The sequence below is a fragment of the Coenobita brevimanus genome, chromosome 52 (assembly GCF_032717465.1).
Source record: "Coenobita brevimanus isolate Jiangsu-jjx chromosome 52, ASM3271746v2, whole genome shotgun sequence".
NCBI lineage: Eukaryota > Metazoa > Arthropoda > Malacostraca > Decapoda > Coenobitidae > Coenobita > Coenobita brevimanus.
Window position 1 is genome coordinate 2,053,095 of NC_137005.1, and position 118,323 is coordinate 2,171,417.

A 118,323-nucleotide genomic window follows, 5' to 3' on the forward strand; every position below is an offset into this window, starting at 1 on the left:
GCACAAGAGGCCAGAGGGTACCTTGCGCTAAATTATTAATGTCGATCAAATGATAAACGGTGAGCGGAAACTGGTATATCATCATCATCATCATTATGATGATGATGATTATCGTCCCGAACATTAATATATCTTCATTACCATCATCATCATCATCGTCATAATCACGATCATCATCATCATCATCATAATAATAATCATAATCATGATTTCGACCTCGTTTCCCAATTACGGATGAGACAAGGATGAAATGTTTATATAATATACAGGTATATATATATATATATATATATATATATATATATATATATATATATATATATATATATATATATATATATATATATAACAAAGACTTTAAATTTCTGTCCTATCTTAAAAAACGTGGTTTATTTATAACTAATGGTGACATGAAAGCAAACATTTTACTTATGGTGAGCTGCGCTTTGTCTAAATACTATACTCTCCTTATTCTAACTTGGCCCAGATTTTCGTCATTTTGCAGCTTATTTCACATAGTTCAGTTGCAGAAAAAGACAATATTATTGCTCTACTTCCTTTCCACAGCACTTCTTCGTGATTAATATCATATTCTAGAGTTAAACTATTGTTGCAGCTCACATTTAAGGTGGAGATGGCAGTTTTAGGCCAAGTCAGAGTAAAGAGTATGGTATTGTATACTTACCAAAATCAGTTTCGGACATGGTTATGAGATTTTAAGATTCCATTATCAAAACTGAATGCGCGAAGGTGTAAACGGATCGCTCCTTATTAACCCTTCCACTCCGATGATGTATTTCCGGTATATTCTTGTGCCTGAGAGACGATTTTATTAAACTCTGAAGAGACTTTGGAGCAGGATGGGTAAGATACAGCCTTCAATAACTCTGAAGCTTCAAGATGCCTTCCCTGGGCATTACAAAATTGAATAACAGACAATAAAAATTAAATACAAAAAATACATGAAGACCATTACAGTACCCGGCGCCATTCATTGCGAAATTTATGGCGAGGGAATTTAGCGAAACCCTTTCAGTACGAGGTCTTTTTTATCCGGAATTAAGCGGCTTAGCATAGCAAGAAATAAGTGAAGATGTTTGTGTAATGAATGAGTTATAGACAGATTTTGCTCTCTCTCTCTCTCTCTCTCTTTAATGGTGGGATTCACACACTTGGCATGTCCCATCTGATAATTCAACAGTGCCTCCCACACCTCTCCTCTCTGTCCCCGTCCCCCTCTCTCTCTCTTCTCCCCCAGCAGTCACCTTTTTTTCGTCCTTCTCTTTCCTTCCCGTCAATAATCCCCTCCTCCTCTTTATCCCATCTCCCTCTCTTTCCTCTCCTCCATCCTCCTCCTCCTTTCCTGCCTCTTTTTCCTTCATGCAGCCATTCTCCCTCTCCTGCGTTTACCTCGTCCCTCCTCTCCTCATTTACTTTCTCGTCCTGTCCCCTAATTTCTCTCTTTCTCCTGTCACCATCCCTGCTCCTCCACGTATGTTTATCCTCCTGTTCTTCTCGTCTCCTCTTCTCCACCTTCACCCCCTCCAGACGTCTTCTGTCCTCCCAACTCTTCATTTCTCTCTCTCTCTCTCCTATACATTTAGCCACCTCTGTGTAGGAGTTTTCAATTTCGTACGATCAAGTCTGTGAATCTCTGCTCTCTCCTCTTTTGTCTTTTCCGCTCTCTTTTCTCCTTGTTTTTCTTCTCTCTTTTCTCTGCTCATCTTCCTTTCTCTTCTCTCGTTCCTCTGCCCATTTTCGTTTAGTGTCTCGTTGTTCCTCTTCTTTCTTTTCTCTGTACATTTTCTTTTCTCTGTTTCTCTTCCCTCTTTTTCTCTTCTTTCTTCCCACTGTCTTCTCTTCTCCTCACCTCTCTTTTATTCTCTTCTCTTCTTCTCTCTTCCCTTCTCTTCCTACAACCCGGAAATGCATGTCACAGCCTCTCTCTCTTTCTCTCTCTCTTGCCACATCCCCACTCACCACAGCCACTTCTATCAGAGCCACCTTCCTTGTTGGGTCGACGGAGGTTAGACAGATAGGGTGACAGGCTGGTGGGACGGGGGAGGGGGGGATGGATAGTGTTCTGTTCAAGAGCTCTGTAATTTTAATCGAGTGTGCGAAAATATGGACAAGTCTCTCAATATTGACAATGAATTCTGAAGCCTGTGACGACAGAACAACCCTGGCCTTTCTTATCGTTGCTGACTGCATTACACTCGGTAACGTGAGGTACAAGTTAATGACATCTACGAGGTATTACAGGGCTATAAATGATCTTTCAGCCCTTAAGTACAATGTCGCCTTTGTAAATATTCACTGGTAAACTCCAAACTACATAGCCTTTCACAATCGGTGTAACTCTGGTATTCTGTCATGTAATGTGAGACGGGTACAGTATGTTCTGGTGAGTGAGTCGTAGGAGTCTGAGTGGTAGAGCTGTCACCATTCATTAGGCCATGATAAGGACAACTTAATTATTCTATTCAAATTACCGGCAGATCATAATATTTTGCTGAGAGTGAGTCCTACGTGCCTGAGTGTTAATTCCATTCGAGAAGGCCCCTCGGACTGACGTAATAAACAACAACAACAACATCAAGGACACCCTTCAGCTTAACGAAAATTACGATTTCCTTTTTTTCCTTCGTTTATCCTTGGTAGTTTTTCTTTTGATAAAGAGAAATTTCTTGTACTGAAAGAGTTTATTCTTAGTCCTTTACACACCCACACACCCACACACCCAAACACACACACACACATATACTGTATATATATATATATATATATATATATATATATATATATATACAGAGAGAAAGAGAGAGAATGTGATAACAATAAAACCAACTGGGCGCCTGACAGTCTATTAAGTAAAGAAGCAGCAGCTGTATTACGACCATAAGAGCTTACATCCGAAAGGCTGGGGCTTATGGCTTAAATAATGATAGACCTAGAAAAGCGATCGGTCACCCTCGCGTAATGCCACCCCCACACCCCCTATGGGCAATAAGGGGATTTATAATATGACGTACAGATAGTTGTATTTACACACGGCACTTTTTTTCTTGTCAACTTCCTCCTCTCGCCTTCTACCAACCATCTTTTAAGTCCTTTTCGTGTGTATCTTCGTGTTATCTCTATGGACCAACTGACTGTGTCTCATCTTCGTTTTCTGTCGTATAGTTCCTACTTTACGCTGCCTGCCACGATCTTCCTAATCCTGAGTGGTTTCCGTGTGCAATTTCATGTTATTTCCTCTCGCGAACTGGGTTTCCTCACTCACTTTTTCATTTTTTTTTTCTCTTTGCCTCATACTACGTGCTACTCACTGATCTAACTTATAATACCAGCTACATCTTGCATTACCTTATACCACCAACTATTCTCTGTTTACTCTAACCTGGCTAAAAACTGCCATCCCACCATCTTGAATGCTGAGTTGTAACAAAATATTAACTGTAAATTATGAAGCAAATCACGAAAGAAGTGCTATGGAAGAGGATGCTGGGCCACAGCATTATCATTATTATTATTATTTCTTCTGTGCTATGTGAAATAAGCTGCAAAGGATGAAAAATGGGGTCAAGACACTACTACTACACCACCACCACCACCACCATGAACTACTACACCTACTACTACCACCACTACTACTACTACTATTACTACTACTATCCTACAGTAAGTGACTTCAACGTGGATCTTCGGGTTATCGTACTGGGTACTTTGGTCATTATCTCTCTGACACTAACAGACACCAGACTTGCTCCCATACCCCATCATTCTTTCCTCTCTATCTCCCCTTCTCCTCCCTCCCTCTCTCTCTCTCTCTCTCTCTCTCTCTCTCCTACGTTCGCCTACTGTTAAAGACAACATAGGTCCTTTTATCGACCTGTCTTAATGTATTGGGGATTAGCAACCTTCTTCCCTTAATTTAAAAACACCTATCTTCATATCTTGACATTTACTCTTTCATCACATACCATATAATTTCGGGTTAATATCTTTTTTTTGTCCAAACTAGGGGTGACTTTCGAAGAGGAAGTATTTGATATAGCCTCCCCTAACCCTTTCGCTCCCAGATATCATTCCAAACTTGAGTAAAATCGTCTGGAAACAGCAAGAAAAACCTAGAATAACGCGTCATCGAAGTGAAGGAGTTACTAATCTGCTTGCGACAGAAATCTAAATTAGTGTGTGTGTGTGTGTGTGTGTGTGTGTGTGTGTGTGTGTGTGTGTGTGCAGCCTATAAATCAGAACACGAAACACAACCCGGAATGCAACTGCGTATGTGAGAGGCGGCTGTGTTGATCAAGTGTGCATATGACGACCCACCATCACCCCTGACGTCACCTCCCACCCCTGCACAGCCTCCACCACGCCACCATCACACCACCCCGACCTGACACCTCGCTCATCTATTATATTATCTTCCCCTAGAGGCCCAGTATTGCTCTCTTACAGTGCCCTCTTGTTTGCGCTGTGTTATGTTCTGATTCTTGGTGGGTTGGTGGTTGTGAAGGGTCTCTCCTACGCTTTCACTTGTCTTCTTTTCTTTACATAGGACTCAAGTTTTAATTTACCCTTTTAGGACGTAAGAAATAATTATTTAATTTCTGCTGCCGTCAAGCAGTTTTATTAAACTTTAGAGAGGCCTCCGGCCCTGCAGGCAGGGGCTTACCCAAATGAGGCGGGTGGAGGCAACAGGGGGAATCGTCCCCTTCAGTTATTACATATAATACAATACCACAAAACTTTCTCAGTTCAAAGTATGAATTACCTGTAAAAACATTTGAATGGGTCCCTGCCTTTTCAGAACTCAACAATGTAGGCCCGTATAGGCTACATAATTTGCAAAGGTATGGAGGGAGTTTTATGTGGAAGGCAGTTACTTATTGGGCTTTCATAGTTATTATTATGATGCAACATCATTTGCAGTTTTCACTGATTACCATTAAATCTAGCATTTTGAATACACTAGCACATTTCTGACATAATTCTTCCAACGTAGCCATATCTTAAAATAGTCATAATCGGGAGGAAGCAAAATACTGGTGTCATCACTTCCCATCACTCACCACCAGCTCAACCGATGAAACCTTCGATAATATGTTCCCATCTAATGGTCGACATGAATCTTCATTCAATCTTTATACTAGAGAGCAACGTTAACAAACTTTTCTTGCAGCACCCGTGCTCTTATATTCCCCCTTTGCACGGCTTTTCGTCTCCTGAAGCTAAAAATGAATGTTAACTCTTTCCAGAGATGAGGAGAATTATGATAATTAATATTATTTTTTGGAGATGAGGAAGAATCTCCACGAGCGGCCCGGTTAGTCAGTCAAACCCTAGGGATTTTCATAAGTAAGGTGCTATACATCTGCAAAGCCTGACATGGTGCTTCACTTTAGTTCCCTGAGGATTTCATACTTAAGGTGCTTCACTCCAGCAATGTTCCATATGGCTCCTTATCTAGGTACGACTTCTGCACTTACTCTAGTCACCATCAGCCAGCTTCACTTATGCTTAAAATGATTTCCCGTTCTTCATGATTTAAGATATCTATTTATTATTATTATTATTATTATTATTATCAACTAGACACGCAAACACATTAATAGCTCTTTTGGTTTCCAGTTATCAAATGTTTAGAAGTGGGAATAGTAGAAATTGGTAATTTAGCAGAATAAAATGCAAATGTCTAAAAAATTCATTGCACACAGATTCAAAATAGTGTTTCCGAACACACACACACACACACACACACACACACACACACACACACACACACACACGGCCTTCTTAGCACCAGACATACAACCCTCTCAAGCACACACACATCCCACACATACCTGCACTCACTCACGTCCTTCTCATGGCCATTCACACACACACACACACACACACACACACACACACACACACACACACAGAATAACCACTACCACCTTCACCTTCATAATATCAACCTTACAGCTGCTGAGTGATTTTTTTCTTATTTCAGCTTAGAAAGATTTTCCAACTATAGGAGATAATCTATAGGTCTGCATTAACCCATTCACCAGTAACAGCTCTTCTGATTTCTTAAACTAAACTAAAGACGTCTGACTGAAGCCAAAACCAAGTAAGGGGAAAAAAATCAGTGAAAGGATTTGATAGTCTGAGTACCTGCATTAATTTCTCTTCGACGCACTGTGGAAGGAAATCATCTCGGGCGTATAATGAATTCCCGTGTGGATAGTCGTGTTAAGGAAGGTGTGTAGGAAAGTCTCTTATTTGTGTCTAATGCTGCTCGCTCCCCCACCTCCTCTCAGAAAAAGAAAAAAAAAGTGCTTCAGTGATCGAAATGAGAATGTTACACTGATACCTTAAGTTTTTTCTGTATGTAAAATTTTATGGATTTTGTGACGTATAGAATATCTCAGCGGGAAACACGCATAATTCATGTTAATGAGGAATTACAGGGAAAATTTTTTACACGACTTCCTCTCTTTCTTTCTGTCTGTCTGTCTGTCTGTCTGTTTGTCTCTCTCTCTCTCTCTCTCTCTCTCTCTCTCTCCCTCGCCATACCCACACGTACGCGTAAATAAAGACACTTAAGTACTTAATGTACCTCCTCTTCACACACTTACACACACACACACACACACACACACACACACACACACACACACACACAGACACAGACACACACACACACACACACACACACACACACACAAGAACGACTGCACGTATTTATGCACTTAAACACACGCAATCACACATAGATAAACTCACTCTCTCTCTCTCTTTCACACACACACACACACACACACACACACACACACACACACACACACACACACACACACTACCTCATATGGCCCTGCGCACAATGTTTGGGTGGGTGTGGGGGTGGGTGGGGGTAGAGAAACTGCAACAGAAGGGGCACTCAGACCTGGCCTTGTGTCTGTCACCCCCCCCCCCACACACACACCTCTTTTCACTGCCCCCTCCTATTCATCCTTTCACCCCTACTGACCTCCCTCTCCTCCCTCCCCCCTCTCCCCTCAAGGTCAGTTATATTTTAGCATCATGTTTACACGTAGTGGTTCGATGAAATAGTACTGGAAAAGTCGGAGAAGTCTTTGGCTGTTGAAGACTAATTATAATCAAACAGAAACATCGATGAAATAACTAGAGGGCTTATGTTGGAATGTATTAGTGCGATAATAAGAGCTAAATCAATGCTAGATAAACCTTTGAAGTCGTTACGTCCAGTCAGAAAAAAAAAAAAAAATTCGCAAAGTTTGACTAATGCATAGCGGAAAAGACGAACCATTTGTGAAAAAGGATTAGTAGAGACAGGACTTTCACTGAGCTTCGGCAGTTGTAAAAATTTCCTGTGACTGAAATGGGATGATAATTGTTTCGTTGACAGTACAATATGCCACGTTTCCATTATACCTTCATCACAGCTATCTGGTCATTTTAGCTAATAAATAGTAACCCCGTTGATTCATCTCACTGCTCTCCCCCCACCCCCCCAAAAAAAAAAGTAAAAGTGGCACTCAAGGTTCGGCGTACCAACTACCTCGTCTCCGATGCACACTGATTCTATCCTAGGTTCAAATGTAGCATACTGTACAGCCCTAAGCAAATGTACATAGACGTTTCTCTTCTGGCTGTGACACTGGAAGGTGTTACATGAACTGTTTTGATGTAATACCAATTCGAAACACACAACTAAACGAGTACAAAAAGGTGCAAGGAAGGATATTCTCTGCCGTCTGGGAAGGAATTAGAAATATGGAAGGTACGGCACAATGCTGCCTGAGGACTGTCGGCGAACTTTGCTCATTCGTGGTGAGGATAGTTTGAAAGTCTAAAGAATGATTTTAGTTATGCAAAATTCCGGTGGCTACGGCAAAGGACAAGTTAAAAAATTAAAAAAGGGTCTAGGAAAAGATACCGTCGACACGAGATGAGGAAGACGTAAGAAGTATGAGCCAGGGAAAGAAGGGAGTAGTCTATCATCCAAGGACGCATTTTTATTTACTCTTCCTACCATTAGACGATTTCCTTCGACTCAGGAGAGATTTCTAGCATTTTAGAGCATACTGAAAACTATATCTAAATCCTCCGATTCCAAAAAACCTCTCCACAGCCAAGGGAGAATCTAAAATAAGTGTTCGGAATAAGTTGGTTAAGAGAATGTTTGTTAGTCAATATAAACCACCTTAATTCGGACGTGTTTTTTTTTTGTATGCTCTTGCTGCTACCGGACGATTTTATTCAGGAAAACCTATCACCGAGGGGTTTATTAAGACTAAATCTAATCCCTGATTATGAAAAATGTCTATCTTTTGGTGAATGAAATCGTCATGGGAACGAAAACAAGACATCACAAGCCTCAATGGGTTTAGGAAGTGGCTGCCATTCTTCAGCTTTTCGTGGTCACCGCCCAATGTCAGGAGCACACACACACACACACACACACACACACACACACACACACACACACACAACCATCGTCCCGCCGCCACCTTCTGCCACTACAGAGGAACAGTAGATTCACCAGACGGCCCTGCACAGAAACAAAGATGGTAGTGTTTAAGGCAAGTGATTCACGGTGTTGACAGAGGGGGAAGGTAAAGGCTATTTGCATGTAACAAGGCATAATTGAGCAAGAGCTAATGACTGGGAGTACTGTTCTTAAACCAATGCATTACTGAGTATTCACTACCATACAGCAGTAGTATATTTACTGTTTGGTGTCTTTCCACGTACGGCAAAAAGTTACCGAATAGCTGGGTGCGACAGACCCCTGACTAATGCTGAGGATTTTGTCCTCCCGGCATGTGTTGGCCAGTATATCAGAGTGACAGGAACTCTTTTAAATCATCCCGCAACAGTTTATGGGACTCGTCTTTATAGACCTCTTGGGTTAAAACACCCCCAGCCCACCCAAACACACACACACACACACACACACACACACACACAATATATATATGTGTGTGTGTGTGTGTGTGTGTGTGTGTAAACATTTCTCATGTTTCGTTCGTCTAGCCACACGGGAAAAATTTATTTTCGGATTATAAAAAAATGATTGCGCGAAGCTAGAAGTAAACCTCTGATTTTTTATAACCGTTTATGGAACACCTGGAGTTGCTATATATAAATATGACCTGTCTGCATCCCATATTAAAGAGTACAGTGATTAACGATACAGAAACTTCAGAAATGTTCTGTCATCACATGCTTCAGAAATTATTCTCTGTCTGTCTGTCTGTCTGTCTGTCTCTCCTAAAGCATTCTGAGCCTATCACCAGCAGCATCTCGCGACAACACGATATTTAGCTAGTGAAGTCTGGAATGTGACCTCAAGGAAAAATACACACCAGAGCCGTAAACACAAACACTCTCAGCTTAGGCCAATATTCTCAGTGACATGCTCCTTAGTGATTTATTTTACATGTTTTATCTTTTTCTATTGCACTATACTGATGGAAATTATGCAATTTCTAAAAGCATATAAATAACATAAAAGGATTGTCAGGGAGTAATATACATGATAAATCGCTAATGAATGGGTGCTACGGAGCTCCCGATGCTGATCAGAAAACTATCCTATTCTCTGTGTAAGATTAGATTGTTTATACCCATCCTTTCACTCACAGAGCTACCAAATACTTCACAATCAAACTGGAATGAACACACACACACACACACACACACACACACACACACACACGTACACACACACAAGGCAAAATTATTTCTTGTTGTAATTCAAGTCAGTGGCTCTGTTACTCAAAATTAAATTCTACAGTTTACGCAGCCATGACACAGTTAATGGACACAATTTTTACGTTGAGGCTCTTATAACTAATCTTAAACTGAATAAAATCGTGTTGCGTTAGTCACAACACTAAAAATGGCGTGTATATATGAGGGTTACGATTCTTTATAAGTATTTCCCCAGAAGGTCACCAGGAGGGGCATGACGTCTTTTCGGCTTTAAGGTCATATTCTAAGTGGCTCCTGAGATTTCGTAACATCCATTCCTTAGCGATTTATTCTGCACAGTACACTTTCATATTCTCTTAGTATGTCACTGGAGCAAACTTTATCGATACTAAGGCGACATAAAAACATAGGCAAGAGAATGATGGTGTGCTACGTAAATTAACTGCTAAGGAAGAGGTGCAACTAAGCCTTCTATGCCACCTAGTTATGGTCCTGCATCAGTCCCTTCATAGGTAACCCATTATAAATAAACCATTGTCGTAATTGTTTATCCCATTAGCACGGTTTCCCCTATGATTAAAAAAAAATTGGATTAAAAAAAAAGAACTAAGGCTAAACCATATTTTTGACGTGCATTATACAACATTAGCCAGAAATAAATACAACCTGAAGTGGTGAGTTTGACCTTTTTAATTGCCACCAAGAAACTACTTGCTTACCTATACAAGTTTGGGAATATTACTCTCATTCCGCCGTTCGGAAATTATATCGGTGTCTAGAGGACGATTTTTAAAGCTGATTGTTTTAGTTAATTTGGATTAATTCATATTCCGGAGAAGACACCAGGTGCAGAGAAAAGACGGTTTATTCAACGTTTTATCGAGGCAAACTTCTTCAGGATTATTTCTGAAAAAGCTAATCTTTGAGAAACGTTGACTAAACCAGGTCCCTTCTCTGCATTTGGTGTCTTCCTCTCCAAAGTATGGCGGCCCATGCTGGACTCACCAAATTAATATTCTGTTTGGTCGCTGATTTTATTATTATCATTACTATTTTTAAAGTAGGGATTTGACGAACAGACACTTAAATAACGCTGATGAAGCTCACGATCTACATGTTCTCATCTCAGTCGTTCCCATCTAACTTCATACTTGTTTTGGCCTGCGTCGGCAAGGGTAGCAATGCCTACATCATTTGTCAGCCGTTCTGACCTCCATTGTGTTAAGCCTAAAGGGAAGTTTTGTGATAACCGCTGGGGAACTGTTTCATTCATTTTTTTCCCCCTAGGTGAGTGATTTTGGGCTTTGGACATCAGGACTATCAGCTAATTAAATATGTAGCGAGTTTTATGGAACTATAAGTTATTTTTTTCTAATTACGATGAGGTCTTATTTCAGTTTATTCTATGTGCCTACAGACGACATAAGTTAGCTTTGGAGAGATGCTTCAAAATCGAGGTCATAACAGCCTTCATTAATCTTTTCTCTACAAGAAGTCTTCCTTAGGTTGAATGCACATTTTTGATGGCAAGAAGAATAGGAAACACATCGCCGTAAGTAATGGATTAATGCCTACAGTAGTGGTGCCTCTAGATTTATATTAACAGCAGGTGCAAGGCTTCATCCCCAGCGGAGGTGTGGTGTCTGGTGATAATGGCACCCTTAAGTTACGGCACCAGGGCAAGGCTGGCACTTAGGCCGGTATTCAGGTTGGCTTGGGGGATTCTACAGCACGTCTTCTTTATTACTTTATTTCTGTGTCTTGCAGATTAATATATTCTTGTATTATACAATCTATGTCCAAACAAGAAAAGAAATAGCGTACAGGAGAATAGTAAAGTGTAGTAGACAAAATAAATCAATAAGGAAGAGGTGTAAGAAATTTTCCTAAACAACCAGAATAGCCTACAGGAACCATATTCATAAACTTTCCTGAGTTTAATTCGTACAGCTACTAGATAAGCTATTTCACAACGAAACTTAAGTGAAATTAAGATGAAGGAAACTACGACCAAACAAAAAGATTCTTACTGCAGTTCACTTTCCTTGGAGATCTGTGTACAATAATAATTGGGTGAGATCCTTTATGAGTAGCATCACAGGAATATTAAAACGGGGAAAAAATACGACCAAACAAAGCGATCCTAACAGCAGTTCACTTTCTATGGGGACTATATTGAAAATCGACTGAGATCCTTAATGAATACCACCCAAGCCCCTGATGTTTACACCCTGACCACTCACACCAACACACACACACACACACACACACACACACAGTCACACACACGACTCTCATTCTCCCACCCGCCCTCGTATGGGGAACACGGGCTCGCACCACTCTTGTCTTGCTCATAAGGTCACAACACTAAACATTAAGGCACCAAGTAGCCGTGTATTAGTGCGATAACAATAGCTAGGTTAACATGAGGTCCAGACAAGTAATCTAACATAAACAAGTCTTTCAGGAGACAATTGTATTTAGTTGAGAGGATCCACAAGAGCCTGAGACAGCTAACACCCTAACCTTACACCTGACGGTTTTATTTGACTAAGAGGAACTATTGCATCCAGAATGAGTTAATACAGCCACTGTTAGTCTTCTCACGGTCAGGACAACTTGAGTCTTCTGTTCACCTTAACGCCAGACGACTCTATTCAGTTGAAAGTGTGTCACGGGAGTCTGAAAGTGCTAATGCTGGATTGCGTACGCTCGCGGTAAATACAGTTCTGAGAGAGTCGATGAGGAGCATTTCAAGCGTGACAAATTCTGGTGGCCAAAACAGGACAAAGCAGCAAAGGAGAGATCAGTACGTGAAAAATCATCAAAGGACAAATCAATGAAGGCCGAATAAATAAAGGACAGATAAATAAACGAAGAGTAAAAAAGGAGCGAATCATTTAGAAGGAATCAGTAAAGGCCAGATCATTTAAGGAGAGACCAACAGAGGACAGAACGCTGGTGAGCAACAATCAGTAGTGTGTGTGTGTGTGTGTGTTCTTCACATCATCCCCAGTGAGTGAACTGTAGGTGTTCTGGCTGTGAGTGTCCCCTGCACGTCACCCACCTACTTGACCTACTCCAGCAATTCGTCTTCCTACACGTCACTTCCAGGTACAGTACGTCGTAACTTGCTGTTCACTTTTACCCTTTCAGTACGATGAGGTCTTTTTGTTCTTGATATCGTCTGATGATTTTAAGTTAGGAAAGCACTCAGACTGAGGGGGTTAATAAGTCTCAATTGTAGAGACATTTGCTATGGTGAATAAAATCGTTTAAGAGCATACACTACCCCCTTGAGCACAGAAGCGTCTCCTGTTATGTTATTACTACAACAGAACGATATGATTTAGCTTAGGAAGAGTCCGGTGGTAACATTTTCATCACTAAATAATTGTTTTGGAGAACAAAGTTAATGCCCTGTCGCCACTCTCTCCATTCTCCCTGGAAATGAGTGTGGTAAGACTTGCCCCATTTGAACACAGATTAGTGTCATCACTGTTAGTTGCTGCAGATTACTCCATGGATTTTGTGAGTCCATAGAAAGAGAAGCAGGAAATGCGGTAGAAATTTTCATGCAGATCGGAGCCTATTTTTATTTATTATTATTATTTTTAATCAAGACACAAACTGAAGTGGCTGTGTGATACAAAGGGTCACATTTTCGTCACATAGTGAGGCTTTCTACCACCTCTGCTTATCTTGCATTAGTACTGTCTTGTGTGACACTGATGCAGCTGTGTAGGTATACAGTACTCGTAGATAACACCCAAGAAAACAGTTCGGTGTAAAATAAACTAATGTTAGAGTAACTATCCTAGAAGGCTTCCTAAACTTAAGAGAATATGCCCCTTTGACTGTGAACTTTACATGCAGGTGCAGCCATGCGTCGGTGCTGCTGGTGCTGCATCAGTCTGCAGAAGGGCGTCGTGGCCATCGGCGTCATCAGCATGGTCAGTCCAGCAGTGCTTCTTGGTTTCTCTGTTTTCTTAATCTCTATACTCTGCTTAGTATTTTTAATTCGATATACTAATTGTGTATTTTTTCGCGATTAATTCACCGCATGAATATTTTATTTCGGGTATGTGAAAAAATATCTGTCTCCGCCTTTCACGATGTGGCTCATCTAGTGCTGTTGACCTGTTATTGTCAAATCTCGGGGAAATTTTTTTGCTTTCTTTCTACGTCGCCGAACAGGTGTTCATCGCAGTACATACTTTCGAAGAAACGCCGAGGCATTTTTCACCAGAATCAATATCATTACAGCAGAATGAATTATCAACTCCATTACCAAACTCAGTTTGCACTCTTTCCGTGGCACAGCTCTTGCATATATATATCAAGAGGAATTTACGAGCAATAGGCAACTTCCCTAAAACAAGTAAACTAAGAGGGTGAAACGGTGCACATAAGTGAGGTGAGTGAGGCACCAGACACTAAAGAAAAGCAAGGTCGTCATGTCTCGGGTGAGGATCATCCTATTCACTACTTCCTCATATAACGACCTCGGGAGATTAGTGCTGGAGTAGCTGTCCCACCTATTGCCAATAGACGGGAAAATAAGGTATGGTGTGTCATTTCTAATGCATTTGCATTAGAAACTGAATCATGCATTTAAACACAGACAGACAGACAGACAGACAGACACACACACACACACACACACACACACACACACACACACACACACACACACACACACACACAAAATTTGTGACAATATGGCTAACACCCATAAATTGATACGTTCATACACTTAAAATACCTTCCACATGACTTCATTCACTCAGACCACGACAATAACCGTGTGTGATACTTGAAGGGAGAAAGAACAAAGCGATGTTTGTGGCCACGGAGTTCCGCCACCGCCACCTCTTGAGACAGGCGGGCCTTTAATTGCCAGCCAGGCAGTGGATCAGGTGGCACTCTTGACACACCCAGCCCGATGCGCTCTGACAGGCCACGCAGACACTTCCATACATTCACCACCTCACTCACTGCTCTCCATCAGCGTACTCGCATACTTCTTAACGTATGAAACTGTACTTTCATTCCCAGATACCATTAAAGATTATCTGTACATGAAAGGCGGCTCTATCATAATGTTGTCTGTAATAATTAAAAATCAAAGTAGAATGCAATCCTAAGTAGTATATTCTTAAACACACTAGGTTCAAAGCGCCTTTATTGGTCAAACATATCGTCAGTTACCAATTAAAACTTTCGTAGCTCAAGGGAAGATCCTGCCTCAGCATTATGCAAACCTTACTTCTGTGTTCTAAACTGAAGTAGTGGAAGATGAAACGCGCTGAGTAATTTCTGAAGAATATATAACTACTAATGCCTTCATAACGTGGGTTGCTGATAATGTCACTGCCGCGTACAAATGAAAGTGGACTGAACAAAATAAAGTGGAGAATCATATCACGTCGTATTTTAAGGGGTATACCATGGTACCTTGTGGAAACAGTGATAATTCCTCCATGGATTGTAGACACAGCTCCCTCAAGTCACGCAGACAAATCATAAGCTTGTGAGGCGCTCATGATGGTTTAAATGAATAATACCAACACTGCAGCAAAGAACAAGAAAGGCAGACCAGGAGAACGCAAACCTCCACCAACGCCTATGCCAGAGAACTCAAATCACCATCATAATTTAATCAACTCTTCCTTGGCTCATGACCCACATATCCACAAAACTTCACTGAAATCCACCAGTAACTTTTTGAGATATCTAGTGGACAAACAAACAAACGGACAAACAACAACAATCAACCAGCCAAACAAAACGATAGGTAATTATGGAGCCAGACGGATCAGGACCCGGCCAAGAATAATTCTATCCTAGTGATAATATAGCAGTAACTTTGCGTGTCTGTATGCTAGAGTATTGCCGTACTGTAATTTATCTGAGTTAGGTAGACCTGCTGCCGATATATGGATCTAACCCAGTGGTAATCAAGTTTTTTCGGGTCGCACTTCCTTTAGCGGTTAGTTCACACCCTCACACCCTGAAACCCTTCCTGCCATTGTTTGATCCATAAAAATTCTTCCTGCATTGTTGTTGTTATTGTCGTCCAAGGCTTATCTTGAAATTGTCCTTCTCCGACAGAACCACCATCTTCCTTTCGGGGGACAGAAAGTATATCGAACTGAGGGGCAGGCACTGGAGCCGTCTAGTTTGGTGCCACAACGGAAAAGTATCGCTCTCTTACCCCTTCCTCTTTTAGAAATGAAAATAAAGAATCCTGTATTGATTTTAATGAATTTCGTAACTAAAACAAGTTCACGTAAGCAACTCGGTAGCGCACAGCACATCAAGTATGAATTACGACACTGATTCATTGCTGCTGATTTTGAATGCTAGGTTGCGTGCAAGAAAAGACACTGCAGATCCTCATAGCATTCGCCTTGTTTCTGCATAACGTTTCGAGAGCGACCAGTGTGGATAAACCTTCCTCACTGATTGTTGCATCTGAACATCATTGGATCATTATCTATTCTATCATATTCTATTGCCAGACACCTTAATCCCGTAAGGAGTGACCACAAACAAATCGCCTCCATGTCGCCCTGTTCAATGTCACTTCATTGCCTTGCTCCCAGCTCACACTACCCTCTTTCATATACCTCTCCACTCCATCCCTCCATCTCATCTCATCCTCTGCCTCCCCTTTCCTTTCCCTTCCTCCACCTCACTCCCATACACTCTCCTCGTTAGTCTCTCGCTCTTCATCCTCTCCACATGGACAAACCACCTCAATGTATTTCTTCTAACGCTTTCTATCACATCCACATCCACACCACAGCACTAATTCATTTCCTCATTTGTCAGTGTGTCCCTCCATGTAACTTCACAGGCTCCTCTCAAATAACTCATTTCCACTGCTCTCACTCTTGACTTGTGTCATTCCAACAAGGTCCAGGCTTCACTCCCATACGTATGAGTAGGTATCACAATACTGTCATGCAGTGACTTTTGTACTTCCATGCTCACTTCCGTTCCTTATCCCTTTCAAAGAACCAGCAACCTTCCTTCCCTGTTGTTCGCTTTCAAGCATTTCACCCTCTAAACTTCCATCCGTACTCATCACACTACCCAAGTACTTAAATGCACTCACATTATCCATTTCCTCCTCAGCCATTATTACAAAAAGTAATGATAGTAAGATAAACACTAACACAAGAGTATTAATAAACACCACCACATGGTCATAAACACTACAACATGGACATGAACATCATCACATAGTCTTAAACACCACCACATAGTCTTACACATCACCACATGGTTGTACAAGTAAAGTACAGTACACCACATGGTCATTGTCATAAACATGACAACATTGTCATGAACACCATCAATCATAAACGCCATAACATGATCATAACCACCCTCACATGGTCATAAAACACCACCACATGGTCAAAAAGCACCACCACTTAATCATGATTGCAAATATAACACAATCATGGTCATAAACACCATCGCATGGCCATGAAACACCTCCAAATGGTCATAAACATATCCAAATGGTCATAAAAGAGAATATCATAAACATAAGTCAATACACACACGTTCAAAATCTCTTTTTGATTTGTCAGATATTCTTTTTGTGACGAAACACAAACCAAACAGAACTCGTTTAGTTTACAGATGTACTGGTAGTTATTCTGTTTTTATTCATATAATTAAATGTAACTCAATTAAGGAAACAAATATGTGAATGCCAGCGACTGGAAGCTGTAACCTACGGACATGGAATGCGTCGGGCAATTGCAGTCTCTGATATTATAAATGCACATGGGACAAGAGGTTCATGTACTGACTTGGAACGAAAGCCAACTTTTGCTGTTAAAACTTTGGTAACTGGAATGCGATCTATCCTTCGATATAAGATTTCCTGGTATCTTTATTTTTCTCTCGAGACGACCAGATTTAACAGAAAGAAGGCAGCCTGGTGACTAGGTGACAGAGTGAGAGGGAAAGAAACGAACTCAATACACGGGTACACAGAAAAAGGTACTTTGGAGGTCGGAGCAGAGGCAAAAGACTTGTATAAAACCTCAGTATAAATCAATGGTTTCTCGTGACACAGACACAGACACAGACACAGACACAGACACACACACACACACACACACACACCCACACACATCCACACACACCCACTTGTTCAGCCCATTCTCTATTCTTCCTGTGGGTTTTCGCCCCCTGCTCACTTCCCCCTAGAGGAGCGCGTCCCCGAGGTTGAGAGCCACTGGTTTAACCGCTTGAAATGTTAGAAGGACAATTACGGATAAAACTGATGTACGTTAAAATGAAGAACTGATTTTACCTGAATTAATGTTACGCACAAAGTAAAGTCAAGGTCACGAGATATTCCCTTGTGGCGACATGAAACACTCCCAGCCAGAGGACGGGAGTCGTGTGAGACATGAGCCACAACACATTTATCCCAACCCCCCCCTCACACACACACTTTCCACGCACTTGCTCTAGCGCACGCACACACCACTCAACATGGTGCAGGCCCCTCATAAAGATGGCTCAGTGAAAGCATTGTGGAATAAATTAAGATAAGAAGAACGGTGGGTTGTTTTTTGTGGCAATATGCTGGTAATTCAGATGTATACCAAAACAAGACTTTTCTAACAGTTCTTACCTAAACTCCTTTACTGTGACAGATTTATAAGAGGTCTCCCTCAAGTATGTAAAGTCGACTGAATGTAATATGAATAAACTAAAAACGCGGCGCCACGGTGATTGGGATGAGGAATAATATGTAGAATATATAGACAGCATTAACCTTTTGATATACGAGTGTATCTATCTATCTATATCTATCTATCTATCCATATATACAGTATATATAGTCTCGCCCACCCGAACCGTATCCATTAGCTTAATACATCCCAAAAAGTGTCCTTTATCGCCGGACACAGCCCTCAGACACACCTCACATGCACACCACACACATCTCAGGTACACTATAGACACACCACCAATACCCCTCATCCTTTAGTACATGCCTTATAAGGCCTGAACTGGGAGTGCGGCAAAATCGATGGAGTGAGAGACGCAGGAACACACACACTGGGTCTGACTGCTACTGTGAATGACGCAAAAATCTACAGTAATTGCTACAGTCCATATTGTCCCTTGGGATTATCATCACGTCTGTAGTTGATACTTAACGCAGTTCCTACTCTCGAAGCATAACACAAAAACACAGCTAATCAGCTAAATCTTTACTACCAACTAGCAACATTACCCCTCCCCCCCTCGGTGCCGGGGAGGGACACCCTCACACGGTGGCACGGATATACGAGAAACTGGGCGCCTCCATTGGCCAGTTACACAAACAACCCTCAGTTCGTTCCCTATCTCAAGAAAAAAAAATTGTAGACTACATAAGAAGGGCAACAACAGTTTGCATTCCACTGGGCTCACGTCCAGATGAGCCTGGGGTCACAACAACATTGCCCCTCCCCTCCCCCGAGACAGGTTGCAACTCAACCAATCTTGCAGTTAAATTCTATACTACAGCTACGTTAAATTATAGTTTACTTCAGGGGAAAACACATGCACCAAATAAAATCTACTGACTAAACATGTCCAGTAACCATCCATTTGTCTCCAGTACAGTATGGTACTGTATGTGCTTGCCAGAGGTCACGTTGCAGCAGTACTAATCGTACATTTAATACCTCTACAACATGTCCTTATACCATTTTCTGATTTGAGAGCAAAACATATGATTGTTGAAATAGTATGACTGACTAGTTATGTTATCCTCATAAGAGTACTCGTATATGCTTGCCAGAACACAAATATCGGCTTCACCAATCTTTAGCTACTTCCTACAGAAGTTACTTGCAGCCATTTCCAGTTTAAGGAGGAAAATATATCCGGCATCAGACAATCGAACGTACTAACTAAAACTGAACTGACCTCTGGAAAGTAGGTCTTCTTTATGTGTTTGCCAGGAGACAGAATGCATATCCTCCCATTTTGCAGTTTAATATTTATACTATACTGTTTTCACTCTAATTTAGACAAAAAGTTTCATTCTTCCATCTCGAATGCTGACTTGTAGCTCTAGATGACCACTAGAATATGATGGCAGTCACGAGAAAGTGGTGTCGGAAGGATATAGAGCAGAGGCATTGTCTTTTCCCGCCTCTGAGATGCGCGAAAGCTGTTAAAGGACGAAAGTTTGGGCCAAGTTTGAGTATAAAGAGTATAGTTTCCTCCATTCACATCCTAACTTCAAAGGAAAAATATATAAAATTGCGTATTGATGAAATCGTGCCACTAGCCAGCCAACAACCACCCTATAGAGTACGTGTTTGCCTTGAGACGCGTTGCTGCAGTTCCATTCTTGCAATGAATACAAGTACGGCAGTTAAGAATATTTGCAAAGGTTTCCACCTTCAGAAAGAATGTAAACACCAACAAATCAAACGTACCAACTAAAGCTGAACTCTAACCAGCTATACTACCCCATGGAGAGCATGTATTGACCAGGAAACGCGTTGCAGCTCCACCAGTCTTGGATTTACTACTAAAAATCGTTACCTTCAGTCATTCATAACACTGGAGGAAAAACGTATATAAACTAGATAAAATACTTGTTGAAATTGTGCCACTTACCAACCACATTGCCCCCAGGGGATTATGTGCTTGCTAGAAGACGAATCCCAGTTCCACCAGCCTCTTGTGGGGTAAGGGAGTGGTGGTGTTAATCCCCTCTCACGCCCCACCAATCATCTGCCCCGTCACAGGACCCCTTTAGCTGTATCAAGGGAGGTGTTGTGGGTGTGAGTGGGAGGCCAAATGAATACTATTTTTATCAGATGGGGTGGACTTGGAAGCTCTTGAGGGTCACTGAGGAGGAAACAGGAACGAAGAAGGTAGGAAAGGAACGAGAAGAGGAAACGAGAAAACGAATGGAGAGGAAAAGGAACTAAGTGAGACAGAGGAAGGAGGAGAGATGAAAGGAGAAAGGGACGAAGAGAGAAAAAGAAAGGAAGAGAGGAGAGGAAAAGAGAAAGAATGAAAAGAGGAAGAGGGGAGAGACGAAAAGAATAGAAAATGAAAAGATATGCGAAAGAAAAGAATGAAGAGAGAAAAAGAGAATGAACGGAAAGAGGAAGAAAGGGAGAAGAATGACGACAGGAAGAGCGACCCAACGATAAAAGAAAGAGGAAAAGAATGAGGAAAGAAAGATGTAAACTTAGAAATGGAGGGAGAGAATATACGAGGAGAAAACAAGAAACGGCTGAGGAAGGGTGGTAGGGATGTGGTAGGTGTAAAAGAAGACAAAAGCATTAAGTGGTAAACAGTGAAAAATTGAGAAGGGTCGATAAATGGGATAATAATGATGATGATGATAATAATAATAATAATAATAATAATAATAATAATAACAATAATAATAATAATAATAATAATAATAATAATAATGAGAGAGAGAGAGAGAGAGAGAGAGAGAGAGAGAGAGAGTAAAAAAAAGAGAATAAAAGATCACACACACGCTCACTTTGAAATATAAGCCCGAGATATTGTGTTTTTGTATGACCCGGATGTGTGCCAGGACGAGATCGCACTCACTCGAAACACTGGATCAAGAGGAAACGAACCAAAGGGTTAGTGATGCTTCATTGGCGCACTCAGTCAGAGGACGTCATATTTATTTTCGCCATTTCCTGAAGATCGTATTACTACATAAATTCGTCTGTCAGTAGCACGAAGAAGACAAAAATTACGTTCTCAGGCTGAAAGAATTAACTACATACGCCATCAAACTGAGCATCGACATTTTCAAACCTCTTCCTACCAGACTAACCATTGGACCTTTGTAAAGAACCAAGTGTGCCTACGAACCTTTAGTGGTAAAACTGACCTTTCAACCAGGGGACATACATTTTCGTTTTAATCTGCTACTGCCAGACGATTTTAGTAAGCTGTAAAGAGTTCCTTGGTAGATTAGGGATTGATCTGTATATAGCTAACTCCTTAATTATGATCATTAAATTTGTCCCAAGTTAATTCGTCAGAGGACTGCAAGAATAGAGTAAAAATCATGTCCTCTGGCAACAGGGGTTAATATGGAGTTGCTATTAATCTGGTGGAAAAAAAAAAGGGGGGGGGAGGCTGAGCTATCGGATGAAGGAGAAGGAATCCCTGCAATCAGCGAACATCTTTTTCTATTTATTCTTGCTACAACCTGACCTTTCTTAAGCTCATGAGGGCATTATTGAGCTGCAGGAAGTAAATATAACCTTCACCAGCCCCCTCACAGCCAGAAGTTCTCATATATTAAAGATGTGTGCTAATAGCAAGAATAAAATATAAAACACGTAACCGTCTTCAGCGGGATAAGCCAAGAGAAGGGAGTCAGAGGAGAGGCTGGGGCGGTCAGGATTATTATTATTATTATTATTTTTTTAAGAGGCCTGATTTTTGCTTATTATATGACACAGCGGTTTGGGAAGTACTATACGAGTAATAGCATCTAGTGGTGCGATTCAAACATTATTACGATCATCGGTAGAGTGGTGGCCTGCAGTCCTACCGGACCCAGGTTCAAATCCCAGCTGGGGCAGGGAACAGTTTAAGGATTTGAATTTCATAAAAGCAGACTTTCCTGATCTACCTGAAGAACCTCCGACATGTCGTAAAAATACCCACGCTAATACTAATACACCAGTCCTGTATGAGACAGCCCTAGCATGTATTCAATATGGACGGTGAGTGTTAGCGCTGAAGTGGTGACATGTAAAGGTGCTTGGTATGTAGGAGGACTACTGGGCCTTGAATGCAGGCTGTGAAGCCTATGCCCAGAGTCGGACACAAAAAAAAAAAAAAGTTGCCTCCCGTAGTTTAGATTTTTATTTATTTATTTATTTATTTTCTTTTAAGAACTAGACAAGGGAAGATTTTGCATTCCTGTCCCTCACAGCCCCGCAGAATAGTTATAACCAGCAGTAATTTCGTCTCGCAGCTTAGAATTATCCATGAAATTAGAACAGGAGGTAGAGGAAGATTCGACAGCCTCCTCGTCCTTCGTGCAGTTCAAAACCTGAGTTACGAGGGGAAACTGATCTCTGTGTCCGTGTATCTCGGTCTGGAAATGTATCCAGTAGAAAATAATAAATGAAGTAACACAGGAAAAAACCAGTGATGCCAAACTGAATGAATAAAAAATATCAATAAATGACTAAAAAGAAAGAAAGAAAAAAAAAAAAACTGGTGAAACGGAAGCACGTGTGGGTGCGTGGCACTACTTAAAAACAACACAATCTTGAGACTAGCGGAGGCTGAAGTAGTTGCTCTAGAGGCTACAAATGTTGTTCAGACTCTGGCTGACTCCAAAATCAACTGTAAAAAAGACTCCACCGATGACTCCAAAACTGGCTGTAGAGAAAACCCCAGCCAAGACTCCAAAATCAGCTGTAAAGAAAACTCCAAGGAAGACTCACAAGTTGGCTTTAAAGAAAATTAAGAATGAAGATACCTGTAGTACCCCCAAGTCTGCATTAAAGAAGAAGGTTGATAAGAACCCAGATAGTTTGGGAAAAGTGGAACCAGCACCTTCCCCCCCAAAAAAGAGGCAGGAACTCCCAAAACTAGCAAGGCAGAAACTCCCAAAACTGACATTGCAAGAACTCCCAAAACTAAGAAACCAACAACTCCTAAGACTAATGAACCAACAACTCTTCAGACTAATGAACCACCAGCTCCACAAACTAATGAGGTGCCTAAAACTCCACAGAATAAAATGGCTCCCAAAGGATCCAAGAGGAAGTTGGAGGATGACAGTTTATTGCCAGCAACCAAGGCGCAGGCAATGACCTCTCCGACTGGAACACCCATCAAAACCACTGTAGTTCAAGCAAAAGTCACTCCATCAAATAAAAAGAAGTTTAACAAGAAGTAAAAAAAAAAAAAAAAACTACCTCAAGCAAATAGCACCCCAGCAAAGAAAAAGAAACTTAATAAGGAGGGAAAAAAAACACACTCCTTCAGGCAAATGGCACTCCACCAAAGAAGAAAAAGCTTATTGAGAAGGAAAACAAGCACCCAGAAAACAAGGGGAATATGCTAGAAGATATTACTACCAGTACTTTCTCTGTGGCCTCCAGAAATACCGATAATAATGTGTGGTTGAGTGATCCCAGCTTTAAGAAACTACTGGAGGTTCGTTCTACAGCTAAGACTGTCCAGATTCGTAGATTAGTACCTTTGACGTGTGGCAATGAGGTTGCAGCTTCGAAGTTAAAGGCGGAGGTGGAGCGTCTCCCACTATCTGTGCGCCCTAGTATCCGTCCTATGTTTAAGTCAAGATTTAGTTCCAGCGTATGAGCCAATGAGGAACCTGTTGGTGTGAAGGCTGTCCAGTTGAGTTGGCACTTCCAGTCTCCCCTGATCTGCATCAGCCCGAGTCCAGATTGTCTCCAGGCTCAGAACACTATCCTGCCGACAAAGAAAAGGATGGTGCATAAGAAAGAGAATTGTATGATACAGAGGAAATTATGTGTACGTACATAAGAAAAAGAAAGTACAGTATTTGGAAATGGAACTGTATCCAGTAAGCAAAGAAGGTGGATAAGAAAGAGAAAATTGTGATAAAAAGAAAATAAGTGCATAATAAATTATGATGGTAAATATACCTGAATGATCATCGAAGTATAATGTCACACCTTAAATGGTTGGACTGAGTAGGTTAGCCTGGGCTCCTGTGATCCTGATAGGACAATAAATGTTTTTATGTTGGATCAGTCTATGAATGTTACTCATTCAGCTTATCCTCTTGAAGAGGGGGGGGGGAAGGACTCTTCGCCTCGTCTTAACTGCGTTCATGGGCAGAGGTGTAATGAGTGAGGGATAGAGAGTTGTTGGTCCACTCTCTTGCCGGTTCAGGAGGTTCCCAGCACTTCCTTACCAGTTTACGACAACCGCGAATGAAAACGAGAGGGGCTTAGGTGTTTACTTCGGTTTGTTTGTTTGGCGTCATTCTGTCTGTCTGATGACAAGATTATGGAAAAACTACAGGATGGAACTGCACCAAATTGTTATAATGCATGAGGAGCGTCAGAGGAGCAGAGGTGATTGATTTTGCATCGAAAAGGATCATAGTTATTTTGTAGGTCAAGAGTAACAATATCGAAGTTCTTAGTTACTTTTGAGTAAGATTGGTAGAAGTCTTGAAAAAGAGGAAAGGATGAAGTAATTCCACTATGAGAACAATTGGTCAGAGGTAAACTTCACAGGGCAAGGTCAAAGGTTCAGGTCTTAAATTTTAAGTTTTGGCGATCTGGATTATACCTGGTGTAAGGGTTTAAGGTTAGCCAAAGATAAAATTATCAGAACAGACATCAAAGGTCAAGGTCACAGGGTAAGGTCAACCTAAACACTTTATTCAATTTAGGCCAAATCTGATGAGTGAGCTGAGGGCCTGGTAGGGATGATATAAATAAATTTTGAGCGCCATAAGTCGAAAGTCAAAGGCACGGAGCAGGGTCAAAGACCGATGTCATATGCACGGAGTGACTTTATGCTGGAAGTTACCGTTCCCTTCTCTATTAAGCCTAAATTAACCTAACCTAACCTAACCAAACCTAACCTAACCTAACCTTATCCTAGATCAACCTAACCTAAATAAACCTAAATTAAACTAATTTTAATTCATGAAATAACTAATTTCACAATTGCCTGTAACATAATATCTTTATATATATCCATATATCGACCTATAGTTACCTACAGGTCGATAAGACATCCAACTATCTTCCTGGCACATGTATTTCGTACAATGTTGTTGATAAATGGCACAAAATTTGAGATAACATGCAGATACTTTCAAAATAGAAGCTAAACGGCCACCCAGCGCATGCGCACTGAGCGGAACGGTAACTTTCAGCATGCCACTCCGTGCATACGACACCGGTCTTAAACCAGCTGTAGGGCTCGGGTGTTAAAGTTATGTGTATTTGTTTTTCTGTAAACGAATAATCATATAGAATGAGTGTCCAGAGAGAGGTAAAAAAAAAAAAAAAGTATATCTGAGCGAGTTTGAAGAGGGGAGGAGGCGCTGTCCACCAAGAATGTGGTGGATGGATATGGCAAATGAGTGTGTGCAAAGGCGAGGTATGAGAAGTGATGAGGCTAGCGAAATGACAGCGGATCGAGCTACATGGAACAATTTTTACGGAAGAATGTATGAAGTTTGGCACACCTGTTCTTTCCCGACCAAGTGACAGTTGCCGGATTAACTCTAGCTGACAGGTGGTATGAAGCTCGTCGATGTGTATGACTATGAGGTATATAGAGTCAGGATTCCGGGGGCTTGAATAGTGAGTGAATGAGAGTATGGCCCATTCACTTGTGCAGACTGGTTTTTCTCCATCATTTATTTTATTTTATTATTTTTTTTTTCTTCCGAGCTCTGCACCCTCCTTACTCCATCGAAGCGGGGGGAAAGATCATGATGAGGACGAGGATGAATAAGCTCTTACATTTTACTTATGTAATTTAGGTTGGTAAAATGAAGATTTAAATAAGGGACGGTAATCAAAACGAGTCGACAAGGAAGAGGTGATAAGAAGCCTTGAAAGCCCACCAGAATGAGATTCGGTAGTAGTAATGGTGGAGAGAAAGAGGTAGGGAAAGGGTAATTCAGACCCGAAATGAGATTCACGCTTAAGATCCCTTACCTTTTATTCTTGCTATCTGCTGACGATCTTATTCCCTGCAGGTACTTCAGATAGGAGTTACATACAGCCTTCATTAGCCCCTTTACTACGGGAGCTTTCTCAGGTCGAATGTTACCGTCTGACGATAGCGAGATTTCTTCGCCTCGCTCACAGCTTCTTGGTGGGATTAGAACTCAAATGAGCCTATATTAATTTTGTAATTGGTGAGAAAATATTCTGCTATCCATAGAGAGAAACTTTAACTAAAATTGTTATGTTAGTAATTTACTTCTCGTGCTTTTTATTCACCTTTATTTTTTTTTCTTGTAACATGAAATAAATATTCGGACACTTGGGTGACCAGCCGCAGAGGTAAAGTTTTGTTTCCAATGCTGAATCCTGATATAGCCTATATATTGAGTGTAACTTTTGACTAAAAATTTTTTTTAGACGAGAAAAATAATCACTGAAGTTTAATCTCTATTCAATAACACTGGCGACTTTTTTTTTTTTTTTTTTTTTTACTAAATACGAATCCATCGATAGCCTACTCTTTATCCCCCCCCCCCACCTCTCTGTCAAGTCTGTTAGGTGTGTTGGGATGTTATCAGCGGGTGTAGTGGTCCTTCACCTCCTTTACACTGTTGTTGTTTCATGGGGCACTGGTGTATATCACGGTACAGCTACTTCTCTATCATTCACTGCTACCACTACTACCATTCATTACTACCACTACTACCATTCACCGCTTCCATAGTAACCATTTACTACTGCCATTACTACCGCTCACTGCTACCGTTACAACCATTCACTACTACTGCAACTACCGTTCACTACCACCATTTACTACTATTACTAATACAATTCACTGCTACCACAGCTACCATTTACTACTGCCACCACTACCGTTCATTGCTGCCACTACTACCATTCACCATTACTACTACTACCATTTACTACATTCCATGTCACTGCTGCTATCGCCATCACTCGCCACACTCAATGATTTATTTCACTTCTCGCTACCATCATGGAGTTGCTGCTGTCCCCGTTACGGCCAGTTCTACGCATTTCACATCGCCTTCATCGTCGCTACAACGACTACCACTTACTGCTTCTACCACAAACCATTCACTGCTACTGTCATTACCATTCACTGACACCATCACTACCGTTCACTTCTGTCACCCGCACCATTCACTGCTGCTACCACTTCAATTCTCTGCGCCACTACTACCAGTCACTGCTACCACCACTTCCATTTTCTGCTGCTATCATTCACTGCTACTGCCACTACCATTCACTACTGTCACCACTTCCATTTTCTGCTGCCACTACTACCGTTCACTGCTGTCACCACTACTATTCATTGCCATCGTCAATACCATTCACTGCTACCACTACTACTATTCACTTCACACCACTTGCTTCCCTCCATCTCACACTGCTATTACCACTACTTTTAATACCAGGCAGCTTACATTTCCACAGTAACGGCAATCACAACTACTCCACATCAGCATCATCACTGCTACCATAGGAGTACTACCATTCACTACCACTACCACTACTACTAGGTGGTAGGTGAGGGAGCTAATCATCCTCTCACTTGATATAGTATTGTATATTTTTTCCTTCATGTATATAATTCTTTTCTTGTACCTATCCTTCTCTCTTCCTGTTTCTCCCATCCATCCTGTATTTACTTATTGCTCTTCTTTCAACTTTGGGTGGCTCTACACTGAGTGATAAAACCAAATGGATTCCTGTTACTCAGGAAACCATTTACAATGCTTGGTGGTAACCATAAAACCAAATAATGGGGTGATGCGGAGCCTACTATGGTGCCTGTTAACTGGGTTGAGAGATGCAAATGCAGTGTTCACCCAGGAACCAAACCTCCACACTAATCCCTGTGCGTCACTGTGGCAAGCCATTGTAAGCCTCATGGAAATATTGGTTCAGTGCCTGGGACAGCCCTACAGGGGTGATTGCTTCCCTGTGTTGATGGGTCTACTCGATCAGACAGACTGGTGCAGTACATCAACAGAAACAACTACTACCGGTACTGTACTACTAGTTACTACTCCTATTACTCCTGCCACCACTACTACTACTGCTACTACTAATACTACTATTATTATTACTACTACTACCACCACCACTAACACCTTTCACTGCTACCAGTGCTATCAGTAACCTGATGCCACCTCTTTCACTTGACACCATTTCACTTACCACTACTAGACATTTCACATCACTTCTGTTACTGCTGCCACCATCACCACTCACTCGTCACCACCACCATTACTAGTAAACATTTCACACCCTCATTCTCTACTGCCACAATCTTGGTCATTGGTACTATACCCCACTTACTCTAACTTGGCTTAAAATTACCATCTCCCCATCTTGATTTCTGAGTTGTAGCAATAGATTAACAGAGAATATGGTGCTAGTCATGAAAAAGTATTATGGGCTGTAATGTTGTCTTTTTCTGTCACTGAGCTATGTAAAATACCCTGGAAAAGAACAAAAATTTCACCCAAGTTAAAATGAATGAACTATACTATAAGTATCACTATAATCACTGTTAGGAACTACAACCACTAGCCACTGCTACAGACAATAACCACCAAAACTACCTCAGTCAATATCACCACTACTACCATGATTATTGTTGTCACAACAGGCAGCACCATTATCACCTCTGTTATCATTTTATTTATCTCCTAGGTGTTGGATACAGATACCTTTACATGGCGACATTGATATGACTAAGTAGTGGGGCAACCTCGTACACAAATATCCCCTAGGTCCTTCCTTATCCCCTGAAAGGAGGATGATGGACTGTGGAAGGATAACTTCTGCCTGCAGTCCACTGGGTTCAGGTTCAGATGAGCCCAGGTCTGCACCTAACTATACCCTCTGGCAGGTACGGTAACTTGTCTCATAAGACACACCCCTCTCCCTGCTTCACCCACTGCCTGGAGCGTGGAAGGCCATGTACTGTACTTGAAGCCATGACTTCAGGAAGGCAAGACTTTAGAGACATGTTACCTCATGGTGGGTATAACTACAGTACTGTATATCTTCTTATCCCATGATTATCATGTTATCAACCAACCAGCACAATCTCCCTCCACCTTCCTGCGTTGCTGTTGTCTTGTCCTCAAGCTCATCTAACATGAACTTGGTGAACTGCAGGCTGAAGCTGCCCTTCTGCAGTCCACCATCCCCCTTCCAGGGAATAGGGGGGAAGCTGGAAGTCATTAAGGTTGGTTTATTCAGTGTCACCACAGGAAGGGGTCCCTCTCCAGCACACTATTATCACCATTGTATCATTTATCTCACATCTGCGTTTCATTGTCATTTAGGTGTCTGAAATCAAATGGGGTAAGTGCAGCCATATTGAACACTGGTCTGCATGTCATGACTAGAAACTCTAAGCACTGTGGTTCAAACAACATGTACATAAAGTATCATTCACTGAGATTCTGATAATAAGTGACTGCATTAAATGATAATGATCTGAAGTTTTGTGATTAAAAAATTGTATATAAAGTTGTTCCCTTCCTCAGATATGTGCAACAGTGTTGAGTGTCGGGTATGGAGCAGTGGCAGTGACCCTTGAGGAACACCGTGCAGCCTGCATAGAAGGAGAGGCTAATGATGTGCTGGGAATCCTGCCAGCCTGTGATGTTCTTGCTGACACCTCCACACTTCTGGCAGGTAAGCTGGCTAACACTATGAAGTACTGCTGTGTTATTCTACCAAGATAGAAAATATACTGTACAAGATAATAGAATCAGCCCAACAGTCCATCTATTTGGCATCATACATATAAGGACTGGCCTTCACTAAAGGACCTTCAGGTACTTGTCTTTACTTAGTGGTGACCCCTACTTTCATGACACACTAACCTATCTCATGAAATGTACATGGTACTGTACTCTCAGCTTCTCTCTCCAACTCGTCCTTGGTCAGTGTCTCCTCCACTTACAACTAATCTAGTCTCTTACACTCTTTTACCCCATCTTTTACTCTTTATTTGCTCCAAATAGTCAAACCACCAAACAGTATTCGTATTTATGCTTTCCACCATGTCACCCTTCACTCCATGTTACTCATGACAGCATTCATTTTTTCAATAGTTCCTCTGAATCATTCTACAGGCACTTATTAAGTAACCACCTTAACTTGGGAAGAAATTTTTGTCCTTTACAGTTTATTTTCCAGAGTCTGATGACACACTAAGAGAATACTAAAATCTACATAATTTCCATAGACCTCTTTGTGGCTAGCATAATATTCTAGTATTAACACTTTTCCAGGCCAATGATGCACTGATGTGTCATTTGTTGGCCAACCACTTCCAGGCCAATGACACACCATTGTGTCATTTGTTGGAGCAATTTTGTGTGGCTCAAATACATGGCACAACAATTTGGTGAGCACAGGCAACTAATCATTTTGTTGGAGACACCCACAGCCCGGGAATGGGGTAGAAAAGTTAGACAAGGCTGGCCCGGAATAGTGTTAATCTCTTTTCATGGAGCGGCAGAGGGGCACCTTCACACAATGGCACCAATATAGCTCTACAAACGTCCTTCATCTTCAACCCTATCCCCACAAGGAACGTGTTGAACTGCAGGAGGACAATTTCATCTTGCAGTCGACTGAGTTCACATTCAGATGAGCCTGGGACAAAAGCAGCAACAACAACAACAATCTCTTGTTACAGCCTAGTGTTCAAGATGGAAAGATGGAAAATTTAAGCCAGGCTAAAATGGACAAGGTATAATATTTGGGCTGTGACCCTCAAGCCATTACTCACACTTCATTTCCATATATCAATATTGGCATCTGGCTATAGATACAGTGATAGAATATTGGAACAAGTATGCTGTCATGCAACATTTTTGTTACCTCTATGTGCACAATCCCATTCCTGTTGCTGTCTCATAATGTAGATTTTTTTCTTCCTTTCTGCACTCTTCCAACTTTGTTCACAACAGATTGTAAATACCAGAACACAGTACAGGACTCTCATTCTTTACTTCCATACCATGCAGTACAATCTCATATCACAAGTATCTCTGCTTAGACATCATTACTTTGACCTTACCTTACTCACTATTAAGTTCTGTGTACACAAACCTTCTCAAACTCCTTGACCAGACTATGCAACTCTGTTTATCTAGCTGAAAGCAGCACTGCATTATTCTCAAACAGAGGCACAGATATTTTTCTTTAGTTGTATCCTGGCTTTAAAACAAAATCTTCTGAGTGTTCTATCTTTCAGTTCTCAGTATCATATCAGTGAATACATAAAACGATGGCCAGACACATCTGATTTCATATTTTCAGTTGCATTTTTCACTACATACACCATCAACTGTCATAGCTGCTTTTGCTCTGCCAAATACTATGGATAACTTTCAACAATCAGACTTATGCTCCATACACTCTCATTAAAAAAAAAAAAAAGCTTGCCCATCTGCTATATCAAATGCCTTCTCCAAATCTACTGATACTTTAATCAGCTTCCTATATACTGTATTCCCAAAATCTCTCTACCAGACATCTTCAGGCTAAGATCTATGCATCCTCTGCCCTCCCAGAAGCTCCCTTGCTTTTCACCTGTCAAATCCTCAGTATTTGTCTTTACTCCCAATGGGAGACCTCTTAGCATTGGCACCACCTTCCAGGGGATCTCTTGGGAGCCAAATCATTCCAGCTATCCTGTCTTGGTGGAATGTGTTGCCCCAGCACTCTCTGTTGTGGGCTACCTTACTAGGAGTGCAGCGGCCAGGGTGCTGATTCCCTCCAATCTCCTCACCGGAGATACAGTGGGGGTGATCAGTTTCCCCTGTTGCTCTAGTATTCCGCCTCAGTGACACCACGGACAACTCAACAACAACAACAACACCTCCCTTAATCAACATGTACCCTAAACCTTTCCTACTACACTCAACAGGCATATACTACTATGTTTCCCATGCTTTTTAATCACAATCCTTACACAAGGGTACCATGACATCTACCTTCATGTTATTAGGAACTCTCCCTTGTGTCCCTGCTATCTATATAATATATAAAATCAATATGCATCCTGCTACCTCCTCTCCTCCCCTTAATGACACCTCTCCACTGGTTCCTTTCCTTAAAGTAATGGTAATTTTATATTCACACAGGAAAGTAGTTATCTTACATTTCAATGAAACACTGATACCAGAAAACAGACTATATGACTCTCACTGTATTTAACTCCTAATGCGCGGCCATGGACAGCCGACCCCCCCCCCCCGGGTGGCGCCGTTCGATCGCGGTCTGAGTACCTGTAGGAAAATATTAGCCAAAAATCAGAGATTAACCCTAGAACATTATACTTGGTTTGGCAGATAGTACTTACATTCAGCTTTCTCCAGAGACAGGTGTTGAGCCTTCGTGGACTACCCAAGGACTTGTGGAGACTTGCAAAGTTGGGTAACAAAATCTTCACTTTCACACCTCCAGCAAACCGGTTTCCCCTCTACCACAGCCTCATTCTGTCACAGTAAACTTTATACTACAACGTACAGGTAGTTTGGAATCCGTATTTGTACAATAAGCACTGAAAATAAGGCTAAAATCAACGAAGCGTACGGCCGACATGCAGCGCGGTGGCGGTCTTCCCGTCACTCAACAAACATTTCCATTTTCACGGCTAAAAACACGTACAGTATACTACATTATTTTCAATCATATTACTTCCCAAAAGATCACCGCAGCATGCTTTTTATTCTGCCTTACACCCGTCACTTTATTCTCGTTCCTGTCGGCCGCTCGCACTGACTCGGAAGAGCTAGAACTCGCCATAATGTCACTTTGAAAGCCTGCGGTAAACTGACGCTAAACAGGGGCAAATCGTGCGAAAAAAAGCTAGTGTTACAACTGGGGAAACAAGCGTTTCCTATTAGCATAAACTGCTTGAGAGGAGAGTGCAGATTTACAGTTCTGAGCAGTCAGAGCGCTGCCATGTATCACAGCCAGGCTGGCCGGGCCGTGGTGGTGGTGGTGGTGGTGGGGGGGGGGGAATGCGATACTTGGCAACAATGGAGGTCAGTAGTACAAAGGTAAAGTATGCTAATTGTAGCTAAAGGGTGGTGGTACTCATAGACAATACCAGCTGCAACATCCTTGCCCACGTTTATTCAATATTAACTCGAATCGCAAACGCGACGCTCCACCGTTATGTCCTTTTCGGCGAGCGTCGCAAATGCGATGCCCTGCGTTTTAGGGGTTAATAAGGGTGTCTGCAAAACCCAGATACAGTACAGTATTACAGACACATTATAACATGTACATCATTTTAAACAGCAGCATACACTTGTGTCAAGAATATACAAATGTTGTCTATTCCGTAACAGTTGTCTAATTTAAATACATCATCTCATAAAAATCCTTTCCTACACAGTACTGTATACTAAGCTCTATAATACTACACAGTACTGTATACTAAGCTGTATAATACAAGTTCAATTATCATAAAATAATTTACATGAACATACAAAATTTATACTGTATATCTTTTAATATACCAGCAGCAACATCAAATATTCAAACATTTACTTGTCTCTGATGGAATATGTAATTGTTTCTTCTAACCACAGTACTGTATAAATTACAGCACAGCACTGTTCCAAGCTTCTCAAAACATGAACTGGGTAACTACTTGCTCAGTCATATGATTACTAAACCTGTACCTAAACCTATATCTAAACCAAGGCCAATGCACGCAAGCATGTTGAAGCCTTGATAAACAATATGATATGATGAAACCTCACCGCATTATTCCCAGTACTGTGCATGAACTGGCATAGTGCACATGCACACAAAGCAATATACAATGAATATGAACCAATTTGTACTACATAATTATACTTTTTAGTTTATCAAGCAATTATAATGAAACTACCACTTCATACACCTATTGCTACTACAGTAACCCATGATCTCCCGCAGCTCGGATCTTTGTATATGTTCAAGTTGGAGTGTGGGTGCTCTTCCTCATCTTCTCCATATTATTGATCATTGGAGCTGTCAAGGTATGATATTCTATGTACTTATCTTTTGTGTATATGTTACTATTGTAATTTTTTAACCCCAGTCTAGCTGAATACGGGCTGTTCAGAAAGTATCTGAGTTCATTTTTTCTCACCAACCAGTTGGAGGATAAGGGTGGGGTTTTATGTAGTGCGGTGTTGGACCTTTGTGCGCATGAATGATTAATGCCAGCCACCACGAATGACTCAGTGGCTGTCAGTCAACCCGTGTTCAAGGTCGTGCACCTTACGGTCATCACATTCCCATGCTCTTCCTGATGACTGAAAAAGTCGAACAATGTTCTATCTATCTATTGCCAGATGCCTCAATTCCATTTGGGGTGGCCACAAACAAATTGCCTCCACGTCGCCCTGTCCCCCACCATTTCACTGCCCTGCTCCCAACTCACACCTCCCTCTCTCATATACCTCTCCACCCCATCCTTCCATCTCGTCCTCGGCCTCCCCCTCCCTCTTCCCCCCTCCACCTCACTCACATACACTCTCTTCGTCAGTCTTTCACCCTCCATCCTCTCCGCATGGCCACACCACCTCAGTGTGTTCCTCATAACGCTTCCTATCACATCCACATCCACACCACAACGCTCCTTTATATCCTCATTCGTCAGCCTGTCTCTCCATGTGACTCCACAGGCTCCTCTTAAATAACTCATTTCCACTGCTCTCACTCTTGACTTGTGTCCTTCCAACAATGTCCAAGCTTCACTTCCATAAGTTAGAGTTGGTATCACAATACTGTCATGTAGTAACTTTTTCAATTCCATGCTCACTTCCCTGTTTCTTATCACTGCTTTCAAAGAACCAGCAACCTTTCTTCCCTGCTGTACCCTTTCAAGCACTTCACCCTCCAAACCTCCATCCTTACTCATCACACTACCCAAGTACTTAAACGTACTCACATTTTCCAATTCCTCACCATCCAACCTCGCTGTACATTCACTGACTTCACCTCTCTCGAAGACCATCACTTTACTCTTCCCTACATTCACCTTTAGATTCCGTTTCTTACACACTCTCCCAAACTCATCCACCAAGCCTTGCAGCTCCCCTTCGTCTTCACTCAACAACACAGTATCATCTGCAAACAACAGTACAGGGAGTTTCCAAACACTATCCTCTCTCACCAGGGCCACTCCAACATCCAGTACCCTACCTTGTACCTCTTTTATTACCCCATCCATGAACAGATTGAACAACCATGGAGACATGACACATCCCTGTTTCAACCCAACCTCCAAAGAGAAAAATTCACTTAGTTCACCATCCACACGCACTGCAGCCTTAGCACCATCATACATACTCTTCACAGCATTCAACAACTTTCCATCTACTCAATATATTCTTAATACTTTCCACAATCCTTGTCTATCCACCCTGTCATATGCTTTCTCCAAATCCATGAAAGCCGCATACAACTTCTTTCCCTTCTCTAGAAACTTTTCCACTAAAGATCTGAGAATGAATATCTGATCTACACAACCTCTTCCCTTCCTAAAGCCTCCCTGTTCTTCTCCAACTAATTCCTCTGTTCTTTCTCTAACTCTGTCAATAAGCATCCTACCATACACTTTTCCTATTATACTAAGAAGACAAATGCCCCTATGATTACCACACACTTCTTTTTCCCCTTTTCCTTTGTACAAGGGAATAATTATACCTGACTTCCAATCCTCCGGGACTCTACCTTCCTCCCAGGCCAATCTGCACATCTTCCACATCCATTCTACTACTATCTCTCCCCCATGCTTCAGCATTTCACCACATACTCCATCAATTCCTGGGGCTTTCCCCAATTTAACTTTCTTCATTGCTTCTACAACTTCTATCCTACTGATTTCTTCCTGTCTTCTCACATCTCTTCTTCTCCCAGCCATTCCCCAGCCACTTATACTCGCATTACTTCCATCCTCTACGTTCAACAATTCCTTAAAGTGTTCTCTCCATCTGCTCACTTTTTCTCCCTTCTCCATTAGAAATCTACCATTTTTATCTTTCACTCCCCTGGTAACCTCATTTCCACCCTGTCTTACTCTCTTCACCTCTTTCCAGAACATTTTCTTACAGTCCCTCCACTTTACACTCAAATTCCTTCCAAATCCCTTATCCACTCTCTTCTTACTTTCTCTTACTAATCTTTTCACCTCTTTCTTTCTTTGTACATATAACTCTCTCTTCCGCCTCTCAACTTCTTCCACGCCCCTATTTCTCATCCGTTCGTTGTATGCTTTCTTCTTTTGTGCCACAGCCTGTCTCACCTCTTCAGTCCACCACGCTGTTCCTTGCACCCCCCCTCCGTCTTCTCTTCCTCCCACGCACCACATCACATGCTGCACATATTTCTTCTGTAAATATCTTGCATACACCTTCCACGTCCCTTTCCTCTCGTCTTTCCCTTCTTCTATTCCTCCATCTTACTTGTATCCTAATTCTGGCCACCACCAAGTAGTGGTCAGAAAGTCCACTCCCCCAACTTCTATAAGCTCTTGCATCCATTACACATCTTCGCATCCTTTCATCCACACACACATAATCAATCATTGCCTTCCTTTCATTCAGTTCACCACCCACCCTTCTCATCACTCGCCTAGATGATACCCAAGCTGAAACTATCAGGAGGATCCAGCAAGTTATTGGGAATGAAGCCACGGGGGTAACACATATAAAGGAGTGGTACAATTGTTTCAAAAATGGCTGGATGTCACTCGAGAGTGATCCATGTCCTGGGAAGGCCATCAACAAGCAGGAATGCTTAATTTGTGAAGAAAGTCTGCGATTTGGTCATGGAAAATCGTTGGTTGACTGCCAGAGAAGTTGCTAATGAAACTGGAATCAGTTATGAATCAGCACACAAAATTATATTGGATAATTTGGGCATGCGAAGAGTTGCCACCAAGTTTGATCCAAAGCTCCCTTCACATGAACAACAAGCTCTGCAGATGAATGTTGCTCAAGACACGTTGAAGTGTGCAAATCATGATCCAAACTTGCTGAAGACCGTTATCACTGGAGATGAGACTTGGGTTTATCAGTACAACCCAGAAACCGAAACAGTCATCCCAGTGGATGCATGCAGGGTCACCTCAGCCAAAAAAAAAAGCACAAGAGATCTACAGCAAGGTGAAATGCATGTTGACAGTTTTCTTCGACTAACATGGTGTTGTGCATCACGAATACGCACCAGAAGGTCAGACTGTCAACAAACATTACTACCTCGACATTATCCGTCATCTCTGTGACGCAGTTTGGCGGAAGAGACCAGATCTTTGGAAAGTGGCAAGCTGGAAGCTGCACCATGACAACACCTTTGCCCATTCTTCTTGCCTGATTCAGGAAATTTTGGCCATGCACAACATCCTGCAGGTCTGGCACACTCCCTACTCACCAGACATGGCTCCATGCAACTTTTGGTTATTCCCCAAGCTCAACACTCCACCATAGGGTTCCCAACTTGAGACGAAAGAAGAGATGACGACAAATGCAACAGAGCACCTGCAGAAGATATCTAAAACTGACTTTGAAAAATGTTTCAGGCAGTGGAAAGAATGCTGGGCTACATGTGTCAAATCAGAAGGGGCTTTGAGGGGAATTGGTGTCCAAACTCAACAGGTTAGCTATTTATTGCTTTAGAGCCTAAGGTTGGATACTTTCTGAACAGACTTCACAGACCTGTCAACCACAGGTAAGCAACTATTTCTGTGGAGCTGTCTTACAGGTACAGTAAAGTGCACAGACATTGTAGGTAATTGGTACCGACATGTGGTAGACAGTGCCTCACCAGGATTGGACCAGGGTTCTTCCCGTGGCAAGGTGTAGGGAAATACGAGTAAGCTTGGCTCTCAGGTGGATACTGCAGCTGTTTCACCCAGGGTGCACAGCACCACCGGGTGTAGACTCCTTGTAAGCACCTGTGTACATGTAATGGCACATAGGTGTAGACTCCCTGTAAGCACCTGTGTACATGTAAAGGCACACTGTGCATAACTAAGCACACTTTGGCTGCAAGAAAATACAGTATTCTAATGAAATACAGTACTCTTTATCTTCTACTATTCTAATGAAATACAGTACTCTTTATCTTCTACTGTACTATTCTAATGAAATACAGTACTCTTTATCTTCTACTATTCTAATGAAATACAGTACTCTTTATCTTCTACTATTCTAATGAAATACAGTACTCTTTATCTTCTACAGTTACAGATGCTCTTCCTGGGATCTCCAGAACAATTCTTGGTGTGTGTGTTTACCGTTTTCAATTGCAGTCAGAATTTTCAGCAACAATGAATGATTTGACATTCTAAATCTATATCTGCATCACACATTTCTCAACACTGTTAACACATAATAGCATTTATGGACAATATTCCCAGATATACCAAACAAAAACTGAACCAAGGTCCATCAGGTCACAGATTAGGCTATTCCTAGCACTTTACATAAACTTAAGAAAGGCTACTACTACTACTGCATCTACTACTATTCCTACTACTAAGGTAGCCTGGCTATTCTCTGTTTGGGCATTCCCAAGAGGGAGCAAGGCATCGGAAACGAATAAATAATACTGTAATATTAAAGTAGGGAAACTCACTATCCACTCACTCGATGTAGTGCTGCTCTTGGGTGACTGCCTTTCCTCTCTTCCCTCCTTCCTCTTCTGTCTTTCTTTTCATCTTTCTTTCCTCTTCCTTCTTTCTATGGGTGACTCTACACTGAGCGACAAGCCAAATGGTTTCTTGTACACCAGAAAATCATTTACTATGCCTAGGTGGTGACCATATAACCAAACTATGGGACACCTGGTGGTTTAGTGAGTTATTAGGGAGCTCCGACCATACTGAGCCTCTGCAGGTTTACATCCAAAGGGTGGTCAGGGTTCATTGCTCACATAATACCATTCAGGGATGAGTGAAGCTGATCAATCTCATCTTCAGTGTCAGGACCAACTTGCCTAGCCAAGGGCTCCTATGCTTCTCATGGGGCAACACAGGATTAGATGAATAATAATAATAATAATAATAATAATAATAATAATAATAATGGTGACTTTACACATTCTCTTCTGTCTTTCTTTCCTCTTCCTTCTGCCTGTGGGTGACTACACTGAGTGACAAGCCAAATGGTTTCCTGTACACCAGGAAACCATTTACTATGCTGGGTGGTAACCATATAATCAAATTTTGGCACCTAGTGGTTTAGTGGGTAATGACAAACCAAATGGTTTCCTGTACACCAGGAAACCATTTACTATGCCAGGTGGTAATCATATAATCAAATTTTGGCACCAGGTGGCTTAGTGGGTAGTTACGGTGCTTCAATCGGATTGAGATGGTGAAGGTTTATATCCAAGGAATGGTTGGAGTTTATTGTTCACGTAATGCCACTCAGGGATGAGTAAGGCTGGTCACTCTCATTTTAAATGTCAGGACTGACTTGCCTAACTCCGGGCTCCTACGCTCCTCATGGGGCAGCATAAGATTGGATGATGAATCAATGAATGAATGAATAATAATAATAATAATAATAATAATAATAAAAATAATAATAATAATAATAATAATAATAACAATAATAATAATAATAGTTCAGTAACAATAACAGTACTGTCCTATTAATGATAATAATTTGGTCTTTTACTTTTCAAAAGCCCCAACTAATTCTATGAAATTCAGCAATGCTTAAAACACTCACACCTTCACAGTTACTGGAATTAGACAACACTGACATGCACTTGCAAGTTCTACAGAAGTTGCAGTATAATCCTGTAATCTATCACAACACCTGTCTCGAGATTGTAACTTCTCGAAAAGAGAAAAGATTTCAGCTCTGCTTACAGGAATCTGGCAGTAAAGTTACTAGGGTTACCAGAATTCCCAATGTTCATACATTTTTTTTTTTTTTTTTTTTTTTTTTTTTTAAGAACCCTTCTCACCATGGTGGAAACACCAGTCTGTCATATAATGGATGTGAATTCACTTCCTGGAAGATATACTGTAACTAGGGATATCAAGCACCTCAAACAAAAATATAAATATAAACAGACACTAAACACTATCCATAAATGAGCCTGGATATAATGTATGGATGGTGGCATTACAGCATTATCATTTCAACAGGAACGTGGTGGTCTGCTGGTGCCATGGGTGGTTCTGGCAGGACTGGTGGTGGGCGCCGTGGTATGGGCTGGTGTGCATGCAGCCCTCCAATCTCGTACCCTGGACCTCCTGGCAAGTGTACTGGCTGTAGTGGTAGTGGTCTACTGCTGTCTTGTAGTGCGTTCATATGCACGCCATCTGAAGAGGCAGGCACTGGTATCTGTCCTTGTTCCATCAACATATGCACCTTCCCAAGCCTGCTGTCGAGACCGCCACACTCATACCAGGGAGGCTCTTAGAGATCTTCCACCTGCTTATACACTTCACCCTCCATCCCCTAAAAAGACATCACCAAAAAAGAAGAGTCCTCTCCCAACTGGCCTGGGTGTGAAAACTTAAATAACTGGCTGATGTGCTGAAGGACTTATTCTAGTGCCTTTTATCACTGGCTGTGTAAGCAGTATAAAATTAAAATTTGCATTACTGTACAGGCAATACCCAGATATAGTTAGTGTAGCACAGTATTTTTTATGAGGTAATACTAATACGGTACCTCGAAGAATAATCAAGTGTTCTGGATACTCACTAATCTTTCTTTACATTATCATACAGTGAGAGAAAACACTCAGTATCTTGATCAAGATGTAAATATTACAGCAAACCTGTAGCTAAGGGGATTACACTGCTCTTAAACTTTAGACAAAAACAAATGATGAAGGCATTGCATAATGTAGTAATGCAGAAATGATTAGAACATTATGAGTTGTGATGCTGTCTGAATCTACATTACAGTACTGGACTCTTAACTTCTAATGATCAGGACTGTGCCTCAAGTATAATAGTTCAGCAAAAGAAGAAAAGGAAATAACTACTTTTTACTGCACTGCGCAACAGATTTAAGAAGCACCTTGTTGAAGTGTGGCTTTGCAGTGTACCTGGCTTAAGCAGTGAGGAGGCGGACACCACTAAGAAGACAGGTATGGCTGGTGATGGAGGAGGCCAAGGGCAGGTGCACCCAGAAAAGGGGTGGAGCCACATCATCATTGCTGGTGTGGATTGGAGTACGGTGGGCTGAGAGCCACAGATATGGAATGAATGCTATGATAAGTGGAAAGAACATGAGTAGTTATAATATACAAGTATACTTCGATATACAATACCCCTAGATGCGATATCCCGGCATAATGATGGAGGTAGAAATACTACCATACCCCGCCTAACGATGGCCAAACCCCGGTTTAACAATGAGTTTTGATTTTTTTTTACAGATTTTGATATTTTAGACTAAAACTCTGTGTTCAGGTTGATTTATAAACTGTTTTTAGACTATAATGTGTTTTAGCCATAGGTGGGGTGAACACTGTCATTTTGGGGTACAGTTTACTAAGCTTGATTTTTTCCAGACTTATATCTAATGACTTTCAGATTTTATTCGTTGGTTTTATTGAGTTATTTACAGGTGTCTGGCTTAGGTTAGCTTCTTTTACAGCTGTCAGGCCATTTAGATTGGCTTTAAACTTGATTTTGGGCTCATGTGGGTGGATTTTGGACTTGGCTGGGGGAGGAAACCCAAGGCTGAAAAATGCATCCTATTACTTTACATGATACCATGATATATGATACCCCGCCTAATGATGGGTTTTTTACCTAACCAACTGCATCGTTAAACTGGGGTATACCTGTATAAGTAAAGATACTGATAACTATTGGGCTGAGAAATTCCTTCCATGGATTTATACTAGTAACTGGTGATAAAATTTAAAATAAACATTACAGAGTCATAATTTTTCATTTTCCCCCCAATTCATTAGAAATCTGTTGTTGTTGTTGATGTTCAACCCCACTCATGACTGGCTCAGCAGACACGTCAACCAAAGGTAAGCAACAGCTTCTGTTGGGTTGTCCTGCAGTACAGTACAGTGCATAAACTGTGCAGGGATTTGGCACCCCCTTGTGGCAGACAGTACCTCACCAGAGTCAGACCAGGGCTCTTCCCATGGCAAAGTGCAAAGAAATATGAAGAAGTCTGGCTCCCAAGGCATGCAGCACCACCATGTGTAAGCTCCTCATCAGTACCTAAAAAATCTGTACATTACTGATCTGTATATGAAAAAATAAAGTACAGGACCAGTACTCAGTCACTACCTCAAGACAAAAAGCTTATAAAATGTTAAGAATTTCATTTCAGTATATCCTTGGCTTACACGATGGTGTAAGTATGTAAGTGCATTACAATGATAAAAAGGTAAAACAGGTGATCATGTCCGTTTAATTGGGAAGTGTGAATAATGTCAGTCAATAATTTCACAGTAGTCAAATCTTTAATTTACTTAACATTCCTAAATTTAACAAACATGATATCATAACTGAATATTAAGAGTTTACAAGAAATTATCATTACCAGTCTCATTATAAAGAGGAGTCTGGCATACTGGTGCTCATTAAATTATGGATCTAATGAAAAGAACAGTTCCTAAACTAATCTGAAATAAGTCATATGGATACCTACTTCTGCTGAGTTTCTTCAGTATTTTCTTGACTCGAGGTGTAAGCTGTGTAACTGTGAGATCAAGTGTGGCAGAGGATGGCAGTCCAGCTCCAAGTACTTCTGTCATAACCATCTCTGCTTCAGCATCCCAGCTGGCACCTCGCAAAACCAGCTTTTCGAGGACTAAGGAAGGATTGTCTTCGTCCTCCCCAACTCCCTTACCCTCATCATCTGCTCCCTTGGTGGCCAATGTGGTGGTGAGAGCCCTAGTCATCACTGCCACTTCTAATGCTGCTGGTCGAGACTCTCCCCAAAACTTACGTGTTACAGCTGCCCAGGTAGCTGCTGGTTCCTGCATAAGTCCAAGCCTTATGCTCAAGGGAAGCTCTTGTCTATTTACCATTTCCCATAGGAAATCTGCTCGTGCTTTTAACTTGCTTAACTTTGCCTCAGTTTTCTGCAACTCATCATCATCTTTTGCAGCATCTATATTAAATGAACTGTCTTTCATAACTTGGTTGATTGATTCTAAGTCATTTGTAACAACAAGTTTTGATGTAACTTCTTCAATAACATTCATACAGTCCTCATATTCCTGTTTCATAATGAACTGTAAAGACCCTTGGATTTTACAATTCTTTAGTTTTCTTTTCTTTAATTTAATAAACTGACTTAACCAATTTGTATCTCCAATTGATTTAGTCAACACCAGATCTTCATTTAGAGTCCTTAGAGCTATGTTTATGTCTCTGGCTTCATCTCTCTGATTCTGTAGGATGACCATGGTTGCAACACCAGTAAGGGAAACATTTTGAGCGAGGTATATATATTCCGTCTGGGTCATGTGATCTTCCATGGATGTGGATTTAGGTACTGTATAATGAGTTAAAGCTGAGACTCTACCAGGCACATTTTGTATGGCTTCCTGAGAGAGGTAGACAGTCATTAGTTGTGAGAGCACACTCTGACTCTCTTCTGTCAATGTGCCAATTAGGTAAATATTTGACAGCTGGGTGGTAAGCTCAGGAACAAGACTGGCATCTGCTGAGGTACTTCCAGTAACCAGCCTCCTTAGTATTTCTTCTGACTCCTCCCACTGAGCATCTCCAAGGGTTTGGGCTATAGGAGTGCTGTTACTTTCAAGTGTCTGTCGAGTTACAAAAGCAATGTGAAAAAGGGCAAGACTCAGTAGGCACCATTTGCTCCATTCATTTTGGTAAGCTGCAAGGCGACTTTCTCCAATCAATTCATACAGATGCTGAATAGACTCCTTGACTGTTGAAGGCAGACTAAGGTATATTTTATGGCAAACTGTCATTAAGCTAACTGGTAATTCATCATCACTGTCAAAATACATCCATATCTGAAACCTTTTGTGTGCTTCATTAACAGAGCCATCATTTAATAATCTCTTTAGGCAGTTGATGCATGAGGCAGCTTCTGTGCTCTTTTTCAGGAGAAGCCAGTACCCTTTCTGAACACACAGATTTAGTTTGATTCTAAGGCTCTCCTCCCTACCTTGACCTAGAGCTAGTACATCTACAGAATCTGGATCTGATGACAACAATGGGTGACAGAGGATCTGCATTTGCTGTAAAACATATTCTACATCTAATGGTGTAGAACTGTAGATTATGACTGGTTCTGCAGCCCTGCCTTTCCCTGCCATTGACAGGAGAGCTTTGGCTGTAGCTTCACTAACCTCCTGCTTCAATACTCGCTGCACATAAATCATGGATGCTTCATCAAGGCGATCTGGTCTCAAACAATTTATTAAGATAAGTTTGGCAATTCCTCTGATTTTTCTTTCCATTTTCTTAGGTAGCACTCCAGTCTCAGGTTGCTCAGTAATATACCACACATGCCATAGAGATTCATGAGTAATCAGATGATTTACTAACTCTTGGAATGGATCTATGGTTGATAATGCAAGGATTTGAAGCCACTGACGTTCAGTAAGCCATCGAGGTCTTGCCTCTGTAAGTGGTACTTGGTTCATCACCTCTGCCTTCTTATATGTGCATGTCTCACCTAGCAAATAAGTCTGCAGATCTCGAGGGACCATCTGCGAACCATCTTTGTATATCAGAGGGGTGTAGAGGAGGGAGCAGAACTCAGGTGTAGTGATTTCAATGTGACATTCATACCACATGGCAAGTATAAGGCCGACTGTCACTAAGGATATTGTGCTGACTTGCTCCTGGAGGTGGCTGTTAGGGACATACGGAAATGTATTAATGACTTAAATGAACTCCATGAGTGAGAATGCCAATTACAGTACTGATTTATGAAAAAACATATATATACAGTTTTTAGTGGTCTAGATATCAGAATGCCCCAGTCAGAGATGGCTTTGCACAGGTTTGATCCCTAGAATGATTGATCACGTATGTAATGCCACCAAGGGAATTTAGCTAGTCCGTCACTCTTAAATATTTGTATACTGGAACAAGGTAGCTTAGTTTCAGGCACGTACACCCTGGATGAATAATATGGGACTGGTAGATTTTTACAATGAAATGTTAAGCAAAATAATGCATACACACATACATATATCATCTAATCTTGTGTTGCCCCATGAGGAGCGTGCAAGCCCGGGACTAGGCAAGTCTGTCCTGAAATTTGAGATGAGAGTGACCAGCCTCACTCATCCCTGAGTGGCATTACATGAGCAATAAACCCCAACTGCCGCTTGGATATAAACCTACAGTATACAGGCTTAATCTGACTGGAGCACTCTAATTCCTCACTACATCACCAGGCGCCATAAGTTGGTTATATGGTTACCATCCGGCATAGTAAATGGTTTCCTGGTGTACTGGAAACCATTTGGCTTGTCACTGTGTAGAGTCACGCATAGACAGAAGGAAGAGGAAAGAATAAAGGAAAGAAAGGCAGAAGAGGAAGGAAGGAAGGAAGGAAAAAGGGAACGAAGAGAGGAAAGGGCAGTCACCTGAGAGCAACACTACATCAAGTGAGTGGATGGTGAGCACCCCACCTATCAAATACTCAACATAATTACATTGGCTGATATTAAAGTTAAAACTGCCTATTGTCAATAATTATACAATAAGTACTGAATACTACAGTGTTACTGAAGATATTAACATCACTGCCATCTTTGCTTGGCAAATGGGAGGTAGCTAATGATGATTTTGCAATGCTGCCATAATAAAAAAAAAATTATTAGGCTACATGTACAGTTAGCAGACAGCACAGAAAAAGACAGGCTTAGCTCACAAACAGTAGAACAGAATGAAGGAATAAAACCCAGATAGGATAAGTTGACTGAGAAGAGGGAGGAGTGATAACCTAGCTTGGCACTGTCAAGAAAGTACATCAGACTCTCGTTATACAATGAACTGGTATGCAATGAATCGCTTATTAAACATAAGGACCCTTTTATGATATACTACAGAATTTTCATCCATACAATGTTCGTGATTCCGTAGGAAGCCTCGCTGGCCGATATATAATCATAATTTTCATTTATACAATCGCCCTCATGCAAGTTTACAGTCATATATTTGTTCCATGATGGCATTTGTGCTTGTCACTAGTGGGTGTGTTAGTGTCAGTGATGGAACAACAGTGTGGTATTGGAGTTTAAGCAGCCAGTTAATTGCAGTGAAGAGAAACAACTATGGTACCAGTTTAGGTGAGTTGGAAACTTGCTATTAGACATTGTTGGGTGGGTGATCCTTGACTAAAAGTGTATCCCCACTGAACCCATGGTAAACTGACTCAATATACAAATAGTTTTGCGATGGATTTTTTTCAAATGCATCCTCACTATAAAACAACTGCATGCTGTATTAAACTAATATATTGTACCAGGCAGAAGAAATCATTAATACAGAACTGTATACATGAGGTGTAGAAGGCTGATATGCTGGCAGGCTCACGGGAAAAAATTAGCTACAATGACAGGCAGAAAAAAAGAAATTTACAAAAGAGAAGCTCAGCAGACATACTCACGGTGACTGATTTAGGCAGATGAGGGTACAAGAATCTGACCAAAGGGAAGGAAAATTGGCAAGAGAGGACGGAAGAATGTTAAAATGACAGGCAGAAGGAAAGGATATTAAAATGAGAACCTTCATATTCTCTGAAGAGCTATCCCACTATTCATCACCAGCTCTCTGGTGGACTTACTTACTCCTGCGAGGCTACTTCATCCTCATATACCTCTCTCACTTCCTCAGTCACTTCTTTATCCTTGTATGAATAACACTGCAAAGATATGCAGTGTTATACTATGAATCCATGATTCCCATACCAAAATAGTAGAATTATACTCTCTACAAACTTCAGGGTACAAAAGTAACCCATGATATGATTCTACATGGTGGGGGTAAGGGACCTGTGCCTTATTCCCCACCCCCCAACCATCACCACCACCACCAGCGACAACAACAACCTTATGTATGTCACTGCCTCATCATGCAACAACACAGGTGTATGGCTCAACCATATAAAGGTACTGTATTCAGATGCCAACAGAAGCTTTCTTGAAATGAATATTCAAAGTGACAAAAAAATCTGCTAAATAACAGATTTGAAATATCATCCTAATGTATTTAATATAAAACATAAAAGCTGTAGTGTGAAAATATGTGAAATGCATTCATAAAATACTTTCTTTAACACAGAGTAGCATTTCTAGATGTGAAAATTTTCACTTTATTTTTCATTAGATGGGATGCAAAAGATCTGCATGTGAAAATAAAATTATGTTTGCAAAAAATGTATGAGTGTGTAAGCACAACAAACTCTAGTAACTCACCAATATAGAGACTGCAGCATCTTAATGACAAAATTCTGTTCCAGCATTGTGCCCCAGGAGGTGACCATACTCTGTGGTGCCATTTCACCAATGATCAGGTTGCTGAAGTGGCCAATGCCCATGGTGAGTGATGGCTGCAGGCGAGGGAACCTCTCCACTATCAGGTACAAACTTGTCAGGAGTTCTGCCACCTTCCTGTATGTGTCATTACCCTCCCTGGCTGAATCCAGCACCCTCTTTAGATCATGACACTTTTTGCTGGCCTCTGCAGCCTTGGCACATGCAGCCTGAAGCATCTCCATCAGAGTGCTCTCTTCCAGTACATCATCATCAAAGCGTGACATCAGTGTTCTGATTGTTTCCTCTTGTTCAGCCAGCTGCCTCTGTCGGTCCAACAGATCACACTCACTCTTCCTAAGGGAATCAACTAAGTCAGGCTGTGAGTGGCAGGCAACTTGAGAAGTCATAACAACTGCAAGGCCTTCTTCCTGACTCTCCAGGTTTACAATATTCATTAATGTTCTAATGTTATTACTGATCTCAAAGTTTTGACTTTTCAGCAACACAATTATGTTGAAATCATCATGGACTTCCATTTCAGTGTCACCAGCCTGCAAGAAACTTTTGCCTTCATATTCATCTGACACAACTCGGTCCATTTCAAGAATCTGTAGAATGTGGACTGGAAGTGACAACTCTTCTTGTTCTATCACACAGGTCAAACCACTAGCCATTATTTTTTTCAGGTCGGTCATATGATCATGACTGTCCAAGTCAATTATAGCAGAATTTTTCTTACTTAGAATCCACTTTTCTAAGAAACAATGTGGGTCAATAATCAACTGAGGAATACTGGAATTACATATGATGGCAGCATTTTCTAGGGAATACACATCAAGAGGTAAACCTTCACTATGCCATTCAACTCGTGCCTCCAGTGGAGCTAAAACATCCAGGATATTCTGCTCCTCTGTGTAAAATATACATAATTCATCCATTTTTTCTTTCCATTTCTTAATAATATCAAATCGGTGTGAGTAAGTAAAGCTTCCAATGTAAGTGACATAGGCTGCAGATAATACTGCATCACCAAATATGTTCCTGAGCTTGACACTGCACTGGGACAAAGCCTCCTCCCAGTGTATTTTGTCCTGCCCTAATTGGCTCATCACCTTCTGAGCCAGTTGTATTCGGCCCTCAAGAACCTTCATTTCCTCCTCAGCTGCCTCTAAATGTTGTTCTTTTTCCTTTAGTTGTGCCATGAGAATCTGGTGCTCCATGCTGAACTTGGTCAAGTCCTCCTCATACTTCCTAATGGCTTCTTCAGTGGCTTCAATGTCCCTTGCAATGATATCTGCCTGTACTTTCAGTGGGTGGTAGTCCTTATAGACACGTACATATTTTTCAAAGGTATACAACCATCTCAGAAAAGTTGCTGTGGTTTCTGAATCTCCAGTGACTTTATCTATATTCATATCATCCATTTTTAATAAGGACTGTATTCTAGAAAGAACCTTTTCATTTGTATTTTCTACTGGAAGCTTTCTGATTGCAGATATAAAATTTAGACCATTTGCCATTTGCTTTTTGGCCTCATTCCATGAAGGGTCAACTTCAAGTGCAGTAAGAACTGCATTAAATACCAGTTCTACACTCTGTGGAGGCCTACTAAGACCTTTTAGCTTTTCAAATTCTGCTTTTGTAATTCTGTCCAGCTTGCGATGTATAGCTTTCATTTCCAACTTGGGTGCAGTTAAGTCCCTACTAATAAGCTCCTGTATCCTTGCAGATTCATCTTTCTGACGCTGAAGCAGAGCAGCATTCTTGGTAAGGTCCTGTTCCAGTCGACCCTGTTCTGACTTAATATTCCTCATCTTCAAGACAACACCACCACATGACTGCTGGATATAGGTAACTTGTGCACGTTGCTCTTCCAACTGGTTAGACAGTTCCATTACTCGTTTTTGAGTATTTTCAAATTTGATAATACTTGTACTCAGTCTTTCTTGCTCTTGGATGATGCTGTCATGTAACTTGTTAAATAATCTTAGGTACATTGTTAAAAATGTTAAAAACCTTGATGAAGGATGTGAGTCAATACTGGTGTGAACATAGGACATTATTTCAGCTACTGACTGCACTTTAACATCGGAAAAATATTGACCTATTTTCTCTGAAAGTATTTGGCAAGCAATTTCTTGCAAATCTCTTGAATGCCAATTCTGAAAGCTGTCAACATTGTAAAAGCATGATATAGATGGAATGTACTTCAGAGCTTCATGGGCTTCTTCAAGTGATGGGACAGAAAGCAATGTCTTCATACTAGTTAGAGTATCATTTGCATGTTCTGAATACTGTTGTTCAATCAACAAATTGTTAAGATTTTTCAAATATCTCACATCTTCCAATACATTCCAGTCAATAATACAGAGAACTTTAATGCCCTTCTTCAGATCTTTGATGATTCTGTCACACTTGCTTGTTTCATCCCCTGTGCCCATGAAGAAGTATGTAGTGTAGCCAGCAAGGAAGGATGCTAAATGAGCACAAGTTTTTTTCCCACATCCTTCAGGCCCAACCAACAAAATATGGCCTCCAATGCTCCAAAGGGCTCTAGAAGTTGTCTTATCTGTATCTATACCCTGTTTGACTGGACTTCCAAGTAGCCTCAGTAATCGAGCTGTATGGTGAATGAAACTATCATAAACAGCTAATGTACAGTTCTTACCAAACAGGGTTTGGCCTGCATTTTTCAGGATCTGACCGAGCGTGTTTATATTTGTATCTGCATATAAGCTTTCTTCACTTCCCAGGCGAGTAAGCAAAAACTGGCTCGGGTATGTGCATATACTGTCCAGAGTAAGGCACAAATATTCAGACAGCACTTCATTCATGAGCTCATCAAAGGCTGGCTGAGAGATAACGCCCAAATCATAAAACACTCTGTAACATTCATGGGTTAAATGTCTCAAAAAATTGTCTCTATCTTGGGTTTCCTCATCCCCTAATTGAAGGCCTTTCAGAAGGGATAAAATTTGTCTTGGATGATGGATGAGGGCAAGGTGATCTCCACAACTGACATGACTCCTCAGCCCCATGCACTTGAAAAGATATATCATTCCCTCAGCTAATACTGTTTTCAAACATTTAACTTCTTGATCAAAATGGCCCAGTGCTTTGTCAAACAGGTTACTGAAAATACCCTCTAATTCTTTAGCTTCAAAATCAGGCAAAGTCAGTGTATGGAAAGACTCCATCCAATGAGAATCAATGTGTTTATTTATCTCCTGTGTTTTTTCTTGGCCAAAATAGCATTCTTTCCTCTGAAAAGTAAACATATAGCACAATTTAGGAAGCTTAAGAAAGGCCCTTGATTTGTGACTATATAAGCTCTCTTGATTTGTTGTATATTTCACTGTGGCCAGGACCTCATGAAGGTGTCTTTTTCCTTCACTGCAATGAAGATCATCAATAAGTAAATGCAAGTTTGACCTTCTACATGCAAGAAGAGTCTTTCCTTGTTTCATGAGGCTGTTTTCAATCATGCTCTGAATATCAGTGGGTCCAGTACATGCAGTATAGCTCAACACTATCACTTCTCTCGTTTCATCATGAAACTGCCTCAAAATGTTGAGCAAGGTTGTTTTTCCTGAACCAGGAGCTCCTGTTAATAAGACTGGAATACCCTGACTCATCAGCATTCGTGCCATTTTTGAAAACTTCACTATTCGATTTGTTGGAACAATATCAGAATTTATTACAGGTGAGCGAATCTGAAGTTTCTCTAAATCATTTGCAAGCCTGCTCCAGGGAGCAAACTGTCCAGTGCATGGGTCAATGTAGTGGTCATAGATACCACCTTCAGGCATGTCCTCAATCATCCGGGTTACCACCTGTTCAAATTCAGCTCTCTCCTTTGTGGTCAGGTTGGCTCCAAATGACCAAGCAACACTGAATATGAATGCTGGAGTCAGTTTTGCAACACATTCTTCTACTTCAGTCTTTGCTAACCCAGCCTCAAGTAAAGATTTCATGATAGCTACAAAAGCTTTTGCTTTCATGATCATGCAAGGTTTTGCAACAACCTCAGGGTCCATGATGCTGATGAAACTTGGCAGATTTTTCTTTATCAAGGTCTGAATGGCACGGGAAATACGTTGGTTTTTTATGGTAGTCCTCCAACTTTGAATAATATCTTCCCAAAGTTGGGGTTGAGCTGGGAAATATACTGGGTAACAGTAGGTTAAATGTGCTGGGGAGAGATGACCAACATCTCCAGACACTTCCAAAAATATTTTCATATTACTAGGAAGGTGCAGAGCCTGTCGCCAACCATAGAGAAAGTTGTTTTTGCTAAAATGGATGTGAGAAAAGAAGCTCTCAAGCCAATTATGTTCATGAGGACCTTCCAGCACAATCCAGTTTTCAGAAGCTGGAGATCTATGGAGCTTGCATATCATATATGGCAGATAGCCTTCAGTTCCTTTACTCATTAAATCTTCTTTAGGACCATAAAGGGACTCTTCCTCCATGATAAGAGGATTTAATATTTCGTGTCTAATGGACTTGAAGTTTGCATTTCCATTTTCATAAAGCTTATTGTATGAACTGTACAGCAGCTGAAGAGCAGTTGATTTACCAGATCCAGATTTACCGAATAAAATTATAATTCTATTTCTAGGGATAGCCTCATGTAGCTGAAGAATTTTTTCCATTTTGTCTTCTTTCATAATGAAATTATTTTCATTTATTTCAGCAGTCAGTGCTTCATTCAGCAGCTCATTGGAGGGAGGAACAGCCTCAAAGTCTGGGAAAAGACTAGCAAATACCTCCTTGAACACATGCAGTTCATTTTCTCCTAGCTGAGGAAGGAAGTACTCGCGGATAGCAAGTGGCACTGCATCAACCTCATCAGTGTCAGGCTGCCTCTTCAGAATGTCCCTTGTCAGTGAAGTGAGGGTAGAGGCAGCACGAAGGCCAAGGTGACAAAGATGGCGGTTGGGTAAAGCTGATGCCAGGCTGACTATGGCATCACTTAGCTTCTGAGACACACTCCGGCTCTCCTTCAATCCCTCACTCAATAGCATGCATTCCACTATTATCTGAAAAAATTATACACAGTATATATATATATAGATAGATAGATAGATAGATATAGATAGATAGATAGATAGGTAGACAGACATATGTATACATACATATATATGGTATGTCTATCTATTTATCTGTCTCTGTCTCTCTCTCTGTCTCTCTCTCTCTCTATATATATATATATGAAATTAAATGAAGCTTCACTGCAATGATAAAAATCTAACTTTTGATGCTTAATCAAAGAATATAATGCAAAATATCATATACATGAATATCAAGAAGAACAGTACTGTGCTTTAATGTAATAAAATTCGCATAAATAATCTATTTTCATTAAAATTTTTATACGGAAATTCCAATTTTTCACTCCCATAATCATTCATCACCTACTGTAATTAAGAACAAAAATATGCTTCTTGACTGTCATACATAGTAAAATATGGTGGTAGTTAGAACACCACCTGTATCTATCTATAGCCAATAGCCTCAATCCCAGAAGGAGTGGCCAAAAATTCATGATTTCCATGTCCTGTCATGCATCATCAGGATGCTCTCTCTCCAAGTCATGGCTCACTCACTCATATGCCTCTCCATCCCATCCCTCCATCTCATTCTCAGTCTCACACTTCCCCTCCCTGTCCCCTCCAACTCACATAACCTTAGGTGACTCAACACTGAGTGACAAACAAAACAGTGTTCTGAAAACCAGGAAAACATTTACTATATTCAAACGTAACCATATAACCAAACCCACCTGCTTCCTGTGTGTCTTGACAGAGATAAAGTGTGGTTAGCTGAGTGTTCATGACCTGCCCTGACCTGTATAATATCAAATTATAAAAAGAAAACCTAACCTTTCTGAAAATCATGAAGAAATACTGTGACTCCACGACACTTGTTAAAAGTACTGCAAATTAAAGTGCTCCTGGCAGCATGCAAAACTAAAAAGGCAAGCCTCAGTGGTCATATGGCAGAAGACTTAGGTCAGAGAAGGCCATGTTTTAATGTGCTAACATTCAAATTCAAGAAGTGTTTCAAGGATTTACTACCATGTATTTGCAGGGACACAGTGTGGTTTCATACAGCCTGGGATTGTTTGCCTGAAAGGAAGCTGGCAAGCCAATTCTTGTCACTGTCTTACATCACTATGTTAAGGATTCTATTGATCAGGATATTATTCAGTACTGTGTCAAAACCTTCGTTTGTACCTACTATTGGTAGTGTGGTTCTTTATGGGGACTGGTTTCTACTGAAGCCAACTATTAGAAATTGAGTAAGATTAGCAAAGTGTGTCGTGGTCAAGTGTTTAGGTGAAAATCTGTACCAAGATTTGGAAAAATGGATGGGAAGAAGGGAATGGGGTCTAAAATTTTATGGATATGTTTCAACAACATATCAATAGCTGTACTAGCTGTTACAAGTACTGTCTGGATATATGAATCAATTTCTCACTTAAATTTCTCAATAACAAAGGCTTATGGCCAGTGCTTACAGTACTCTTTAAACAGTATAATTTCCATAAAGAATAACAAATTATGACTGAAATATAAGAACATATGAAAGTGAATTAGTATTTATTCTTAAGAATATTGAAAAGGATATCAGTACACTGTACTAATCTGTCCATCTATCTACTGCCAGATACCTTAATCCCATATGGGGTGGTCACTAGCAAATCGCCTCCACATTGCTCTGTCCCCCATCATTTCACTGTCCTCCTCCCAGCTCACACCCCCCTCCCTCATATACCTCTCCACTCCATCCCTCCATCTCATCCTTGGCCTCCTCCTCCCTCTCTCCCCATCCACCTCACTCACATACACTCACCTCGTCAGTCTCTCACTCTCCATCCTCTCCACATGGCCAAACCACCTCAATGTGTTTCTCCTAACGCTTCCTATCACGTCCACATCCACACCACAACACTCCTTCACCTCCTCATTTGTCAGTCTGTGTCTCCATGTGACTCCGCATGCTCCTCTCAAATAACTCATTTCCACTGCTCTCACTCTTGACTTGTGTCCCTTCAACAAGGTCCAAGCTTCACTTCCATACGTCAGAGTTGGTATCACAATACTATCATGTAGTAACTTTTTCACTTCCATGCTCACTTCCCTGTTTCTTACCACTGCTTTCAAGGAACTAGCAACCTTTCTTCCATGTTGTACTAATCATGCATATAAATCAGAATAATTACTATTCTTGATGGTAGGTGGGGTCACTCACCATCCACTCACTTGATGTAGTGCTGCTCTCGGGTGACTGCCCTTTCCTCTCTTCCTTCCTTCTTTCTTTCTTTCTTTCCTTCCTCTTCTGTCTTTCTTTCCTTCATTCTTTTCTCTTCCTTCTGTCTATGGGTGACTCTACATTGAGTGACAAGCCAAATGGTGTCCTGTACACCAGGAAACCATTTACTATGCTGAGTGGTAACCATATAACCAAGTTATGGCACCTGGTGGTTTAGTGGGTAATTAAGGCACTCCAACTGGATTGAGCCCGTGTAGGTTTATATCCAAGGGGTCGTTGGGGTATACTGCTCACGTAATGCCACTCAGGGATGAGTGAGGCTGGTCACTCTCATCTTAAATGTCATAACCGACATGCCTAGCCCCAGGCTCCTACGCTCCTCGTTGGGGAACACAGGATTAGATGACGTTTGTTTGTATGTATGTATGTATTCCATCCATCCATTTCCAATCGTACGTCACCCCATGAGCAGCGTAGGAGCCCGGGGCTAAGCAAGTTGCTCCTGACATTTAAGATGAAAATGACCAGCCTCACTCATCCCTGAGTGGCATTACGTGAGCAGTAAACTCCAACCATCCCTTGGATTTAAACCTACACAGGCTCAATCCGATTGGAGCGCCTTAAGTACCTACTAAACCACCAGGCGCCATAATCTGGTTACATGGTTACCATCCAGAGTAGTAAATGGTTTCCTGGTGTACAGGACACCATTTGGCTTGTCACTCAATGTAGAGTCACCAACAGGCAGAAGGAGGAGGAAAGAATGAAGGAAAGAAAGACATAAGAGGGAGTATAAAGTCACCCGTAGGCAGAAGGATGAGCAAAGAATGAAGGAAAGAAAGACAGAAGAGGACGGAAGGAAAGAAGGATGGAGGAAAGGAAAGGGCAGACACCTGAATGCAGTACTACATCAAGTGAGTGGATGGTGAGTACCCCCACCTACCACTATGTATTTATTATTATTCTACCTTAGCCTAGCAGATCTCTACATGACATGAAAGTAGACATTTACTTCAAGAAACTGAACGAGAATCCAGTCATTAGTTTCATGACTTCAATTTCAGTATGAATATCCTAATTATCTCTTCAGAAGATAGGCACCCCTTAGTAAGGAATCCCCATTGCACATAACAGTAAAATGTAACAGTGAAATATATGGGCAACACTAACTTGGAGTTCTGGGTAAAACAACACAACAGGTTTGCACTGCTGCTTAAGGATATCCATGGCAGGGCGTGAGGCGGGATGACTTGGATCCATCTCAAGGAATACTGCTGCTAGAGGTGATAATGTCACCCTCACTCCCTCCAGCATGGTAGTAGGAGGAATCTGCAGCTTACTGCTCCTACCTCCACCAACTTTGGTTGCTGTTGCTGTCAATGTGCACTGGCCAGCCTGAAGAACCCTCAAGATATCTCCTAGGACAGGCACCACATCCAGGTCTAGAGAGTGTGCAGCCTCCAGCAGCAGCCAGCTGTGGGACTGACTACTACCCAGAATAGTGTGACTTAGGTAGGTGGAAGTTACGAAAGCACTGCAGGGAACAATCACCAAGTGACGGCCTAAGAGATGAGCCATAGTTTTAACAGTTTCAGTCTTCCCCCATCCAGAGTTTCCAAGTAAGCCAACAGCCACACCTTGACTAATAACTCTTGCTATATTATGAAATGAGTGAAAGGTCCTGGGAGTAACTACAGCAGGAGTCCACAGTCCCTGATACTCCCAAGAATACATTAAATCATACTCATCAATCTGTAGTAACATATTGTCTGTGTCTTTCTCCCAAGCATAACGCAAGGGTATTTCAGTCTCACTTGTCAAGCCTTTCTTACTTTCTGAGGCAGAATACAAGAAATCTCTCATCTGCAATACTGTGAGATAAAACAGTCTCATCTTCTCACGGATGATCTTTGGCAAGCTTCCTTGAAGGCAACCATCAAGTCTCATAAAGGAGTCTTTCACTTTTCTCTTGTAGGCTTGCAGCTGATCCCCATTTATTTGACCTTTGCACTTGGTTAGAGCACGACTAATTTCCATCGTCCAGTGCATATAAAAGGCTATAACACTAATTTGAAGTGGCCACAGTTTTATGATATCATCTACTTTCATCACAACAGATTTCATGCTGTTTCGACACTGCTTCACATAATCTTTCAGTGTTGCTTCTATACTTGCAGTGAGACATTTAAGCCATGAGTCAAATGATCCTACAATAGGAATATATGAATTCAGTTCTAAAAACTCTCCCTCCTCTGAAAAGACACCAATAATTTCCATTCCACCAATCTGACTGTTCTTTTCTTGTTTTATTTTTGATATATTTGTGAAAAGCTTTGGGAGGAATGGTTTAGCATACTCTCCATCACACACAGTAGATATGGCAGCAACAAGATCATCATCAGACAAAAACCAGAATCGGGAATACTGCTCTTTCCGGTCTTGCAAGTATGATGTTATGTGCCGGCCAATTTTTGTAAACTCCTCAGACATTGTTGTCACTTCCTGCTGTAGATCTTCTTGGATTGCCACAGCTTGGAGGAAGGGCTTGGCTGTCATTTCCACAGACAGTTGGTGCCACCTTTCATTCAATGAGTCAAATATTGTGGTAGCCTCAATCAGATGGAATCTAACATCAGCCACATGGAAGAATGGTTCCCACATACCCCAGGTCCTCTGCAATTCCTCTACATTCTCTAAAAATTTTAGCATGGAGGTGAGGGTAGACACGATACCCTGAATGTCTGCTGTGTATGGCTGAGCATGGTGTGAGGCTGACAGAATCTGCAGCCTCATGTTCAGCTCCATAATGGCTGAGTTGGTGTCAAATGTAGATTCAATAATTGACACATCCATTGAAGGAATTGACTTGAGATTAAGTGGAATCTGGGCAGCAAGTTTTTCTATGTCCTTAATTTCACTGACAATTTTAGCTTCCTCTGCTGAGTCTACTAATATGGTGGACATTTCCTTCTTGTAGGATGTTAAATTTAACTTCTGCAGGAAACCAAGAGTAAATTCCTTTGAATCTTTATCAAATTCAGTTTTGACAAGAGATTTTATCTGATGCCAATGATGATCTTTAAGATTGGCATTTTGTAAATTTAGTGTCAGAGGTACTAAGAGTTTACACAGTTCTATCATAGTTATTATTTCTTCCTTCAGCTCCCAATCAGCTTCTCCAACAGCCGGTATATCATCTATGTTATCACCATCAGTGGCTGCAAAAGGCAGTATCATTCGGATTTTTTGGCCATATGAAGAAAGTGATTCCTGCAAGGCCACAACACTGACCTCCCATACAAGTGAGGCAGCCCAGGATTCCCAAGTTGTTTGCCATTCTGATAACAGTGACCACATCTGCTCTGCCGATAGGAGGTCATGCTGAAAGGATGGCAGCTCTGGGAAGTCAATTGCTGGGAGTGATAAAAGGCTCAGAGTATCATTGATATTCAACTTTGCCTTAATATCTGTCATCATATCTTTTAAGCATTGAATGTTTTCATTTGCCTCTGCAAACGTTTTGTCATATCTTGTTGGCAACAACTGCCTAAACTGCAGTTTAAACGTCTCTACTTCTTCCATCACAATTTCAGAGCGGTCTCCATAGGTTTTCCTAAAGTTATCAAGAGCAGAGTTCAGTTCAAGCAATTTATTTGTTATTAGTGTTTCAACACCATCCCATTCAGCTTCAAGCTGAGTTAGAAGTGTATCTGATGTTGAAGGAATTTTGTACCCATACTTTTTCAGTACTTCAAACTGCTCTCGTACAGGTTTAAATTCATCCCTGTATACTATCAGTTGTTCCCTGGCTGAATTGCATTCTTCAACAGATGAGAGAAGGGAGGAAATGTCTTTTGGATCACTCTTTAGTAAAGACCTTGACTCTCTGCTGTAAGTGTACAATGATTCTAGTTTGCTGGAAGCTATTTTGAAAAGATTTTTTTCAAATTCAGATATCCAAGATCTACAGAGAGAAATAAGTTGCCCTTTTAATATTTCACAGTCAATAAAGAATGTTCCCACCTTCATATGGTCATCAGTATTCTCAATTTCCTTCAGTTTTTTCTCAAACGTCATGATGTCCGTTTCAAACACATAAACAGATTTTGCCCTTTTAAGATAATGGTCAAAGAATTCCACTTTGTTCACCTCCCAAAGGTCACGGTATACCTGCCATTCTTCCAGTTTCACTTTCAGATCATTTACTTGCATCTGAAACTCCCTTGTCAACTTTGTTTGTAGCTTTGTGCAGATGTCATCTTCTAGGAGTGGTAGGTGTTCATGTGCTTTTGCCTTTTCAACTGAAAACTTTCTTAACAAACATGGTATCTTCCCCAAGCTTTCTGAGAACTGTGCTTGTAATGAAGTAACAATTTTCAACACACGATTTACAGATGGTTTGCACAAAATCCTCTCTTTCATAAGACTTACTGAGATGTCAAATACAGGAGCAAGTTGCTCAGTGGGGCAACTTCGTGAACCCATCAACATTCCTTCAAATGAGAGAAGGGACTTCCTCAATATTTCTCTTTGGCAATCAAGGAACAGATTATCAATTCTCTGAACATATGCCAGCCATGCTTGCACTGATTTGATATTTGTCTTATTGATAAGTGATCTGAAAAGGGCATCAAGAATTTCTTCCATATGAAGGAACTGTTTCCTCACAGTTTCAGTAGTTTCTTTGAGTTGCTTTTTGAGGTCTTCCTGAAATGTATCATCTTCATAAACATTCTCATCATCTGCTACATAAAGCATCATTTCCTTTGCTGACAAGAGAACAGAATTAAGGTTCTGATTGACAGTGAGATAGTGAGTAACTTGTTCCTGCACAGCCTTCACAACGGCACTGCATCGAGCCAGCAGCACCCCCACCTGCTGTCGCTGCATCCAGGTTATCGAGGTGATACCGGGGTAAAAGGTTTTTACTGTTGTCTGAATCTGGGTTTCAAACAACTGAGCTTCATCACGAGACATCCTTGTCATGAATGTGTTGAAACCATCAGCACATTCACATACCTGGGGGAGCATAAAAAGAAAAATGTTTGATTAAAGAAACAACAAGTGTTTTTATGAAGACTAAGATATAGTAAAATCAATTTTTGACCTTTATCAGTTAAGAAAACAAGTTCTATTACTTGTGTAAAGATTATGCGAGAACTGAGAGAAAATTCTTTTTCCATCCAGTGTAAAATTATTTGGGTTGCTACCTACTACTGAGGCTATTAGGAGGATCCACAGACTATTATGCACCAGAACATGAGTTAAACCCTACAGGAAGGCTGTGATAATAAATTTTCTTGCTTTTCCACATATTCCTGTAGCCACCCAAGGAAACAAGCAATTTCTCTTGCAGTGTGTACTTCCAAGTTGACAAAGGACTAGGGGAAGCACATCTCAAACTTTTAATCCAAACAGTAATGTCTTTTCTAATTTACTCCTGCTACATCCAGATGGCATTATTCAGCTTAGGAGAGCCTTTCTGAAATGGAAGGGGTAGATATAGTCTTCATTAACTACTTCATTACATGGGAACTCTTCTACACTAAATGAAAGTATCTGGTATCAGTAGAATTCCACTACAAAAATACGTCATAAGATTAAAGGGGTTTAATATTAAGGTGACAGATGAAACACAATTCTACGGTGTCAGATAAGCTAGAAAACAGGTTCTCAATGGTTGTGAACAATCAGACACAGTTACCACAAGTATAAGGACCCATCCACTTGCCCCAGGTAGTATTTTTTCAAACCCATTCTTTTATGTGAGTTCCTGTCAAGAGGACATTCTTTCTGCTTTTTCTGGGTCTGCTCACTATAATGACTCCAGGTTTCCCTTACAATATCTGTAAGATTCATCCAGTCCTAATGATAATTGCTTTTTTTCTAGTACAATAGTCCTTCTACATTCATGGTGGTTGTGTAACTGACACCTCCATGAATAATGAAAAATGTGAATAACTGGCATTCTCAAATAACAACCCCTGCAGATGCAATCAAACTCCGTGATTGCCTGAAAACTCTTTGTTAGGCCACACAGCATCATATGTTAATCAAGTGTATTCTGAAATGGCTTACCAATAAAACTGTTGAAGACACAAATACTGAAGTTGTCAGAAAAAAGGGCCGACTGTTCATCTCCCACTGGGATTATTACATTATTATTCACACTGTTTATTCATATTGTTTATAAAGACTTCAGAATGCTTGCATGCTTTGGACTTGGTAACTTAATGGTGGCTCTCCATGCTGCTCAATCTTTGGCAGCCTCCCTATTCAGTCCCATATCCCTGAGGTCACACTCTATGTCCTCATTCCAGGTTGTTTTTGGTCTGTCTCTCAAAAGTCTACCCTCAACATGCACACCACTAACCTTCCACAATCAACTGCCATCCTCCATCCTCTCATTCTGTTTAAACCATCTCAATCTACCCCTCCTCATCACAAGACATTCAAGTTCCATACTTCCTCTCAACTCTTCAATCACAATCCTAGCCCCCACCCCCCCAGGTCTTGCATTCAAGGACACACTACACATCCATCTAATTACTGTCATTTATGTATGTTTGAGCCTAAAGATACCATCTTCCTTTACTGCCCAGGTCTCACTACCATACGGCAATACACTCCTGACACATGCTGCATACAAGGATTCTTTAGCACAGAGGGAGCTCTCTCATGTTAGGAGAAGCAACATCTTGAACTTTCTCCAACCACTGCTTAGCCACAAAGCTAGCTCCAGCCCCATCTCTGACACACGGTGTGTCCCCCAAATAATAAAACTCCTCCACACACTGAAGAAACTCCAGCAAAATCAATCCTTTCACACCTGTCAATCTTTACATGGTCTCCCTAACATGCTGAACACACAAAATCAACATTATTTCACTGCCTACCTATAATACCACTACATGTTTTATGCATCCATTCACCACAAACACTACAGATGATGGAAATACTTCCCAAACCCTTGTAGTAAACTGCACATGGCCACATTCCTTCTGCTTAGACAGTACTGCCACCAGTCCTAGATATCATCTCTTTGATTTATCCACATTTACTCTCAATCCCTAGTGTCCCAGTCCATCTCTCCACTTCCTAAACCTTTCCTATAACTCCCTTTCATTCTTTGCAATCAACACCATGTCATCAGCATACATCTCCCATGTGAATCCAATTCTGGGAGAGCTTCAAGCAGCATGACAAACAATAAGAGGCTCAAGACTGGCCATTGATGCACACCACCATTCACTGAAAACTCGACATTCAAATCTCCATTCACTCCCACCTGGGTGGACATCCACATACACTGCCATAACCACTCTAACCAGTTACTCCTCAATCCCAAGCTTTCTCATTGCCCATTTCACCACCTCCCTAGGGACTCTGTCAAAGTACTTCTTCACATCAACAAACACAAAATACAGCTCCTGTTCCTTTTCTACATATTTTTCCTGAAGCTGTTGGACAATGAATATGACATCAGTGGTCCCTTTGCCTGGCATGAACCCAAACTGCATCTAATCAATATTCACTCTTTATTTTCTATAATTTACTCTTTCCAGGACATCACGCTTCCCGTTACACACCTTTACAATCACACTCTTCGGTCAGTCATCTGGGACAATACTATCTATCTATTTATTGCCAGACACTTCAATCCCGTACGGGGTGGCCACAAGCAAATCGCCTCCACGTCACCCTGTTCACCGCCATTTCACTGCCCTGCTCCCAACTCACACCCCACTCTCTCATATACCTCTCCACCCCATCTCTCCATCTCATCCTTGGTCTCCCCCTCCCTCTCCCCCCCTCCACTTCACTCACATACACTCTCCTCATCAGTCTCTCACTCTCCATCCTCTCCACATGGCCAAACCACCTCAGTGTGTTCCTCATAACACTTCCTATCACATCCACATCCACACCACAACACTTCTTTATATCCTCATTTGTCAGCCTGTCTCTCCATGTGACTCCACAGGCTCCTCTTAAATAACTCACTTCCACTGCTCTCACTCTTGACTTGTGTCCTTCCAACAATGTCCAAGCTTCACTTCCATACGTTAGAGTTGGTATCACAATACTGTCATGTAGTAACTTTTTCACTTCCATGCTCATTTCCCTGTTTCTTATCACTGCTTTCAAGGAACCAGCAACCTTTCTTCCTTGTTGCACCCTCTCAAGCACATCACCTTCCAAACTTCCATCCTTACTCATCACACTACCCAAGTACTTAAACGTACTCACATTTTCCATTTCCTCACCATCCAACCTCACTGTACATTCACTGACTTCACCTCTCTCAAAGACCATCACTTTACTCTTCCCTACATTCACCTGTAGATTCCATTTCTTACACACTCTCCCAAACTCATCCACTAAGCCTTGCAGCTCCCCTTCACCTTCACTCAACAACACAGTATCATCTGCAAACAACAGTACAGGGAGTTTCCAAACACTACCCTCTCTCACCAGGACCACTCTAACTTCCACTGCCCTACCTTGTACCTCTTTTATTACCCCATCCATGTACAGATTGAACAACCATGGAGACATGACACATCCCTGTTTCAACCCAACCTCCAAAGAGAAAAATTCACTTAGTTCACCATCCACATGCACTGCAGCCTTAGCACCATCATACATACTCTTCACAGCATTCAACAACTTCCCATCTACTCCATATATTCTTAATACTTTCCACAATCCTTGTCTATCCACCCTGTCATATGTTTTCTCCAAATCCATGAAAGCCGCATACAACTTCTTTCCCTTCTCTAGAAACTTTTCCACTAAAGATCTAAGAATGAATATCTAATCTACACAACCTCTTCCCTTCCTAAAGCCTCCCTGTTCTTCTCCAACTAATATCTCTGTTCTTTCTCTAACTCTGTCAATAAGTATCCTACCATACACTTTTCCTATTATACTATGAAGACAGATGCCCCTATGATTACCACACACTTTTTTTTCACCTTTTCCTTTGTACAAGGGAATAATCATACCTGACTTCCAATCCTCCGGGACTCTACCTTCATCCCAGGCCAATCTGCACATTTTCCACATCCATTCTACTACTATCTCTCCCCCATGCTTCAGCATTTCACCACACACTCCATCAATTCCTGGGGCTTTCCCCAATTTAACTTTCTTCATTGCTTCCACAACTTCTATCCTACTGATTTCTTCCTGTCTTCTCACCTCCCTCCTTCTCCGAGCCATTCCCCAGCCACTTATACTTGCATTACTTCCATCCTCTCTGTTCAACAATTCCTTGAAGTGTTCTCTCCATCTGCTCACTTTTTCTCCCTTCTCCACTAGTAATCTATCATTTTTATCTTTCACTCCCCCGCTAACTTCATTTCCACCCTGTCTTACTCTCTTCACCTATTTCCAGAACATTTTCTTCTAGTCTCTCCACGTTACATTCAAGTTCCTTCCAAATTCATTTCTAATTCTTTTATATTCTTCCTTTGTTATGTTATTACCTCTCTTTCTCCACTTGTTCCATGCCATGCCCCTCTCTTTTTTTGCTATCATACACCTTTTATTAAACCACTTCTTTTTCCTGTTTTCTTTTCCACTTACTCTTGGCACATATTTTTCTACTCCTGAATTACAGAGGTCTAGAAAGATATCCCACTTCCTCTGTATCTCTCTTGTTTCTCTGAATTTTCTCCAATCCTCATTTTCAAAAAATTTTCTCAATCCTGTAAAGTTTGCTTTCCCAAAGTTGTATCTTCCCTGCCTATAAAGCTCGTCTCTTGGCACCACGTTCCCTATTATCACCTAGAACTCAAAGACCATATGATCATTTTTTCCTATAGGACACAGATATTTCAAAGATTCAATTACGTCAGGTTCTTTGGTTACCAGTAAATCTAATCTTGCTGGTGTCTCATCACCTCGGAATTGTGTCTCTTTATTGACCCACTGTATCATTACATTATTCATTGCTATATTTAACTATTTAATTCATTGCTATATTTAACAATATTGAGAGGGCTCTCCCTTCGTGCTAAGGGGTCTTTGTATGCAGCATGTGTTAGGAGTGTAATGCTGTATGGCAGTGAGACCTGGGCAGTGAAGGAGGAAGACATTCGCCGGCTCAGACGTACAGAAATGACAATGATTAGGTGGATGTGCAGTGCGTCCCTGCGTCCAAGGCCTGGAGGGGCTGGGTTTACAATGGAAGAGTTGAGAGGTAGGATGGGACTGGAGTGTATTGGTGTTGTGATGAGGAGAGGTAGATTGAGGTGGTTTCGACATGTGGAGAGGATGGGGGATGATAATTGGGTGACGAAGGTGAGAAGTGTTAATATTGGGGGTGAGGTTATGAGGGGTAGACCGAGAAAGACATGGGACAAGGTCATTAAGTGTGACCTTAGGGTTAAGGGACTGAACAGGGAGGCTGCAATGGATCGTGCAGCGTGGAGAGCCACCATTAGGTGACCAAGGCCGACACATGCAAGCATGTTGGAGCCTTTAAAAACAAAAACAAAAACGATAGTGCCCCACGAATCTTCACTGACTCCTGAGTCCCATTCCTCCCAGTTCACCTCTTCACATTTAAAATCACCCATTACAATTATATGTCTCCCTACGTGTCGAGTGGGGTTGGTGGAGGATTAGTGCCCCTCCCTGTAAAACAATTAACTCTGAGCCCTTGGCCACCCTGCAATGAATGAATGAATGAAATTATATTGTTGCTTTTCTCAATCACTTTCTGTAGATAACTGACCATGTCTGAAAACATCTCCTGATATTCATCGTCATTCCATGCTCTTGTCTTAGAGGGAACATATACTACTGCCATATCTCTCTTGCCATTCTCTCCAGTTTCTAATTTCATATTTATCACTTCAGCCCCACCCTCTCCCATTTCCACTACTACTACTGCTACTACTACTACTACTGGTGCTGCTACAACTACTATTGCCACAACAACTACTACTACTACTACTACTAGTACTACTACTATTACTGGTGCTGTTGCTACTACTCCTACTGCTACCATACTACTACTATTACTACAACTATGACGCACTGAATGAATCCTGGGATACCACTTCTTCACACATGCCACCACTGAGATAATGTTTTTACATTACGATACCAGTTGCTTTATGATACAATAATATTATTTTGTAATTCTTTCAAATTGGTATGCATATCACAGGACTGGGTATACAGTTTCCATGCTTTCTCTGAATGCACATGAAAAAAATGCACATATACTTATTATTTTATTTAGAAGGTGGGACAGGCTGACGAATGAGGATATAAAGGAGCGTTGTGGTGTGGATGTGGATGTGATAGGAAGCGTTATGAGGAACACACTGAGGTGGTTTGGCCATGTGGAGAGGATGGAGGGTGAAAGACTGACGAAGAGAGTGTATGTGAGTGAGGTGGAGGGGGGAGGCCGAGGATGAGATGGAGGGATGGGGTGGAGAGGTATATGAGAGAGGGGGGTGTGAGTTGGGAGCAGGGCAGTGAAATGGCGGGGGACAGGGCGACTTGGAGGCGATTTGTTTGTGGCCACCCCAAACGGGATTAAGGCATCTGGCAATAGATAGATAGATAGAGAAGGTGGGGCTGATGCCATAGCTAAGATGTTTCTCAAAACTTAGTGCTAATACTTCAACTTCAGGACATTGGAATAAAGCTCATTATACTGTTGGATGCCTTGCATATGTACTGAGCAAAAATTTATGTTTTTATTTTTATCATGTGAACTAACCTGGTTTCTAAGTTCCTGGTAGGTGTCATTTTCAGCAAAAATGGGCATGAGACTTTCAGGAATTTCAAAGCCCATGGCCTTCCATGCTGCTGCCTCCTCCAGGTTCTTGTGCAGCTGCCTGCAAACAAACCCAACACAAAGGAAATTGATGTTGTTACTGAATCTCTGTTTGTCTGGCTCAGCAGATCTGTTGACCACAGGTACAGAAGTGCTTCTCTGAGGCCATCCAACAAGGAAATTACGTACAGTACTATACATACACTATGTAGGGAACTAGTGTCCTCTTGTGCTAGGCAGCACCCCATCAGGGTTGGATCAAGGTCCTTCCCATGGTGGAGTGAAGGAAAATACTGTATGAGGAGGTTTGGCTCCCAGCTGGACACCATTAGGCTGCTCCACCCAAGTTGAACAGCACCACCACGTGTAGTCTCCTTGTCAGTGCTGCAAGGGGTTTTTATACTTTACTTACATTTAATACTTTCAGCCCAAGGATACACATTATTTTTTATTCTGATAACGCCAGATGGTTTTATTCTGCTTAGAAGAGGACCCATGAGCTGCAGGAGTTGGGAGAGGTCTGAAAAATGCAGCATACTGAATTTCCCATAACTTAATCAGCTGTTTTTTTTTTTTTTTTTTTTTTTTTTTTTTTTTGGTATCATATTCATAAAATCTGATAACAGCCTGGGGGTTAACTAGACAGCTCAATGAAAGCATGTTTCAGGCATTTATGACTGAGTTTATAAAAAAAAACAAAAATCAGTACCTGTGGGAGCCTACACTCTATCACAACACTAACCATTGTGACAGCCGATCTGATTTTAAAGCAGTTTGACTTTTCATTTTCAGCTAGCTTTGAGGCCAAGGTTCCTTTTCTTTCACTTACTGCAGCAGAATGGTGACTCAGCAGAAAGAAGACTGTGCCTTCCATCATCAAAAACCTTTTGTGACTGAAGATTCCCTTTTCTTCTAAGAGTGATGTTGCCTTCCTTGCTTCATTTATAAAGGGTCTAACATACTTGCATGCATCAGCCTTGGTTACCTAAAGGTAGCTCTCCATGCTATTCGATCTCTAGCAGCCTCTCTACTCAGTCCCTTAACCATGAGTAGCACTCTGCAGGGTATGGCCTTGTTCCAAGTCTTTTTTCAGTCTAACTCTAGCAGCTTTACCCTAAGCATCCATGTCTCTCACTCTCTGCACCCAACCATCCTCCTCCATCCTCTCCATATGTCAAAACCATCTCACTCTCTCCCTTCTCATCACAACACTAATACATTCAAGTCTCATCCATTCTCTCGACTCTTCATTTGCAATTCTAATCCCCCTGGGACTGTCATTTATGGCTGCACTACACATCGACCTATTCATTCATATCTCTGTATGTCTGAGCTGTACATTCCTAACACATGCGGCATTCAAGGACCATTTGGTGCTAAGGGAGAGCTCTCAATGTCAGCAGGGTCAACTTTCTAAACTTCTTCTAACCACTCCTTATCCTAGCTATTGATATAGCTTCAGCCCCATCTCCACAAAAATTCCATGTCTCCCAAATAACAAATCTCCTCTACACACTCAGAGGGAATTTCCAGCAAAATTAATCCTTTTCTGCCTCTCAGCTTCTGTATACTCTCCCTTTTACCACACACTCAAAATCAAAATTATTTTGTAGCTTACCTCAAATACCACTTCATCTCTTATGTACCTGCTTATCATAAACACTGTACAAAATGAAGCAATTCCTACACACTTGAGGCAAACTGCATATGGTCACACGCCTGCTTTGACAGTACCACCACCTGCCCTAGATTTCATCACTTTGTTTTATCTACATTTATTCTCAAACCCTTGTGTCCCATTCCATCTCACCATTTCCAAAATCTCTCCTCTGCTACCTTCTCATTCTCTGCGATCAATACCAAGTCATCAGCACATAACACTTTCCATGGAAGTCTAGTTCTGAAGTCATGCAAAAGAGCTTCAAGCACCATGATAAACAGTGAGGGACTTAAAACTAACTCCTGATGTACATCAATTTTCACAGAAAATCCATCACTCAAACCTCCATTCACTTGTACCTGGGTGTGAACACACTCATACAGTGCCATAACAACTCTAACCAACCGTTGCTCTATCCCAAAGTTTCTCATTGCCCACTTCACTATGTCCCTAGGCACTCTGTCATAAGCCTTCTCCAAATCAACAAAAATAAAATATAAATCTTTCTTCCATGCTATATATTTTTCCTGAAGCTGTCAAGCAAAAGAATACTGCATCAGTGGCTCCTTTGCCTGGCATAAACCCAAACTGCATGTCATCAGTATTTAACTCTTTCCCTTATCATACCTTCCAGGACTCTTTCCATTACCTTAATTATCTGGTCCAAAAGCTTTTTCCCTATATACTTATGTCTCCTCCAAACTCTAAATGTCTGAAGGTTATCAATACTTTTGCAAACAAGTTACAACACATTACTGATTGGTGAATTTGCTATTCTGCTTGTTTTCAACTAAAACAAGGTCTATCCAAAAAGAAGCCAAACATTTTAAATACAGTAACTCACCAACGAGCCAGCATAGCGTGATTGTGATAGGAGCACTATGATGTGGCTATTGACCTTATTGTGGTAAACATAGCAGAAGTGGTCAGGCAGTCCGGACTGCTTCTGGCTTTATCGGACTTTTCCTGATATACAGGTATAGGAATGTAATCCAGTTGCTCCTTGAGTCCGATAAAAGCGAATTCCGGTCTAATGAAGTCTGTTATATCAAGGTTTTACTGTATATCGGGAAAAGGTCCGATAAAGCCAGAAGCAGTTCGGACTGCCTGACCACTCCAGCCATGTTTACCACAATAACGGAAATAAAAAACATGTTTATCAATGTACAGTACTGTATTAGTATATATATTATACCTATTCAGGTGGTTCTGCACTGACTGACAAGTCTAATAGTTTCCTGTAAGCCAGCAAACTATTTACAATGCCCAATGGTAACCATATAACCAAATGATACATGTTCCCTACATGTCAATAAATGGGACGGTGGAGGGTTGGTGCCCCTCCCTGTAAAACAACTAACTTGAGGACAAACGGCCAGCCCTTACAAGTTTATGGCTTCTGGTCATAGTTAGATAAACAGACAGACAGACAGAATTATGCTCCTGGTCAGTTGCTGTCTACTTTCTACAGATGCCAAACAATTGCTTACTAATCTGAAATTATATTTTAAGTGGTGCCAAAGAAAGAATGTTGGAATGCATGAATTTTGAAAGCATTTATAATATACTGTAGTACAAAATACATGAATGTTCTATATTTTAAAGTACTGTTACACTAGCTGCAAGTAACTCCTACTTCCATCCATCCATCATCCAATCCTACACTGCCCCATGAGGAGCGTAGGAGCCCCGGGCTAGGCAGTTGGTCCCGACATTTAAGATGAGAGTGAACTAACTCCTACTTACATGTCAAAATTGTCACGAAGACTCTGCACCGGGCCTGGCTGCCATCTAAAAACAGCTTCATGGAGACGCCTGGTAGGATTTGACTCAAGGGCAGCAATCCAGGCAGCGTGCATGTTGGCAACAACACCCCGCAGCAGCCCCATCGTCCGACCCCATCGTTCATATACACTGTCCAGCCTCGGGTAGTAGGGCAGCCATGAGTGGTTGCGCAACAGCTGTGTGCATACATGGTCAGCAAGAATATCTGCCATTCTATAAACCTTTTTATGTGCATTAAATCTACACTTAAAGTTTATCAACATAAAATTCATGATGAATTCTCATCACCTATGATTTCTTGCAATCTTAACTTGTAACATACTGCAGCCTTAGAAACTTATTTATTACGTTCATTAATCTGCATTATCTATGTCAACCGCTAGAAATAACAGGGTTTATAATACACCAAGAAACCAACATGTCTCAATAATAACATGGAAATATTATACCAAACTACATTTCTAGATACTGTACAGCTAAAATCTTGGTACAGTAATTAAGTAAATTTAAGAAAGTAACTCTAACATTCATGAATGTTAGTATAAAACCTAAATGAATCTCTTAATTTTAAATTAAGAAAACAGTGTACAATATACAGTACAATACTAAGCGAAACATATATGTAAAAATATTAGTAAAGATAAATAAGAAGAACATAAATGAAAAACTCAGTAGAAAAACTAATATAAGGCTCTCAAAATAGGGAACCATGTTGAAAAGAGGTGCATCAATGTAGGAATGAACATAAAGGATAAAGAAAATGGTAAGAAGCAGAGGTACAAAAAAGGATAAAGATGGAAAAAAACATAAGGGTTTATGAAAAGGCTATTGACATTTGAGGATTCAGTAGCATGGAAGAAGGTCTTTCACAGCCATTCCCTGTTTGGGGGTTACCAGGAGGGAGAAAAGTGCTATAGACGATGCTGATGATTACTGTAAACGAAGACAATAAAGCTATGGTAAACATGACTGAGTCTGGCGCTGTATAAAGAAGCAATGTGGTGTCAAAGTATGTGTCAGTGGCAGATGTGAATAAAGCTGTAAATATCTGACCCTCAATTTATTTTGTTAATGTGTTAACTAAGTCCCAGATGTTCACAGAAACCACATAAGCAGGCCCCTCCAATCCATTATTATAAGGTTAATGCATTACTCACATCTGTAACCTGTCTGCTCTTTTCCCACTAAAAACTGTATCTAACCCCAATTTGCCTACTAATATGCTTTCTAATGACACAGCCTACTATGCAGAAGTAAAATAGACATAAGACAGTGACATTAAAGAGGAGCTGAGGCTATGGGTGGCTACAAACTCCTCTGTAACAGTGCTAGAAGGCAGCCTGGAACCCCTCAAAGTCATCTGAGTCATCATCTAAGGAGGACTTCAACCACCTTACTCAGTGACAGTACTGCATACAGAGTGAACAGGTAATGTTTTTGCTGACTGAACAAGAAAAAGTGTATGCAAAAAATGCAAAAGCTGATGGTTAACTGTATGTGATAGGTATGTAATGTACTCTAGTAACAGACCTGCACACTTCTGACATATGTGGAAAGCTCTACTATACGTGTTCAAGCTATGTTTTATGAGTCGTGAAGGGGAACTTATCTGTATGTAGGGACAAGGAATTTCACTTTCTGTCACTGGAGAAAGGTGACCCATCCCCACCCAGTGTTTCACATGCAAATGTAAGTGTGGAGTGGTGGGTGTGGAGTGCATGTGGAAAGTCATGCTGGAGTGGCTATGTTTGTGAATGATAAGAGTCTGTAAATGTCATGGAGGGAGTTTCAACAGAGTCTGAAAATGTAAGAACATAAGAAAGGGCATACTACTTCTTGCAGTTCAAACACATACCAGTACCAGACAAAAGTCTCATACTCATATGATAAGGTGAGCATAAACACAACTCAGTGCAGTCCTTGTAATTTCTGTATTCACTCGTGTTTATATTAAAGCCTTTATAGTACCACCCACTTTTCTTCCAAGAGTCACTCTGCTCCCCACTTATATATTTACATCTCTTTCTAATACTGTTCTGAGGCACTTAAAATCTCCACCAAGTCAAGTTTCCCTCCATTCACCAGCATATCACACTATGAATCATGCTCTCTCTCAAAAACAACCATTTTCACCCACTCTAAACAGTACTAAATTTCAGATCTCACCCCTCACACATATCAAGACTTTACATTGCGTCATAATAATACTGTATATACCTCTCCACAGGGTTCCTAATGTTTTTACAATTGTATGAAAAAAGAACACTGAAAATAAAAATAAAGAATAAATTTAAAAATCAATTTTAAATATATCAACAAAGCTGATCAACCTGCATGATAAGTACAGTATATCAGCAAAAAAATATACTACACATAATTTTTCTACTAATGCTTTGTGTAGTGACTCACATTAACTTCGTGCTCCAGCTTCTTGCGTGTATCAGTGGCCCACCTAGCCATTTTTGAGTAGTAGAACCCTTCTCCTCCCACCTTCATAGACCGGAACACATATTCCTTCTCTACCTCCTCAAAATCCCGTTCAAAGAGGTTGAGAATCTGTTAGACAGTGAGAAAATTAACTAAAATCATTCTTGCCACCTCTTATGGGATTATGGTGTCTGGCTACAGATAGGTAGATAGACAGATGGATAGACATATAGATTCTTGCACTGATATTGTATATCAGACTACTGTATGCTTTTCGGTACCTAAAGAAAAACACTAACTCATCATATAGCTCTCTTTATACTGAATAGAATTGTGTACAGAGTAAGTGCTGTAACAAACAACAACATAAAAATGTAAAAGATTATGATAATTACTGTATAGAAATATGAATTTACTCAATTCAAGGATCAGTCAGGGAAAATGGAAAAGGTTAAGCTAGTTGTCTGGGGTCATAAATAATTTTTCCTGTCTAATCCTAAGGCAGCATTATGCTCATAATTTCACTATTTAACTGGCCTATAATCTCTATTAACCCCTGCTGTGCTGATTCCTTGTACAGGCAATATAATTTACCTCCCCTGAGTCATTGTTTTATAACCAATGTAAACTGTACCAGTACCTCATATGAGGTTTGCAGCTTGGCCTGTACAGACCATCACTGTGCCTCATGTGAGGTAAGCAGCTCAGCAAGGGTTAAAGATACACCTGGACAGTATCCAATACATATTCCAAAATGTAAACATATAAAGTTATGATTCTTTGAACTTAGTGAGCTCACTGTTTGCCAGTGACAAAAAGATGGAGATAATTAGTGACTTAAAATGAACGTAAAGAAATGACAGCAAGGACATTGTTCTATGGTCATCCCTTGATGATGAATTCCTGGAGGACCGTGAGGCATATAGGATGATGATGACGACAGCAGTCCACTTTTTACAGATCCTAGTTTGCAGCCACTCAGTACTGACATGGTCAATCATGACATAGAAGACAGAGAAGAGTGACTTCCTGGCAGCAAGTGGCTTGAAGGTATCTAGAACTTTCAGGCCATGAGCCACAGCTTCCACCGTCTGCATTGCTGCCACCATCACACACTGATACCGACGCTCCACTTCTTCCATACTCTCACGAAACCTGGGGATGAATTTATGAAATGTCTTAACCTACTTTTATATTAAACAAGTCTACAAGACATTAAATTATCAAAGTTAATATTGTTGGATTGTATTTTTTAACTTAGTACTCATTCTATTTTGTTGTTAAGGTGCCTTGCAGCTTTATGAATGAAGCTATCTATCTATCTATCTATAGCCCGACGCCCTAATCCCGCAAAGGGTGGCCGCAGACAAAACGCCTCCAAGTCACTCTGTCACCCACCATTTGACTCCCCTCCCCCCAACTCACCCCCCCCTCCCTCATATACCTCTCAACTCCATCCCTCCACCTCATCCTCGGTCTACCCCTCCCTCTCCCTCCCTCCACCTCACCTACATACACCCTCTTAGTCAGTCTTTCAGTCTCCATTCTCTCCACATGTCCAAACCACCTCAGTGTATTTCTCCTAATCTTTTCAACCACATCCACATCCACCCCACAACGTTCCTTCACTTCTTCATTCGTCAACCTGTCCCTCCATGTCACTTCACACGCTCCTCTCAAGTAACTCATTTCCACTGCTCTCACTCTTGACTTGTTCCCCTCTTGCAATGTCCATGCCTCGCTTCCATGAATGAAGCTAGAAGTGTTAAATTCAATATTATATACAACTACACATGAAATTTTCTGGATACTGCCACTGATATACAGCACATCATGAAAGAGAAATGTTGATAAAGGCATATATATAGATAGTATCACCTCACCGATGTTTACATATATACTGTACTGATAAAAGAAAAATAAAGCCTGATAACATTCCCAAAGGACTGCAGGATAATCTTACAATTTAAAAAAAAAAAATAATTAAAAATAACACTCAAAAGACCTCTGTGCAAAAGATGATAAACTTTGAAAATATGTACCGTCACAAGTCATATACAGCATTTACTGTATATGGGCATGCCTATTGGAAAAAAAAAAATATATATATATATATATATATATATATGTATATGTTTTACTCATTCAATGAACAAGTGTGCCAACTGATCAAAAAGCAAAATGGCACCCATTTGACAAGTGCTTGGAAGAAAGAAGAAACTGAGGAAATGCTATATGGTCTCCACAACATAGTACTATTTATGATCAAAACATAATCTGATTATTGTTTAATTAACAATTCTGAGCACTAGCAGTGGACTATACACATGTCAGAACAAATGTAGTGACACTGGTAATCAGAAAAATTATCAATGTACATAATGTCCAGTACCATAATAATAATATAATAGATGATGATGTATACAGGCAAAGTGAACATCTTTGGGTGTAAGACTGTAATGGTGCCAGTAATCTGTAGAGGTCATTTATAAGTTCTGAGTAAGACTTTTCCCTTCACTCACTTGTCACCTAAAACAGGCATAACAATACTTATACTTACTTTAATATTATGGTTCCACAAATGTAATGGGCATGACAGGGGATTCAAACTGCCCACCATCCTTAACTCAAATACCCGTGAACCTGACAGCACTGTTCCTCCCATGTGATGTAACGTTCCACTTTCCCTTCAATTCCTTAAAATCCAGTAAAACTGAATTATTAAAAACTGAGGAGTGCAATATAACAATCGTATTCGATAACCCTTCCTCTCATATTAAATTCTATCTATCTATCTATCTATTGTCAGATGCCTTAACCCGTAAAGGGTGGCCACAAACAAATTGCCTCCATGTCGCCCTGTCCCCCATCATTTCACTGTCCTGCTCCCAGCTCACATCCCCCTCTCTCATATACTGTACCTCTCCACTCCGTCCCTCCATCTCATCCTTGGTCTCCCCCTCCCTCTCCCCACCTCCACCTCACTCACATACACTCACCTCGTCAGTCTCCCGCTCTCTATCCTCTCCACATGGCCAAACCACCTAAATGTGTTTCTCCTAACGCTTCCTACCACATTTACATCCACACCACAATGCTCCTTCACTTCCTCATTTGTCAGTCTGTCCCTCCATGTGACTCCACATGCTCCTCTCAAATAACTCATTTCCACTGCTCTCACTCTTGAGTTCTGTCGCTCCAACAAGGTCCAAGCTTCACTTCCATACATTAGAGTTGGCATCACAATACTGTCATGTAGTAACTTTTTCACTTCCATGCTCACTTCCCTGTTTCTTATCATTGCTTTCAAGGAAACAGCAATCTTTATTCCTTGTTGTACCCTTCCATGCACTTCACCCTCTAAACTTCCATCCTTACTCATCACACTACCCAAGTACTTAAACACACTCACATTTTCCATTTCCTCCTCATCCAACCTCACTGTACATTCACTGACTTCACTTCCCTTGAAGATCATAACTTTACTCTTCCCTACATTCACCTTTAAATTTCGTTTCTTACACACTCTCCCAAACTCACCCGCCAAGTCTTGCAGCTCCCCTTTGTCTTCATTAAACAACACAGTATCATCTGCAAACAACAGTACAGGGAGTTTCCAAACATTGCCCTCTCTCACTAGGGCCACTCCAACATCCACTGCCCTACCTTGTATCTCTTTTATAACCCCATGCATATACAGACTGAACAACCATGAAGATATGACATATCCCTGTTTCAAGCCAATCTTCAAATAGAAGAATTCAATCAGTTCACTATTCACAAGCACTGCAGCCTTAGCACCAACATACATACTCTTCACAGCATTCAACAACTTCCCATCTACTCCATACATTCTTAATACTTTCCACATTCCTTGTCTGTCCACTCTGTCATATGCTTTCTCCAAATCCATGAAGGCTGTATACAATGTCTTTCCCTTCTCGAGAAACTTTTCCACTAAAGATCTAAGAATGATTATCTGATCTACACAACCTCTTCCCTTCCTAAAACCTCCCTGTTCTTCTCCAACTAATTCCTCTGTTATTCCCTAACTCTGTCAGTAAGTATCCTACCATATACTTTTCCTATTACACTAAGATGACAAATGCCCCTATGATTACCACATACTTCTTTTTCCCTTTTTCCTTTGTACAGGAAAATAATTATACCTGACTTCCAATCCTCCGGGACTCTACCTTTCTCCCAGGCTAATCTGTACATCTTCGATTCTACTACTATCTCACCCCCATGCTTGAGCATTTCACCACACACTCCATCAATTCCTGGGGCTTTCCCCATTTTGACTTTCTTCAGTGCCTCCACAACTTCCACCCTAATGATTTCTTCCCCTCTTCTCACATCCTTTCATCTCCCAGCCATTCCCCAGCCACTTAAGCTTGCATTACTTTCATTCTCTATGTTCAGAAATTCTTTAAAGTGTTCTCTCCATCTGCTCACTTTTTCTCCCTTCTCTACTAGTAATCTACCATTTTCATTTTTCACTCCCCAGCTAACTTCTTTGGCACACTGTCTAACTCTACCTCTTTCCAGAACATTTTCTTACATTCCCTCCTCTTTACACTCAAATTCCTTCAAAACTCCTCATCCACTCTCTTCTTACTCTCTTACTAATCTTTTCACCTCTTCCTCTCTACATAACTCTCTCTTCTGTCTCTCAACTTCTTCCACACCCGTTTCTCATCCACTCACTATATGCTTTCTTCTTTTGTGCCACAGCCTCTCTCACCTCTTCATTCCACCATGCTGTCCCTTGCACCCCCTTTCATCTTCTCTTCAACCCACACACCATCTTACATGCTGCACAGATTTCTTCTATGAATATCTTGCGCACACCTTCCACGTCCTCCATCTGCTCCAATCCATTTTTACCCAATCACTCCTCCACTTCCCTCTTATATTCTGTCTTTTTTCCATTCTCTTGCAACCCTTCCACTCTCCTTGCTTGAACTACTTCCTCCTGTCCTTCCCTTTTTCTATTTCTCCGTTTCCTTTGGACCTTGATTCTGACCACCATTAAGTGGTGGTCAGAAAGTCCACTCTCCCAACCTCTATATATTCTTGCATCCATTACATACCTTCTCATCCTTTCATCCACACACACACACATAATCAATCATAGTCTTTCGTTCATTCAGTTCACCACTCAACCTTTTCACCACCTTCCACGTATACCTATGGATCATTTTGTGCCTGAAGAGGGTATTGGATATCACCAACTCCCTCCTGGCATAAATGTCCACCAATGAACTGCCATTCTCATCCAAATCTGCAGGCACACCCCACTCACTAACTACTCCATCCATTAAATTCATACTGCCAAATTAGCTAAGGAAAAAGCTGGTAAATGAAATTTTCCCTCAACTCATCCCTGTAGCGGGTTCCCCTTGCCTTTGTTCATAACATGACACGGAGCAGAGCAGGGCAGGATCCCCTCTCACACTCACAGTTCCCAAGGATCTGTAGGTTTTTCCCTCTTAAAAAGGTTAGTACTCACATGTCTATTCCTCATATACACATAAGAGGTTGCCTGAAGTAGCCTTAGCATAAACTGACAAGTGATCAACCAGAGAAATTAAATGAACAGTAACTATGTGGGGAAAAAGCCTTTGTTCAATACAGAATCATTCCTGTATACTAGTTTATAATGAGTGATTACATTCCAAGTGGTAAATGAAGAGAAGTTAGAATCTTTACTTTTTCAAGGTCAAGTGGGAAGAAGCTGAAAGTTTAAGGGTAAACTTACCTAATCTAAGTATAACTCTATCTTTTAAAAATTTCATTTTCTTCTACTACTTAAAAAAAAAAATACCATAATATGTACTCCGCAAATTTTGTAATTTGTACTTATTACTGTGAACTTTGGATCACATATAGTATTACTTTTCTAGTGTGAATCAAATAAATTCCAGGGCGCACGGAAAAAACGCGCGGTATTCAAAATATTCACAAACATTCGAGAATGACACCAGCGGTTAGGTCCAGTTTTTGCAATGTCATTCTGGGATGACACCCGTGGTTAAAGAGTTAAGGATGAAAAAGATGAAGGCTTGTTCACCAGGTGGATCAATGATAGGAAAGGAGAGCCAAAGGTGGTGGTGAACACTGAAATCTTCTGGAATGGAGATTTCAGAGAAAGGAGAAATGAATAGAATGTGTTCCATCATAGAAGTAAGATAGTCGAAGAATTTTTGATGGTCAGTAGAATTAGGAGATAAGTAAACAGCGCAGATATATTTAGTCAGAGAATGACAGGAGGGTTGAAGCCAGAGTGTAGCGAGTTCAGAAGAATCAAGTTCAGGAACACGAGAGCAAGACAGGTCGTCGCATATATATACGCAGCATCCACCTTTGGCTTTGAAATGAGTATAGAGAAAGTAAGAGGATACAGAAAAGGGTTTGCTGTCAGTTGCCTCAGACAGCTGAGTCTCAGTCAGAAAGAGAAGGTGAGGTTTAGCAGAGGAGAGGTGGTTTTCAACAGAAAGAAAGTTAGAGGAAAGGCTGTGAATGTTGCAGAAATGAAGAAGTGAGTCAGAGTGTCGTTACCGGGAGAGGGGCGGATGGTAGGGGCATTTATGGTACCCTCCCCCTGGGGACTCCAAGGGATTGTTGTTTTGTGCCATTTTCCTTTTATTTAATTTTGAAAAGGAAGTGTAGTGTGTACTGTGAAAGTAGTTTAGTATGATAGAGAAACTTGTATTGGAGAGCATGATGGCCTACTCTCTGTGTTACTGAAACACTGAAGAAGTTCAGCAAAGGGGGATGGTCAAGAACTAGTCCTGAGGGCTGATGAAATGGGAGCTCCAGCTCTCCCTGTCATCAGCTTTCCATCCACCTTGGGAGTACTGCCCTGCTCGACTGGTGCTACAGTCTACTCCTAAAATGAGGTTCTACTGTATTTTATGTTTTTTTTGTGTAGTGTTAAAATCCTGGTTAATATAGCAAAACACAACAATCCTTCCTGACCTATCAAAGTGCTTCAGCCACTCTTTGGATGTCAGGTTGAACACAAGGTGACTCTTCCTTGCAACAGCTTTTAGTGCAGCCGTCAACACTCGGTCCACCTGAGCCAGTTCCTCCTCAAGCAGCTCTCCCTCTGCCCCTCCATCTCCAGCACCACATCCTTTCACTGACAACATTCCATTCTCACTCTGCCTGTAGAAATAAAACAGCAGTAGGAACTGTAAAATTGACATTTTTCTTGATATGAAATCATACTGAAACCACACACACAAACATAAATACAGTACTGAACATGTTTATACAGGACTGTCACAGAGCTTGTCCAGTTTAATCTGTGCAAAGTAAAGGGAAATCTGCTTAACAAATGCTTCTGCTTTCACTGCTTTCAAAACTCTTCTAGCACAGTACCAATCTTCTTGCAAAAAGAATTTTTCATTTCTCATGCCCCCTAGTCAATATCTGTCATCAGTGCAAAATCATTTGCATACAGCAACTATAAGGGCAACATGGATTGACGGACCCCAAAAAGGTACTTCTAGAACATGATCACCAGATCAATAAGGAAGACAGACACCTGATACAAACAGCCTTTAACTAAACTCTACACTCTCTACACTAACCACTGTTGCACACTGCCATGATATATTATTATGATACAGTACATTATCAATTCCACATGTACCAGCTGCTCCTCTGCCTTCAGTTTTCTATCAGCTTACCATTTGATCTTTGTAAGCAGCTTATCAAACTTGATTTCTGTCAGCCCACAAATACTAGATATATATGTCTCTCTTCTTCCCCAGGAACCTCTCATGCACCTGCCTGACCATTAATTCTTTATGGCAAATTATGAGGAGGTGAATAATATTGTCCATCACGAGCTGGAATAAAATACCATGTTCTCTGTTGCCAACTAAGATGTTAATTGTAACCATTTATTTTTTTTTACATTTTTTGGTGATATAAGTTTCTCTTGGGCATACTAAATTGCCTAACATTAACCCAAAAAAAATGACAAGAAGGTACTTCATAGTCAGTGGGTTGATGCTGTTACTACTGGGTCTCCAGGCTCATTTGGACATGAATTGGGTGGAACACAGGCTAATTTTGACCTTCTCCAGCAGTCCACCAACCTCATTTCAGGGGATAAGTAGGGAATTGAGGGAAGTTTCTAAAACCAAGTAATGGAGCCACCCAGTTAAGTTAGTGCCACTACTTGAAGGCATCTTCTTCCAGCACAGGACAAAAGGTTACTGTTCTTCATTACCTTGTGAGCTGAGCCTTGCTGAGTCCAATGTACTTGAGATCCTCACAGCGACTAACAAAGAGTTCTACAGGGAGGAAAATAGCAGGGGTATCAGGCAGCCACACCTCTGGCATGTCCTCCTCTCTGAAGTGTGATGCCAGCTGGCCAAGAAAGAATCAAGTGAATCATGTGTGAATATGATCACTGTTTAGCATCACCGCCACCGCCACCACCACCACCACCACCACTATCATCATCATCAGGATTATCATCATCTTAATCTGATTCCCTGCCAGAACTGATGGGTAATCTGGAGTTAGCAGAATAGAATTAAATATGAAATCATTTCTTTCTTTCCTTCTTTCTTTCCCCATCCTACTGTCTATGGATAACTCTACACTGAGTGACAAGCCAAATGGTTTCCTGTACATCAGGAAACCATTCACTAAGCTAGGTGATAATCATATAACCAAATTATGGTGCCTGGTGGTTTAGTGAGCAATTAAGGTGTTCCGGTTGGATTGAGCTTGTGCAGGTTCATATCCAAGGGGTCATTGGGATTGATTGCTTATGTAATGCCACTCAAGGATGAATGAGGCTGGTCACTCACATCTTAAATGTCAGGGCCAGCTTGCCTAGCCCTGGGCCCCTACACTCCTCATGGGGCAACACAGGACTGGATGATGATGATGATGATGATGACTATGACGATGATGATGATGACGATGTCAGTGAAAGGGTTGCACAGAGAAAAGGTCACAGCCTTTATGTTTCTCTCTCTGTCTTTGTCTGTCTTTCTCTCTCTCTCTCATAAACATTAAAACATAAAATCTGTGACATTTTCTTTATGCAACCATCTCATTAGCATGATTTCAAATTTCATTTCATTCTGATCAACTCTAGATGGCCAGCTTTATTCAGTTCATGTACGATTTCATAAAGTAAAGAAGTTATAAACCATTGTCATCAACTCCATCACTGTCAAAAGTCTCTTCTAAGTTGAAAATAATACAGAGAAAAAAAATCACAGTACAGTAGTGAGGTGGTAAAAAATGGGCAAGTGATTCATAGAGAAAATATCAGGTAAGTCAATGAAAACTGTATCTACCAGCATCTCTTCTGAGTTGAATATAATACAGTAAACTCTCAATTATCCGCTGGCACATTATCCAGTACAGTACCCTCGCGTCCAACACGCGTCTGTCCAGCAAGGAGAGCAAAAAATTAGTATGATTTAATACGATTTAATTACTGTAACACAGGTGCGTTAGCATAACACGGACAGAGTTCCAAGAAGTGGGCGAAATCCACAGAGTTCGCCTCTAGCACGATCACCCCTGGTCCAACACGGTCATACTGGACTTTCCAGTGATGCTGACAGCAAATCAAAACTTCTGATCAAGTAGCCTCCCCTGCCCGCTATCATGACGTGATCGTGATGTCGCCCAATTAAAAATGCTTCTGCTGTCACGTGATGTTTTGTTTAAATTTCTCCCGCCACAGCGCCACTCAGCCGCATAATTTGCATTGGACGGTGCTTTTTTCTCACTGCATTTTCTGCCCTTGCTACTGCATTTTACCCTGCCCATGATGCCTAGGAAGCCTTCTGAGAATCCCAAGATGCGGTGGCACCTCCGTCAGGCCACCAAGCTAGAAATCATCGAGAGGAAGAAGAAAGGGGAGTGGAATATGGACATTGCCAAGGCCTACGACGTGAATGAAGCCAGCGTGAGGACCATAATAAAAAACCAAGACGAGATCCTGGAGGCAGTGAAGGCTTATGGAGGCGGGCCTAAAAGGTTAGTTATCGTTCATGGTACAGTACCATTTATTATAATTACTGTACAGCAGTACCAATATATGTATGGGTATATGGTTGGTATTTAGGGTGACTTTTCCTAGGGTTGCTGACATAATTCATTTTTTCCCCATAAGCTCTGTTGTTTGTCCAACATGTTTTTGGTCCAACACGGGACCCGTGCATGACAATATTACCGTGTTGGACGTGAGGGTACTGTATATGTCAGTACTTATTACAGCAAATGGCTGAATTTAATAAAACTCCTTAGGAAGCCCAAAAATCGAAATCTGTGCAATTTGTCTCATCACCCAAACACAACTTCCTGGCAGCTTTACTCTTAACTTGGAAGTCTGCCTCACAACTGATAGCTTATTTTTTTTTTTTAATTCTTACATTTATGGCTCTTTCCTTTACTTCATTGTTTCATGGAAGAAATTGACAGACAGAAGAGAGAGTTATATGTAGAGAGGAAAAGAGAGGTGAAAAGATTAATATGAGAGAGTCAGAAGAAAGTGGATGAGGAATTTGGAAGGAATTAGAGCATAAAGTGGAGGGAATGTAAGAAAATGTTTAGGCATGAGGTAAAGAAACCTAAACAGGGTGATAAAGATGGTAGTCGGGGAGTGAAAGATAAAAATGGTAGACTGCTTGTGGAAAAGGGAGAAAAAGTGAGCAGATGGTGAGAACACTTTAAGGAATTGTTGAACATAGGGAATGAAAGTTCTGCGAGTATAAGTGGCTGGGGAATAGCTTGGAGATGGAGGGATGTGAGACGAGAGAAAGAAATTAGTAGGATGAAAGTTGTGGAAGCAATGAAGAAAGTCAAAATGGGGAAAGCCCCAGGAATTGACAAAGCGTGTGGTGAAATGCTGAAGCATGGGGGAGAGACAGTATTAGAATGGGTGTGGAAGATGTACAGTTTGACCTGGAAGGAAAGCAGAGTTCTGGAGAATTGGAGGACAGGTATAATTATTCCCCTGTGCAAAGGAAATGGGGAAAAACAAAAAAAGTGTGTGGTAATCATGAGGGCATGTGTCTTCTTAGTGCAATAAAAAAAGTATACATCAAGCTACTTATTGAATGAGTTAGGGAAATAACAGAGGAATCAGTTGGAGAAGAACAGGGAGGTTTTAGGAAGGGAAGAGGTTGTGTAGATCTGATATTCATTCTTAGGTCTTAAGTGGAAAAGTTTCTAGTGAAGGGGTAGAAGTTGTATGCAGCCTTTATGGATTTGGAGAATGCATATGACAGGGTGGCAAGACAAGGAATGTGGAAAGTATTATGAATATATGGAGTAAATGGGAGGTTGTTGAAGATCGTGAAGAGTATGTATGAGGGTGCTAAGGCTGCGGTGCATGTGGACAGTGAACTGAGTGAATTTTTCTGTCTGAAGGTCGAACTGAACCAGGGATGCGTCATATCTCCATGGTTATTAAATCTGTTTATGGATGGGGTTATAAAAGAGATACAAGGTAGGGCAGTGGATGTTCACGTGGCCCTAATCAGAGAGGGCAATGTTTGGAAACTCCCTGTGCTGTAGTTTGCAGATGTTACTGTGTTGTTAAGTGAAGACAAAGTGCAGCTGCAAGGCTTGGTGAATGAATTTGGGAGAAAGTGTACGAAACAGAATCTACAGGTGAATGTAGGGAAGAGTCAAGTTATGGTCTTCGAGAATAATGAAGTCACTGAATGTACAGTGAGGTTGGACGAGGTGGAAATGGAAAATGTGAGTGTGTTTAAGGACCTGAGTAATGTGATGTATAAGGATGGAAGTTTAGAGGGTGAGGCACTTGAAAGGGTACAACGAGGAAGAAAGGTTGCTGGTTCTTTGAAAGCAGTGATAAGGAATAGGAAAATGAGCATGGAAGTTAAAAAGATGCTGTATGACAGTACAGAATTGTGATACCAACTCTAATACTGTATATGGAAGTGAAGCTATGACCTTGTTGGAGGGACACAAGTTAAGAGTGAGAGCAGTGGAAATGAGTTATTTGAGAGGAGCATGTGGAGTTACATTGAGAGACAGACTAACAAATGAGGAAGTGAAGAAGCGTTGTGGTGTGGATGTGGATGTGGTAGAATGTGTTAGGAGAAATATGCTGAGGCGGTTTGGCTATGTGGAGAGGATGGAGAGCGGGTGACTGACGAGGAGAGTGTATGTGAATGAGGTGGAAGGGTGGAGAGGGAGAGGGAAACCAAGGATGAGATGGAGGGTTGGCGTGGAGAGGTATATGAGAGAGGGGGGTGTGAGCTGGAAGCTGGACAGTGAAATGGTGGGGGACAGGGCAGCATGAAGGCAATTTGTTTGTGGTCACCCCTTATGGGATTAAGGCGTCTGGCAATAGACAGATAGTTTCATGTACAATACTTAATAAACAGTACAGTCCTGTATGCTGGAAGACTGAAATCAGCACTGTAAGTCTCACCACCAGAACACTGCTTCTGATGCTGCCAAATTTGGTGATCTCTCTAATCCTGGAGCTCATCTCACTGCAGATGGCCTTACTGTACAATATTTATTTTAATTTTGTTACCTGTATGTCTCTACCTTTTGTTTTTTCTCAAGTTCAATATAAAATATTATATGCATATCCCCCCTATTCAATACATTTTATACCATTTTTCCTCTTGTGTATCTTGCCTCAAAATGCTTGACAACATATCGGTCCCCTCCCCTCCTCCAAGGCTGCCACTCTCTTGCCAGCACACCACATGGCAACCATACTGTCAAGATGTAGCTCTGTTTTTGATGGAGTTGCTCACCTTTGTCGTAATCCCTGTGCTCATGCATGTCCTGCCACTAACCGCACAGGATTTATCAAGAAATTCTCCTACTACTCTCTGGTGAGTTAATTCCTCCTAATGTCTTCCGTCACTCATGCTTCACCTGTCTCTATTTCTCCTCATGCTTGGTTAGGTCTACCTATCCCCTTTCTGCATGGCTTGATAACCTACTTCATCCTGCCTAACTCTGCCTCTTGGGGTTGGATGTACATTGTGTGTACAGTATATTCCAATGAGATTTTATCATGTTTATACAGTATTTAATGATATTTGCTGTAGGCAGATGAATAGATAGATAGAGAATCTATGTTTGAACAATAATACAATACAGGTATAGGGTTTTATAGAGGGGTTAAACCCCTTTTAGAGAGATATCTGTCAGTTTGTCAATTTCCGTCACCTCCTTGGTCATTATATGCTGGATAATTAAAAGTTAACTGCAAAGTGTTGAAAAAAAAAAGAAAAAGACATATTAGTAAGGTGATTATGAAAAAGCAAGTGATTCACACACAATATGACATACAAGACAACGAAACCTATATCGACCAATGTCAATGAATATTTTAATCAAAAGTCCATGAGAAAGTAGGAAAACAAAATTTACATTGTAGAGTTCAGACAACTTACTTCCATATAGCAAGCTCTCCACTCCTTGCAGCACTTTATGGCACTTTCCACAAGGGCAAGGGAATCCTTCCTTTCCCCAGATTTGAGGTCAGACTGTGTAGTGGCAGGAGAGAAGAGTGCATCAAGTGGGAGATGAACCTGGCATGCCCGTGTCACCTCCCACGAGACTCGTACACACAGCTCACCCATCACCTCCCTACATAATAATCATCATCATCATCACCACCACCATCATTATCGTCATCATCACCATCATCATCATCAATTTATCATTTCCTTCAATAAGCAGCAAATTAATATCTAAACAGGTTGAATTGTGCTTCATAAATCTTAACTAATTAAAGCCAGGTGACAGTCTTTTTCATTAATTTACACTGCTACCAGATCATTCATCATCATTCATTGCCAGACGCCATGTATCCCAAACGGGGTGGCCAAGGGCTTAGAGTTAATTGTTTTACAGGGAGGGGCACTAATCCTCCACCAACCCCACTTGACACGCAGGATGATTTAATTAAACTTAGGAAAGTACTCTTGCACTGAGAAGGTTTACCAAGGCTGTTTCTCACTCTCTCAGTTCGATCTTCAGCTGAATAAAATCATCAAGAGATGGAAAAATAAACAAAAAAAAGACATCGCTAGGACTGATGAGGTTAAATCTTGTAACCTGATGATCTATTTTGCATTTTATTCTTGCTACAACCACGCAGTTTTGTTCAGCTCTGGGGTCACTCTTTAAATTTGGGAAAATACATTCAGTCTTCATTAGCCTCTTCACTGCCACACAGCAATCCAAAGTTGAGGAAAATAATCCAGTCATACCAAGAAAAAAGTAGAGTAATACTGTACATTATTCACAAGATTGAAATGGTCAATACTCTCCTGGTGGTAGGTGGGGGCGCTCACCATCCACTCGCTTGATGCAGTGCTGCTCTCGGGTTACTACCCTTGCCTCTCTTCCTTCCTTCCTCTTCCGGCTTTCTTCCCTTCATTCTTTCCTCTTCCTACTGTCTACGGGTGACTCTGCACTGAGTGCCACGCCAAATGGTTTCCTGTACACCAAGAAACCATTTACTCTGCTGGGTGGTAGCCATATAACTAACTAATTGTGCCTGGTGGTTTAATGGGTAATTAGGGCACTCCAATCAGACTGAGCCTATGTAGGTTTATATCCAAGGGATGGTTGGGGTTTATTGCTCACGTAATGCCACTCAGGGATGAATGAGGCTGGTCACTCTCATCTTAAATAACAGGACCAACTTGCCTAGCACCGGGTACCTACTCTCCTCATGGGGCAACGCAGGATTGGATGATGCATGTATGTATGTAATACTATTTTGATCATCCAATGTTATAATGTGTTGGGTAAATAAAGGCATACAGGTCCCCCATATCTACTGAACTGCTTCAAGTTAACAAAATCATCATCATCATAAAATGTAAATCATCATCTTGTGTCTATAAATTTGGATAGCTGTGGCCTCTGCAAGGTATGGCAGATATTATTATGTCTGATAATGATGAACAGGGTAGACTCCACTGTTGCAAGAGATGTGCAGATCAAATATCTGCAGTAAAACAGATATTGCTGATGACAGACTTTCCTGACCTGTGATTTAAATGTGGTTAAAATATGGGAGCTGAGAGAGAAAGATGGTTGTACAAAAACAAGATGAGCAGAATTCGAGGAAGAGAAAGCTAAGCTGGGGATGACTCCAGTCATTATCATCATGACCTCTTCCTCCCACCTCAGGATGAGGTGAAGCAGGGTACAGAACACAAGAGAAAACACAAAAGGAGAACAATCAACAGCATGCTCAGTGAGAAGGATCAGACATACATTCACACATCATTCTTACCCCCAGAATCCTATCTCTGTCAGCATAAACATTATGGTATTTTGCTTTACCTATGTGATTCACATTACTGTGAGGTAGGGTCAATTTGTTAAATATAGTTAAGAAGGGGTACCAAACCCTTTTTAGAGTCAATTTGTTGAATATATTTAAGAAAGGGTACCAAACCCTTGCCATGTGCTTCTCCAACCAACTTGATGGCTTGTCAGTTCCCGAGACTCACTGACTTCATACCTTGCTTCCTTATACACTCATGAACCATATTCATCCATTCTCTTCTTGGTCTGCCATGCCTCTTCCCACCTTCAAACTCACTCACACACACCTTTTTCAACACCCTATTTGTTGCTGGCGGAGGACACTTCACGTGGTGGCAACAATGCAACTGTGTAAGTCTTCTGCCCGGTTATACAAACATCCTTCAACTTCCTCCCTGTCCCCCAAAAGGAGTATGGTTGAATGCAAGAAAATTGCAGCCTCAACCTGCAGAACACTGGATTCACATAAATATGAGTCAGGGATGGTAACTACTACCAATACTCTGTTTAGACATACAGGTATTTCTCCATATGACCATTCAATTTACTGTAGAGTAAGTACACTCTCCTCAGCTCTATTACCAAAAGTGTTCATTATGCACATCTTTCATCAATCCCATTATTTCTTATTGTATCCACTCTATGCCCACCACACACACTTCTCAATAATCTTAATTTCACTGCTCTTACTCATGACTTTTTGTTCTCATGCCAAAGTCTCACATCCATACCTCATTATGGGCAGTAACAAATTTTCATGCAATCCCCTTGCAGCTTCCACATTCAGACCTCTGTTTATTAACAGTCACCTTCCTTACCTGTGAAACTCTATTCTCCCTTTCTATTACACATTTCCCTCTCTCACCCATTCCAGTCTCTCCATTCACTAGCAAATCATACTGAGAGCTAATTTTCTTTCAACAACTATCACTTTACAACACCAGTGGCTACAACAGAATACTGTTAGGTGAAGTTTGTTCCTAGTCCAGAATTTGCACTAGCTGACCTAAGATGAAAATTACTAAAATTCCTTGTCAGTTATACAGAATTTGTTATAATTCATAGCTGAAAGTTTTAGGCACAAGTACTGTATATCTATTGCAGTGACTGTTGTTCATGGAGGTGGGTGATTCTTGGTATTTCAGTGTCAAATCTATAAGAGTGAATAGGTCTAAGAGATTCATTACTAAGCCTGGATGGCATGGTAAGCTGGGGAAAGGGGAACGTGTAAGGTAATGATTTAGAAGAAAAAAAGTTTTTTGAATATCATGAGCCTGCAATACCTGGCTGCAAGATGAAAAAAAACAAAAGTAGAGCAAAAACAACTTACAAGCCCCAAAATACTTCTTAAATTTTCAGTCACAGTTATGAAGTATACCATAAACCATTAGCAGTATGTGGTGGCAACCATCATCCACTCACCTGATGTAATGCTGTTCACTTCTTCCTTAGGTAACTCTATACTAAGTGACAAGCCTCAAGGTTTCCTGAAACCCTAGAAACCATCTACAATGCTCTGTGGTAACCATCTAACCATAAAATGGGTTGATGTGGAATCTATTATTGTGACCCTGTTAACTAGGTAAGAGATGCAAGTGCACTGACCACCCAGAAACCAAACCTTCACATTTTTCACCATGCCTCATGCTGTCTACTGCAAGGAAATGTCAGTTCAATGCATGGGATGGCCCTGCAGGGGCAACTGCTTGCTTGCAGTTGATGGGTCTGCTTGGCCAGACAGACCAGGGTTGCTCTACTACTATTACACTGTTACCATATACAATACTATACAGTGTTCAATACAGTCAGTGGGACAAAAAATTTGTTACTTATCATATGTACTATACTCAAGCACATATAACAGAAATGTTTTAACTGAAACAGTAAGGAGTGCGAGAGACTTACGGGCGATGGTAATGATGTGAGTGTGTCCATATAATCCTGAGCAGTGCTAACACATCATACATATGGTCAGTTAGCATTGCCACTGAATCAGTGTACAGTCGGTCCAGTGGTGCCTCCAGGTGAGCCAACTGTTCACATGTCTCCTTCACCCGGCCATGTGCTCCCTGGATGTATATAAAAAATAATGCATTAAATTTTTTTTCTTGTTTACGATCCAATAACGTCTGTAATATATGAGCCTGAATGTGGCAAACTGGGTTGTTACATTATTTTAATACATATAAACAGAATTATATGGTTTGGGACTTTTGGATCATGGATTTTTTTTTTTCTTTTTTTTAATCCGTTCCCTTCTTTGATACTAACAAAATTAATTAGCTTTGTTTGAGTTAAGTATGTACTGTATTAACTTGACTATCAGCATCTGTGATCAAGACAGTTATATACATATCTATGCACTGATTTGTACTAAAGAACTGCAGACATCTGTACAAACACAGATGTGTATTAAGAAGCTATATTATAACAAAATCACCAACTGTATGTTCATCAGTAGATCCAGTTGTACCTGATAATTTTGGTGGCAACTACTGTACAGCAGTCCATACAGTGGCACATTTGAGTGTCAATGCAAACAATCATGGAACCCATGTATTATGTATGTAAAGTTCCATGTTTCTGACTTTCCTCTTCTGAGTTATAGATGGAAAAATGACAGACAGACAGGTCCTTTCACCATTACCAATAGTCCACTCAAATATACATGCAGATATGCTACACTTTATACTCCTCTCAGATGCTCTCTTCCAACCACTTTACGCTCTAGAAAACATACTCTAGACTCACATTACTGCAGAGGCAGCTACAACAGCCAGACAGTGGGGCAAGTAGATGCAGTGTATTCAATGGTGTGGAATGTTTTAAATGGTTTGCTTTGCTTTCCTTTTCATATTAGTTCTGTATGCATAGAATTTTCAAAGAAAAAAAACAAATAATTCCATAAACATTTGAATTTTATTCCTCAATAACCGTACCTATTCATTTTGATTTTGATGCCAACAGCCAGAGTAAACATTTGAAGGCTGGGGATGAAATAAGTCAGATTCAGTAGGTGTAAATATGATATCATGGTTGGGATGAAGTGGCTCTGCATGTGAAATTTTTACTTCATTTACATCACAATTCCATTGTTTCGTTTCATTTCTGAAGAATCCAACATGCTTGCATGCATCGGCCTTGGTCACTTAATGGCGGCTCACAATGCTGTTCAATCTCTAGCAGTCTCCCTATTCAGTTCCTTATCCCTGAGGTCATCTTAATGACATCCCAGGTCTTTTTTTAGTCTATCTCTCACAACCCTACCCCTAATGTTAACAATTCTCACTTTCTGCACCAAATTATCATCCCCCATCCTCCTCACATACCCAAACCACCTCAATCTACCTCTCCTCATCACAAGACCAATACACTCCAGTCCCATCCTACCTCTCAACTCTTCCATCGTAAACCTAGCCCCCTCGACCCCAGGCCTCTCACTCAGGGATGCACTGCACACCCACCTAATCATGGTCATTTTTGTATATCTGAGCCTGTGGAAATTCTCTTCCTTTACTGCCCACATCTCACTACCATATGGCATTACACTCCTGACACATGCTGCATACAAAGATCCCTTAGGTTACTTATCTCTTTTAACACAAGAGAAAATAAATGTATTGATCTGAAACATGGTTAGCTATGTGATGTTCTAGATGCTAATCTATTGGATCTTGTCAGTATTTCAACAGTTAGCTATCTAGCAAAATGTGTTATGCATCCCTGAATTATGATATTGGCATGAATGTGCTAAATGTAACTCACATAACATCAATGTTAAACCTGACCATACAGTACTGCAATAAGCAGATGTCTATGGTTCATTCATTTAACTTACCATTAACTAATGCTGACAGTTTCACATTTGGTACAGTACTGAAATCCCTAAAATCAACATCAACCACATTATCTCCATACCATACTCATGTGTGACACTCTCCTGATAGGGATGTTCATAAAAGAACCACCTTCAGGCAATGTTCTCCTACATAGTTCGCTCTGTCATTTCTGTTTCTCTTCCCATTGTCTCTCCCTCCTTGATGAATATACCAATACTATTCCACAATATATGCAGTGCTTCCAAAAGGAGAGATTGCAGAGTTAAAACTCTGGTTATATACAAATTTTCATTTTCATGTATTCCATACCTACAATGAGATTACTTACACGGAGGTTGTCTATAGCCTGATGCAGCAGAAGAGTGAAGGGTGAGCTCTGAGAATCCAGGTATGCCACCACCTTCTGCACAGGCTGACTCTCAAGCAGGACCAGCAACTGATGAACCATTTCTCCTGTATTAACAAAAACATTTACATCCTTCAGACACAGTGAATTATTCTTATGTTATTCTTGCTACTACCAGACAACTCATTCAGCCTAAGACCATCCTAGCAGTGAAGGGGTTAACAATGGCTGTCTAACCACTCCCATTAAAAACATCTCTCCTGTATCACATAAAATTGTGTGGAAAGAGCAAAATTAATATATGTACGAGGAATGATAAAAAAGTTCAGTGAATGGTACTGCTAAATAGAAAAAAGTCGCACTATGTGAGGGATGTTGGCAGTTGTTACATCATCCACCTTCCTAGTTGCCACCAGCCACCAGACACCACAGCAGCACAGGCCAGTGTGCTATGGCAAGTCAAAGAGTGAGGTCATGTCTGCCACATCTGAAGCATTTGGGGAAATGTTGCAGTTTCAGCAACATGCAGTATCCAGACATTTCTGGTGGGGAATAACATTCAGCTCATGCAGCATCCACCTTATTCATCTGACTTGGCACCTTGTGACTTCTGGTTGTTCCTGAAACTGAAACGCATGACGAAAAGGAGTCATTACGAAACGACTGAAGACATCCAATCCAAGACGACAAGCCTTCTGATGGAGATCTAGAAGGAAGACTTCCAGCAATGTTTCAGGCAGTGGCAGAAAGGGTGGAACAAGTGTGTGTGTGCTGGAGGGGAGTACTTTGATGGGGATGTCTAATGTATGCACCTAATGTTCAATAAAATACTGTTATTCTAACATTCACCAAACTTTTTGATCACTCCTCATTAAAGTACTGCACTGTATAAATTGTGACCCTTCGAATTACATGGGCTCCATTTTTTATTTTCACCATTTACGTAAGGGTAAACCCTACCCTGATTCCTGTTACGCAGGAAAGAATCTAGTTTACGTGGGAAAATCCCCAAAATTGTCCCCCACCAAAACATGGTGTGTCAGGAACAGTCAAAAGTTCTGTACGGTATTGTGTCAACATGGCTGCTACACAGGAGGAGCCAGAAACAGCAAGGGTTGAGCAGGTTGCAGGGTCACCATGACAACACCTAAGTCTGATGATGGAGAATGCTAACCACCTCAAGGATTCACTCATGTTAGTTGTGCACGACACTGACAAGTTGCAAGCACTTGAAGATGATGTTGATCGAACCCTCTGGGAAAAAAAGGAGCTCCTGGTGAAGAAAATTAATGAGTCGTGTCAATCCCTCATCACAGCCTACCTTCCACCTGCCACAACCCTGATGACTGTCCTTCCATCTCAGTCTCCCCAGCCATCCACCTCAGCACCACCCAACTCACCACCGCCTACAGGTGACGATGATGGGGGGGGGGTGATAGGTTTGAGGCCTAGCCTCTGCCCTCGAGGGGTAAGAGGGACTGCTTACTCCCCCTTCTCTACTACCTCAGCCTTGGATACAATCCTTCCCAATGGCCAAACATAGCTCCATCCCCTGTCATTAAGTGATCACCATTTATTTACCACTTACCACACTCTAATTAACTCTTTTTTTAAGCCCAGTGATGTTCCTAGAAGCATTATGTTTACTACAACAACCATCAGGTATGTTCTGTGTGTGTGTGAGGAGGGGGGGAGGGCAAAATTTTTCAAGAGGGCCATATGGTGGACGTTGGGAAAATTTTTGGACTGGATTTCACCATACCAATTAGACTTCTAACAAGGGCTTCTGTGGTACCATTTGTGATTCTGATTTCTGCCCCCCCCCAAAAAAAATAAAAAATCAATGACACATTAGCCACATAACAGGAGGGGTCACTGTGTATTTGGTATATATATATATCCATCCATCCATCCACCATCCAATCCTAGATTGCCCCAAGAGGAGCATAGGAGCCCGGGGCTAGGCAGTTGGTCTCGACATTTACGATGAGAGTGACCAGCCTCACTCATCCCTGAGTGGCATTACATGAACAATCAACCCCAACCACCCCTTGGATACAAACCTTCATTGGCTCAATCTGACTGGAGCGCAATAATTACCCACTAAACCACCAGGTGCCAAAATTTGGTTATATGGTTACCACCCAGCGTAGTAAATGGTTTCCTGGTGTACAGGAAACCATTTGGCTTGTCACTCAGTGTAGAGTCACCCACAGGCAGAAGGAAAAGGAAAGAATGAAGGAAAGAAAGACAGAAGAGGGAGTGTAAAGTCACCCATAGGCAGAAGGACAAGGAAAGAATGAAGGATAGAAAGACAGAAGAGGATGGAAGGAAAGAAGGATGGAAGAGAGGAAAGGGCAGACACCCGAGAGCAGCAATACATCGAGTGAGTAGACGGTGAGCGCCCCCACCTACCACTAATATATATATATATGGTACTGGATGGAATGGGTGAATGTTACATTATACATAATTTTTCTTTCCACTTTTTATTGTAATAAAAGATTATATGACTCTAATTACTAACTATACTGAGAGTGCAGAGGAAATGACAGCACTTAGAGAACTAATGGAACAGTTCATATCTCACAGCCCATACTGGTATATACTGTAATATGAAAATACCACTGAAGTAATCTATGCCTGCTTACTTGTCACAGAGAACAACTGAGTACGTGCGAGAAGGCAAGGTTGTTTATTGCAAACATATATGCTGCAGCCCATAACTCAGTTACAAAGTTGATGTGCATCGGAAAGGTACTTGGCATAAACTAATATGATGAATGTGCAAAAGATGGAAATATAGTTGGACACACACCAATTACAGTTGTGGAAAATTTCTTCCAGTTAAAAAAGGAAGAAGTAATAAGGATATGCATACATACACATTTTACATGAAAGTGACATGTTTCCTCTTAAGGAATCCCTGAACTGGGGTTGGCCATGGTAGAGCTGCTGTTTTTTATGGAGTGGAAGCTAAGCCATGTGCTAAAACCAGCTAATTACTTCCCAACAGTTACTGGAAAAAATTGGGAAATAAGAAATATGAGGTATGTAATGAGATCTGCAACAGTGTAAGAGTCTCAGCTTGGATTTTGACTCTACAGTCATACAGTCATTCAAAAGAAAGATCATTAAGTGACTGTACTTATGGTGGAATGTTCCCCACCTAAGAGTGATGACTGTGTGGTGAGCTACCAAGGATGTACTGTAGTCATATTTCACTCTCAAATCAGTACCTCCCAGGGCTAATGGTAGTCATCCATCTACTACTTGATGATAGGGTCACTTTAATTCTTTCCTCATCAGAATTTGCATCCCTTTACCTTAGTTGACATTCATCTTCAAAGGCAAAATAATATTCAAGCCAAGAAACCAGAATATTTCCATCAGGCATCCTGGATGCTTGGAACAGCAATGTAAAAATGAACATACAGTATTGCACATACAAACAAACACACAGTGTGTGAAATGATAGTAATTTTTGCTCCATTATTTTATCTGAACATGATGGACCAAAATTTGAGGAACAGGGGAGGATAAAACACTATGCTGAATTGGATGTCTGGCTTCTGCTTATCTAAGTCCCAACACAAAAACTTGTCCAATCTATGCATTAATTTGCAGCAGCAAAATAGCAGACTTAGCACATAACTATCCAAATACAGTAACACACAATTCAGCTGACCAGCCAAGTAACTTTTACAAGAGGCAGGTTGTGAGAGTGGAGCAGCAGTGGTAGGATCCAGCCAATGCCCCAAAAGAAGCTACTCTCAGACAGGGGTACTGATCTTATTGCTAACAGCAGACAGTAAAGAAATGTATGACTCTGCTTATCTTTGAAATAATTTTTATAAATTGTGATGCCAACTATGGTAATACTCTGCCTTTTTTTGAGAGCTGCCGAATTTCATGGAGAAGTCCAAGTTCAAGTGGTGACGATGCATCACCCTGGTCAAATGTGATGGCATGAACTTGTTCAATCCAGTGCAGTGCCAGTTCTGTTCGTGGAAAAAAAAGGTCATGATAATGATGATGATGATGTAATATTCAGCTAAGAACATTCCTGCATCTTCTGAAGCATGAAGTCTGAATTACATTTAAACAGCACTTATTCTTTAGCCAAATGTATGGTCACAGGTCACATTACCTTCAGTTCTGTTCAGAAGAGTCACATCCAGTGGTAGTTGATGAAGCTCAGTGAGGTCATTAGGGAGAGCTAAGAGCTCATGAGGCAGGTGGAGCAGTGGAGTGTCTGTAGTAACTCCAACATGGTACATGAGTTGTGCACCAACTAGGTTGATAAGCCGGGGCAGGCCAGTGAGGTGTTGGTAGTTACCCCACACACCAGTTCCACCAGATGGATACACCACCACAGGCTGATAAACCTCCAGCAGAAAGTGTTGAACAGCCCAAGGATCATCAGTGTTGACGGAGCCATAACTGCACAAAAAATGAATTTTGGATGGGTCATGATTCCAAGACACTTCAAGGACACTTTATTAGCCTAAGTTTCCAGGAGCTTTATAATATTTGCTTGTTTTCACCAATTTTTTAAAGACTGATTTAGTGACAATCTTGCACTCTGTTATCTTTCTTAGCTGAAATCATAATCCTTTCTAGCGTGTAATATATGACACAAGTAAAGCAGCTGCAAATTATCAGGTTCATTCACTGTTCCAAACTTCAAATGATGCGAGGATGTAAGGTACTGTATACATTAACATCCTCACCAACATCATGCTAACTCTCTCTCCCACTTAGTCTACATGATGTGGGAGGGATGCAGAAACAAGAACAAGAAAGTACAGAAGTAGCAGTAATAATGGGCCACACATCCTTTAACTCAACATTCAAATGTTGAAAATTCTTGACTCATCTGTACTGTATCTTAGTTTAGTACAAATATCCAGAGGCTATGAACCCATTAAAACCTTCTAATAAGTTGTACATTACCACACACAATCCTTGAAGTTATGAGCAGTGATGCGTTGGGTGACATCAAGCTTGAGAAAGTACCACACAACACCTGCAGGACCCACAGGCAGGTTGAGACTCACTGCCAGCCTTCCTTTTCCTGAGATCCTGTCACCAGTAATAAATTATTTAAAGACAGAAACTGATATAGCTAATAAATAAATAAATAAATATATAAATAAATCTATCTGTCTATCTATCTATATATACAGTGCATCCCCACACAATGCAAACTCACATAGTGCGAATCAACTACAATGTGAGGTCAACGCAGAAAATGCTTATTTTTTTCGAATACGAAATCTGTGATTCGAACTTCCCAACATGCGAATTGGCTGTATGATTCCAAGGCAAAAATGGACTTTCCGCCATTACTACGAGTGTCGGGCTGGACAGTGAGAGTCAGTTACATGAAGGCAGGTGGCTGGCAATGAGCCAGATTCAAAATGGCGGGTGGCTGGCTAGCTATCTGCATGCCGTCTACCGACTTTCTTGGGTAAATAGACATTTCTCCACACTGCCAAGAGAACATATGTTGTACCTCGCAACCTTTGGTCCGTTTTAGCATCATAGCAGTACCCACATGTTCATCACAGTCTCAGCTGTTGACTTTGAAGGCTTTATGGCACCTCCAGGAGACCTCAGCAGTGACTGAGAGTGACAATGGGGCGCCCTGCCCCGTGAGGCAAGAGTAGATGCCCCGAGCCTCTGATACCCACCCCCCTCCCTTCTTAACAAGCCCAGAAGTCACTTAAATAAAGGTATATGGTGTTCAATTTGTTGTTATATTTGTTGGTCCAACCAGAAGTACTATTAGACAAAGTATTAGCAGGGTAGATTACGCTGGAAGGGGACCTGCAGACCAAGCCCTGGGTGGGCTGTCCACCATATACTATTTTTCCCATAAGTTCTTTGGTTTACACAATGCGAAATCATAGAATGCGAGGGTTTCTGCCGCCCATAAACTCGCATTGTGTGAGGGTGCACTGTAAATATATATATATATATATATATATATATACACACACACACACACACACACACACACACACACACACACACACACACACACACACACACACACTGGTATATAAAACACTGTAATGCAGTGAAAAAAACTATAGACTAACACAGTTCTTGAATACAGAGTATCATGATACTTACTTGACAAGATAGCAGCACAGAATCACTTCATTTGCTTCTTTCAGGAAACTGGTTGCAAGTGTCTTGTGGTGTGGTGTTAGTTTCAGGATAGATTTGTCAGGAAGCTGTATGAGGCTCTCTATCAATTCTAGCTGTAACATATAATACTGATGAAAATGACAGCTCAGTAGCTAAGATTACTGTGTAATAAAAAAAAGGTTCATTAACACCAACAACATGATCCATTACAAAGTTCTTGGCCCAAATTTACAAGGACAACATTTTGATGATGATTTATTAGGAAGTGTAATGAAGTATTATACTGTATAAATGATGTGAGAGCAGTGAACAAATATTTTGAAGAGGACAAAGACACAAGAGGACAAAATACTGTAACTACATTCAGTTATGATAGAGAATAAAGTAAATATAACAGCAACCTATAGCTGTTTTTCACATGAAGTACTGTACCAGTAAGCAAAAGACATATTTAGTCAACCTTCAGTTCACTCTTCAAACAATTGAAAAATATGGTTGGATGGCTGAAAACTAACTTGTTGCCAATAATGCTGTCGAAAATCTCTTGGACGTTAATTTATAGGCTACTCACAGCTTCTGCTAACTGTTCCTGTTCAATGGCAGATCTTTGAGCCTCAAGATAAGCCTCTTCATCAAATTCTTCTTCTTCTTCCTCCTCCTCTTCCTCTTCCTCACTGTAATGAACAAAGTACTTTATAAATACAGAGTTCTATCTATCTATCTATTGCCAGACGCCATAATCCCGTACAGGGTGGCCATTTGATTATGAGTTATTTGTTTTACAGGGAGGGGCACTAACCCTCCACCAACCCACTTGACATGTAGGGAGCACATATGGTTTGGTCATATGGTTACCACCCAGTGTTGTAAATGGTTTCTTGGCTTACAGGAAACCATTTGGCTTGTCACTCAATGTAAAGTCACCTGTAACGGAAAGAAAAGCATTAAGTAGTGACAAGAAAGATGGGAGAAATACGAAGGGAGGAGGGCAGGCACAGAAAAAGAATGATAAAGGCTAAGGAAGAAGTAGGCAGCACTAAATCCTTTTTTTTACACCCATTTATTTTTCATATTCTCAGTCACTGTTCGGTTTCTCCATACGAGAGCATCATGTACGGTACTGTATGCACTAATGCGATCAAATTTTTTTTACACTTTCAAAAGTTTTAAACCTGTACTTAATAATTACACTTTACTATATATGGTAGCAGGAGCTTTATTTATAACAATTTTTGTATCACTTGTGGCTGCCTTTTCAGTCTCTGTATATTTGCACTTATTTTCCAAATTCACATGTACAGTAGTTTAGTTTCTGTATACAGTAATAAGATATATATACATATTGCACCACTATGCTGTATAGTGACTCCTTTCTTAAGCTACTTAAACTGATTAACACCTTCCTATACTCACACTGACATTTATTTTTACTTCATATAGTTTACACATTTTAACTACGGTACGTGGAGACTTGTCCTTACACACCTTATTTTCTATAGGTCAGCAGCAGACTTGGACAATACTAAAGATCAACATCCTATTCACAGCACTTCTTAACGAGCATCACAGTCTAGAGTTCACTCCTTTAATTTCCAAAATTTCTATCAAATTACACAAACTAGAGTTTGTATGCTCGTTCAAAACTTCAAATGAAAAAATACCACTGGTATGCTACAAATCACTATTATTCTAGTTTCTGCCAAAAAGCGGGGGCTGGTAGGATCCAGAAATGAGAGAAAGTATTCAATGCACAAAAGCTACCATATGAAGCAATGAAGTAACATTAATGACATGGGACACACAATCGACTTATCATTCAGTTCTTTGAAATTTTGACTTCACCTGACTGGCCAAAATTATTCACAAATTATCTTTATTCCATTTCTCTTTTGTATTTAGAAGCACTAAACAAACACCTATGACACAGTCATTCTGCAGATTATTTACCGTAGTTAATAAATGGGGTGCAGGCCTTTTCAGTTGCATCTGCATAGTTCAATACTTCATGCACAAATATTGACAATTTTTCAATGCTTTGTATTAGTGTGAGACTTTGTTAAATTTCATGTCAATACAGGACTGTTCCAAACACACAACAGCCAGTGCTACAGAAACCTCTGGATCAAGCAGTTGGCACTAACAATCAACTAAACTATTCTGCCACTGACAGACATCAACTAAGCTATCCTGCCACTGACAGACATCAGCTAAGCTATCCTGCCACTGACAGACATCAGCTAAGCTATCCTGCCACTGACAGACATCAGCTAAGCTATCCTGCCACTGACAGACATCAGCTAAGCTATCCTGCCACTGACAGACATCAGCTAAGCTATCCTGCCACTGACAGACATCAGCTAAGCTATCCTGCCACTGACAGACATCAACTACGCTAGTCTGCCACTGACAGACATCAACTATGTATTTTCACCAAACCTCGGCTGACCGACAGATACATACTCAAGGTACTGCATAAACTACAATACAAAAATATTGTAATGCAAGTTGTCAGTGGTAACGTACCTGGCTAAATCCGCATATTCCGGTGGCTCTTCCTCTGGCATATCCATCTTAAATGTCACTACCTTGTACTTTTCTTAATGCAGGAAAACTGTGGCTGATTTTGACAGCTACAGGTACAGGTACTTAATACAGTAAGTTACGTTAAAGGGAATGTTATCAGCTCATCGTAAATTCTAGTGACATTTTTTTACCCCTCCAGAATCTCTGCAGGGTTATTGGAAATAGCACCTCCACTTCCACTGTCATACTGTGAATACGTAATAGGGCATAACTACTGTACAAGGCATGATAGAGACGCCAACCCCATGCTTTTGTGTATTGTTTACTTATGACGTCAACACAAGGGATCCTTCTTTAAGTATAAACTTTCGAGTTAGTTTTATAAGTTATTGAAAATTCCGACCTAAACATATATCAGAAATTATTTTAAAGATAAACCAGTATTTATTGATGCATAATGATTATAAGTGGCATACTATAACCGATTAAAGAAAAATTAACTTAAAAATTATAAAGACGACCATGAGGCTGTGTTTCCCTAGATACGTTTCTATGACAATGGCGTCCATAGCAACGGGACGTCATTGTGTAAAGAGGTGAATTTATTATTATTATCATTATTATTATTATTATTATTATTATTATTATTTGTTATGCTAGATGTTTTTAGGTCGACATCTCGCCTTAAAGACTCTAGCTACTGAGCGGGGTCCTCTTTCGAGACTGGAAGAACAGGGCATAAAAACTCGGCAGGCTACCTTAACACATGTATTGCCCTAATTCAACTCTCTTACAATGTACATACAATGGTATATAAAAATAGGGCACAGGTACAGTGGCGGGCTTATTAGTGGCAGTATTCACAACATACATACCATGAGATTACCCTCCATCAGGAACACATACAAATAAATTATACATAAAGAGTGGAGGTACAGTTCACTTACAGATTTTCTCTCCACAGTCCTTGTGTATAGATCTCTGTTTCTAGACTTGAGTAACACAAACCGTATATCAGAGTTCACTGTTCTTAGTTACATTTGCTATTTGCTTCCACTGTTCACTGCTCTCGGTTCCAACACAATGTGAGTATGGTCTATCCCATTTCCTTGGCGGACACTAGAATGACACTGTAGAGACTTTTGGCTGGCTGACACCTGGGTTGTTAGTCGAGGTGGCGCCCTGACATAGAGGGTGGGCCCACGGGCGTGCCCACCCGTAGGAGGCACGGGACTACTGCCGGGGGCGTAGGGGCCCGGGCGCGATCCTGGTCAGGGGTGCAGGGAGGCTCCCTGCAGGCGGAGTCTCGACCTGGGGAGTGGCCCTCGGGACTGGGGCCAAACAGGGTCAGGAGTCGCTCCTGACGCCTCCTGCTCTGGGCCGAGGGCCGTCGTCGGGAGGAGCCCGGGAGGTTCCGCCCTGGAGTCCTGGGGACGTCCCTGGGAGGTGGGGGACTGCGGTCACCACGCTGCTGGGGTGCCGTCAGTGGTTGGCTGCGGCGTCCCCTCCGGGTGGCGTCCGACAGGTCCGGGTGCCAGCCGGGGGCAATCTGAAGGGCGTGGATCCCTTTCTCGGTGATTGGGCCCTGCCACCACTTCTCGAACTGCAGCTCCTCCTCAGAAGCAAACCTGTGGAGAGAGTGGGGAGAACGTCCCACTCAGCCTCTGGGTGGAGGGCGGGCCATGCCTGGGACTACCTCCGACAGGGAATCCCTAGAGACTGTGGACGAAGGGCGTACGGTGGCTGATGTCACGGTTCCATAGGCCCTAAGGGCAGCAGCAGAAGGGCGTATGGTGGCCGACCCTTCCCCGGCACAGACGGTAGCCGATGCCGCAGTGCTGCTCCCGAAGGAGGAGGAGGCGGATGAAGGGCGTACGGTGGCTGATGTCATGGTTCCGCCTCCCTCTGGAGTACCAACCGAAGTGCATACGGTGGCCGACACGTCCAACCCGGGGCGTACGGTGGCCGCCACCACGGGGCTGGTCTATTTTACATACTGTTGGTGGTCCCCTGTGTCTCATTTTTATTTTTTGTAAAAGTTAAGTCAGAATTATTCCTTAACGTTCTACATTTGTCTCAGTATAGGTGATACATTTTAGGATTTTTGTACTGGCTCCTTCCAGACATGGCTGCAGCAGAAGGGTGTTGGGTGACCGACCCTTTCCCGGCATGGACGGTGGCCAATGCCGCGGTGCTGCAGGGGGTAACAGCAGAAGGACGTATGGTGGCCGATCCTTCCCCTTACACAGACGGTGGCCGATGCCGCGGTGCTGTATGGGACTGTGCAAGCACAAGTCCCACCCCGATCCTGGCGAGCGTTCCCTCCGCTGCAGTGTAGTGTACTTTTCCTGCAAGGTTGCTGCTGGTCATGTTGAGGGGAAGAGGGGTGTAAGAGGCGTGACGTACTGGGGCCCGTCTTGCTCGGACCAGGCGTATTCCTTTCCTGCCCCGCCATTGTGTCTTCCTGGGGTGGGGGATTCCTCGGGGTGCGTATCTCATTATTATTATATTTTTCTCCTGGTAAGTGAAGCGCCAGGTATAGGAGAGCAGAACATTTATACTTTTTTCGGTAAGTGTACTCTTTACATGAGGCAGTAGGGGAGCTTGTTTTCCGTATTTTTCTGATTATTTTCAGGGCGGTAAATTACCTTTCCCTGCTGAAAAAATTTCCCACTTTTCATCATGACGTTCCTTGAATCCGTACCTAAATGCGTGATTCCACCGGGGCAACACAGGCAACATGTAGCATGCGATTTGCCTGGCTTTCAACATGTATGTTGGATGCGTCATTCAACCAGGAGACATGCTGACTGCGACAAGTCAACATTGTTGTTTCATGTGGCATGCTATATGCCAATCTTTATGTTGAATGCCACAAAACCTTTTGCACCGATTCAGCAAAAAACGAGCCAGTTGTCAACACGATATAACAGACAGACAGACAGATATGTAGATAGACAGAGCTTAACAAAAAAACATATAAGTAGATACCGAGTAAAACACACACACACACACACACACACACACACTGCAGAATAACTTTTAAAAAGGTGTGAATGTATAGAAAGACGGGTGCTGCGTGCCCGCCGTCAAGAGGAAGGCACGAATGCAAAAGTTTTCTGAAGTACCGTATCTTAGTTCAACAAGAAACAAGATAGAGAGAATAATGTAACAGAAGAAAGATTTGCTACATTCAGAGAATTATCAGTGAACAGTGAGGCCGGCACTCGAGGCACGAGAGTGAGTTTAACGTGATAGAAGTGTACAGTGAGGCCCAGAAAAGACATAGACCAGTGAGTGTAAAAGAACGGGCGCCCCAGTGAAACCAAGCTATAAGTGTACGGTGAGGCCAAGTAAGAACATAAGATAATATGTGTAAAAGAACGGGCGCCTCAGTGATAGCCAGCAGTGAATATACAGACAGTGACACCTCAACCCCTGTAATGGCGCCTGTAACATTGTGTCATGAACTACTCCCCTCCCTTGTGCAGAGTCAGTAATACCCCCCCCCCCGTACTTAGTCTAAAAACTTAGTGCCAGAACAGTGAACGCCTCACGACAGTGCCTCCTCACCACGGACAGTGTAATAGTGCTTTGCTCTCCTGAACCAGACTTAGACTCCTGTACATCTAGTATCCTGTGCGATACTCTACCCACTAATAGCCTATGTATTGATTTCTGCCTATGAGATTGTGTAAGATTGTCTACCTGTTCCACAGCAGTTGAATTTGTCAATATACGTGTAAGGTTTTTGCCCTGTGTTTTTATGCCCTGGCCCTCTCTTGTTTGTATAAGCTCCGGTCTAGAAAGGGAACCCAGCTGCACTCTAGGCGTTCTAGGGACGGGAAGCCGCCCCTTAAACACCTAGCATAACAATAATAGAAAAAAAAAACTGATTTGCTTTCTCATACACTATGTTTGTTTCATTCACAAAGGTAGATTTTGGGGGCGCCCATAGTAGATTTCGCGAAAATTGTGCATTTATTTATAACCCTACCGTAAAAAGAAAAAAAATAATTATATAGGTAAGGCTAGGGACACTCATGATCATAGCTTGAGTCTATCAATATTGGCCTGAATGGATGTGATGAACCTGAGTTCTCTGAAAGGATCTGCACTGACATATCTCGAAATCCATTGCACTGACTGGACTTATCTGTTTATTTATTTAGTCACTTATTTTATAAAACCCGTCCATAGGAATGACGGAAATCTGTGTACATTGTTTTCTGTACACGTGCAGCACATGTATGTATACTGTGTATTTTCCAAATTACATTATGCAAAGTACTGATGTATGGGTTAAAATGAGTAAGGGACAGTTCTGTAGTAAGCAACATACGCCAAGCAATAGCGAATCCGGTTAGAATTTGGAGAGACTGAGTATGAAACTGTAGATGCGAGTTTTTGTGTAATAAACACAAACTCCCCCGCTACTCGGAGGTCATTCACTTTGAGGGGTTGAATTTATCATTGTCAAGAAGTTTGTAGAATCGCATCTGTCGCCACTTTCCGAGAGCCAGTGAGGTCACCGCCATGCAGTATCTACAATGCCTTAAGGACAGGGGCGTTAAGGGAATGATGGAAAAGATAACCGGGGGTGGGTGGGGGGCAAGGTCAGAGAATAATACGACAATACGGTTGTGTGCTGTCATGATCGAAATATACATTAAATATTTGTCTCAGTCATCAGCTTTGTGTAGATGAAGTTCATTGAAGGAGAATCGCAAGTTACCAAATCGATAGACTTACAATATTTCATCAGACCGCTGTGGCAGAGTGGCATATATAACCCCTTTGTTGTGTTATCAGCAGGTCACAAAGAGTTAGTAGAAGTACTTACCTAACTGCTGTCAATTGTTGCTAGTTCGCTAACACAAGAATTTGCAATGTACAGTACATGCCACGATATAATTAAATTATATAGGAGTGCAATGAAACCACAAAATGTAAACATGGTTCTGTACTTGCAGTAAAATTTATTACACGTAAATCTAAATAAAATTGCAAAATGGCTTGACTACCGATTTGCTCGTAACAAGAGAGGAGTTTTGTATGTGATAACATTTGATAACTCATACATGCCAATACCTAAAGCCAAAAACTGGCAATCTAAACGGGAAATAGTACTGATATGCATTCTTTACCACCTTGTCAGGGAACTCAGTATGGGTCAGTGAACATAATTACAACAATTTAACAAGTAATTACAGAATTATACACTTGCCTTAGACAACAAGAACTAGCTGACAAAAATCCGGACTTCACATTGTTTATGTAAACACTTGAGTGTTCATATCTTTGTACATCAAAAATGGAACCTAATACTCAACAAGCATGGGTACATAAAAGCATAAAACATTGTGAGTTTCTTGTGAGAAACTCTGGTTGAATATAACATGTCTGTAATTAATCCTGACGAGCCGGCTCCACGTATCCGCCAAGACGACTGTGACGCCGGGCACACACACAGGCTACCGTCACCGTCACCCTCTGGGGCAGGAACTGGTCGCTGGCGTATGGGACACTGATCCAGGTCCTCAGGTCACGGGTGACGGATGTGCAGTGGAAGCCACCAAGACTAGAGCACCCGTGACCGTCACACAGGCAGCTAACTTCAATGATGGAGGAAGGGACCATGCCTGGAGCCAACTCCCGTCTTTTAAGCTCCCAGGGACACTCCCCCACCAGCGTGGCCTCTACCAGCCACGTTGGGTTCAAATTCTGGACATCCCACAGTGTCACCTCTCCTTTGTTCAGCTCTAAATCCTCGCAGGCACTGACGTGGTTGAGTCTCAGAAGGGACAAGGGGAAGAATGTGAAGTGGCTGAAGTGGTCAACCAGCACGTCGGAGAGAGAGCAACTGCACTCTGGTTGCAGCCAACCCTCGGGGAGATTTGGCTGATTTTCCGTGTCATGATCATCAGACATCAAGAAAGATGTGTTCGTAACTGGGATGGCAGCTGACAACTGTGTCAGACAGACAAGCAAAAAAGAAACTGTACTTCGCCACGTCTTGTCTAGTTCATGGAGATTCATGACACCAAGAGACTCAAAGATGAAGTAGCGAAGTCCTCCCCCAGGTGATGCAAGCAATGCTGGATGGATAGTGAGGTTCTCGGCTGCGCCCCTCTACATATATATCCTCAGGCCTGATTTACGCTGTAATATACTATCCAGGACAATCATGTAATCACCCTCAATAGCATGTAACGACATAACAAGCAAATTCACATAATCTCCTTGCCACAGATGAAGGAACTTGTGACAGATGACTGTGAATCCAGCGTTAGCCGTGAGAGTTTGTATTCGTCTTGGTATAAACACCAAGTGGAGACCAGAGGCCCAGTTTGTTTGACGTTTCGCCGACGTTGGCTTCTTCAGGCATAACACACACAGGATACAGTCAGCACCATAAGTTGGCCATACAGTGTGGTACCATTGACAACAGCGATAACAAAGAGGAAACAAGCTAAACAATCCCCCTGGTTTCCCGGTAGTCAGCAGGTATGATATAGGTTTGGCTAAAGAATCTCCTATTTTGATTGATATTTTTACAGACAGATAATTAAGCTGATTCCTAACATCTTCTCTTAACAGCATCATTTACGTAGTTCAAGCCTTTCGCATCACTCCAGTTCATTCCGTGGCCAGCGTCTGTGTTTTACCCTGGCATTACTCAAATTAGGTTCTCATATCATATTTGTTCCTTGATTCTCTTCTCCAACCTTCAAAATGTCTCACCGATATAAACCCTGTCACAGTTCAAACATGGAATTCGGTATACACCTTTTACAGTTTTTCTCAGTTTATTTACCTTTCTTACCAAATTGCTGATCGTCAAGTTACTTGTTCTTACCATATCAATCCCTGGCATATTCATATAACCACAGAAATCATCAGCTTCACATGATTTAAGTAAAGCGGTTCTTTTATCTGGCTTCAGTCTGTTATCTGTGCTATTATGTATATTGACTGCTTTTCTCCAGACCCCAGGAACAAAGTAAGGAGGGTATTTTAAGTCTGAAAACCTTAAAAATACAGTTGAATTCGTCTTGCAAATACCCTTCAGAACATATTCTCAGAGCCTAAAGCTGAAAGCCAGTTCTATTGTCTGTGCCAAAATGTTCTAATGTATAAAATGTTCTGATATATAAAATTATGTATACAGCTAAAATAAGTGATGTTATGCTTAATACCTAAAACGATGAAAAAGAAAGAAAGAAAAAAAAAGCTTAATGACATTAGCCTCCGGGCCTTTGGTCGATAGAAAAAAAAAGTGTTTTAATTAGTGTTGACAGTTGACGTGTTTGAAACAGTACCTGGTTCTGACAGTTCTATTTCTTATATCGATGTTCCCTGTTAAATCATTCCTTGCCTGACAGTCACCAGCTGCTGAGTGAAAGTGTGCAATATACAGAGGTATTGGGCATTTGCAGTCGATGGTGTTCCTTTGGGCGAGGTTTCTCACCTTCTGTACATATATAAATGTTTTCTTCTGCTTATAGAAGGCCTCTTAATTAGGGTCGACAGTTGGAGTACATGGAATAGTTTCTGATTCATGTGGTTTTCTTTCATAATCCCCTGTATTAATACATGTGCCTCGCCTCACAGTCACCAGGTGATGAGTGCAGGTGTGTAATGTAGTGAGGCATTACATATTTATGGTCGATGGTGTTGCTAGATGAGGTATTATACCCTTTAGTGTTTAGTTAAGTTTAGCTAATTGTATCTTTAGGCTTTAATGTTGGGTAACGAACTGTTCGTTAGGTTTATTTTCAGTATAAATTAGTTAATGATATCGTTCTAAAAATTAAAATAAATTATATATACATATATATATATATATATATATATATATATATATATATATATATATATATATATATATATATGGAGCCTCTGTGGTACAGTGGTAGTGTGCTTATATATATATATATATATATATATATATATGTATATATATATATATATATATATATATATATATATATATGGAGCCTCTGTGTTACAGTGGTAGAGTGTGCTTTTCGTTCACGGGTGAGCCTGGGTTCGCGCCCCTCCAGGTTAATAAACTTTGGGAGTGTTCACCCAGCCACGTACTGCATTGGCGGACACAATGGGTGCTGTGGTTGAACCAGTGTCGCTTACTATAAAGTATGTTTGCACCCAGTCGGCTTACGCGGGCGGATTACACTTGGTTCGCAGACTACACACACATCCAAAGCCACTCCAACAATACAAGTACACTTACAAGCACTTCTCACCCTACATACAATCTCTACCAGACAGCCTAAGTCACTTGGTAGAGATACATTGGCTGTATCGTCCCCACTTCGATTAGGATAGGCCGGTCCTGCAGTGGATACTCAAACGGCTGATGATATATATATATATATATATATATATATATATATATATATATATATATATATATATATATATATATATATATATATATATATATATATATATATATATATATATAACACAATAAGTGGCTTAACGACCTGGGCCTTCGGGCTGGTGATCAGTGGCAAAAATAATGTTTGTTATTCCTGAAGACTCCGCCCTTAGCGATGCGTCGAATAAAGTGGGCCCCTGTTCTGCACTTGGTTTTTTCTCTATACAGCTTGTGATAGGTTACACGTGAATCAGAATGTTAACTTAATTTATTCACTACGAGAGAACCTTTCTAGTTGAATGAAATTATTTGATGGCAGCAGTGAGTAACGAAGGTTATTTTTAATTGCTTTCAGTTAGAAGCATAGCACACACACACACACACACACACACACACACACACACACACACACACACACACACACACACACACATCCCTACGTTCCTCGTATGACCTCGAGAAAGCCACTAATCTGGAATGGTCTATGATTACGGTATGGAGGCTCTTCAGCAGGATGCAAACCGGGCTGGTTACATAACACAGCTGTATTCATCAACTCTATGTTTGGATGCAGTGGTTACAGAGCTACAGGAAAGGGGGAAAATCTCGTCCAAGAATACATCATCATCAACAACATCATCATCTTCTTCATTATCACCATCATCATTTATATCATCTTTATCATCGTCATCATCACGATCATCATCATCCTTTATATCATCACCTTTATTATCATCGCCTTCGTCATCATTAATATCATCATCATCATCATCGTTACTTCTTTAGTGTCAATGTTACTACCATCATGATGAACCGTTGCTACCATCATGATGAACAGTTTCATCTAGAGTACTTTATTTTTGTACTGAAAAAATTGAACTGCTGGTTGAAGACGCTACAAAGCAGCAAGGGAATTTCTGTTACTGTAAGCACTGGCATTTGCTGAAATGTAACAGCTGGAGTAAAGTATGATTTTCAGCGTGCACTGTAACTTCTGAAGGGTTATTAGAGTCCATCTCCCCTCCTTGGTTAGGTAGGAAAGCTAGAAGGGTATCTGCACTTTAAGTAACTTCGAGTGTCCACTGCAGGACCGGCCTATCTCTACCGAAGTGGGGACGATACAGCCAATGTATCTCTATCAAGTGATTTATGCTGTCTGGTAGAGATTGTATGTAGGGTGAGAAGTGCTTGTTAGTGTATTTGTAGCGTTGTAGTGGCTATGGATGTGTGTGTAGTCTGTGAACCAAGTGTAATCGGCCTGCGCAAGCCGACTGGGTGCAAGCATACATTATAGAATGCGACACTGGTTCAACCACAGCACCCCTGATTTCCGCCAAGCAGTACGTGACTAGAAGAACGCTCCCAAAGTTTTTTACCCTGGCGGGGTGAGCCCTCGTTCTTCAGTGTACGAAAACGCACACTTTACCACTGTATCACAGAGGCTCCATATTGGGAGTCAAATAAAAGATAGTTCGTCCCACATCTCTGTATTGCTCTTGTAGTCCACGAAATGAAAGAGAGATAATATTGCGTCAGAACAATGCCATTCTTGGCCAGGGTTTCATGCCTGCTTATCAGAAAGATAGTACCCTGCAGAACGTTCACGTACTATCTCTCACAGCTAATAGAGTCTAAACACTCATGCCCTCCCCTCACGAAATACACACACACACACACACACACACACACACACACACACACACACACACACACCTATTTACATATTCATATACTCCATTGAATTACGTCTTCAGTCTTAGTCTAGTGCCATAATAAGAAATAAGGGGCAACGCTTCTTCCCCTTATCTTATCAGCGCACAACGGTCATTCCCTGATTTTCCTCTTATCTCATCTCATCCAGCTTTACAGATAGAGAGCTCACTAATTTGAAAGAAAGAGCATGAGGCACACCGTCAGGAACTTACGAGGCTATCTAGTACCTCTTACTTAGCGATTTATAATGACTATTATATATACGTTTTTCACGAACCCACAAGGGCGGCCAAATATATATATATATATATATATATATATATATATTTTTAATGGGATCCAGATTTATGGGAGGAGTGTTAGAGTACAAATTTTGCACAATGATAGACCTCTCCGAGCTAGGCTTCACATCAGGGTGTAACCCCTGAGGGCAGACCCCTCACGGGGACGGCGTTCCTGGCTGTCCTACCTGAAACGATTAGGTATTTTACCTGGGAACACGAATATTTGCACAGTGGTAGAGTTTCACTTGCGCCAGGTTATATGCATAGTGAGATCCCCGAAGGTCGCTCCCATAGGGGTGGGGGAGGTGGCCTTGGATAAAGTCGTTACACACGACCAAAACTTTTAACCGAAAAACATGAAGCTTTGTATACTGACAGATGTTCACCCCAACTGCATTTTGGAAAATGTGAAACCAGTGAGGCTCGCCCCTTGCCAGGAAAGAGTGGACACCGGGGTTCCAGCAAAGCCATTATGTACGGCCGCAGTTTTGAACTTACGAGCATGAAATTTTTTATATCGGTAGGCGTTTACCCCTCGGCCTCATTTAAGACACGGTGGAACCAGGCCTGGGTGGAAACCCCAATGACTGCGCGGGGGCGGGGTTAGGGATCCTATGGGGAACAATGCCATTTTCTTTCTCTCTTTCTTCTTTTTTTTTTTATACTTAAGACAGTGACATTTAGCACACTGGTAGATCTTCATTAGAGGTGTACGTCTTAGGCAAGGTGAGACACCAGAAGGACATTCCCCCACGGAGGCGTGTGGCCACTGGAAATCTGGCCATAGCGCGTGTGCTCTTAGGCTTTTAGGCTATTTGAATTATGAATACGAAATTTTGCATACTGGTAAATGTTTCCCCTGGACACATTTTAAGCAGATGGGGACCTCTGATGACCCTTCTCCCAGGGAGGGAGGGGGACTGTTCCCAGGGAGGGCAACGGCAATGTTTTTTGTGTAAGAATATAAAATTTTGCTTGGCAGTGGATCATTCACCCGGACCAGAGTTTATAGCGGATGGAACTCCTGGGGTTCGCCTCTCTGTCTCCCTCCTAAATAATTATTTTTCCCCCATCCAATGTTGCTGGGGTGGGGACGGCCGTCAAAGGTGTACTTTTCTTTTTAGTTGTCTTGTGTAGTAATAATAAAAGAATAACGACATAGGCTGAATAATGATCATACAAAGGAATAATGACCCTTTCACATTTCCCGCGATCTCCAGACGATTTTATTCAACTTGGAAATGATTCGGAATTTCGGGGATTAGATATAGCCTTTCATTGAGCCTCTCAGTAATGGAGGCCCCTCTTAACTCGAATAAAAATAATCTGCCGAGTAAAAATAACACAAAAAAAGACGTCCTGAGGCTGAAGGGGTCTAGGCGCCAAATGCACAGATTAGCTGCTAACCCCTTGAATCAGGCGACTTATTCTGCTGGCTTTTTTTCGCTGCCTGAGGACGATTTCATTCATCTTAAGGAGAGGCCTTGTGTGAGGAAGGGGGGTCAGGGAAACCTCTATCCAGACCCCCTCCCCTTAGCTAGAAAAATCCCTCCTAAGCTGAAGAAAACCGTCTGGAAGAAGCAAATCAGAACAGATCATCGAGGTGAAGTGGTTAAGCCCCTCAGTATGGTGATGCCTTTTGTTATTTTTCTCGTGATTTTTCTTGTTATTTTTCGTTATTTTTATGCAATTTTTTTCGGCTGGGGACATTTTTTTTTATATTCTAAATGTAGATGTATCCTTAACCTCTTTAGTCTGATTACGTATTTTTCATGTTTTTATTTTGATTACGTATTATTCGTTTATTGGATTATGTATTATTCGCTCCATTTGATTACGTATTTTTATTGTTTTTATGTGATTACGTATTTTTTGCTTTGATTACGTATTTTATGTTTATGTATTTTTATTTTGTTTTTATTTCATTACGTATTTTTTGCTTTATTTGATTACGTATTTTGTTTTTCTTTGATTACGTATTTTGTTTTTCTTTTATTTGATCACGTATTTTGATGTTTTTATTTGATTATCAATTTGTTACTTTTTTATTTAATTACGTTTTTTTTTATTAAGTATTTTTCGTCTTGTTTTTATTTAATTACGTGTTTTTCTTGTTTTTTTAAATTATTTTCACACGCTTTTATTTATCTTGGGACAGACTTTTAGTGGTTAAATAAAGACCACATGTAACTCAGAGGCCCGTCTTCTCGTTGCTTAAGAAAGCTCCCTAATACCTTTTCCTAAGCGATTTATTTTGCTTATTACACCTTACTGTCTTCTTCCGTGTTATATAAAGCCTTCCAACATCGCCATTCTCCGCATAAATAACGTAGAACAGGATGTTAACCAGCTATATCCAAAAATAAATCGGTATGGAAGAGATGTTAGGGAGCTTCATTATATTTAAGCGTCCATGAACCAAGCGATGACATAGAAGCAGAAGTGGATGGATTTTAATATTTTTTGCCTGCTCACCTAGATTAAAGGTCTGCTGATACCCGCAAGTCCTCCAGCTTGTTTTGAAGTGTAAAGGGATTATTGAGTGCAACTGTTCGTCCCCTGCCGGAGAAACTGGGTAGGTGTAAAAACAAATACCTGTTGATAAGTGAAGTCTTTATCTCCTGGTCAGATTATCTCCAGCGTGGGGGAGTTATCTGATAAGGATTCACGTTTACTCACACACATTTAGTACACACACACACCTCTCTCTCTCTCTCTCTCTCTCTCTTTCTAAGTCTATGTAAACATCATCAGTTATGACTATCGCGTTTAACATTACACCTAAAATACAAAACTTCTTAAGGGAACACAGTATAAATTCTCTTATTATTTCTCAGCTTATTTTATGTCTTTGTAATTCTTTAGGGGAAACTCATGTAAGTTAGGAATGAGCATTTATCAGAAACACTGAACACAATACAGTACCTACCACTTCTTTACCTTTATGTGTGGTATATATGAACTCACAGATCAGTTTAGTTACCCCTTTAATACTGTGCGTCCTTGCTGAACTCAGTGAAAACGTGTGGTGGTAACAATATTATGGGAAAGTTGTCATGCTGAAGGATTAGAGTCATACTAAGAGCCAGAGAGAGTAAGAAAGTTAGAGAGACTTCCCAAGTTGAATCTAGTTGTCACGAATTTGCCAGAATAAAACATGGGGCAAAGACATCATCATAATAAAGGGATTAATACTTAGGCGTATTTAATGCACTGCGCACGTCACAAACAAAATATGTGAAATGCACAATTTATGATAGCTGAAAGCAGAAGAGAGGAGTTCCTGTAAGAATAACTATTCAACTGTACAAAAGGATCACTTGATAACTTATGAATCATGAATAAATCATGTATATCAGTGGTTTCCAACCTGTGGGGCGCGTCCCGCTAGGGGTGCACGAAGGGCTTCCTGAGGGGGGGACGACGCGAAGGCTTGATAAAGAGGGTAATTATATTTGAAAACTATGAATTATGATGGAATTCAGTAATTTCTAAATATGTAGAAAATATTTCACATATAAATAAGAAATCTAGTTATCTGGATATATAAACAGTTTCAAAGATTAAGAATCTATGATATTTATTGACATGTGCCAACTATGCCTGTAAAATAATGTATTTGAGGAAGAGGGGGCGCAGGGAACGTGTCATTCAGTGAGGGGAGGCGAGAATTTGACAAGGCTGGAAACCACTGATGTGCAGTATATTATACAACCGTTTCGCATATAATATTCAGATGCCCACTTCAGTTTGGGTCACAGTGACTTAGTTCAATACGGACACAGTCACCTCAGTTCAGACAAGATCAGTTATCTAGTATGTGTAAATCTTAATAGTTCTGCTACCGGTATCCTTTCTCTTGCAGTTTTTTTCTGAACCCTATCTCGTTCCGTAATTTGATGAGAAAAAGAGGTCAGGATGATATTAGGATGATAATGATAATGATGATAATGATGATGGTGCAAGTGTTAGTCGACAAGGATGTTGGTGTTCATGTGACCTGGTGCTCCCTGAAGCCCTCCGAACAATTGAGGGCTGTTCAGTAGCTGCTGCAGTAACTCCGGGTTCAGATGCGGCTCCAGGGTCACGTCGGACTTACGATTCTTTGACATGTCAACCTGGCTGGGAGGGGACTGAATCTGTGGGATTGCGGGTGGTTGGTGCTGGTCGCTCTCTGTAGATTTCTGGTACAGGCTTGGGGACGATATTCGGGACATCAGCTCGTAGAATCTGGCGTGGCTGAGGTGTTGTCTTAGGCGGTACAGCAAGTATATGTCACCGATCTTGCAGTTTCTTAGCACCCCTGTTACTATCTGCAGGGTCCCATCGTTGCCATGAACCGGCTTGGAGAACCGCAGTAGAGTCACTCGTGTCCATGGAAGCCATAGGAGTAACAGGAAAACAATGTAGCAGCAAGTTAAGAATGTGAGCACGATGAGCCACAGCCAGAGCGCCAGGAAAAGTTTCTCATAAAGTTCCATGATGGTTAAGTGACACCCAAACTTTTCGTTTCGCTTGTTAACTAACTGGTTCTCAGCAGACAGTTCACAAGAGACAAATGGAGGAAAAGTCTGTGACATATAATCTGAGAACGTCTGTGGATCTCGATCAAATGGGTAGGACTTTATCCCATAGGCGATAAACCTTCCTTGTAAAACGAAATCGAAGAAATGAAATACGAAAATGTCAATAAACAAAGCCACAATGTTGACAACCAGATATTTCCAGTAAAGCCCATCATGAGTCCTCAGGTTAAAATACAAATACCTGACTACCCTCTCCACCAACTCCCCTTCCGCCTGATTGTAAACATGGGCGTTGGCAGCCAGGTCCTCTAATAGACTCCTGCACTTTTTGTTATCGAAGTTCTTGGATATCTTGCGCGGGATGTAGTACACTGCTGCCATCAGGAGGAATGACCACGAGATCCAGCGGTAGAAAAGCAAATACCGTCTTTCTCCTTCTTCATCATCGTCATCGTCATTCTTCTTCTCCCCGTCTTCATTCTTCTTTTTCCCCTCTGGCTCCAGTTCGATGTAAGGATAAGATAAGCAGATGTTGATGTAGTCGAGTCGAACCTGAGTCTCGGCATTGAAGTGTGAGACGCAGGTGATGACGTCACGATGGTACCTAAAACAATGAACAGTGTCAAAATACTCATCTCATTATCCCTTCTAGAATTACTTAATATAATATGAACAATGTAAAGTTTTTCGTAATATATCAACTGGAGAAGCGTGTGTTAAGATTTACATGGTGACCATTAGTAAACTGAGAATGATGTTAAGACTGCTACTAAAGAAAAAAAAAAATATTGTCAATTGAAAGCATGAAAATGTAGACAGCACTAAAATAGCTACGTAATTACCAATGAACACTAGACATTGCTAATTTGACAGTGTATTTAGTGGGTGTGACTGTCGTTATAAATGTACAAATGGACAGAAAAAGTATCACGCAGGAAGAACGTTCGATGAAAATTATCAGTATAGCACACGATGTTGAAGTCATCGCTTATCATCTGAATGTGCGTATGATAAAAATGCTTACGAGGAAGTGCCAGATATTCGATACATACCATCCTCATGAAATCAAGTCTATCAATGAGGGGTAAAATCATAGGGAATTCTGCAACAGCATGCTCTGTGGTGTCAGATTTTTTCGAGTGGAGTGTGAACCTGTACTCTGTCTGTCTGTCTGTCTGTCTGTCTCTCTCTCTCTTTCTCAGAATTTACAGAAACAGCCGCACGTAACTCACCAGGAATACCAAGTTGTGAAAAACCCCGCGATGAGTATCCAGAAGGTCCACCGGTAATGCATCCTCAGCACCAGGCCATCACAGGAGGCGGTACAGACGCGATTGGCGCGGCTCTTGATGAAATTAACCACACTCCCCAGCAGGTTACGGATGTCCTGGCCCCCCATGTTCCCTCAGGCTGCCACGACGGGTACTCAGAAGGCGCGGTGATAAGGGCGTGTACGTGAGCTGTTCGTGAAAGAAGGATGGTGGGGGTATGTTTTTTGTATCTGGGTTCCGTGAATTGTTCAGGTGGAATGATTATAGCCATTGTCATTAGCACTATCAATACTATCATCGTCATTCTTCTTCTTCTTAGTCTGTTATTATTATTTTTATTATTATTATTATTGTTGTTGTTATTATAGTTGTTGTTATTATAGTTGTTGTTATTATAGTTGTTATTATTGTTGTAGTTGTTGTTGTTATTATTGTTGTTGTTGTCATTATTATTATTAACACTTCACACCCCTGTGGGAAGTATTTTTTTTTTTTCATCCTCTTATGTTTATTGCTTATTTTAGAACTGCGATGTAAAGGTTATTTGGCCTACAGCCTTCAAACTTGGACAACGCAGTAAGACAGCTGTCCGCTTTTTTCTTTTTTTTTTTTGGTCAAATATGGTGCCAGTTCGTCACCCGGATTTCCGGATATTATCGAGAATGCCGAAAAGTGAGTCCACCACGCTATCTCAAGAACCGCTTACGCTAGGAAGATGAAATTTTACTACAATATAGCCTTACGGTGGACGCAGTGCAGGAGTATGGTTCCAGTCGATTGTTTGTTCTCTGAGAATGCTTAGGGTCAAAAATTGGGACTTTTCCGGATGTTCCGGATGTCACCTAATTTTCCATGAATGATTAAAGCTAGAGCCACCAAACTTGGTGATATGCACAAGATCAGTGACCTTGCCCTCACCTGGTGTCAAAAATTGGGACTTTTCTGGATATTCCGAATGTCACCATGTTTCCCACGACGGACTAAAGCTAGAACCACCAAACTT

At 41.2% G+C, this 118,323-nt stretch overlaps 3 protein-coding genes across 3 annotated transcripts; 1 reads left to right on the plus strand and 2 right to left on the minus strand.

Moving 5' to 3' along the window:
- Nucleotides 1–13,619: 13,619 nt before the first annotated feature.
- Nucleotides 13,620–41,101, plus strand: LOC145400371 (uncharacterized). Its single transcript, XM_080272877.1, has 4 exons — nt 13,620–13,688; nt 30,020–30,170; nt 34,446–34,528; nt 40,660–41,101. The coding sequence occupies exons 1-4, from the start codon at nt 13,620–13,622 to the stop codon at nt 41,035–41,037; spliced, it is 681 nt and encodes a 226-aa protein (XP_080129003.1). The 3' UTR covers nt 41,038–41,101.
- Nucleotides 41,102–41,535: 434 nt separating this feature from the next.
- LOC145400372 (dynein axonemal heavy chain 2-like) lies at nt 41,536–80,079 on the minus strand. The gene is made up of 9 exons (XM_080272878.1): nt 79,907–80,079; nt 73,912–74,077; nt 72,905–73,051; nt 70,457–70,671; nt 66,994–67,111; nt 56,421–60,269; nt 47,913–53,014; nt 43,148–45,336; nt 41,536–41,709 (listed from the first exon to the last, which is right to left on the minus strand). The coding sequence occupies exons 1-9, from the start codon at nt 80,077–80,079 to the stop codon at nt 41,579–41,581; spliced, it is 12,090 nt and encodes a 4,029-aa protein (XP_080129004.1). The 3' UTR covers nt 41,536–41,578.
- Nucleotides 80,080–115,491: 35,412 nt separating this feature from the next.
- LOC145400427 (innexin inx3-like) lies at nt 115,492–117,448 on the minus strand. Its single transcript, XM_080272941.1, has 2 exons — nt 117,282–117,448; nt 115,492–116,653 (listed from the first exon to the last, which is right to left on the minus strand). Exons 1-2 carry the CDS (start codon nt 117,446–117,448, stop codon nt 115,492–115,494), a joined length of 1,329 nt encoding a protein of 442 aa, XP_080129067.1.
- Between the last annotated feature and the right edge of the window lie 875 nt (nt 117,449–118,323).

Bases quoted from the DNA above. Each gene is read 5' to 3' on its own strand.
- LOC145400427 (XM_080272941.1), bottom strand. From the start codon at position 117,448: ATGGGGGGCCAGGACATCCGTAACCTGCTGGGGAGTGTGGTTAATTTC. The intron at 116,654-117,281 runs GTGAGTTACGTG...TCATTGTTTTAG, and splicing joins TTCACAACTTGGTATTCCTG to GTACCATCGTGACGTCATCA.
- LOC145400371 (XM_080272877.1), top strand. From the start codon at position 13,620: ATGCGTCGGTGCTGCTGGTGCTGCATCAGTCTGCAGAAGGGCGTCGTG. The intron at 13,689-30,019 runs GTCAGTCCAGCA...TCCCTTCCTCAG, and splicing joins CCATCGGCGTCATCAGCATG to ATATGTGCAACAGTGTTGAG. The intron at 30,171-34,445 runs GTAAGCTGGCTA...GATCTCCCGCAG, and splicing joins CACCTCCACACTTCTGGCAG to CTCGGATCTTTGTATATGTT.
- LOC145400372 (XM_080272878.1), bottom strand. From the start codon at position 80,079: ATGTTGTCAGTGAAAGGATGTGGTGCTGGAGATGGAGGGGCAGAGGGA. The intron at 67,112-70,456 runs GTAAGTAGGAGT...GTTTGTTTGCAG, and splicing joins CTTCGTGACAATTTTGACAT to GCAGCTGCACAAGAACCTGG. The intron at 53,015-56,420 runs GTTAGTGTTGCC...TAATTTTTTCAG, and splicing joins TGTTTTACCCAGAACTCCAA to ATAATAGTGGAATGCATGCT.